Source organism: Salarias fasciatus, chromosome 16 (genome assembly GCF_902148845.1).
Source record: "Salarias fasciatus chromosome 16, fSalaFa1.1, whole genome shotgun sequence".
In the NCBI taxonomy this organism is placed as follows: Eukaryota; Metazoa; Chordata; class Actinopteri; order Blenniiformes; family Blenniidae; genus Salarias; species Salarias fasciatus.
Window position 1 is genome coordinate 33,166,207 of NC_043760.1, and position 142,182 is coordinate 33,308,388.

At 45.2% G+C, this 142,182-nt stretch overlaps 8 protein-coding genes and 1 pseudogene across 11 annotated transcripts; 4 read left to right on the top strand and 5 right to left on the bottom strand.

The window, feature by feature from the left end:
• The first annotated feature begins 1,260 nt into the window (after positions 1-1,260).
• Positions 1,261-11,256, top strand: LOC115402736 (X-linked retinitis pigmentosa GTPase regulator-like; annotated as a pseudogene).
• A 10,701-nt stretch (positions 11,257-21,957) lies between these two features.
• Positions 21,958-35,686, top strand: LOC115403090 (sushi-repeat-containing protein SRPX-like). Its single transcript, XM_030111885.1, is given in 13 exon segments — positions 21,958-22,134; positions 26,932-26,988; positions 30,087-30,145; positions 30,148-30,277; positions 30,494-30,668; positions 31,117-31,171; positions 31,173-31,249; positions 31,319-31,440; positions 32,608-32,666; positions 32,668-32,788; positions 32,897-33,030; positions 35,123-35,244; positions 35,363-35,686. Coding segments are annotated over 13 exon segments (1,356 nt in total). The 5' UTR covers positions 21,958-22,073; the 3' UTR covers positions 35,547-35,686.
• A 907-nt stretch (positions 35,687-36,593) lies between these two features.
• On the bottom strand, positions 36,594-86,530 carry LOC115403590 (synaptotagmin-like protein 5). 4 transcript variants are annotated; one of them, XM_030112542.1, is made up of 18 exons: positions 86,378-86,530; positions 61,657-61,968; positions 61,340-61,564; positions 58,670-58,782; positions 58,060-58,177; positions 56,470-56,613; positions 56,274-56,382; positions 56,064-56,172; positions 52,847-52,947; positions 52,295-52,390; positions 48,458-48,523; positions 44,956-45,134; positions 44,631-44,733; positions 44,372-44,533; positions 44,103-44,211; positions 41,225-41,363; positions 40,414-40,622; positions 36,594-39,208 (listed from the first exon to the last, which is right to left on the bottom strand). In XM_030112542.1, exons 2-18 carry the CDS (start codon positions 61,773-61,775, stop codon positions 39,066-39,068), a joined length of 2,244 nt encoding a protein of 747 aa, XP_029968402.1. In that variant the 5' UTR covers positions 61,776-61,968; positions 86,378-86,530; the 3' UTR covers positions 36,594-39,065. The 4 variants fall into 4 exon arrangements, with proteins under 4 accessions (XP_029968402.1, XP_029968401.1, XP_029968405.1 ...); XM_030112541.1 differs by having other exon boundaries at positions 44,103-44,214; XM_030112545.1 differs by lacking the exon at positions 48,458-48,523.
• A 1,336-nt stretch (positions 86,531-87,866) lies between these two features.
• Positions 87,867-91,285, top strand: LOC115403261 (dynein light chain Tctex-type 3-like). Its single transcript, XM_030112119.1, has 5 exons — positions 87,867-88,034; positions 88,930-88,971; positions 89,391-89,514; positions 89,604-89,681; positions 90,494-91,285. Exons 1-5 carry the CDS (start codon positions 88,008-88,010, stop codon positions 90,562-90,564), a joined length of 342 nt encoding a protein of 113 aa, XP_029967979.1. The 5' UTR covers positions 87,867-88,007; the 3' UTR covers positions 90,565-91,285.
• A 67-nt stretch (positions 91,286-91,352) lies between these two features.
• On the bottom strand, positions 91,353-104,734 carry LOC115403260 (membrane transport protein XK-like). The gene is made up of 3 exons (XM_030112118.1): positions 104,291-104,734; positions 99,057-99,319; positions 91,353-95,519 (listed from the first exon to the last, which is right to left on the bottom strand). The coding sequence occupies exons 1-3, from the start codon at positions 104,533-104,535 to the stop codon at positions 94,585-94,587; spliced, it is 1,443 nt and encodes a 480-aa protein (XP_029967978.1). The 5' UTR covers positions 104,536-104,734; the 3' UTR covers positions 91,353-94,584.
• Positions 104,735-107,504: 2,770 nt separating this feature from the next.
• On the bottom strand, positions 107,505-111,795 carry LOC115403146 (lanC-like protein 3). The gene is made up of 5 exons (XM_030111955.1): positions 111,237-111,795; positions 110,281-110,404; positions 108,535-108,732; positions 108,250-108,457; positions 107,505-107,664 (listed from the first exon to the last, which is right to left on the bottom strand). Exons 1-5 carry the CDS (start codon positions 111,762-111,764, stop codon positions 107,505-107,507), a joined length of 1,218 nt encoding a protein of 405 aa, XP_029967815.1. The 5' UTR covers positions 111,765-111,795.
• Positions 111,796-115,685: 3,890 nt separating this feature from the next.
• LOC115403461 (gastrin-releasing peptide receptor-like) lies at positions 115,686-122,108 on the top strand. Its single transcript, XM_030112353.1, has 3 exons — positions 115,686-116,101; positions 118,267-118,612; positions 121,794-122,108. The coding sequence occupies exons 1-3, from the start codon at positions 115,686-115,688 to the stop codon at positions 122,106-122,108; spliced, it is 1,077 nt and encodes a 358-aa protein (XP_029968213.1).
• Positions 122,109-126,114: 4,006 nt separating this feature from the next.
• LOC115402737 (ankyrin repeat and SOCS box protein 11-like) lies at positions 126,115-127,472 on the bottom strand. Its single transcript, XM_030111262.1, has 6 exons — positions 127,373-127,472; positions 127,180-127,289; positions 126,786-126,936; positions 126,588-126,700; positions 126,290-126,484; positions 126,115-126,180 (listed from the first exon to the last, which is right to left on the bottom strand). The coding sequence occupies exons 1-6, from the start codon at positions 127,470-127,472 to the stop codon at positions 126,115-126,117; spliced, it is 735 nt and encodes a 244-aa protein (XP_029967122.1).
• A 2,648-nt stretch (positions 127,473-130,120) lies between these two features.
• On the bottom strand, positions 130,121-139,073 carry LOC115403817 (phosphatidylinositol N-acetylglucosaminyltransferase subunit A-like). Its single transcript, XM_030112826.1, has 7 exons — positions 138,951-139,073; positions 138,213-138,677; positions 137,774-138,044; positions 136,859-136,991; positions 136,006-136,138; positions 133,082-133,288; positions 130,121-131,774 (listed from the first exon to the last, which is right to left on the bottom strand). Exons 2-7 carry the CDS (start codon positions 138,651-138,653, stop codon positions 131,514-131,516), a joined length of 1,446 nt encoding a protein of 481 aa, XP_029968686.1. The 5' UTR covers positions 138,654-138,677; positions 138,951-139,073; the 3' UTR covers positions 130,121-131,513.
• Positions 139,074-142,182: the final 3,109 nt, after the last annotated feature.

The following is a 142,182-nucleotide window of genomic DNA, read 5'->3' on the forward strand; positions in this document are numbered from 1 at the left end:
GGCTCAAATCTGCGGGACCAACAGGAAGGCGGCCATCTTGGATACAATATTCGACGCCATTTCGCTTTGCATTTTTCAAATGAACTGATCTCTTACTTCCTTTCTTCCAAATGAGCCCAAACTCAGCACACTGCATCGAGACACATTGAATTTCAATAACCAGCCAGCTTTTTTTGATACGTCGCTCGGTCTCCTCACAGCACGCCGTCGAAAAACGCCTTCATTTCCTGTTATTTGGACAGCCCCTCACGAGCTCAGGCATTGTCCCAGAACACTCAGATTACAGTCAGTTATGTGTCATAACGGTCCTCATGTAATGAATTATAAAGTTTAATACAACTCAACTCTATAGCGCCCCCTACCATAGACCTGAAACATTAACATTCTTCCACAGTAACCAAACTGCGCAGTAAAATTCTATTCCTGAAGACAAGCAGAAAATTATATTACCATGTTGATGCATTTATAACCGTTGGCCAGCAGGGACGCAAAGATGGCTTTCATCACCGTGCGTGCTTTAATTTCAGTATTGTTTTACTTTCACGTTTTATTTTTTTAAAATTATTCGTATATTTATTTTATTTTCATCGGACATTTTATTTATTTATTGACACTTTTTTTATTCACTATCACATTTACTTCTTCATTTTTTTAATTTAGGATTTTCTTACTCTATTTTTTCCACACACACGTTTATTTATTTCTGTATTTCTGCGTCAGTATGTGAATGAGCAGGCTGTCAGACAGACTGAAGGGTTCTATCAGCCACTTCATCTGTCCTCAGGTGTCCCACAAGACTGCCACCGCAGTCCCACAAGGATCTGTCCTGGGGCCATTCCTATTTAACCCTCTTCATCAAACTGACATGGACCGATATCACAGACACCAGAAGGTCCCAAGTGGACTCAAGTCTGTCAACACGACAACTCAGAGAGGCAACATGTATTTTGATTGGATCATCCACATTCCTTTTCCAATTAAAAATTCAAATAATATTTTCAGGGTTTTTTTTTTAAATTAAACTCCCACTGTTTCTTTTATTTTTTTTGTGCGTGTGTGCTGTGTGCATATTTTATTTTATTTTATTTTATTTTATTATTTTATTTATTTTATTTATTTTATTGATTAAAGTGTACCGTGTGTGTTCGCGGTGCCGTCCCGGTCCCGCCCTGCCCTCCTCCTGACGCCCTCTGACCTCTCCCTGATCTCCGGGTCGGAGCGGAGCGGCTGCCCGCTGAGGAGGCGTCCTCCCGGGGAGCAGCGGAGGAGATGACGGGCCACACCGTGGAGGACATACCTGGTGAGAGCGCCGCACATAGCAAACGTGCAGCACCGCGTATTTATTATTATTAGTTTATTTTCCGTCCTGTGGGCCGTTTGTCGGTAAGTTGTTTCTATTCCTGTCCGCCCGGTAAACCGCCTGAGACCTGGCGGCAGGTTGCGGTGGATTTATCCCGGTAAGTCAGAAAGCTGCAGCAGGAGAGAGGCGGCGCAGATCGGACAGTCCGTGGTTCTGCATGGAGTGTCTGTCCAGGAGACATCGCACTGTTTTCATGAGGAAACGTGTTTATGATAATGTTTTTTGCCCCCCCCCCAAGAAAAAAAACTGCAATGTTTTATTTATTCTTTTATTTTGGTTTTTGGCGTATCTCTTTCTATCTCTGTGGTAGTTTTGCATTTTGTGTGCTTAATTTCTTAAACAGGCTTGTGTAAATTTTTGTTTGGATGTATTTTGGATTTTTATGTCCTTGTATTTTCATTTTGTACTTTTGCATGCAGTGATTTAAAATAGCCATGATGTTCCTCATTATACTATATTTGCATTTTATAGTGTCTCTACTGCAAATGTGTTTGTTTGCTATTGTTACATTTCAAGTGATTTCATATTTTTGTGCCTGTTTTGCGTCTTTGTTGTGCCAGTACATATGTTTTTGTTGTAATTTCAGACCTTTGTGTAGTTGTTGTTTTTGTGACTTTTTTTTTAATTCTACTGGATGCATGATTGTAAATTGCATGGTTGTGTTTGACATTTCTAAGTTTTCAGTAAATTGTCAATCTTTGATTTTTGAAATGAATTAGATTTTTTATTTTTTATTTAGTGTTATTAAAAAGTTGTACAAATTCTGACATGTTAATCCGTCTAAATATCTCCTTGTTGTTGTTTTGTGCATCTTTTCGGTCAATATTGAGTCATTTCTTGTTGGTTTAATCTGTGGTTGTTTTGAGGGTTGATTTGTCTCGTTTTCTGTTGTTTGCGACTTGTTGAGGTTGCTTCGTGCCATGTTGGGGCTCCGTTGCTCCAGAAACTGTGGCTGAATGCAGATGAATGTCTCTGCTGTTTGCAGATACAGGAGCCGTCTTCACGTTCGGGAGGAGCAGCTTTGCCCTGAATGTGCCAAGCAAATTCTGGCTGAAGAATGACCGTCCAGGGCAGATTTCCTGCGGGGCAGAGCACACTGCCGTCGTCACAGGTACACACGTCATGAAGGCTCAGGCAGAGAAGGTGAAAGCAAACGTGAGAATCCAACTTTCAGTTTCTGTCGTGGTTCTACAGAAAACGGGCGGCTGGTCGTGTTTGGTAGTAATACACACGGCCAACTGGGACTGGGATTCAAACCGGCCACCAGCAAACCCGCTTCTGTTAAAGGTAAAGTATTCCACTGCTCACAAGGCTGCAATTAATGCTTTAGTATTTGTTTATTGTCATTCATGATAAAAAAAATTGCATAATTTGTGTTTAGCTCAAATGAATTAACACTATTGATTAATGTTCTGTGAATTTATAAATCAACTCACTAAATCCTTTTGTTTTCAGCCTTCAGGTCTGAGAAAGTGAAGCTGGTGGCTTGTGGGAGAGATCACACAATAATTTGCACATGTAAGATTAAATGAAAAAACCGAATCAAACCGTCAGTGTTATGAGCAGAGGTCCCCACTCTTGTTGTTTTTCTTGCATTTGCTTTTGCGTGCTTGCAGATGGAGGCGGTGTGTACGCGGGCAGTAACCGGGACGGCCAGCTGGGTCTGGGCCACTGCAGCAGCACCTCGTCCTTTCACCCGCTGCGCCCTTTCTGTGGCCGGACCCCCCATCAAAATGCTCTCTGCAGGATGCAGCACCTCGGCCGCCTTAACGGGTCTGAGCCCAGACGGCGTCACGGGATCGTCTGCTCATCAGCGTCCTGCAGCCGGGGTCACGGCTGTGTTTTGTGTGTGTGTGTGTGTGTGTGTGTGTGTAGAGGATGGTCGGCTGTTCATGTGGGGAGACAACTCGGCGGGCCAGATTGGTTTAGGAGGCGAGGGCTTCGCGGCAGAACCCAGACAGGTGGACGTTGGCGAGGCGGTGACGTGGGTCTCCTGTGGGTATCGCCACTCGGCTCTGGTCACAGGTACGACGCCGGAGGCAGCGCTGGTGTTGATTCAGTCGCTCTCCAGACGCCGCTCATGTCTGGCACTCTGTTGGCTCTGCTCCAGCGACGGGCCACCTCTACACATTCGGAGAGAGTGCGAATGGAAGACTCGGTCTCCGGGAGGAGCAGCTGTCTCTTCACAGGGTCCCTCAGCAGGTGCAGGGCATTGTGGGTCGTGTCAGCCGGGTGTGCTGCGGAGGGGCGCACACCGTGGCGCTCACTGGTACGCCACCTGCATGAGAACAGTGAAGTTTCTCCAAGCGGAGAGATGAAACCTCGGAAACCTTTTGCCGTTGTGCTTCTGCATGTCAGTGAGCCTGTGTGCCTCTCCGCTCCAGGCTCAGACCTGTACACGTTCGGCAGGGGTCAGTACGGCCAGCTGGGCCACGGGACCTTCCTGTTTGAGGTTGATTCGCCAAAAGCCCTGGAGCACTTTGGCGACGGCAGCGTCAGGCATGTGGCGTGTGGGAGAACCACACGGCCGTGATCACACGTAAGCAGCGGGTCGTTCATTACATCCATTTCACAAACCTGTCTCCATTTCTTTATTTATTTGACCTTTGTTGGTTTGTTTGTTAAACTCGGCTGATTCAACATGGCTGTCATGCTTGTTTGGGCAGAAGGTTAAAGCTGGAAGCTCCTGGTAGAAAGTGACTGACGTCCAGCCTGTGTCTGACGGCGGCTGCTCTTCCTCCAGACGGCGGACTGCTCTACACCTTTGGAGACGGACGTCATGGAAAACTGGGGTTCGGAGAGGAAAACTTCATCAACCAGTTCAGCCCGACGCTCTGCACTCGTTTTCTCCAGTACGACGTTCAGGCAGTGAGTGAATCTAATCTCTCTCACTTCCAACACCTGAAGACCTTCTGTATCAGCCTGTCTTGTTTGTGCCCTAACATGCGGCCGGTAAGCGTTTTCCTCTCGGTTTTCCTCAGGTGTCCTGCGGCGGTCACCACATGCTGGTCGTGGCTGCACCCCGACGTCCACACAGTGGGGACGTGGTGCCGGAGAAAGACGTCCTGATCACAGACCGTCTCTTAGAGCCGGGGCTCTCAGAACTGCTCTGGAGGGAAACTTTGATCGATCCGTCTTCACTGGTCTCAGCTGTTTCTGCTCGAGCTCGCCGCAGAGAAAAAGTAAGAAAGTTTTTCGTTTCAACAGACGGCAGCTGCGTGCAGTCAGACTTCAGAGAGCGGCGTTTCCTTCAGTCTTTATGCCATCAACCAGCTTTGGTCTCAGTTTCTGCAAAAATGAAATATTAAAAATGACAAATCATTTGCAGCCAGAAATAATACTTTCATCTTTTTTTATTTATCTTGATTGTGAAAAGTGTCTAACAGCAAAGAACATTTCAAAGGTTTTAAAATCTCATCATGAAAATAATTAATTCTAATTAGGATCTATTGAAGCTTTTCAACATCAAGCCTCAACAAACGGAAAAATAACAAGAGAACTCTGAAGGACGCTCCTCCTCACGAACCTGTGCCGTGAAAACCGTCTTTGAGCTGCATGCAGCTGAGCAACCAGAAAATAGTCCTAGAATATTTACCTGTGCTGCTCGGTGTACCTTCCATGCTTTTATATAAACACACACACATACGTTATGTCATTGATGGGTCCCGAAGCAAAAGCCCTTAATCCCCAAATACACAGGCCGTGCTGGGAGGAGCCAGATCAAACCAGTGTGAAAACTCGCTTTACTGCCGTCCTTGCATAAAAGAAAACGACTGGATTGCTTCTAAATGACAATAGAGATTGTGAAGATTGTGAACGTCAGCTTCTGGTTACACTTATTTAACGATCATTACACATTTTGTAATGTTTTTTTGGGAAATGCTTTCTGGTGCATATGCAGATGTTATTGTATTGTGATTATCAATCTTGCATTAACTTATTTTTATAATGTTTTGAACCTGAAGTTTAAAATGTATCTTGTGAAGCACCAGGATAAGCAGCGTTTCTGGTTTGTCGTCAGTTCACGTCTGTCATCGTGGGACATCCTCAGCTAAAATATTTGTGTCATTTTCACAGTTAACCTTACTTTTCATCCCTAACCTGCTTCTCTAACCTCAGGCCAGCACTGCTCCAGATGTTTTCTTCTTTTTAATTGGCTCTGAGTTGCCTGTAGGTGGTGTCACTGTCTGGATGGGTTCTTGTAATCACTGTCAAGCTCCACTAGAGGGCAGTGTTACACCGGCCCACCGGATCCCTCACTCCTGAGTGAACGGATCTCCATCGTCCAGCTCCCTGAGGTCGTTTTTCTTCTGTTTTCCAGGAGAGCGCCGTGCAGCTCTTCAGGGAGGCGTTTCAGAGTCTCCACGTCTTCACTCCGACTTCCTCAGCACCTCGTGGCAAACGTCCAGAAACGTCCTGACCCCCAAAAGCCTCTCCAAGGACGTTTCTGTCGCTTCGTCGTCCCCCAGACCACGATCAGAGCAACAGCGAGTCCGCTTCTCTCCCCCAGATCGCGCTCCATATCCCCTCAGAGCCCTGCGTTATCCTCTAAGCCACCGAGTCCGCGGTCACTGTCATCCAGCCGCCTCAGTAAAGCCTCCGCTACTTCCTCAAAGTCCAGTTTCAAAGAGGTGCCTTCTCCTCTGCTGTCACCTAAATCTGTCCCATTGTCTACTAAGAAGACGGCAAAGAGGAGAGCACATCAAGTATCAACCTCCCAAAAGGCCTTAAGTGACAAAGTATGGTCTTCTTTGGCCCCTGAAAAGCCCCGCAGCCCAGCCGGACCCCCCACTCCCGTCCTCGCAGAGAGGACGGATGCCGAGTCACCGCAGTCAGGTATTCTGAACGCGAGGCTCTTTATATGCGACTAATGTTGCGTACTTTGTCTGATGAATCTTTTTCTCTCAGGGCCACAAACGCCTCAGAAACACACCGAGTCTGTGGCTGAAGATGTGGAGGAGAAAGCACTGGAGCCTGACACGGTGAGGCCGCTGATTCTAAATGCTCCTGACGCTGCATTTTCAGCCAGATGAAGTAGAATACAGTATATCACCCGCAGAGCCACAAACTGTGAGTCACTTCAGTGTTATTTTCCCCCAGCTGGCGTCTTCCTTGTGGTCTAGATTTGGCACTTCGGGGCAGGAAGCAGTAATGTTGAACACTCGCTAAGTTTTCCAGGAAATGTGCATACCTCAGCACACACTGGTGTGTGTGTGTGTGTGTGTGTGTGTGTGTGTGTGTGTGTGTGTGTGTGTGTGTGTGTGTGCATACAGTTTCCACGCCGAGTCAAAGTATGAAAGGGAATCTAGTGCTTTAATCTCTCAACTTCAAACATTGGACATGTCCTTTCTCTCTGCAGTGTTGCTCAGGAATCTCTCCCAGGCAGATTTAGATATTTGGAGAGCTTCTATCAATACACAAATGAGTTTGGACTCCAGCCTCCTGACACAAACACACAAATACAAACGCTCATGCAGCGCTTGGGAAGAGTTGGCAGGAAGCTTTCCACATCTCATCAGTGTTTCCACAGCCAGCGATGAAGCAAGCTGTGGATCAACCTCCTGCGTTTCTGTGTGTGACGGATGAATGCAACATGTGTGGCGCAGCAGCTCTGTGTGTTCCAGTGTGACTCTGGGAGTGTGTCGTCGTGTGAGCCTCCAGTGTTCGACTGTCAGTGAAAAAAACTTCAGCCAGGCTCATGGCGAAGAATGTTAATTAGTTATTGAACTTGTATTTACTGCTGCCAGAAACGCTGCTGTGCGATTAAATAACACCTCACTGACCTGCAATTAACCGCCATCTGCTGATATCGCAGAAAGATAGGGGTTGCTCGTGTTTCCTCTGTGATTCTCCTCCTTAAACTAACATCCAGACTGTAGCCATGTTATAAATTTCTTTAAAGGGGCCATTGTACCATATGTCTTGTAATATTATTAGTACAGCGTGACAACAACAGGCGTCTGTTCGACACCCGAGTCTTTAATTTTAGATGTTTTACTGTTACGATTCACATATAAACCCTGTTTGTTTCACTCCTTATGTTTATAAAACCAACCTTTTGTGTTCCTCTTACCATCAGTTTGTGTTTCGTTTGATTAGAGTTCATACAGTTGAACTATGTTTCGTAGCTTTTTTTTTAAGTTATCAATATGTGGTCTCGGAGGTGCGGCACAGTTCAGCACCACGTCTCCCTCTGTGCTCCACATGCTGCAGACATAAACAGACAAACTGAGTGGAATAATTGCAGATCCATCCCCTGTCGTATATCATTGTTTGGGGTTACTCCAGCAGCTGTCCCTCGCTCTGGATGCCGCATAATTATGATGTCTGTCTGCTCTCCGTTTCGCAGGAGGCTTATGTTGTTCAAATGGAAGGATGATCTCTCTCCCACACAGTGGATCAGAGCCACTGCACAGCACAACAACAAGAACAGTATCGATCTGATATTAAATAGGGCTCTCTTAGATCAGCTAAAACTTATCAACAAAAAGTGGCACATGAAACTCCCTGCATATGTGTTTCTAATTCTCTCTTTGGGTTGTTTAAAGTGTTACAAGAACAACTATACAGTATATATGGAGACACCGATTTAAGCTCTGCTGCTGTGACTGTGTGACGTTCTTTTTTACAGCGTAGTGCTATCCAGTATTTGACCTTCTTCCCTCTATTTTCATCGCGCTGTTTGACTAAATCTGTTTGATTTATTACAGGAAAAGAAAAAGGGCAGACGGACCAGGACCAAGCAGGCAGAGACCTTTTCAGAACAGTTCAGTGGGACGACAGACCAAATCTCTCTTCAGGCCTTACCCAGAAAGCTCCTGAAGGGCTCCGGCTCCTTCAGCACACAGGTTTCTCCACTGAGAAATACTAAGAAGCCACAAAGTCACATCTGAAGGCAAAGAAAACATCACCGAGGGGCCCAAAACAATCCAAACTCCAAAACACAAAAAGAATCTTTCTTATTTTAAGCTATCGAAGCATGACAACAACAAGCTGTCACAGTATGATCCAGAAACACAAGCGTCTGTCCAGAAGAGTGCTGATGCACAGCCGAGCCCGACGGATGTCAAAAAAGGCAGAGGAAAATAATATTAACCTAGAAAAATGATGGACATGGTGGGTAGTCCAAAAGGAGAATCAGTGAAAACACCGACCTCACGCCAAAGGTCTCCTATTATTACAGTTACCAGAGGAAATGAGACGTCTCATTCGATATCCGCTGAAGATTCTGCTAAAGAAGATGAAGCATGAGAGTGAGAGCAGCGATATCAACCCTGCGGAGGCCAGGATGCAACAGGAGACAGAGCGAGTCAAATCAGCTGTAATGAAGGATCTGCACAAGTCTAAATCACACAAAGGTCAAAGCACAGCAGAGGATGTTAAATCAAAAACCGCCCATGCCAACGCGCCTTCGAAAGACAGAAAGAAATCTCCGAGTGTGAAATCGACCCCAGTGAGAAGTAAAGGGACGTCTCCAGAGCTCACGCCGGACAGAGACAGAAGTGCAGCGAACACTCCTGTGAAAGGTCGAGACAAAGACGAGGATGAGGAGAACAGACTTATCCTCAACAAGAACAAAGGTGCAAAACACAAGAGTGGAAGCAGAGATATGCACAAGTCAAAAGCAACGGACACGATGAAGGCGAGAGAATCTGACGAAGAACTGAAAACAAAATCAAAAGCCGAGGGAGGAGGAGGAGACGAAGATAAAGGAGTTGATGCTGCGGTTCAGGACAACAGGAAGGCAGATTTAAAGAACAAGGCGGCTGATCGGTGTAGCCCTTCTTCACCGCAGCAGGAACCACAACCTCAACTTATGATGGACCCCACTTTGTCACGAGACCCAGTGAGAGCAGTCAGTTTACTGAGATCGCCACAGAGATCTGAACATGTTGGGACTGGATTGAGCATCTCTGAAACAACAAACGTGGAGAACCTTCAGAGAACAAGTGAGGAGAAGTCAAAGTCGGGGGCGATGCTGAGCACCGCGGCGTGCGCTCTTCCTGCTGTGGGGATGGCGGCTGCAGCCATGGAGGCGCTGCGTGATGCCGTGACGAGCGAGGGCGGTCTGCAGTCTGACGCTGACGGGGCTTCACCTGCACCACCTCAAAGAGCGGCAAGACCAAGGCAGTTCAAAGCAGAGCGCTGTCACGCTGTCTTCCTCCTCCTCGGCGCCGTCACGTCCCTCATCAGCGGAGGCATCAAACGAATTCCAAGAGAGCGCAAAGAAAGAAGCTCAAATCAGCATCCAGTCAGAGTCAGACCCGGAGAAGCAAGGCAGCGATACCACTCAGGATCCGTCAGAACGGGAGGCAGCGAGAAGTGTCACGTCAGAGCAGATCAGAGAGGAAGACATGAAGGCTCATTCACAGGAAGAGGGAGAAACCCTCGATGCTTCTGAAGAGGATGTGGATAACAGGGGAGATCAAACAGATGCTGAGGATGAGGAGCGAACAAGGGCTGATGAAGAAGAGAGTGAAAGTGATGTGAAAGGTGAGGAGAGTGAAAAGAGGAGTGAGAAAGAGAATGTGAGTGTTTCTGGAGAGGGTGAGGAAGAGGAAGAAAATGAGTCAGTGGAAGAAGAGGGTGAGGAGGGAGGGAACATTCAAAAAGAAGATGAAGAGGAGGATCAAAGTGACGCTGAGGAGGAGGAAGGAGAAAGCAGTGAAGCAAGTGAAGAGGAGAGTGGTTCTGCCATAAGTGAAACAGAGGAGGGAGAAAGTGAATCAGGTGAAGAGGAGAACAATGAAGAGGAAGGAAGTGAGGTGAAGGATGAAGAAGAGGAAGGAAGTGAGCTGAAGGATGAAGAAGAGGAAGGAAGTGAGGATGAAGAAGAGGAAGGAAGTGAGGTGAAGGATGAAGAAGAGGAAGGAAGTGAGGTGAAGGATGAAGAAGAGGAAGGAAGTGAGGTGAAGGATGAAGAGAGGAAAGTTCTGCTGGATCAAAGAGTGCTGACAGCAAAGCGAGGAAGAGGAGGACGAGCAGGGAAGTGATACTTCTGAGTCTGAAAACAGTACTAGCAATGATGATGATGATGATGAAGAAGAGTCAGAAGAGAGTGAGAATGAAGAAGAGAGTGAGGCTCATGAAAAGGGGGGCGAGCAAGATGATGAAAGTGAAGAAGAGGAAAAAAGTGAGGAAGAAGAGGAATCCACAGAAGATGAGGAGGAAGCTGCAGAGAGCGATGACAAGGAAAGTAGTGATGAGGAAGAGGAGGAGGAGGAGGAGGGCGGCACGGGAGATGAAGATGAAGACCAAGATGCCGAGGAAGAGAGTGAAGAAGACGAGGCTGAGGAAGATTCTGAAGAAGACGAAGGGGAAGATGATGAGGATGAAGGGGAAGAACAGGAGGCTGAGGAAGATAAAGAAGAGGAAGAGAATGAAGAAGAGGAGGCTGAGGAAGATGATGAAGAGGGCGAGGACGAAGATGAAGAGGAGGGAAATGAAGAGGAGGAGGCTGAGGAGGATGACGAAGACAAAGGGGAGGAAAATGATGAAGAGGAGGAAGAAGGTGAAGAGGAGGAAAATGAAGAAGAGGAGGCTGAGGAAGATGAAGAGGAAGAGGAGGAGGAAGGGGTGCGGAGGAAGATGAAGATTCAAAAGTTCAAAAGCAACAAAAACAGGCACGAACTGAAAGCAGTGAAGATGAGGAAGATGAGGAAGAGGAAGTCAGTGATGAAGAAGAGGAAAGTAAGGAAAACACTGAGGAGGAAGAGGAGGAGGAAGAGGAGAAGGTCAGGCCGGACAGAGCAGCGCAGCAGAGCAGGCAGAAGGCTGCTGGACGCCGCTCCCACGCCGCGCCGAGGACCAAGCCGCGGCCGGCTGGTCGGAGCCGGGCCGGCGGACCGCAGCAGTTCTGGAACGACGTGCTGCCGCAGTACCTGGACCTGCAGTGAGGAGACGCCCACAGCTGGGACGCCTGAACCAAACGCTGACGCTGTCTCAGCTCACACTGTCTGAGCACAAACCAAAACACACACTCCGATAGTTCAGCGTTTCTGCTTCGACAGTTTCCCCCAGACGACTCCCTGCAGGACGCCAGCAGCTCGGGGTTGGTCGAGGTTGTTGACGATCGCTCAGGCAAACTCAAACAGATTTTCCTACTTGTAGTTGGAGTTCATGCAAGAGACATGGCTTCCAACACATGATATTATGTTCATGTTCACAATGTGTTTATTTATTTTAAATGAAGAGGAAAAAGCGCTGGTCCTGTTTGAGAGGCTGGTTGTGTCCATGACCACAGGTCTCTGACACCGTGTCTCTGGATTCGTCCCATTGTGGCCCTGGAGCCTCTGAAGTGATAGATTCATTTGAAATTAGTGTGTTTTTGCTCTCTGTGAACCGCTGAAGGAACAGCGGCGTCCTGTGAGGCTAAACGCCGCTCTGCGTCCAGCGGCCTCGTCCCTCTGCTGGACGCTGAGTGAAAGCTGTGTCTTAGAAGTTTGTCTTTCTTCACTGGAGACTTTCATCTGCCGTCACTGAAAACTGCTCTCAGAGGAATGAAAAGAAAAGCAAAACAGGAAAATTAGAGACCCAGCAGCGAAACTTCAAAGTTAAACTCCCTGCAAATCTCCAGCAGTCAGTGGAGTTCTGGGAGGCTGGCTGTTGGTTTATTACAACACGCCAAATCTCTCACTTTGTTCCAAGGTTCTCCAGAATATGTGATTGTTTATTCAGATCAGAGTGGGCTTCAGAGGATTTTTACTGTTTCCATTTTAAATCTGCAGAAACGCTGTTTGAGCGAGAAGAATCAGGTTTTCGGGTTCTCGCTTCATGGCTTGATAGAAGTAATGATTACTCCAGCCAGGGTGTAATCGGAGCACATGGTCGTTATGGTGAAGGTGTTTGTTACCCATACATAAGTGCCTCCTTTAATACTTTCTCAAAAACATGGGAAAACCCATCATTTCAGTTTGAATTCCTCAGCATCCCAGGATAAAGTTGATACGTTGCAGTAGTTCGAGATAAACCGTTCAGAGTTTCAGAGACTCCAGCTCCTTCTATTTGGCCGTTGGTATTTGATACAGTCACAAACAGAGCTGCTTCCTTTCAGATAAGAGCAGGTATTACCATCAGGAAGCCGAAGAATTATTTAAAACCAGGGGTGTGACCTTCCTGGGACTCGATAGAAAAGGCTTAACTGAGGCCCATCTTCGTGTCACTTGTTTTTTCTTTCACATGACCCTCAGTTATTTAAAGAATCCCAGCTGATTCTGTCAGTGTCATTATCTCCTTGTTTCAGCTGCAATAATGGGAAACTGGCCTGTAATTAAGGTGATTTAAGCCCGAGAAACTGTAGCATGGTCTACTGCATTGGGTTCAAAGGTCACGGATGTGTGCGTGCGTGATTGGCTCTCTTCACAGTGACAACATTCCTGCAGTAATTACACAGTGCACCACTGCTTCGTGTTTGTGCTGTAGGACTTTTCTCGAACAGGAACAATACTTTCTAATGCCAAGTCTGGCATTTCATGAGAAGATCAGCCAGATGTAACCACCAGTTCAACCAAGTATGTCGACTCTTAACTCTCAGAGTGCGATCCCTCCCCTGATTCAGGCCAGTGCAGATGGAGTGTGTTTCCCGTCGTGACCTGAGAGGGGTCATCTCAGCCCGAGTGGGCCTCAGCGCTCGGCTGGACAGACGTGTGATTACAGCTCTGGAAGTGGCTTCGCCGCACGCTTCCCATCGAGACGAGGAGCAACTTCAACACCTCCGTGTGGCCCCGCCTCCTCGCGCTCGGCACCAGGTCTGGAACCAGACCTCAGCCAGTCTCTCAACACCTCTCTATGTTCCTCTGGGTTGGGAAACACTGCATTAATTAAATATAAGGAGTGAATCTAATGCAAATGTCAAGCCTGAAAAAAAAAAAACAGACTGATTTCTATGTTTGTTTCTACTTTAGGAAGCAAAATCCTGGATGTTGATCATAGAGTTATCGTGGAGGTTTTCATCCGACAGTGTTGCTAGGAAACAGCTCACATGCATAAAATGTCCACGGCATTAACAAAGTAAACTTAAGCCCATGTTATACCACTGTTGTCCCTGCAGCTTTTTCTTAGTGGTGTGTGTGTGTGTGTGTGTGTGTGTGGTGTGTGTGTGTGTGTGTGTGTATGTGTGTGTGTGTGTGTGTGTGTGCAGCAGAAGGTCAGTGATGCAGGACCTGGTGGTCCTGGAGGGCCGCAGTCCTCCGTCTCTTCCTGCTTTAACTCACCTGAATTGAATGAATGAAAATGTCATAATGAAGCAGTAACAGCGAGCCACTCCCACTGTCACCACGTGTCAAGGCAGAGCAGTCCCGGCCTCGCAGGACTCACCTCAAGGTTAGAAATGAAAACCTGCATCGACCCGACACCGGAGTGAAATGACATCCTGATGATTCCCACCACAGGCGACTTTAATCACTTCACTGTGAGTTTTTCTGCAGTGGCTGAAACTCATTCTTCTTCCAAAAACAGTAATAATAGGGAGATTTTTTCATCATAACATGTAATCAACCAACAGGCACTCTAGTCTCACAACAGTAAAACCCTGGCTGGAGTCCAGGCTTGGGGTCCTCCCACAGTCCAGAAACACATTTGAGTTTAATTGGTGGCTCTAAATTGCCGTAGCTGTTAAGTGTATGTTTTTAGAAGCGTCTTGTCCTGTGATGGACAAACAGCCTGCTACCTATTTGCTATTTGTTATCTTGAACTGGATAAAGCAGTTTAGATGGATGTTTTTTTGGAAGCAGTGAAGCAGAGGTTCATGCTGCAGCCTTACATGGAGCTCACAAGTACAACAGTTAAACAGCTACTTTAGAATTCCACTACTAACACATACACCAGGATTTTCTTTATATAGTTAAAGGGGCTGTATCCTGCTTTTTTAGCTCGTCCAAACCCTAGAAATGGCATTAACATGGTAATAGTTTATTTTTGGCGCTAAGGAAAAGTCATTTTGTGTGAAATAAAAGATTTTCTGGGGCTAATTCTGAAACCCGGAAGAGAAAACGCTCTGTTTCACTGAAATCCCGCCTCTCCCCCTGTGGACTTTGACTGACAGCTACTTCAACCAATCAGAGCTTCAAAACAAATACGCTAGCTAGCTTTAGCTCTTTAGCTCTAGCTTCTCCACACGCGAAAACGTCTTTTCCTGTGAGAAACTCACCAAGCGCAGACCCTTCAGACCCTCCAGACCCTCCAGACCCTTCAGACCCTCCAGACCCTCCAGACCCTTCAGACCCTCCAGACCCTCCAGACCCTTCAGACCCTCCAGACCCTCCAGACCCTTCAGACCCTCCAGACCCTCCAGACCCTCCAGACCCTTCAGACCCTCCAGACCCTCCAGACCCTCCAGACCCTTCAGACCCTCCAGACCCTCCAGACCCTTCAGACCCTCCAGACCCTCCAGACCCTCCAGACCCTTCAGACCCTCCAGACCCTTCAGACCCTCCAGACCCTCCAGACCCTTCAGACCCTCCAGACCCTTCAGACCCTCCAGACCCTCCAGACCCTTCAGACCCTCCAGACCCTTCAGACCCTTCAGACCCTTCAGACTCTTGCTCTTGCTTGATTGTTGCTTTCAGACGATGGTTAAAGTTTATCTCCGTAATCAGAGTTAGAAAAAATCCGCAACGCTGATTGCCGAGGGCCTGCGGGAGGGGGGGGCTCAGAGGAGCCATCTTCACCGTGTGACGTCAAGGGGAAACAGAGCGTTTTCACGGTGTGGGAGGGGCTGCCTCTCTGAGCAGCAGGAACACCAGGAAAGCTTAAACACAGGCACCAAGGAAAAAATGTTTGGGGTGTTTTTGGTGAGAACATAACTATAAACAAGGTTTAAACATACAAACAGTGAATTTTGCATGATACAGCCACTTTAAAATAGGCCCAGTGTTCCTTTGACAGAATCTTAAATGTGAATTTGGGCCATTGTTTGTGCCATTATTTATGATAATTAATCACAATTAATTTACAGAAATTGTAGAATCAACAGCCATAGAAATCAGTGATGAATTGACTGAAGTTTCTTGTAATTCTTCATAAACACAGTTGGAGAGGTTTTTTTCCTCAGTTAACTGAAGCATTAGGCCAAAGCTGCTGATTTCATAGTTTTTGTCTCCTGGGGTAGGAGCTCCTCGTTTATCCTGAACTCTCTAAATCCTCTTGACATAAAGGTCCTCCTGTAAGCATCATGTCCCGTCAAGCAGTGATGAGGAACAGTCATGTCCTACTTATCTGATTTTATCAGAAGGGAAGCTCAAGTGAAAGCTTTGATTAATACAATTGACTTTCGCAAGAAAAAAAACCACCAAAAAAAGAAAAACACATGAGAATATGACCAGCAGAGTTTCATCCCAAAGTTAAAGGTGCATTAAGGAGTTTTACAACCTTAAAAATACTTATTTTCCACCATAAATATGTTACACATTTTTAATGATGTGTCCAATGTGCCCTGACATATTCATTACCAGTACCTCTAACAGCGCTAAATTGTCACTTGAAAGTCACAGTGCCGGTCCGGCACCAGAATTTTTTTGGGGAGAATTTGAAAGGAATGACGTAATGCACGCTCCGGCTTGTTCAGTTTCGCTTTGTCCGCCATTACTCCGCCAGATGCTTAGTGAGCAACAACTGAGCAGGATCTTCCAGAAAGTCAGAACAGACTGGCTTCTAGCACTGCCACAGCTCCACACAGACTCCACCAGGGAGAAGAAACCTAAATCTTACTTGAGCGCTACTAAACGAGCGAAGACGGAGTCCCCCTCTTCCGTGCACGCGAGCCACAGGGACGAGTTTTTCACTAAGCTGCATTACGCCCAAGGCCTGCAGGGGGCGCTGTTTCGCATAAAACGTGTAAACTCCTTAAGGCACCTTTAAAGTCTTTGGTTGGGCTGCAGCTATCACTCATTTTACTAATAACGTATTTTTCTGGCAATTTATTAAATGTGTGAGGTACGTAAAGCACCGATTAGATAAAGAACCTGATTAGAGTAATATAGAATATGCCTACGTCTTGCTGGCCACAGTGTCCTGCCGTCTCGCTACACTGACTGCTCAAACACTCTGTGCCCACTTTGAATTTTTCCATAGAACAGGAAAGGCCGTTCAACCCTATCAAATCCTTAATGAATCCAACGATAAGAGGCCTTCTACCTCCCCGTCACTGGACAGCTGTATGATGTTCAGAAATCTTCTAATGTTGTTAGAGGAACAACTTCCTTTAATAAAGCCTCTAAAAATTAATAAAACCCAAAATGTGATGAGTGATCAATAATATAACAAGATGTGGAACCCAAAACATGGAATCTTTTTACCTAAAATGTAACTAATTACATCTTGGGTTTGTTATTACATTATGAGAAGTCTGACATCTAACGGTCAGGCACAGGTGAAGACATCAGGAACAGCAATCTACACGAGGAGACGGAGACGCACAAACATCAGAAACGCCGACAGGACAAAACTTACTTGTGATGCAACGACTTTTCAAAATGGCTTACAGATAGGATGCCCAGATCCAAGTGTTCTCGATAAAGTTTGACAAACCGAGCAGTTTAAATCTGTAGTATTAATAACTTTACTGGGGAACTGATCTACATGATGAAAGAATGGATTTGATCTGAATTCAATTTTCCAGAAAACGTCCTACATTCACTTCAGTAAAAACACCGTAAGTGCAGACAAAGCTATGTTTTCTATTCCAGTAGTAGTAGACCAGTGTTTAGTAGGTCGTTCCAGGAGTTTCCACTCTATTTGAACTCTTGAAAACTGTTTTTTTTGTCAACCCTCACAAAATCTTTCAAGTTGATGGTTCACTCTACATTCAGTCAGTAAAAACAACATATATAACATGAGAATAACACCCTGAGGGATATGCTGCTTCATGGTGGTGCTGCAGGAGAAGAGCAATCCAACAAGAGTCTTATTTAGATTGAAACCATAAAGTTTCAGGGATTTTGCTGCACTAAATTCAAACATGAAAAAAAAATCTAAATGCAATAATTGGCAATGAAACTTCATTGGAACAGTAGTTGCTATAAAATGTTAGGGATAGAATTTACTTAGTATTCGAATTCTATTGCAACAACCTGATTCAGTGAACTTGGAACCCTTCTGTGTGTTTTCTCCAGAGGCTCCAAATTTTATTTTATTTTTTTTAAATATGTCCCAAAACATGGTGACTTGAAAATTGCTTCACACCCTAAAAATGAATGGTAAAATTTTTACCCACCACTGGGTAAAAGCAGGGGCGGATCTAGGTTTCTAGGAGATCAGGGGCTTAGCCCTGAGGGTGCAGATGCTGATTTATTTTTTCCGGCATTTTTTGTGCCACGCATACTAAACTTCTTATCTATTTTTTTAACATCAACTTACCACCAATTGAAAGCTGAGAAAGGCACAGAGAACACTTAAAAATCAGACCCTTTAATGATTCAAACGTCTCACCACCAGCAGCCTTGAAGTCATTGTTTTATGCCTCATGTACACTGAAAGAAAAAAATCTAAAATACAAAGTTATTCAGACTGATCATAAACTAAAGAAATAAAACACCTTACAGTATTTCCTTACTGCAGGCTATCTGTGATGCTGGCTGGCAGCTCTGCTGTCCTTTACTGCTCTGTTCTTCAACCCTCCTCAAATCCTGTCTTCAACCCTCCTGTCTCTTCCTCTTGCTTTCTCTGCATTTTTATGACTTCCTGTTCATTTCCCCCTCACTCTTCACTCCGTCCTCTCTTCTGTCTCTGTTACTCTTTAAATACAATATTTCAGAGCTGCTCTCATGTTTGTCATGCCTTTTTTAATGTTAAATGTGGGTCATCTCCTGTCTTCCTCTTCACTCACACATGAACCAAAATAGATAAAAATATTTAGAAATAAAACCTATGAAACATACTGATATATTGAGTTTAAATGTTTGAAATGTTTCTTGATGAGATTAGAAAATTCTCCCTCTTCTTTAAATAAATGAACTGTTTTAAACTCCCTTGGATTAGCTGAAAAATACATCATTAATAACTGTTGATTGAACCACTCAAAAGTGTACATATTAGCTACAATTAGGACAAGCTTAAACATCTGCAGTAGTACAGTAAAATAATCCAAAAACTTAATGGCAAAGCACTGACAGGGAGCACTTTCCTGCACAATGAATACTTTAATCATTTTGTTCGTAATACTTTTCATTCATATTTCATAAAGGCTTTTTAGTCTAATCCTGAAATGGAACATTGATCTAGCTGTCTTTCATTTTCAGTGCGGTTGTGTTGTTGGTATTAGCTGATAATACTGATAACCAGCCAGCAGAATCAGTCAGTTTCACAAACCGGGAACATCAGTCTGTGTTGCAGCAGCTGCTGCTGGTGGCGACGTCCGCTTTTTGAAAAAGCTTCAGATATCCATTACCTGAGTCGACTCTGGTCAGCAGAAGAATCAAGGAGCAGCGACTAGCACGCATAGACGTGAAGGCTTCTTCTTCTGGACAGGCGGCAGACTGCTGGCTGCTCTCCAGCGCATGCTGCCACTCTCTGGTGAATTCCAGTACTGCACATTATACTCAGATTAGCTCGGATCCGCGATCCGGGGCTCTTGACAAAACATCCGGGGCTTGAGCCCAAGTAGCCACCCCCTAGATCCGCATATGGTAAAAAACAACCCAGATTGGGTTATTTTTTAACCCAACAGTTAATCAACATTGAACCAGCCCAACAGTGGTTATTTTTACCCAACAAAATGGGCTGGTCTTTTTAACCCAACAGATGGGTTCACGGATTTAAAGGTATACTGGAGGATTCTCCACCGATTTCATACAACATGGCCGATTTGCCATTTTTGGAGCGCTGCCATACGCGACTCCCTCCATTAGGACTGTGGGAGCGCGCACGTCAGCCGCATGTCACTTTGTTTACATCCGCGCAGCTGGAGCATCGTCTTTCCGCATAGGATTTTAAAACACATTTGTAATCATGTCGGACTCTTCTTCCAATCATACATAAGAATACGATCCGTAAAGTAGTTTCTTACGTGTTTATGCAACCGAAACACATTTGAATGGGATAATAAGCATGTTACCTGTCCAGCAGAAACTTCCCCACGTCGTGATCAGTCCTAAACCCCGTTTGTGCTTTGAATGTCCGCCCCTCGTAAAGGAATCTCCGAGTAAAACACGCGTTTTGTCCTTCTTTTGTATGGCCTTTCTTCTATCCTCCGGGAACTTCGTTTGGAGACCCGTTTTATCCGATAATATGAGGAGAGGGGAGGGAGGGAGGAGGGAGGGAGGGAGGGGGGTGCTCATGCTTCAACTCGCAGACCGGGAGCGAACGCACACAGGCCGTGAGGGGGGGGGGGCTTGTGGCTGCCGGGACGGAACACACTGGCCGTTCAGGAAACCTCCCGAACCTCCCAATGGCCACCCCGCCCCTGTTCGGAGGTGTTCGCGGGAGGAACAAGCCGCTTCTGCGGCTTCTGCTTCTGCGATGGTCGCTCCACTGCATGTCACTTCCTAAACAATGCTCTGTGTATGCGCGGCTCGAAACAAGCGCGCACACAGAGGCGGCGACTCGACATGATACGTCATCACGCAAACGCGTTCCCACATTGACTGGCATTATGACTGCCCAATCACGAGTTGGAACCATACCATTCTGATTGGTTCTAAGGATCCTCCAGTATACCTTTAATCCAATCATTGGGTCAAATCAGTTTTAGTCCGGGTCGATTCTACCTTATGATTGGGTTGAATATTGTGCTCATTTTTAACCCAAATGTTGCATCAAATCAATTTCAGCCCTGGGTCAATTTTACCATGTATACTGGTTGAATGTGCCCAAATTCTGGGTCAAATTAACTACAAATTCAACTAAACTCACTCAAACAAGTTTTTCTGTGGATGACATGCCATGATGACATGCTGATTTACATTACATATCTAATTCACAGGACATGACGTCGCACAGTCATGTGAATTAGATATTTAATGTAAATAAGCACAACCCTGCACTGCATCAGAGAGCCAGAGGAACACTTCTGTTCTGTGTTGCAGAGAGAGAGAATGAAGTGACACGGACCCGTTGACAACCCAGCAGTGATCAAAACGACCCATATGCTGAGTTTAAAAATCTATGAGGGGGGACCCAAAAGTTCCTGGAATTTAACTTTTTGTTTCTGACATTTCAAAATAAAACATCACTGTCGCCTTCAAAATAATCTCCATCCGCATTAATGCAGCGCTCCAGCCGTGTCTCCCACTTCACCAATGTGTCGTGACACCCGTGCGAATTGAGTCATTCTGGGCGTCTGCGATTTTTCTGTCACCTCCTCCACATCTGCAAACCGCTGTCCCTTCAGCTCCTTCTTCAACTTGGGGAACAAGAAAAAGTCACTGGAGGCTTCATCTGGAGAATCAGGCGGATGGGAGAGGAGATTCATCTCATTCTTCTCCAGAAAACTGCGTGAGGCGCAGCGCCGTGTCCGCTGGCGCTCTGTGGTGGTGGATCAACCGGCTCCACTCCGCCACGACGCTCTGCTTCCTCCTCACATCCTCACGGAGCGTCTGAGGACTTCCTGTAGTAGTCCTGGTTTACAGTCTGACCTGGAGGGACAGACTCGCTGTGGACGAGACCCTGGACAGCCAAGAAGCAGCTCAGCATTGTTTTCACGGCTGAGCGGACCTGACGCGCCGACATCTGGCCCTTCTCAACCCCCCTGACCACTCATGGACCTGAGTCTTCCCCAGAGCAGCATCCTTGTAGGCTTGCTGCAACAAGCTGAGTGTTTCTGCTGCTGTTTTTCCAGCAAAAAGCAGAATTTAATGTTTGCGCTGCTCTGGCTTCACAGTCAATGTCGCCATTTTGGAAAAATCGCAGACCTCCTCTGCACTCTGTTGCTATAAATAGCGGCTGACAGACATCAGTGTAACTCTGGGAGCTCAGATTTTTCACAGACATGCACGAGGCTTACCTGTAACACATCTGACGGCCAGAAGTCGAAACTCATTATTATTAGTATTTTATGACCAAATTCCGGGAACTTTTGGGTACCCCCTCGTATGTTGGGTCTGATGGACTCTAACCCAACACAAGAGTTGCAACAAATAACTCCAAACGGATTCTAATAGCCCAAACTGGGTTACTGATTTTATAACCCAGCGATTGGGTTAACAAAACAACCCAACATTTTTTCGTGTGCAGGTGTGAATGTCGTGCATGTAAGCCTCTGCTGGACGGTGAGGGGACACCCTCATCCTGGCTTCCTCAGCTCCAGTCCCGTTCTGACTTTGGATGAAACGGTTTAGAAGCTTGTCTCTTGGTATCCACAGTTCTCTGCTCCTGCAAACCAACTCAGATGATTTGGAGTTGTTGTGTGTAGCCACTGTTCTGCTCTCCAGTGATCTGGCTGGGTCTTATGATAGACGAATATTTAAACTTCGAATGTGAATTTCTGAAAAAAATTAGTTCAGAAGTTTAGGTTTTTAGGAGGTAATCTGTGCTTTTGTTTGGAATTACACCCAGAATGTGCAGTGTGCGTGAGGAAAAGCAGTCCTGTGCGCCCTGCCTGCGTGTGACCGTTTTACGCGCAGGGTCCCCCGGCCGGCGGCCGGCCTGCCTGCAGAGGAGAATCCTCCCTTGTTTCTGGAGCGAGAGGCGGGCCTTTCGGAAAAGCAGGAATGCGCTGGAAGTTTTCCTGCTGAAAAAGCTCCCCTTCACATGCTGAGCTGCGTCCGTCCCGCGTCCCGACATGGACATGTGGCCGCTGGTGCTCCTGTTCGTCCAGCTCTGCTCCTGCTCCGGGCACGAAGGTAAGGACGCTCACCGGGGCTGAAACCTCACGGGGGGAGACGCACATCGTCCGGTGTGGCGGGGGAGGGCTTGAAGGGCTTCCTGGAGGATTTCTCCCGCTCCGCGGTGTTTGAGGTCTCTGCGCCCCGCAGGCGCGCGCCTGGTGAACCGCGGTGTGTTTACGTGGAGGGGGGCGTGAAGCGGGGGGAGGCCAGTGCGCGTCTGGGGGACGTTTCTCTGCTGCTGCTGCTGCTGCTGCTGCTCTGCACGCAAACTTTCAACTTCTTCTTACTGTCTTTCCTTTCTTTTCTTTTTTTACCCGTGCGTCCACGCCAGGCTGCCGCAGGGGGACACTTCTGTCCTCAGCTGAAATGTGAACACAGGACATTCAAACGTTTGATTGCAAACAAATACGTTGTGTTTTCACCTCGTGTTGAGTGAAAAGTGGCTTGTTTCCCATGATCGCGCCCTTGAGAGTGGCAGGCTGCATCCAGGGGACACTAATGGATGTTTTATCTGCTTTCCTCCAAACAGCCATCCCACAATGACAGTGATTGTTGCAGCGTGAGAAAACAGACAGTGCAGCCTGCAGCGAAGACTTGAAGTGACTTCAAAGCTCCTGACTGGATGGAAGAATATTATATGTGCGCGTGTGTGTAGTTAGAATGGCTTCGTGCCTGCAGACGGTCGGTGATCATACAGGCTGAAACATGAACGCAGGGCTGCACAGCAGATTCACGCTGACAAACCTAAAAATGCTTGTCAGACTCCGGTCTGTACTCGCGTGCGTTTTACGAGCAGTTTATTTTACAAGGGCCTGTTTGTCTTCGGTCCAGTGGTCAATTAGCTGCTCTGATGGTTGAGTGTGAGTTCTCTACAGGAAGTGGCAGCTCTCCAAAGTGAAATGCTTGAGATTTGTTGAGTTAAAGGACCTGCTTCTGCCCTTCTTGGCTTGTCGTTTAGAGGTTGTTTATATAGTTTGCTGGTTTGGCCCATGCTCTACTTTTAATACTATTTCGAGCAAAATTGTTTTAACAGCCTGATCACATTTTCCATGATGAAAGTCTTCTGGCAGTGTGAGTCCGGGAGGAAGATTCTCTTCAAGCGAGGAATCTCCTGGGAAAAGGCCAGCAAGTGTCTTCTATGAAAAACTCTGCTTGCAGAAAAAGGAGGGAACTCTTTATGGTTTGACCAAACTAACACCGGAAGAGCTGACCAGAAAAACATTCACTTGAGATCGACGGCATGCAGACAGGAACAGGAAGATCGATGTTTTAAAGCTCCGTACAGGCCGATGCTGATGTTACACCCATCCAGTGTATCGCTGTCTGGAGGACTGAGCTTCTCCTCCTACAGTCAACAGGAGTTTGGTGAAATTGTAACAGATTTGGATAATGCTAATGCTAACAGTTAGCTCAGTGAATAAAACAGCAGCTGGTCAGATGTCGTCCTCCATTCATACTCATCCACCTATCCATATACGCCTTAATTAGCTTATTGAGGGTAAAATGTGTTTTCTAAGTGTTATTAAGTGTTGTAATATAACGGGATAGGCTACAGGCTTCACTGCGCCTTGTTGTCATGCTGTTAATGAAGATAGAGCCAAAGAACTTTGCAGCTGGGGCTCACAAATCGTTGATGTGTTGGAAAGCAGCGGCAGGCGTGTTAAAAACAATGTAAATTAGATTGAAGTCATTACCACCACTAAAGGAAATGACGCTGGTGTGTAATCAGGGTCTGTTTAGTTGAGAGATAAAGGAATTACATGTCATTTTGCGGTCCTGTTTTTGTTAGCCTGCAGCCGTGCGTCAGCATCGACAGCTCCCTCCTAATGGCAGTCAGCGCCGCGGCTCCACATTAGACACATAATTGTAGTATTAATCTGCGTGGGCTGTCGGGAAGGCCCGCTCCTGCAGCTCCGCCACTATTAAGGCTGCGAACTTGTTTGAAGTGCGAGACGCAGACAGGAAGACGGCGCTGGCTGCCGATCCTCTTCTCATCGCGCTGACAGGTTTATTCGATGCGAGTGCAGAGGCGCTTCAATCCCACATACCTGCCTGGGAACTCTTTGGATATGCAGAACGTTCGTCAACAAGCACAAACAAGTCAGTTAATCCAGCTCCGGAGCTGCGATGTCAGGAGGTGCAGAGTCAGGCAGACCTGGGCCGACTGCAGGCAGCAGGGTCATTAACAGCTCCAGCTGCTCTGGGTTCATTAATGAGATTTAATCTGGCTGTGCATACCGCGAGCTGGTTAAATTTCCACAAGCTTGTTTGACAAATATCAGTCGGTTAAACCAATTTGTGTTTTATTCAAGGCTGCTTAACTGTCATGCAGCCTCCTGCCATCAGTTGGCGCTACAGAAAAAGACAAAAAAACAGCTTTATCAGCTCAACTTTATTTATAGAGCACATTTAAAGACGGCTTAGCTGCGCCAAAGTGCTTCACATAGTGCTAGAGAGCTTTATAGTCGCTCCAATATTGTGAAACCAGACTGAACTCAGCTATCTGCTTAGAAACCTGATGCTGCTCACCACACCTGAAAACGCAGTCTCAGGTCAACAGGACACTTTGAATCTGAATATACAGTGTGAAATTTATTAATGTTAATGTGAAGTTAACAGGGCATAAACAGTATTTAGTCTTGCTGCTTTCATAATGTCGACGCCAAAGATCAAGACAGAAGCAAACAAGCGAAACAAAACATATAAAAACAAAAGAATGCTTTTTTTCTCTCTTTCTTCTGTCCACAGTTTTAAATTGTGCTAAACGTAGACTATAGTTAAGCTAAGCTTTTGGGACATTATGCCTGAAAATGATGCGCACTTCTACTTTCATACCTGTGTAATTTTTGCTTTCATTTGTCGTGTAATTTGTGTCTGTGGAATAAAGTTGCAAAGCACTAATTTGAGCAAAATGAGGCAAGTGGGTTGATGAAATAATGCAACAAAGCAAAGCAACAGAGCCTGCTTTCATCGAGATTTAAAACATTGTCTTCACCACTGTTTGAAACTGTGGTTATAGATTTTCACGCTGATTTGCGGAGTGGAGGTTCTTTCTCAGCGCGCGTGTGGGGAGGCATGAACTTTTTACGGTCCGATTTCAGTACATGAACCCAGTAGAACAGCTGAAATTCAGTCAGCAGTCGGCACACTGACTGCTGAGTGTGTTTCTATTGTATTCTGACACACATCTGGCGCATTAGCTTTGCATCCACCCAGAGAAACAGCTGTGTGTATCACAATTCTGCTGTGGCCATTAACATTGTTTAATGTCCCTTAATATGTACATAAAAAAAAAGATGTCAGGAAAAGCTAAATAAAACTTAATCATTGGTTCTGTTTGAAGTCTTTTGTTTTAAAAATATTAATAATGAAAATCAATTTGGAAAATAGAAATTCAGTATGTTTGATGAAGAGACCTTGTGACTTTTGTCTCATGCTGTAATCAAAACAAACGACAGGATACTTTTGCTCTGCACTGCCCCCTTCAGCACGGCAGTGGTACTGACGGATTCACTTCCTGCCTTCTCAAGGCAGTTTTATGGCCAATCGGCAATAAAATCTTCTTTAGACACATCATGACACACATTACCTCTCCTATGCAAACTGGAGGTTTTGATAAAAGTGTCTACAAACATTGTGCTGATGAGGAACAGAAAGGATTCAGGAGATAACCCTTCACAGTCTGAGGTGAAGCGATAACTTTTCCGCAAAAAGAAGAAACCAAAAGAAACCAGCGAATCGACTGTGACGTAAAACGAAAGCACGCCTTGCAGCGGACACCTTCCAGAGAGATCACAAGTCATTCCAGGTGTTAAGGCTATTTGTGTACATACAATTCTATACTAGGAGTCTGAGATGGCTGCGCACACACACACACCAACACACACTCATACCTGTAATTAGTTTTCCGTACCTTTCCCCGCCTGCCTCCCTCGCCCCATTTATAAGCAGACAGTAAAGTTTTCCCATCAGACGGCTAAATGTGACTCACTCAGTATGTGGGTTTGCTCTGTAAGGCCGCGCTGTGGATCTGACAGCCCAAACCTCAAAGGTTGTCGAGTGTGTGTGTGTGTGTGTGTGTGATGACTCGCAGCAGTTTGATCCAGACAGTCTTTATTGAACTGACAGAGCCCTGGTGAGGAATGGGGGGCAGTAGTTCTGGGAGATTTGCCGGCTGCTGCCTGAAACTGAAGGAGGGCGGGACACTCCTCCCTTGTGGGTCCTGAACAGAGGACACATTCACACCGGGGTTCATAACATCCCCGAGCCAAGGAGGAATACCCTTCCCCCGACTTTAACCCTTTCCCTGTGCCGGGTTTCTCTGAAGTTTATTACCTCCAGACCTTCTTTCTTCCCTTCTTTCCTGAAACAATCCTCCTGCTCATCGCGATTGGCCTCGCGCTCGCCCGTCACTGCTGCCACTCAGCGGCGTCTTGGGAACACTGCAGCCATCGCAGCGCTCCAGCTCCACACATCTTCCTCTCACTTTGAAAATACTTCAACTGTGCTCCGTCCGAACACAGCGGGGGGCAGCGGAATGAATCTCTCTGTGTTAAGCAGATTGATTTTTCCAGCACAGCTGAAAACAATTGGACCTTCTGAGATTTCTCTCCGCATGCCTTCTGTCCGAGAGATCCAGCTCACCCCCACCCGAGAAAAGCTCAGCAATGTCTTCAAACTTGGTCCTGAAGCTGTTCCACAGCCGCAGAGGTCAGCTCAGGACGAAGCTTTCCAACACTGCCTAACTACTAACGTAGATCGAGCTTTTCTTGGTATTAGTTTGTTCTTTTTCTTTCCTCCCCCCCCCCGCAGGGTCAGGACAGTATGCCTACGGAGACGATGAAGACTGGTATTCTCGTAGATACAAAGGTAACTACACTTATTGTTGTCTGGAGTGCACACACACACACACACACACACACACACACACACACACACACTGTGATCTAATTCAAACAAACCAAATGGGAATTTTGTAAGAACATTGTAAATCAGATCCGTATGATTTCCTTCAGTTGGGTTTATTAACATCAGTCGTCTCTTGGCAAACTCACTGCTGAAGGCTCAGCGTTTCATAAATGTGGGTTTTGGGTCACTATTTATGCCGGATTGTCTTGAGCTTTATAGAGCAGTAGCTTTATACTTAAAGGTGCATTAAGGAGTTTTTCAACTTTAAAAATACTTATTTTCCACCATAAATATGTTACAAGTATTCAATGATGTGTACAATGTGCCCTGACATATTCATTGTAAGTACTAACAGCGCTAAATTGTCTCTTGAAAGTTGCAGTGCCGGTCCGGCACCAGAAATTTTTGGGGAGAATTTGAGAGGGACGTAATGCGCCTCCCACTGGCTGACTTCCTTAGGTTTCGTTTTGTCCGCCATTACTCCGCCAGATGCTTAGTGAGCAACAACTGAGCAGTATTGAGGAAGGAGCTTCCAGAAAGTAAGAACAGACCAGCTTCTAGCGCTGCCTCAGCTCCAGCACAGACCCACCAGGTAGAAGAAACTTAAATTTTACTCGAGCGCTACTAAAAGAGTGAGGAAGGAGTTCCCCTCTTCCGTGCACGTACATGGACACAAGCCACATGCACGAGTGTTTCACTAAGCTGCAGTTAAGCCCAAGGCCTGCAGGGGCCGCTGTTTCGCATAAAACATGCAACCTCCTTAAAGGCCAACTCCGGTTTTTTGACCTGGACCTTATTTCTAGGTGAGTCGCTCATATACTCACTCAGACAAACATCGTGCAGCTCGGAGTCCTCCAGAAGTTATTTAGATCCAACAGATTTTAGCAGGGGCCACGGCAAGGGAGCTTCAGCGCGGGACATAATCTCTGCAAAATCGATTTCGGCTATATTTCTTCATCCATCGCCAGTGTTATCATAAAGTCAGCTCGTCTACTGTCTTCAGGCCTCTCTGCTGGGGAGAGGAGCTCTAACGTTCCCATCTGAGCTAATTGTGGCTAAGTTAGCGAAAACTGTCAGCTGACCCACCTGAAGATGGTAGAAAGTAAATCTAAATTAACTTTTATTTTCATATTTTAAAATCCTATCTGGTCCGTGACGTAAATTTGATAGCTGCTGTGTTTAAGGACCTTGTTTCAGTTGAGGACTTAGTTGGTTGACTCTTAAATATTTTCTCCAGTAGATTAGTAAGCACATAACATTTTAAATAAGAACCTAAATTGATTGTGAAAACTACTAATTTTGGATAAATGTATTTTTAAATTTTCTGTGCGTCTTCAGGAAGGCGTAATTAGAAGCCAGTCTCTTGAGCCGCTTTTATAAACTGACATGGTTTGGTCAAAGGAGCTTCCAGCTTTGAATTCGGGGTCAGTTAGACACCGAACATTACTGCACTGGCCAAACCACACTCTCTTCTTGTGTAAGAGCTCAAATGTAATATAATTTTCTCTTGCTCAGCGGTTGTGGAAACTTCTGCCAACACACACATGCACAGAGAGAGAGAGAGAGAGAGAGAGAGTGAGAGAGAGAGAGAGAGAGAGAGAGAGAGAGGAGGAGAGAAGGAGAGAGAGAGAGAGAGGGTATGATGAATGCTCATTCTAACTCCAACTGGAAATGAGCCTGAGCTGGTGTGCATCCGGCTCTTTGTGGTGTGTGTGTGTGTGTGGTGTGTGTGTGTGTGTGTGTGTGTGTGTGTGATGACCCACACACGGTCGAGTGTTCGTCCTGAGCCGACAGGTTTTGATTTCACTGTGTGGGAGTTCGAGCCCTTGGCCCCTCAGACCTGGAATCACTGGAGGAAGTTTCACACACGTCTGGCTTCCAGAGAAGATACTTTCAGTGCGAACCCTTCTTAGTTCTTGCCATCTTGATCACTTCCTCCATCAAGGCGTCAACTTCCTGGTATCACATCTGATCACTTCAGATCAAACACAAGCAAACTGAAATGGCGGGGTTTCCCAGCAGATCGTGAAGCTGTGACTGCCGTCAAGCACCCAGGGCTTCGTGGCATCGGTGTTCCGATGGAGGAAGTTATCTAACATGTTGGAAATTTACAGCAATAAAAAAAAACAAAAACAATCGAGGAGCTGATTGCTCATAAAGTTAAATTATAATCCACAACATATAAAATATGGAGTCCGCAAACAAAAGTCACGAGGAGCCAGCTGAGGAAATGCTTCTTTTCACATTACCAGCACCTTTCCAAATATGGTGGAAACAGATCCAGTCAAAAACCACACAGGCTTGTGCTTAATAAATGGTGTGTGTTATTTTACATGTCAGTCAGACTTGTTCTGATTGAACCAGTTTTTATGGAACTGTGTAGTGACCAGGCCCCAAATGTTCAGTTGCTCCTCAATATCTCCCACCCGCAGACTGATGCCAGGATAAAGGAATAACGGCAGTTTGTTATGGCTGCTCAGTGTATTTCGACTCTTTGACATTCATATGGGAAAATGCTTTGCTTATGCAATAATTCAGAAGTGTGCAGTCCTTTAAAATGTGACAGTTGTTTTATTTAGCAGCTGTTGGAGGTTTTCTTCCTTTAGGATCGTCACTAACTTGTTTTGAACAAACTGAATCTTGAAACAATTGACTGGAGCAACAGAAATGAGCGTCTATAATTAGTTGCACTTTTTGTCTGGGTAATGAGTTTTACGCTCTGTAACACACGCACACACACACACACACACACAAAGTGCTCCCTGCATATTAAAATCGTTCTTTCCCAAGTGAAGATATCTTGGTCTCCTCCTGAGACGCAGTGGGAGAATGGCGAGTTGCAGATAAGGTAATGAGAAATCCCCGGTATCTGCCTGGACGCGAGGCGACCGGTGGGTTTTTCTTTTGCATTTTGACTCTAATAAAGGCAGCCTCTCTCACTTTACCTTCAGGTAAGTGTTTATCGAGCGTCTCCCGCTTTGAGGCCGCACCGTAGCAACAGGTAACGGACTCCATGCTGCAGCCGAAAGGTCAGTGTGTTCTGTGTCTCCGGCCGGCAGGCACCCCGTGGTGCGCGCCCATCAAGGTGAAGCATGGCGACGTGAGCTGCCGCACACCCAGAGGGGGAGCACCTTCAGGAACGTGATGGGCACCCGCTGCAAGATCCGCTGCAAGCAGGGCTACGAGGTGCAGAGCCCGGAGGTGGTGTGCATGGCCAGCAAGCACTGGTCCTCCAACTACGCCTGCAGGGGTGAGCAGCGCACGGAGAGACGCCGCCGCTACACGCTGTTTAACCATCAAACCAGCACTTGTTTTCATGCACTCTGACCTCTCCAGACCCTCCGCGGTGGCTCAGGTTAGAGTTCGTGTAGACAGTTGTGCAAATGGAAAACAAAAGAAACTCTTGTATCAACGTGGTTTATGGTGTGTGTGTGATCGCGCTAACCCAGACCGCTTCCCCTCACAGAGATCCGTTGTCCCAAGCCTTCGACAATGCCCATAAACGGCGGCTACAAGTGCTCAGATGGCTCCTACTTCAACTCCCGCTGCGAGTTCTTCTGCTCCCCCGGGTTCAGCCTGAAGGGCCACAAGACGGCGACCTGCCAGCACAACAAGGCCTGGAGCATCGGGCTGCCCACGTGTGCGGTAGAGAGACTCCGTCTAAACTCTCACTGAAGACCCGGGCCTGCAGACCACTTGGAACTGATTAGTAGCTCAGGCTGTCGGCTTCTGTAGCCGTTGAATCCGCCAGTGGAAACACGAGATGAATATTGTTGTCAGCAGTTGAAGGATTTTCCTAAAGCTGCTGTTTGTGGCCTAAGTCTAGTGTGCTCCTGCTTTGAAGGACACGCTGCGAGGTTTGGCCTTGGTGACGTGTTTCTGTGCTTTCAGATCTGATTGTTGATTTTATTTTATTTAGATAACACCCAATGCATCTTAGCTACCTCACATAAAATACAGAGAAAAAAAGAATAATTCCAAATGAGCAGCTCTGGTTTTAGCACTCTTCTGGATAGAAGGAGGAATATATCATGTCAACTGTGCTTCATAAACAATGAATAGAATGAAAGCCATGACTGTTTTCATCTCTGCAGACATCGAACCTCCCAAAATCAAGTGTCCTAATGTGAAGGACAAATGGGCAGGAGCCAGGAAAGCTGACAGCGAGGGTGACCTGGGACACGCCGGAGGGCGTGGACACGGCAGACGGCATCCTCACCGAGTCAGTCTCAGCCCACTTCAGCATGCCGGGCCTCGAAACACAGAGAAATATGAGTGTTTTGTTTTTCAGCGTCATTCTGAAAGGAAAACCCCCGAAGTCAGACTTCCCAGAGGGCCTCCACAAGATGTCCTACACCGTGTTCGACCGCGCCGGCAACAAAGGCTCCTGCCGTTTCTCCGTCAGAGTACGAGGTGAGCCTGTGAAAGCTGAGCGAGAGGGTTTTTTATCACCGCCGTGGAGCTGGCTGTTGGTAATGCTTCATCTCATGAGGTTGTTTTTCAAGAAAGTTCCTGGGACTACAGGAAGAATAGAGACAGAGTTTAACTGACTGACTGCTTCATCTGTCCTGTATCTGTACCTGCTTTAACCAGTACAGGGCCGGCTTCATCACGGTCCTGCTCAATGCTCTGTTTATAATAAGGGATTTCTGGGAAACTGTGTTGCTTCTGTCTTGGATGTCCTAATAGAGAAAGTTATCAGACATCACCAAGCACTTTAAAGCTGTAGGCGTAACTTTAAATGATCTCTGAATGACCGTTTTAGCCAGGCCACTGCTAGTGGAGATGACAGAATGCGATGAAGCCGATCGCCTCCTCTAACATGTCGTAGGATTTTTCAATATATAGAATTCTTTGCTTTGCTTGTCGACCCGTCGACATTCCTGCACTGGCGCGCAGGAAATTACGCATTTTACGTCACAACAAGAAGGGAGGGGGAGGCCTCCCCCCCTTTCTTTTCCAGCAGAAACACTGTAGTGTGTAACACTTAATTTTTCATCAAGAAGGCAGGCTACTGGAGACCAATGGACAAGAAATGATTTCTGCTGACGACCACTGGGTCTTTCAGCCTCTGACCTGTCGGTTACAGACCACAAGGCACCTTGTCTCCCATTTGTAATAAGCTGTTTGCGTTTCTGTGGCAAAAAAAAAGAAAACAATAATTACCTCTTCAGAAGAGTCCATCTTTATTTCACCAGCTGTCCGTTTTCACACAGAATAAAAACCGATTCCAGTCGGTGATTCGCGCTGTGGAAACGCGAATCAACCGTGGCAGGTTGGGGAAGAGGGGGGAGGGGGGACACCGGGGACACCTGGGGCGTCGTCATGTGGAAGCCGCCGCTTTATTGTTGTAAGAACACAGAATTCCGCCAGAGGGCGACCGAAGTTACGCACTGTAGCTTTAAGTCTGAACTTGGAGGAGAGAAAAAGTGAAAAAAATCGAACACCTGAGATGATCTGTCACAAAGGTCAGAATTTGAAGTCCATGTAGAATATCTTAGGAAGAAAAAGAACAATACCAGCAGCGTTTCTGCTGAGGACGCCGCCAGTTGCCTCTCATGTGTGTCTCCCTGCATGCAGTGCGCCGCTGCAGCCCTCTCTTTCCTCCCGACAACGGCTACATGAAGTGCAACGGCGACGGGGGACAACTACGGCGCCACCTGCGATTTCACCTGCACCGGCGGCTTCGAGCTGCAGGGCAGCGCCGCCCGGGTCTGCCAGTACGGCCTCACCTGGTCCGGCTCCGACACCACCTGCACAGGTACCAGCGTCGCTCGCTCTCGGCCGCGCTCATGCTGCTCAGTCGACGTGACGTCTGGGAGGACTGACGCAGCTCTTTGGCCTGGCCGTGCGCTCCTTGTCTGTGCAGCCATGAACATCAACGTGGGAGTGCGCACGGCCGCCGCGCTGCTGGATCAGTTCTACGAGAAGCGACGGCTCCTCATCATCTCAGCGCCGACCGCCGCCAATCACAACTACCGCTTCCAGATGACGAACCTGCAGGTGAGCTGGAGGGATGGAGGGAGGGGAGGAGGGGTGGGGGGGAGGCGTCCCCCGCTGTCTGCTCCCATGATGCTCAGGACGAGCGTCTCGGCTGCCTAAACGGGACAAACCGATGAGATGAGCAGGAAGCGTCACGGCGGTGAAGAGACGGCCGTCACACCGGCTCCGATGAAGCTATTCTGGGCTGCATGTTTTCACAGAGCGTCGGGAAACATTAAGTCTGAGCTGCTTTAAACTCCTGACCTCTGACCTCTCAGAGTGAACAACATGACGGATCAGTTCTTCAGTCTGTCCCGTTATTATTGATCATTTTTAAACTCTGCTCTTTAGATTTTGTGTGAATCAGATTCACTTTTTGAAACATTTCTAACTTCTCTCAAATATTAGAATCTGCTGCTGTTATGATTCCAGAGGAATTCAACTGGAGTGTTGGTTTTGTAAAAATGTTTTCAATCAAATAAAGAATTTGATCAAGACTCCCTCTGTAAAATAACACATATCTTAATAATTCAGTGACATGTATGATTATGGATCATTAAAAAACAGTTCTCATTATAATATTCTAATTATAATATTTTCCCATTTTAATTACTTGAAAAAAGTTGAAAATTTCAGATATTACTTATAAATTTAACTTGAAATGATAATATTTCATAATGTACTGATCCAAAAGGAATCTCAGTGACAGTTAAACACTTTTCTACTAAAACTACTTGTCCTAAACATTGAGGCAATGAAAAAGTGGCAGAATTATTGTGAGAATTAACTTGTCACAAGTATTTTTTATCATGCAGACTTTAAATGTTTATAGAATTGAAATGTCTGCTGAAATGTCTTGCTTTTCTTTTCTTTTTCTCCAGTGTGTTTTTTTTTCTTTTTCAAAGTCTCCTAAATGACCTTTCCATAGTAATTATTTCCTGGCTTTTATATGGACACCTCCCCGGTGTAAACAGCCTGTCTCCTGTGTTTATAGGATTGAAGGAAGCTGCACAAATCTCCCTCTGTTACTTTATTTTCTGAATTTATTGAGTGAAAATAGATGTAGATATGAAATATTCACTGGGCAGCAGTCACATGTATTGGCAGAATTAAGATGAAATGAGGATGATCACCGGGTGCTGCTGGTGGCAGGCCTGGTTTTCCTTCTTGGCTCCATCGATCGATTCTGTCAGTCTGAATCTTTTTTACAAATCCAGAGTGAGACGATTCAAACTGAGGCTGTGAATTAATGATTTGAAGTCCTCCTCGTATGTCGACAAAGCTCAGATCATTTGAACATAGGAGAGAAAGTGACGACGGGTGAGGAAGATACAAACGCTGAACCTGAACACTAAAAACTGATGGAATTATTTATGAAAACGGACTCAAACATGTTCAGGACAACATGTCTCCTAAGGAACGTCTGATACCTTCTCAGTTCTAACTAATGATGTGAAATAATATGCAGTTTACAATCTATAACATTGAGCTGAGGAATTTAAGGATCGATAGTTTATTTTCCACTGTGATACTGACAATATGTGCACATAACAGTTACACACTTAGAATAAAAGCTCTGTGATTTAAAACGCTATGCGGGAAGATACTCAGCCGTCTGCTCTCTCAAAGCCAGACTTTCTGAAAAGAAAGGAAAAGGTTAACTGCTTCCTCGTCTGTGTTAGGCGAGTAAGAATCCCATTGGATCCCTAAAATTATTCAAGACATTTAAATATGACTTTTATGTCAGGATGTTAAAATGTCTCAGGTCCATCGTTCCGCAGGAGCAGCAGTAACAAGAGATTTACTTCACTTTTATTTCATAACATTGTGACTGTTTCCTTCAGTTTTGGTGGTAATAATGTTAAATATGCACATTAAATACATGCAGATTCTTGAAAAAAGGATGTTTTAGCTCACATTGGTGTAATGACACCTGAGCACTATTTGAAGTGGAATGTGAGAAGAATTTATGTGAAGCAGCAATAGGCACAGCAGCTTTCTTTTCATTTACATCTTTCACAGAATATGTTGTGCTTATTTTATTCTGTGTGCACAATGAAAGTCACCGGCAGAGCGGCGGATTCCCGTCTCTCACCGTGTCTCGTCCCTACAGCACGCCCAGTGCGGCCTGGACCTCAGACACATGACGGTCATCGAGCTGGTCGGGACGTATCCTGCCCAGGTCGGCCGGATCCGGCACAGACTGCTGCCCCCGGGCCTGGCTCTGCAGCTCCGGTACACACACACACACACACACACACACACACACACACTCCCAGAAACACGTGTTGATCGCAGCAGAAACAAGTGAAAACGGGGGAAGGCCCTCCTGACGGGCCGCTCTGCTCTCCAGGCTGCTCCTCCAGATCCCCCAGCGCTCTTTCCAGATGGTTCTGCTGGACAAGCAGGGCATCGACAAGCAGCGCTACCCGTTCCCCATCACCGCCGCCGAGCTGTTCACCACCGTCGACACCTTCCCCCTCCGCAAGGACGAGATGGTGCTGCAGCAGCAGGCGGGCCAGACCTGCCAGTCGTGAACGCCCGGCGGCCATCTTTGATCCGTTTCCTCGTCCTTCAGCTGACCAGCGACAAGGCCGCCTCAGATCCCCCGTTTGTGACTCCACGCCTCATCCACACTCCTGCGTTAAGTCATTGTGTGTGTGTGTGTGTGTGTGTGTGTGTGTGTGTGTGTGTGTGTGTGTGTGTGTGGCGTTGCTGATCTGAGGCCGATCTAACTGAAATGGGTCACTCATTACAGTCACATTGATTCCTGTGTCTTGTCTCTCTCTCTTTATATATTTTATATGATTGTCTCACAGCAGAAATACGTCTCACTGTTTTCTACAACAAACTGTTTTTACTGTATGAACTGGAAAACTTCTCGCCTGTCTGATATTTATGTCTCACTCCTTGGTGCGTGTGTGTGTGCGCGTGTGTGTGTGATGAACAGAGCATCTGTACGTCTACGTCTGAATTCACAAACACTGATTAAAGCTGTGCAGTGCGGAGGAAAGGTGTGTGTGTGTGGTGGTGTGTCCCTGATGAGGACGGACTGAAGCGGATGAACATTCACAGCACAAAACCTCCTCATGGAGGTAATTTAATATAAATGATCATTTTCTTCAAGAAAAACCTGTCCTTGCGTCTGGTGGGAAGGCAGCGCAGCGCTCGGGGAGCAAAGGATCCTGTGAAGGACTGAGACGATCCGCTGGCTGCAGCGCTCCTCCGTCCAGCGGAGGAGGATTTCCAGCATCGTCCAGAATCCCCGAGCGAGCGTCCTCTGCCGCGTCTCCACGCAGTCCACACTCTATGAAGCCACTGAGACAACTTTTCTGACAGCCTTCCCCGGGCGCCGCTCGTATCAGACAGTAGAGGCTCTGACCCTCGGTAGATATATTTCATGAAGGACGGAGCTGCAAGCAGCAGTGTGGAAAGGATCAACGATCATATAGAAGACCGTTTGAAAAGATACGACTGAAACAGTCTGGGTACTGGAGTACTGGAGGCCAAAAAATAGGTAAAGAAACCCCCCCCGTGTGATCACGGCTCTCTTCTCCCACCACAACAAAAACAAAGTCGACATCCAGTCTATGGAAAGATGTGTTTATTTCAAAATATTCTCGTTACACATTTGGGACAAAATATGCTTGAAAAATGTGATATTGATGCTTTGAAACCAGACACAACAGAGAAAGTACATGCTGCACACCAAGAGCTCCTTCAGTGATCGGGCATCGCTGCAGCTCGTCGGACACGCGGCGCCGCACCGCCGCCGCCGCCGCCGCTTTGGGCGGCTCGCAGCACACCGCTTTGCCAAGGACCAAACATTGGCATTCCACAGGAAAACTGGTCGGTTCGACTGGAGAACTGCTTCTGTGAAGTGATTCATCTCAGGACGGAGTCTGGCGGAGCGCCCCCTCCAGGCCACAGAGGCCAGGTCGCTGTCTGACTCTCTCCCGCTCATTACTGGAGGGATGGGAAGGGGTCACCCCCCCCCCCCCGAGATGAAGGCAGCGCGCCTCGGAGCCCCGACACTCTTCAACATGCAGGACTTCTTCACATCACACCTTCCTCTACAGGTGAAGGGATGTCAGTATCAGTGCTTTATCGTCACCTCTTTTTTTTTTGTTCTTCTACCTCGGGTTCGTCTAATACCATGCAGTTTCTAGGACCACACTGATACAGTGTTAGGCTCATTTACATTGAAGCTAGTCTAAGTTTGCACTTTGTCTAGTTTTTGTGCTACAGTTTGTTTTTTTTTTATTCCTATGAAAACCAAGGGTGGAAAATAACTTTATCCGAGTACTGTTCTTTTCATGTCACGGAGGATCCATGCAATCTAACAGTACATGTGAATGTGTTTCTTCTTTTTCTTTTTTTAAGTTAAAAATAACCAATTTTAAAGAAATCCACTGAAGTTACCAACCGAGAAAAAGCTCAATTAACATCTGCAATACCACTTTCAACCACAAGATGGTGCAGTGAGTCATTCTACACACTTCTTAGTTTCAATTAGTTCATAAAAACACAAAGTAGCAACAGATCTGAACACAAATTGCTATACCTTTAACAAGGAAGTGCAGGAATAAACACAAAATTAATCAAAAAGTCAAATTGAAATTTCACAGTATCAGCAGAAATCCACACAAGCAAATGCAAGTTTATAGAAAATGTCAAAAATTGTCTTTTATGCCCCTCCGGTTATCTCGAAGGAAATCCTCCAACCTTTGAGGAGAAGTTGGAGGATCGTCAGCTGATACAGCCCAATTCAAGTCCTCCTTAACCTTTAAAAGTCACTCACTAAAATTCTCAAAAGGGAACCTTTTAAAGGGTAATTCAAAGATTTAAAGCTGAAAAATAACAAATGTCACACTAATTATGACACATTTGTTTATCATCAAATCAACTTTAAAACTAAGGAATATCAGGTCTATTTCATGGTTTATAGTTAAAAAAATGATGTCTAAATTTTGTGTTATTTGCAGCACATTTGTCACATTGTGCGCTAACCGAGCAAGAGGAGCTTTTTCCAGGCAAAGCGGCAAACCTTATGCTAACATGAGAAGGTTAACAGGAGGCGTTTCGTGGTAAATCATTGTTTACATCATTTCTAAGAATCCCACAACAGCAGCACAAATTTCAATGCGCTTCAGTTCCTGGCAGTTTGCAATCAGGAAGCAATCGGCGACGCCCTGTTCTGACGTTTGTATTGAATGTTGGTTTTTTCCTCACGGCACCATCTTATTGTAGAAAGTGGTATCATGATGCTGGAGGGGCTAGGACGAAAAGAAATGAACAGGATGGTTTAGTTTTTGGCAGTTTGGTTAGTTCGAGTCGATTTCGGTGCATTAATCGACAATGACACAAATCACACCTTCGATAAGTGACTTCACCAAATTTACTCAATATTTCTAACGTCCTGCTGCTTCTATGAGTTGTAATGATTGTCTCATTATCATTTTTTTCTAGAGAGGCCAGTAATGACAGTTTCATTACAATCAGGAAGGTTTAGGCAGAAAGAAAAGATCATCAGAGGCTTTGTAATGTTCTGAAGTGAATAGAAAAGCTGCCTCTTCAGTGATTATACAGCATGTGAGTCCTCCCAGCGCCAGAATGGGAGCAGTACAAGGAGCGGTCACTTTCCACCTCGGGACTCTACTCTTCATGAGGAGACGGGTCTCAGCGTCACATGTGCTTCACGTCGCTCGCTAATAAAGGGAATGTTCGCACGTCGCTGACGGCGGCGCAGGGCCGCGGCTACATGCAGAAACGGCCCTCGGAGACGAGGACGGACGCGCCGGGAGCCGGCGTGTGCTCGCGGGGCGGTACAACACGTGGCTTCCATTAACGGCGGAGGGCCACACGTGGATGAGCGTAAGGCATGACTGGCTGCTGCAGACAGAAGGATCGAGCGGGAAAGAAGAGGGCAGGTTTTTTTTTTCCTTCCTCTTCTCTATTTTCCTTGGCCCCTCCAACTCCCACTTCTTTCCCATATCTCTTCCCCCCTCTGTTATTCTCCTCTGTCCCGCCGCCGGCCTGCGCCGCGTCCGTCCGGCTCATGTGCTGCGCCTGCGCATGCTGGACCGCAGCATCAGCGTGCACTCGTGAGGGACTTCTGGGTTCTCGATCATGCGCTGCCACAGCCGCTGCTCTTCCCCGTACGAGTCCATCCAGTCCACCTCGTTCCCGTAGCTCTTGCCTGCAGCCGAGGAGACACGGACACAAAGTGAACACCAGTCCTCTCAGTCGTGTTGATCGTATTTCATGATCTCTCGATGCTCCAGACGTCCAAACCACTCCGCTGTTTGCCTCAACCTTCTTGGGGTTTTGTGAGGAATTTCATGGAAAAAAAAAAATCACACTCCTAAATAATGGAAAGATGTTCCAAAGCAGAGAAGTGGGCCCCACTTTCCATCGTTCACTCAGTGTGTTTTTCTTTAAAATATGGTTTAGCTTTGTCATGTGGAGGAGGAATCAGCTCTGTTACGCCGCTGCAGCAGTTTGGCTGAAACAGCGTCAGCTTCACCAGGCCAGAAGCTAATTTCACCTCGTTTCCTCCATGCCGTCGATTCAACAAGGTGCTGGAAACATTCCTCAGAGGCTTCGATCGATACTGACATGACGGCACGGTGCAGCTGCAGTTTGAGCCCGCCCCAGCGGAGACGTAATGGATTATGATGGGCTGACTGTGGGGGCGCTGGGAGTCCAGCATCGTCGTCATGTTGGCTTTGAGTGATTGGAGCTTTGTGGCACGATGCATTATCCTGCAGGAAGCAGCCTTCAGACACTCACATGCTCTCAGTTGGTACTTAGAGAATATCTAAAACACCATCACACTGTAAGGAGGGTGGGGGTTAACCCTGACCCCAACCCCGAGGGTTTGGCTGTCATAAAACCTGGCTTCAGTTTCCTGTTTCAAGCTGACATAAGAGATGACCTTTTGTTGCAAAGTCCAGCTCCGCTGTGCATTCACAAGTGATCTGCACATGGAGCGGTTACTGTTTCCTCTCCAGTCTGCTCGTTCAGCATCATAAACGAATCACCGCTTTCCCATAAACCTCCAGGAACACACACCTCAGCACGTCATTCTGATCACATCGGCAACATTTGACTTTGTTCAGATGTGACAAGATTTTAGTTTTTAACTCTGAAAGTCCAGATAAAGTTTAGTTAGAAGGAAAAAAACTCAATGATGAATTCTTCCTCCAGATACACAGCTCAGCATCCTCCCTGCAGCCTGAGCAAAGCTCTTCAGCCCTTCAAGGACCGAGCAGCATTTCAGAGGTTTTAGCTCCTCATTTGAAATTCTGAGCGTCGCATTGACCTTTAAAGTGAAGAAAATGTGTGTGGTGTGTGTGTGTGTGTGTGTGTGTGTGTGTGTGTTGTTTTTCTGTGTGTTCTCACCCGTGCCGGCCCCCAGCCGGACCCCCCCCAGGAAGACGTTGCTGGCCAGAGCCTCTTTGTCCCACACGGTGAGCTCCAGGCAGACGTTGTTGAGGTCGCCGGGCTGCAGGCCGCAGTAGGTGAAGGTGTGGTTCCACTGCGGGTTGACGGTGCGACGCTCCACCGCCGTCTTGTGCTTGGTCGACTTGTTGCTGTCAGGCAGGAGGTACCTGGGGGAGGGGGGCACCGAAGTAAGAAGCCTCTTATGATAATGACAAAACGAAACACAAAAACACAAAAGGTACAGAGATGCTTTGAAAATGAGAAAGAAACACAAAACAAACCAAAAATAGACATGAAACCATCATGAAAAGACAAAATAACTACACACACACACACACACACAACAAACCATCACAAAACTACAATAAAGGGCAGTTAAAAAAAAAAAAACCTCACAAATGTAAAAATTGAGACTAAGAGGAAAACAGTAAAAACTTATGAAACCAAAACCACAAAAACAAATCTATAGTGTACGGATAGATTACATTGTAAGCAACAAAAAAAGAAATAAGCCAAATAAAAAAAACCAAAAAACAATTTAACTACAAATACAAAGATGTAACAACAGCTTATGCAATACCATATATAATTATATTCTATGTGAGCCATAAATATCACAAAATGAGCCTTTTGAAGTGGTCAGAATATCAAATCCAGTATTGATGATGTGGAACTATTTTTTTTTCTGCAAAAATGTCTAGAAATGACTGTGTTGGGTTTAAATAAAGCTGAATTGAATTGAATTGACAGAATGAGAGGAGAGCGTCACCCTTTGACGAACGGGTCCGAGGTTCCTCCGGACTTGACAGCCGTCAGGTTTTTGGCTCCTTTGACCAGCAGCTCCACCATGCCCCCTTTAGGCAGGGTGAAGCTGCTCGTCTTCTTCCCTCTCAGGAAACTCTTCTTCACTGTGGCGACGAGGCGGAGAAACACATCAGAATCACTGCCAGTGCAGGTTCAGCCTCGTTACGGCCTCTACGCCGCATCGTATTGTTTCAGTGAGGAGTTTAATAAAATCATCCCAAATTCTAACGTGAACAGACCCCAGAAGTTGTTTTCTTTAGCTCATTTTTATCTCACAGGATCTTATAATCCTTCCTGAATGTGTGTGTTTTCCCCCTGAATAAAACGGAGCAGCCATGACTGGTGTGCTTCACTCTTCACATTCATCCGGTAACTCGTATCGACTTCCAGACCTGACAACCAATTACATTCAGAATAATGAAAATAATCGCGGCACCACACGTGAGTGCTTTAATTAAGAAGAGCCACACACGACGAGCCGTCTCTCCGAGGAGCACAGACAGTGTGAAATATCTCCTCTGTGATCTCCTGCTGCGGTTATTAACTCTGAACTCCGCTCAAGACGTCAAACGAAGCTCAAATCGCCTCTAAATGAAGTTGCAGGTATGTTGATGCCTTCTAGATTTCAGCGGTGACCTTTTAACTCGCAGTGGCGAGGGGGAAATCTGTCAGCATTAATGAATCAAAGGGCGCCGTGAGGGTCAGAGCGGCATCATGTGCATACTAAAAAAAAACAAAAAAACAAGAAAATCCCTGTAACTGAGCTGAATCTATTTTATAATAAGCTCAGACTGAGCAGAAGAATCCAAAATGAATTTATTATTTCTGGCTACCTTTGCTGGATGATTTATCCTTTAATCTGCATCATGGTCAGGAGTCTGAGCTGGCAAATATTATACAGCAGCTCATAAAACCAAAGAAAGACACAACCGCTTCCTGACAGGAGTTACAGGCTCCAGGTTGCACCGCAGTTCGCATTAATGTCTGAATCACTGAATAAATGTCCGGGACGGTGGAGGGGTGCAGTGAAAGGTATTAGAAATATGTTTTGTGAACAGAAGAGCAGAATTACACAGCTTCAGGGTTGGTGGTTTAATCCCATTTGCAGTGCTGTGCACAACAGTACTGACAAATCATGTTTTCAGGGGGGCTCATGTCTCATCAAGGGGGGCTGAGACCCCCCTGGCCCCTGGCCCCCCCATAGTTCGCATCCTGAGTGAAAGTATCTAATCGCTCGGGCGCCGCCCCGAGATTCGGAAACAGAAAAAAAAGGCTAAATAAACTCTGATACTAAATGATAACGTCCTGACAATGTCTGTGCCTCATTTCCTATAAATAACCTGAAATAAAGGAGCAGATAAACAGTCTAGAGAGCCGGAGAAGCTTCTGGAGGATGCGTGGATCAGTGCGGCTGCCTGGAACGAACACAGCTGAGCCCAAATGTAGCAGGAGAGAAGAGCGTTGCATCGTGATGAGCCGCACAGCCGACACAGACAGGCGACACGGGAGGCATGGACAACAACAAGAACACTGAGGTTTTGCATTTTGTTCCCTACTGTATCGAAACCGAACCGAACCGTGACCTCAGAACCGAGGTACGTATCCAACCCAGATTTTTGTGTATCGTTACAACCCTAATATCTATATACATATATATATATATATGTATATAGATATACATATATATATATATATATATATATATATATATATATATATATATATATATATATATATATATATATATATATATATATATATATATATATATGTGTGTATATGTATATGTATATATGTAAAGCATTTTAAAAAGTTTGAATTTATAAAAAAAATGAGGCTAAATAAGTGTCAACACCACGGTATTTTCAGTGTGCCAGATAACGGTGACATGAGCTTCGTTTTCCAGCTGAATTACACTGAGTTACATCACATATATTATATGACACATTATATGACATTATTGCCACCAAGGAGCACTGCAGAGCGTCGGCGCAGATCCCTCCTGTGGCCGTCACCGTCACACTCCTCTGTATCACTCTGCTTTGTGAAAAGTGTTGCGTTTCCTGTCGAGCTCTTCTACTAGGAGCCTGACTGTCAGCCCAGTAAGGTTAATGAACTCAGTTCATCCAGGTTTACTGCAGGGAAGCGCGTTACTCTGTTCCTGTGATGAACCCTGATTATCAGCGTGAAGATACTGTGGGCCAATGGCTGGAATCTGGCGGCCCACGGGCCGGTGATTTTTGTGATGTTTACGCTGCCATCTCTCATTTCTTTAATTTAACTGAACTGGATTATGCAGGTATGATGTGCAGTAGAGGTGAGCGTGCAGCTTCTTGCACACAGAGCTGATCGGTTCACAACCAAAAAGACGAAGACGATCTTAATGTCCTCTCTCTAACAGCTGGACTGCAGTCCAACAGCAGCAGCTTTTGCAGTAATTGGGGAAAAAAATCGGGGAAAGTCTGAAAGTGTTTTAGCCTCTCTGCAGTCAGATGGTTTGAGAAAGTATTTAATTTTAGATATAACTGGGTTGGAAGCTGTTAAAAATGTCCCCGTTAGCAATCAGCCAGTCAATGGTGGGTCAGTCATTACACCAAACCCACGCTGTGGAGACAAATGCTGTTGAAACGTTTCGAATTTACTGAGGATGCTTCCAAAACCACGGTTTTGGACTTCCTTTTTTTTATTTATTTATTTATTTTTTTTTAATTTTAACTAAACTTCACATACTCCTTCATATCACGGCTGCTATGATCAATCACCTGTCTCCATTTCACCTTGACATTTCACCTAAATAAGGAGTGGAGAGGAATTACAGCGCAATAAGGTCGATATTAAAGCACCTTGTACTTGGTCCAGAGGCAGCATGAGGTTCTTCTCTGCAGGAATGTACTTCAGCACCACCGTCAGCTCCCCTTTGTACTGCATGGTGGAGTCCATACAGCTCTCCATCTGCAGCCAACAGGTGAACAACAGGAAGAAACAAATGACGCTGTGTTGATCTCTGCAGGCTTCCTGCCCCGTGCAGACCTGTCAGCCATGTTTAGCAGCAGAAAAAAACCCAACATCCTCAAAAAGAAGAACAGTAAGTCATGCTGATTCTGGCTCTCACCTTCGGCTGCAGAGTGTACCAGTCCTCCATCTGGGAATCAAACTCCCAGGAGTCAAAGGTCAGCTCCACCTCCCCCAGGAAGCTGTTGTGTCCGAAGCGGTCGTGGTGCCACACGGACACCTGCAGGGTTCGTGTCTCCAGCTGCGAGTGGCTGATCACATACTACAAATGAGAATAATCAAAAACAAAAAAACTCATCAAATGATCCAACGGTGTGTTCGGATCGCTCAACAATCTGATGTTTTCTTGATGCACGAACCCTCAGATTCTCATTGAAGACGGGGTTGATGGTGTTGGCCTTGATGCTGGTCTTCCTCTTGCTCTGCCGGGACGTGTCCGGCAGCAGGTACGTCTTCACGTAGCTGCCGAATGAAACACACAGTGACCCAGTTCAGCAGGACGGGAACACTCACTATTCTCCCTCACTCCTCCTAACAGACTGCAAAACAACAATGAAGACAAAACATCTGACGATAACTGGCTTTGATGTGTGTGTGTGTGTGTGTGTGTGTGTGTGAGTGTGTGTGAGAGAGAGAGAGACGCAGACGTGTGTTTTCCAGTGGTGTGTTTGCGCTCGCTCTCACGCGTCTGTGCGTTGCCGCCTCTCGTCCCCGGTTGCCAGGTTGTGGCACTCCTTCACCAGGACGTTGAGGGCGCCGGTTTTGTAGCTGTAGCTGATGTTGAGCAGGATCTCGCCGCTCACCCTGGCGTTGCCATAGTCACCGGTCTCGCTGTACATGCTCATCATGCTGTTTATGCTGCTCTGTGAGGCCGAAGCCGGAGACGTGGAGGTGGGGGAGGAGGAGGAGGAGGAGGAGGAGGGCGGGGGGGGAAACAGAGGCCGGGACGATGAAGAGGGCGACACAAAGCTGATGAAATACGGCAGAAATAAAGCTGCTCTTCACGGACAATAAAATGTGGCGGCGGCGGCCAAGGCTTCTCACTGAGGTTTGTGTCATGCCGTTACAAAATGAAATGCATTCTGTCGGCTGTCAGGACATGAAGTATCATTTGTGTTCCAGCGAACAGGGATCACCAGACTGTAAATTACCGCCCCGAGTGAGAAGACGAATTCCTTTCAGGAGTGACTCACAAACGTTATCAGATGAGAAACGGCACAGCTTTCCCGCTTTTTGAAGAATAAAAACTTGATTTCCATCAGGGATGAATGGACTGAGGCATAAAGGAAAGCATGAAGTGACACTGAAGACACATGGAATTATATTCAGAACGTTCTCGCTTTTCAAAGAAGTTCCTTTTAGAACTGTAAAAAAAAGGCAGGATGTGAAAATGAAGTAATTCCACTCTTGAGCATTAGGTGGCAGTAGTGAGATACTTCTCGACTGTTTTGATATTTACAGCTCTCTTTACTCGTCAGTCTGATAGACTAGGTGCTGCGGTCAGTTTTATTGATGGCAAAACGCGTCAAAATTAATAGAATGAGGTCCGTTTTCAAATCAAAGCCAATTGCTTTTGCGAATTTGTTTCAGAAAAGTTTTGGATTGACATCAACGTTTTGAAAATGTCTGCTTACAACAGAAATGGCAGAAACATTGAAAACAATGCAGTTAGCATGCAGTGCCACGAGGAGGTGCTGTTGTTTGTTTTACCAGCTAATGAAGCAAACTGAACTGTTCTTCCAGGGGAGTTTCAACTTTAAAACTCTTGCAACAAAATGAAAAACACTTAAAGCTGGTGTCCGGAGTTTCCGTTCGTTTCCAATGTATGAATTGTTTTTTAACAGAGCTTCAATGTGTCAGTCTGGTTCGATACTATAGTATAATATTAGCATAAAGCAATATAAAAATGTATTTATGAGCCCCGCCTTCGTCTCATAGACCCCCATGTTATCCGAAAAAGCGCCGGTCAGCTTCAGCCAATAGATTTCGAGCTTCCGCCTTGTCCTGCTGTCAATCAAAGTGTGGAGCAGCCAGAGAGCACGGCCGCTCGCCCAGCAGAGGAGAGTTAGCTCTGCAGCAGCCGCCGCGCTCGCCTCGGATATATCCACTGTCTGCTGAACATCCACCGTAAACAGCTCAACATGGAGGATGCTGTAGGACTCAGAGGCTCTCATTTTCACCCAACAGATAATGCGCGTGCACAATTAAAGGGGCGTGGCTTGGTCACTCATGAAAGCAGAGGGAGGGGGACCTGAGACATTGGATTAAAAAAACCTCTCTCTCTCAAAACTCCGGACACGAGCTTTAAAGGTGCATTAAGGAGTTTTTCAACTTTAAAAATACTTATTTTCCACCATAAATATGTTACAAATATTCAATGATGTGTAGAATGTGCCCTGACATATTCATTGCTCGTACCGCTAACAGCGCTAAATTGTCACTTAAAAGTCACAGTGCCGGTCCGGCACCAGAATTTTTTGACGTAATGTGCTCTCCCGCTGGCCTGAATTTTAGCTTTCGTTTTGTCCGCCATTACTCCGCCAGATGCTTAACGAGCAACAACTGAGCAGTATTGAGGATGGCTCTTCCAGAAAGTGAGAACAGACTGGCTTCTAGCACTGCAGCTCCAGCACAGACCCACCAGGCAGAAGACACTTACATTTTACTCGAGCGCTACTAAAAGAGCAAGGAAGGAGTTCCCCTCTTCCGTGCACGTACATGGATGCAAGCCACAGGCACGAGTGTTTCACTAAGCTGCAGTTATGCCCAAGGCCTGCAGGGGGTGCTGTTTTGCATGGAACATGCAAACTCCTTAATGCAGCGTTGCGTAAACACGGCCTCTATTTGGGTGTGCACTTTTTTTTTTGTATGTTTTTTTTATTGCAACCATAAATCCTTTCAACTCACTTTCAACCTGACTAACTTTTATGCCAGTTGTCTGCTCCCAGGATTATAACCTGAGTTCTCAGACTCTGCAGCACTTCATCCTAAAGAATTTATTTCATAACTTACCTAAAAGAAAGTTCCAAACGAGAAAATATTACATACATGTAAGTATATTTTTATGCGACTTCCATTGAAAGTCATTGAGAAAGGAAAGCATCAATATTAAACCTGTGTTCTTTGGGTTATTTATGCCTGTAGTTTACTTTGTTAATCTGAACTTTTCCTTTTTATTATTATGATGAAACACCAGCTGGTTGCAGCAGATGTTCTCCACCTCTGAATCAGCTGGTGAGATAAAGGTTTCCTGTGCCTCCACATGCTGGACGGTTCTGGTCCTTGCTCGACATGCTTTTTAAATGTCTTAAAAATAATGATGTTGTTGTGCCTAAAAACCGAATCAAAGGGAAATTCAGCCTTTGAATCTGGAAGAAAATACCCATGAGAGCTGTCAAAGTGCTTCAAACAGCTTATTTTAACAGACTAATGGCTCAAACTGTTAAAAAAAAGAAAAATTGAATGCATGAGTGCTTCACTCAGAAAAACATCATAACATTATTAATCCCTTTTCATTTCTACCACGAAACAGAGAAAAATGAAGGCTACTTCTGTCAAAAAGCAAGCAGAGTGAATGAAATGGACATGGAACACAAAAACAGGAACATTAATAAAATCCTAAAAAGCCACCAAGCAAAATGAAGCTGCGATTCATGCAAACTTTTTATACGTTACTATGAAACTTATAAAGCGCAGGCCACATTTTACTGCCTCCCATCGTGCACCTGCAAAACCTATTTCACCAAGAAAAGGCTTTAAATCTTTTAAAACCACTGCAGGTAATTAGGTCTGGCAGGAAGCAGGGAGACATGAAAGCTGCAGCTCAGGACTGTAAATAAAACAACAACAAGCCGTAATCCGGCGATAATAACAACGCCGTACAGGAAGCCACCAGTCCAGCCATGCCGTGCTGTTCATCACTGGAAAGTCTGCTGTCGCTCATTTCCTGCGTTATGAGTGGCGGGTTTAATGCGAGGAGCCACATTAAAGAGATTAGTGCACAAACACATCCTCAACATGCAGATATATTCACATGCTGGAATATTCAGCATCAATCTGGATATATAATTGAATGTTTCATGGATTATTGATGCTCCGGCGCGTTGCCGCTGCTGCACCTCCACTCCTTCATGGCGTAGAGGTGAATATAAATGCATGCACAAAGGCCCAGAGATGGGAGACTTACAGTCTCAGCGTCCGAGTCGGGGACGTTGAGGTACCCCCACCGCCGCTCTGAGCCGGGGGTCGACGACTGGATTCGTTTCAGAGACAGAGACACGAAGCAGTGATGAGAAGAAGCAGAAGAAGAAAGAGAGACGGAGGGCTTTTTGAAGTGTTATCGATGGAGGCAGACCCTCGGCGCGGGCCCCGGCTCCAGCAGGAAACCCCATTACACACGGTTGCCATGGCGATTATCAGAGGAAACCACGGCGATTACAACTCATCTGGAATCAGCTGTGAAATCAACATGGAGGCAGTCGACATGCGAGGAGCGTGGCGAATCCCGCCTCTCTCCTGCTGTTTCACTGCTTCTGGACGGTGATCAATCCATCATCAAATTTTCTTAATATCCAGGAGCTCCTTTCATGCAGGTCGGTACAATTCCAACTTTTAAGAGAGGCCCACGAGGAAAGACGAGAAAAAAACCTGATAATTACAGCCAGATAAAGGTGAAATCAGGAGTATAACAGCATGCATCTAAAGATACTCATTAGAGAGGAAACAGACAATACTGTAACGGTGACAACCACACACACTCATACTCACATGGACACACAATTTAAAGCCAAATAACCTGAAAAGCATGTTTTCGCACAGCGGGAAGAAACCAGAGGATCTGGAGGCAACACGCTCATGGAGAACATGCAAACTCCTCAGAAAGGCTCATGAAACAGGATTTACAGACTGGCGTGAGAGCTCCGACCCAGTCGATGAAATCAGTGTCAAGATGGAAAACAGTTCAGTTAAAACTCTAGAAAAGAGGTTTGCATTGGAAGTTCAACATTCGTCTATCACGTGTCTCCTTTCCATCGACGTTCACGCTGCTCTGATTCTCTTCCTCTGTGGTTTACGGCTGACGCTCCGACCGCACTTCACTGAGCTTCTGTCCACGATAATGCCGTCGATACGGAACGTGGAGTCACTACTCTGACTTCAAGCCACTTTCAACGGCGTGTTGAAGGATTTTCAGCATCACGGATTTTAACCATCGAACGTTTCAGCCTGAATCATTTTGACTCAGTGTTTTGCAGAGGATCAGCTGTTTTTCCTTCATTTAAAAGCTCTACGGAGCTTTGAGTGTCAACCTGAAAAATTGTCCAGTTTACTGGATAACCTGCTTGCTCAAGTGGAAAGTGCATGTTTATTTAATATTATTTAATATTATTTAATATTATTTAATATCCCTAATGTTACTATTGCACAGCAGTGTAAGAGTGCAGTGTGTCACTTCATTAGTCGAGTTAATTGGATCCTACCTGATCTTGTTTAGTGGCGACAGGTGAACAGAAAAATGACTAAATATTGCAGCCGGCTTATTACCCACAACTGATAAAACAGAGGGTTACGCTCTAGTGAAGAGTCTCAGCCGCTCTGTTGACAGTTCCACAGATTTGTCTGTTCAGAGACGAGAGTTCACTCATCAACGTACGATCACCAAGACGATCAAATGACGTATGAAACACAGCAGAGCATAAACTGCATATAAATGAAACAGGAAAGAACACGAGCTCAATGAAACCCTTGAAAAATAACCAACAGATAATGAAAGCAGCACCGATAAGTAAACGCCATTAACGCCACGCTATCTGTGCTGCCATTATCGACGCCCGCCGCCACACCGTGATTCATACCACAATGAGCAGAGTGCATTAAAGAGAAAAAAAAAAAAAGAGTGAAAGGCTGGACGGTCTGCATAATCACGGCCTCCCTCCGCTCCCATTCGCCGCCATGACGGACGCTCGCCTGGTCTCAGATTACTCTCTCATTAAGGCTCAGGCGCAGCCAGCGGGGAAACACGATCGGAGGCCTGACGTCGGCCTGGAGTAAGCACTGCTGCTATTTGAATAACTGGATTAACCAGAGAGCTGCTCTCTCGTCGGCTGAGGGGGACGTTTCAGGAAACACTTCACCGAGTCACGAGTAAACACGGGAATTCAGGTCAAAGGGAAAAAAAAGGGTCACAAGTTTTGTTCAAATAACTGATAATTAGTACTTTATTTATTGTTCTAAAGAAGCAGAGTTGCTTCTCCAGTTCGTTCGGTCTGTGTGCAGCAACTGCACTGTTTTGTTATTGAAATGTGGTGAATCAGTGGAGATCACTCATTAAGTTCAGCTGTAGTCACAGCGGATTGGCGGAAGATGCTCTATAATCTAAATGTGACTTATTCATGAAGAAAACGGAGTCACGATCAGGATTCAGAGAAGCTCAGATTAAAGGAGATGCTACTCCAGCAAACATCAGCTGTTTAGAATTATATAATGCTGTCAGTTTTAATCACATTAATCCTGATTACTACATGGAGGGCTGTCCATTAGTTTTTTAAATTGCGAGGGTTAGAAATGGGCTCAAAGTAAAGAAACAGGACAGAAAACTCTTGTTTTTTCATCCCTGTGGAGTGCAGGTGAATTATGAGGAGTAGATTCTTCATTTGAAACTTGAAAATGTCACAAACATCCTCCTGTGTCCGTCTACGTTCTGGACTGTTCGACACAGAAGGAGGAAATGGGACAGAGGAGTTAAAAAGAGGGAACCCTCAGAATGAAACAGTGTTTGCTCAGAAGCTGGATTATCCTGCGTCAGAGCGGAGCTCTGAAAAGACACATTGCTGATAGAAAACGCAGCTTCTTGCCGTGGAGGACTTATGAATGGGTTTCTTTGACTGTGACCATCTGCTCCATAATAAACATCGGAGAATCCAAAGCAAAGCAGCACAGAAACATGTGGGAAAGCTGGATGGCTGGCAGCACAACCATCTGCAAACAAAAAGATGGCCTTTTCTGAAGACTTTGAGGTAAATATGTTCCGTATTTACAGAGAGCGGGATGAGCAGAGCAGACACGCCGAGAAATCCAACACTCTGGCGGCGTTCAGTTTGATCTAAAGCCAATAAGCGGAGAACAACACCGAATCCATTTACGGCTTGATTTGGCGTCTAAATGTGCCTCATTCTTCTGCTTCTAATCCTCATTTTATCCGTTTATCACAGCTCATCCCTCACTTAAACTGAATTAATAAAATGTGTCCTAATAGCTAACCTGATTCACGCCTCCCTGATGAAAACACAGCCAACTGCGCTTCAGAGGAAGAAGAACATATAAACGTCCAAAAAGACAAGGAGTGGAGTTTAGTTGGTCAAGTCTTTCTCTGAGACTTTCTGATGAAATACAGCCTTGTTCTCATCACGCTCCACCTCTCGCTCCACCTCCATCACATCCGGACCGGGTGTTTTTTACAGACGGAGAACGTGTCTGAGATGAGAAGATGTTCCTTTGTGAGCTGAATGTGTGTGTGTGTGTGTGTGTGTGTGTGTGTGTGTGTGTGTGTGTGTGTGTGTGTGTGAAAGGGCAGCGCCAGATAATATCTGCAGGTCTGTGTCTGGCTTTAAGTTAATACAGGTGAATAATGTATGAGGGAGAGATCTCAAAATCTGCCCGAAAAACCGCAACGCTTCAAATCTCACCATCGGAATCAATATTACAGATTTATTTTCTGCACAGAACCCGAGACATTTGCTTCATTAACTCACACAAAGCAACATTATGCTCACTGACAAAAACCAAAAACCAGAAGCTCTTCTCTTCACATCACCTTACTACAGCTGAGCGAAGTCAGTTTATGTAAATGTTTCACGGCGCTCGAGGCGTTCGTGACCCGACGCCTCACAACATATTTACACTGTCAACACTGAAACACACACTCCTGCATCAGGAGGTGACTTTATGTGTATGTGTGTGTGCAGGAGGCATGCAGTCCTCTATACGAGCACGTGGACTTCTGGGTAAATGTGGGTGCGGACCTCACCGTGGACACGGCGCTGCTGAGGCGCCGGCCGGGGGACTGGCTGTGGGCCGACATCAGGGCGTCGATGTCTTCCTCGGCGTCGTCGTCAGAAAACTCCTGCAGGTGAAAACCGTCTCGTCTGAGTAAACACTGGACTACCGACCGGGGATTTCAATCTGCTCTGCAAACTGAACCACGAGTGGAGTTCAGTCAGAATCGTAGAGGGGAAACAAACAAACAAACAGAGACGAGGCAGCGCCGCCTGTTCCCAGCCCACAGCCGTTTAGATGGTCGTCATGCTCTTTGAAGTGAGCTCTGAAGAGGAATTAACATTCAGGCCCACATCTGACACCTCCTGTCCACTTCACCACTTCACCAGCCCACAGATCCACGGATGCCGGGCCTCATGCAGTCACACCCGACGCCGACGTGGATTTACAGGAGGTGAAAGCACACTCCCAGTTTTCAGAGCCATCAGGGTGAATTTGCTGCAGAAGTGAAGCACTGGAGCAGCGGAGGCAGCAGCGGAGGCGGGAGGCGGGGGGCGGACGGAGGGGTGGGTGGTGCTCTTACCGTTTCGTTGAGTCCGGGAACGGAGCGGCTTCTGAGGCTGAGGGCGTCGTCGCTGGGCTCAGACCCGGGGGCGGACAGGTCCATCTCCGAGCGGCTGTGATCTGGAGCAGGAAGTGAAGGAAAAGCCTCGTCTTTAGTTTTGTGCCACATAGGAGCAGACGGGCTGGAACACCGAGCACGGCGACGAACTACAACTTTCTGAGACTTTTCTCTCTTCTACTTCCTGTTGTGGCTTCCTGGAAGCGATGAGGGATTTCACAGCAGGATCGAGCCACAGAGGTTTGGCTGGACGCTCGACTTGGCACATGTTTCACATTGGATACAGCTCCTGAACCTGAACCTGAACCTGAGCCTGAACCTGAACCTGAACCTGAACCTGAACCTGAACCTGAACACTGACTGTCTACCCGACTGCTACACAAACAAGCAGCGAGCGATTCATTAAAAAACTCCCTGCTGGGACGCAGAGCTTGTTTCTCGGGGCCTGATTTACTAAGAATCTGTAGATTGCACACACACATGCACACACACACACACACACACACACACACACACACACACACACACACACACACACACACACACACACACACACACACACACACCATGCTTTCACTTTGTGTGCATTTTGCGAATGATGCACGCAAATATATATATTAATCTATTAGCATAACTCCCACCAGTATTTTTGCGCGATCTGGAACACACACCAAATATTCATGAGGGAAAATGTGTGAAACAAGACAGTGTGTTATTTTGGTGGAAGAGCCTTTAGCTATCAGGCACCATTTTTATGGAACCAGCTTCCAAGTGGTGTCAAAGAGGCAGACACAGTCTCCACATTTAAGGTCAGGCTCAAGACGTTTCTCTTCGATGCAGCCTATGATCAGGTCAGCTAGGGATTCTAAACTAAACTAAACTAAACTAAACTAAAACAAACCAAACTAAAGTAAACCAAACCAAACTACAGTAAACCAAACTACAGTAAACCAAACTAAACCAAACTAAACCAAACCAAACTAAACTAAACTAAACTAAACTAAATTAAATTAAACTAAACCAAACCAAATTACACTAAACAAAATTAAACTAAACCAAACTAAATTAAACTAAACTAAACTATACTAACTAAATACTAGTTTAAACAGTTAAGTATCCACAAAGCTGCCCCAGGAGCTAGAATGCTGTGGGAAGTACGGTGCACTGAGCCCTGTCCTCTAATGTCTGAATGTTATTCCCTTTAGTCCGTTCATTGCTTTTCACCTGCTGTCCCCCCCTTCGAGGGGGAGTCTTCTCCAGTTTCAGTTGCTGACTCCACTATTACGAGGGCCTATGAACAAGCTCCGTCCGGACCGGGAGGACACCCCTGTCGGTCCTGCCCGTGGACTGGCTTCGGTTCTACTGCTGGGATCCGTGGTTCTTGTGCTGGACCGTCCAACGAACTGTCCTCAACATTGTCCTAGGCTTTACTTCTTATTGTCTCATGCTAGCTGTTGCCAAAGCTGTCCGTCCCTGGGAGAGGGATCCCTCCATACTGTGGTTCTCCCCAAGATTTCTTCTTTTCCCACTGGGTTTTTGGAGTTTTTTTCTTGCCGGATGTGAGGGTCGAAGGCGGTGGTTGCTTCGTTTTGTCTCGTTACTGTAAATATTGACATATTACCATTATGCTTATTCACTGTTTTTACTTTTACCGACAAATGTAACATCTTGAAGCCTCTGAGGCAACTGTTGTTGTGATACTGGGCTATACAAAAATAAATTGATTGATTGATTGATTGATTTTCAGCATCCGTCCAGTTCTCAGCGTAACCTTTTGGCTGATCACCTTCAAGTGTATGTGTGTGTGTGTGTGTGTGTGTGTGTGTGTAATATCACATTGGTTTCAGTGCATCAGGCTCTTGGGGTTCATATGTCATCTGTGCTTATTAGCAGCGCTCCAGGCGCTTCTGTTTCCTGTTCTCAACAGGAAACAGAAGAAATGGTGCCGTTTCCACTAAAATATAACATGATATGATAAAGGACAGTAAACGTTTAAATTTAATGATAAAATAACATGAAACTGTGTGTACGAGTGGGGAAAATTCAGCTAATAATGTTTCTTTTCATTTTCTAAACACATCTTGATTTGTAAATGTTTGAGAAAGTGTCTGTGACCTGTGAATGTTTTCACCGTTAATATGTGTATGTTTGATCGCTTCTGTGTGTGTGTGTGTGTGTGTGTGTGTGTGTGTGTGTGTGTGTGTGTCTAAATGTACCACAGTGTGAAACAACCAGATGCAGGAGAAGGTAACCATCAGAAAGTGGTGAAAATCAGTGGGAATCAGCTGACCGAGGACTCAAATAAAGCCATTATTTTATATTAAAGCCCTTGATTTCACATTTCCGTCCCCGTTTCAGTGTCTCATGAACTGTACGGTGGAGATGTGGAGCTGGATGGAGCTCAGGTATCTCTGGATCTCGTTCATGAGTGATGGGAGGAATCGACTGGAGGAGATTCAGACAGGAAGCTGCAGTCTGAAACAGCATTCTCCTGATCGTCCGTCACACCGGTTAGAGAGACGAGCAGCAGTGAATTGGGGCTGCCGCTGTCACTCCTTCACTTCACTTTTCCCCCTAAACTCATCCCTCTAAAGCTGTACGATGCAGCGATGCACTTTGGATGATGCTGTTGTTGTTTTCCTGATGGCTGCACGGCGCTGGGTTTGTTGTTTTTGCGCAACACAAAAAATGTCATCTTACTTAAAAGACAGACAAAAAGTCTCCACATTACTGGCCGTGTGTCTGGCAGCTGCTCAACAGCTGATGATGCTAATCAAAGCTCCTCCAGCGTCGCTTCTCAGAAGCGGTTCCGGGCAGGGATAATCGATCCGACACCGGGAAGGACGGCGCGCAGAGCAACATGCTTAAAGAATGAGGAGAGGTCAGCAGATGAACGAGGCGGTCAACAGCGGTGAGGGAGTTACGACGTGAACAGAAGCAGCAGCTCCCCTCTTTGTGAGGTGCTTCGCAGGCGGAGCTGCTGAGTGTTGTTTCATCGGCCCACAGAGGCGACGCTCCACTGCTGAGCGTCGCCTCTGATGTGATCCGCCGCCTCTAACACTTCCTGAAACTGTGAGTCAGACGCCCAAATGTTTGTGTGTGAACTGCCAAGCTGTGAAACCGCACTCAGCCACTTCACCGTGGGAGGAGGGCAAAAGAAAAAACAGGAGCGACAGACCCGATGAGACGGAGGCCCGGGACACCGAGATGGACGGGGCGCCGCCGTCTTTCCTCTCCGACGCGCCGTCGCTGGAGCGTAAGCTGGCCACGCTCTCCGCGCCGTCGGGCTGCGTCCACAAACAGTCCCGTGTTAGTCTGTGGTGTTCTGACGCCCGGGGCCGGTGTGTGTGTGTGTGTGTGTGTGTGTGTGTGTGTGTGGGTCGCTGACCCTGACCCTCCGGCTGCTGCTGGGAGTGGACGGCTTGTCCGGGGTTTGGGCTCGCAGGTTGTTGGGCACCGCGGGCAAACCGGAGGACTCCAGAGCCACCGCCCCGCCTCTGCAGGCAGACGAAACCCAGAGAACAGCGTCAGCCTCCTCCCGTCCGACGCACCCTGCAGGTAAAGGCCGCGCTCTGCTCCGACACCTGTTGGAACGAGGACTCGGAGCGGAGCGAGCGCTCCGGACGCTTCCGCCGTCTCCGTCGGAGGCAGACTTCACGCTGACGCCGTCCACTCCGTTCTGCGGCTTCAGGTTTGGCCGGCTGGCCTTTTTATCCATCTTCATCCTTCTGCACACACACACACACACACACACACACACACACACACACACACACACACACACACACACACACACACACACACACACACACACACGTTTGTATTTCTATCCTTGTGGGGACCTTCCATGCATATCTAACTCCTAACCCCAACCCTAACCCTAACCCACACCAAAACAAAGCGTAGCCCTAAAGAAATGTTTTTGACCTTTGACTTTTTTCAGTAACAACAACATGGTCAAGAAAACACTGTTTCCCCCCATGGGGACCCAAAAAATGTCCCCACGATGCACATCGTGCAGGCTTTCCTATCCTTGTGGGGACATTTGGTCCCCACAAGCATAGAAAAACCCGTACACACACACACACACACACACACACACACACAAGCTGTCTGCCGTCCGCCGTGGTGAAGACAGACCTTCTCGGTCAGGACCGTCAGTGCGGCTCTGCCGGGAGCCGCTCGGTCGCTACAGGAGCATCTTACTGCTGAGACAACACTGAAATGATCTGTACCGGATATTTTACGTGAGGGGTTTGTGTCAATAAAATAAGTAGCAAGACTTTCAATCATTGTTGGTTTGTTGGTCAGAAATGCTGAAACATCTAGAAGAGTCAAGAAGGGTAAAAAATACCAAAACAGCCAATATGAGCAGCAGCCGTGAGCCTCTGTGACGGTCGTGTAACTTCAGCATTCTCGCTGTGGCCGCTGGATTTGTGTTGTGGCTGAGCTGGTCGAGTGGGGGTTGAATGGACAGACTGGACGCGTTGCATGGCGGAAATCACTGTGAGTGTGACTGCAATCGCAAACTCACGCTGCTGAAGCCTCGGAAAAGTCAAATGCATCTGTACTCCTGATCAGACTTTTGTATTCATGTTGTGGGTTTTGTATTTTCTACTTCATTGTGTCTTTTTCCATTTGTGCTGTGATTTCTAAAGTTGTATTTTTTGGAGGTGTTGAATCTGCACCAGTCATTTTGTGACTTTTCAAAATGTGTGTTCAAATATTCAACTTCAGAGCATCAAAACAAAAAGAACTGTACAAATATTCACAGCTGGACTACAAAAGTCTGATGACTTCCAGGGCTCAGCAGGCAGTGATCCCATCAAACAATAACAGCTTCCTGTGAAGCTGAAGCTGAAGCAGCGGGATGAAAGTCTTTCAGCCCTCCTGACATCTGCAGATGAGCAGAGCTGCGCTGTTTTTGTCTTGAGCAGCCGTCAGACGGAAGCTGAGATGAGGTGTGATGTTACAGCCACAGTCCAATTACTGTGATACCAAATGTCTTCAGGCTCCATGAAAAAGAACGGCAAAGCAGCCTCCTCTTGATCTGTACAACACTCTCACTCAGAATCACGCTGATGATTCCCCGTCCTCAGCTTCCTGCACATTTCACCACCAGCAGCTCAGCAGGTAAACGGCCGCTGCGGCGCCGCCGTCAGTTATCTGCTCACCCTTTCCTGCGGGCGCCGTCGATGACGCTGTGCAGCGCGCTCCTGGTGGATCGCGGCGCTTCGGGTTTCTCTGGCTCAGACAGAGCTGGCTGGTCCTCCGGCGGCTTCTCTTCTGGGGCTTTTGTTCAAAAAACATGAGAAATGTAAGAAAGCTGCACTGATGCAGTAGATGATGGTGCGCTGTATCATTAAATATCAAACCTGGAAACACAGTCCCAGGGTGGTTCATCAGAATCAGAGCTACCGGCTCGTCGGTTTCAGTCCTGCTCAATACTTTGCATTGTTTGGGAGTCAATTTTGAAATGGTTCTCAAAAATCTTGAGCTGACATAGGGGACCAGGACGTCATTCAGGAATTCAATTTTATGCTTTTAAATCATCAATTTGAAAATTATAAGGGAAAACGAGCTGCTCCCAGCATTGTACCCAATGTTAGCTTCAATTATCTGCAGCTCCTCCCCTGGATGGAGTGAGTATGGAGGGAATAACGAGAAAGGAAAAATTCAGCGCGTTTCCTGCGCCGTAATGTCCCTGACATGCCGTTATCCCAGCGTTTGTGATGGCGGCCGTGCAGCCCCTGCGGCGTGGAACACATTAGCGGTCTGACTCACGCAGGGGGCTGCTGAGGATGGTCTGCTTGATCACGTCGCCGCTCGGCACCTTCTGCTCGAAGCGCTTGGACCGCTCCTCCAGGAACCACTCTCCGGTCACCACCTTCAGCTCCCTGCGGCACACACACACACACACACACACACACACACACACACACACACACACACACACACACACACACACACACACACACACACACACACACACACACACACACACACTCAGCGTCCTTCTCTACGAGAGCTGCAGTACCTCTGGTGCAGTTTGCGGTTCGAGGTAGAGGTTCTATGTTTTATGGTGGCCGTCAAATTAACAAAAACATAAAACCAGCATCGTAGTTCTGGAGCTGCAGAGACGAGATTAAAGAGCAGTGATCATGGAGTCTGAGCAGCTGCAATAAAACAATCAGAGACAGTTTATTATCAGTCGTCTAAAGAACATAAGGATTAAAGGACTAATGTCTTCACAGGATTTAGAGAAGCTAATCCGGGCGCTTGTCTTGACTACTGTAAAGCTGCCGTTACGGTTTCCCCTCAATATATCAGAGAGCTCCAGCGGATTCACAACACTGCAGGAGTGCATCGTCCTGAGTTATTCCATGATTAAAAAGTTTCATGCATCTCCTCCTGCTTGTGTTTCAGTTAGTTTTTCTGCAGGTGAAGGGTCCAACATGTGGGAGGGAAGAGAGCAGCTGGCAGAAGTTTCACTCTGCTCACACTTCAATGTGGCCTCAGTCACATTATCACCAGTCAGTCAACCAAAACTTTCTTTATTCGTATAATTGATTTATTTCTTGTCTAAAACAGGAACAATGCTTGTGGGCAAAAATGGAGAAAGTTTCGAGTCTGCTCCGACCAACTGAACCGAAGAAAATCAATACATGTAAACTGGCTATATGTGAACTTTTAAAGTTACAAGAACTGATAAAAATGTTAGAAAAAACTTTCTCAATACTGAAGTTGAACTCATGACCTCCATGAAGACAGGTTTCTATAAGACGCTCCTTTAATTCAAATTCAGGGTTCCTGTTGTAATCGTCCAAATCTAGAGGAAAAGAAAAAAGGTCCTTGGTTCATGTTTAGTTTGAACTGAAGCTGTTGCGGTGCGGCTGCTTGGTTTCGTGGTATTTCCAGCAGCTGTTCGCTGAGAGCAGCTCATCATGGACACGGAGCAGGAAGCCACCCCTGAACTATCGGCTCAAGTCTGTCCTCACATCTGCTGTTGTTCTCAGTCTCTCTGGTGATTTCGTCCTCCAGTCATAAATGCATGTTTGTGAGGATGTACTTTATTACATTACATTCACTTCATTGTTTTATGCTTCTTAAATTTTGCATTTTTGTGGTGCTGTGAGTTTGTTTTACATCCTCTCTGTGTTTTTTGTGTTACTTTATTATCTGTTTATTGTCCTTGTGGTCATTTTGTGCCTATCTGGGGTAAATTTATGCTTCTTTGTGATCAATTTCATGTCACATTGAAGTTAATTTCTGCCTCCCGTTCAGTTTGTGCCTGCTGTGTTTTTCTTTTATTGTCTATTCTGCGTCTCTTTGTTGCTGTTTTCTTTTACTCTGTGGTCATTTTGTGGTTGCATTGTGTCACTGTTAGTCACTGATTGTGGCTTTCTGTCTCATCTTCTGTTTTTGCTGCCTTGTGGTCATTTTGTGATTCAGTCAGGTTAACTCTGGTCCTCTGCGCGTCTCTGCGCCGGGATTTGTTTCTTCTTTATGGTGATTTTTGATGTTTGTGGTTGTTTTGTAAGTCACTTATAGCTATCTTCATTGATCAAACTGTGTCTTCTTTGTGGTTCATTATGGTTGCTTTGTGTCTTTTATGGTGACGTGATGTCTCCTCCTCATCATTTTGTTGGCACATTATGCCAGATAAATGATATGAAGTTACATTAGACATGAATCGTATTTTATTATTGTGCTGTAAAGTGAAATCAACAGGACTCATATTAAAGGCTCGGGGCTATAAATGCCATCACAAAGCACTGCGGCTGAGGATGACGGCTCACGCTTGGTGGTTGTCATCGTAACTTATCGCAGATGCACGGTGGTCAGAAATAGCCTCGGTCAGAGAGGAGAGATGCATCACGGCGAGCGCGGCGCTGATAAATCACACCGCAGCCGGAGACGACCACGGGACGCAAAACCAGACTGAGAGGCGAGATCTGGCAAATCCAACGCTCTATGGCTGGAGCTAATTTTACTTTTGAAAACGATCATTCAGTGATATTACACTCCTTGGATTCCTGTTTCAGCACCTTTCCATGTGGAGTTTGCATGTTCTCCCTGTTTGCTTCGACTTTATTCAGTTTCCTCCCACAGTGGAAAGACATGCATTTCTATATGTGTGTGAATGTTTTATCATTGTACGCTGAGATGAGCGGGTTGTTTTTGTGTGCCACAGATCACAGCGAGGCCAGGAGCTCCGTCTGCTCTCAGGCTGCCAAAATTAGATCAGCAAATGTCAAAGAAAGCCATAATAAGATCCGCCGAGGAGCCAGAGAAGACCTGGGAGACTGAACGCTTCACCAACATCTGGCGGGATACACTGAGTAAGAGCTCTCAGTGCGTGAACAGGTGTGGAAAATGCAGACAGATGCGGCGCTATCAATCCCACTAGGAGCCCGTCTGGAGTTCAGCCCTCCGATCCGGCGCCACACTCACGAGATCTTGGCGCAGACGCTGCACCTCCACTGGCGTGAGCCGGGGTTGGAGACGCGGCACTCGCCGCAGACGCGCAGCTGGCACTCCTCACAGAAATCCCCCCGGTCGAAGAGCAGGCCCAGGGTCTTGAGGCAGCGAGCGCACTGCCGCTCGCCGCGCTCCGCCCGCTCCTGAGTCCGGCGGGAGCCTTTCCGTTTGATCTCCAGCAGCTCATTCTTCAGCTTCCTGCGGGGACGGAACACGGGGAGAGGACGAGAAGGACGCTGAAGACAAGAGGAGACAAACTGGAGCCTGGACGGAGATGAAGAAGTCCTCACCGTATCCTCTTCTCCTCTCGCTTCCTCAGCTTCTCGTCTTTTTGCAGCACCTTCAGGATGGTTTCCCTCTCGTGCTCCAGCAGGAAGGAGAGGTTCAGGTCCTCCTCCGCCTGCTCCATTGCTTCCTCAGTCCACACTCAGCCAAGTAAATCAGTGGGATGAAGGGAGCCAATAACAACTACATCATGCTGCAAAGTGCGCCTCCTTCTGGGACGTCCTGCTGAGCTGTTCTCTTAACGTCGGCATCGTCCGTCCTTAAGCTCTCCGGTGGCTGTCTGATGTTTCCTCCTCTGATCTCCCCTCCGAGGAAACCTGGACAAGGTCAGAGACACCAGAGAAGAGTCAATTACAAACATCTGACATTAGTATTCACAGGTCGGAGGTAAAAATTCGACTAGATCCTGGTCTTCTAGGAGGCATTAATTAAAATAAGACAGAGATTTTCAGTATTACAAGAGGAAGCGGGAATAATTGCTGGACATTTGACAGCTCTGCAGCAGCTTAACAACCACCCAATTAGACTCCCGGCCTGACATTCACAGCACAACACCCACATTTCTCAGCCTCCATTAGCGAAGCTCAGCCTCTCCCTGAAATATATGACAAGCGTGACGCTAATTATCAGCACACCTGCGAGTCCGTCCGGCCTGGCGTACGAGCCTCCTGCCTTCACAGAGCGCCACGAGCCTGGAGCTGCACCCAGGACCCGCCTGCAGCCACGGCGTCCGCCATATCAGGAGCAGGGAGACGCTGAACTCAGACTTCTCTCTAACAGTCCCTGGTTTTATGACATTTGTAAACCTTTTGCATGAACTACCAAAAAAAAGATCTGTGGTCAGAAAATATGGTAAAAACAGTCAAACCTCAGTTCTGACGTGTTTTGATGATTCATTTCCCTTTAAATGATATTGTATTTATTTATAAAAGAGGTTTATAGACTAATAGATAACTACCAGGAAAACCACCATATTGGACCCCAAAGACACTGATTTGGCTTAATTTTTTGTCAGTATATTTAAAAGCTTTTAAAACCACATTTGTTATTTAAATTAATTCATAAAGTATTCTGCTGGCTGCCTTAAAATGTGGTTGGTGTTTGTCTGGATGACTCCAGTGGAGGAAACACATAAATTAACGAGTAAAACTCCACAATTATGTTTCGTGAAAAAACTAATTGGATGTATTTGGCCTCTAGTTAAAAAATGTGAAAAACGTCAGCTCAGTTACACTGTATAATTGAAATTATGAGGAAAACAATTGTATTATATTCCATATTTTTTCAATACATTATTCCAAAAAAGAAAGAAAGACATTAATTATAAAAAAGACAAATCATACATATCAGAATACCTGTGAGTTTAAAATAAAAGAACAAACCTTTCCTCTTACTTTACTGTATGAAAAGGACAATAAATGGAGAATCTGTCATGAATGTGTAGCTGTATCACCTGAACTCCAGAATATGAATTACTGGCCGCAGGAACCGACACAAAACCAGGAAAATATCACATTTTCACAAGCGGCGGAAACACTGAGTGACTCCTGTTTCTCGTGGTTTTGGTCGCCACGTTGAAATGATGATTTCTGTCATAAACGAACACACACGCACCGACTTATCAAACTACGTGCTGAGAATAATTCGCACATAAGTTTCCACACTGTGAATAAAACCAGGCACAAAGATCAGGGACTAATATCTGTGAGGTGAAATGAACCACAGAGGACAAAACTCCGGCAGCGCGTGAGAAAATGAAGCCGAGAAATAAAAATGGAATGGAGTGGAGTGAATCTGCATAAGCTCGCACCAGCCTCCTTCAGCCTTTATTCATTACAGACTCTTTCATCCTCGGCCTTTTCTTCTGCTGCCTCTTCCCTTCACTTTACATGAATTAGCACTAATGAAGCGGCAGACATGCTCCCGGCTCGGCTGGCAGCCAGAGGCGCATCCTGACTTCTCTGATTATCGCTCTTTAGGATGAACTGCACCTGTATTGTTCAGATTTTACTTCACTTTTTCAATGTGAAGCAGTAATTTAACATTTTTAAGGAGGAAAAAAGACAATGAATATGTATGTAAGTACTGGGGGATTTGTATTTTTTTTAAATTACAGATTTTTTGTTAAAACATTATTTCTTATCTTTTTTTTTCACTGATAGAATAAAGTAGACTTTTGGAGTAATAATAATGTGATTATAAAACGCACTTTTGGAACTGGAGATGGATTTGATCCGCCCCAGGGGTGAAGATAATTCAGCAGAAGAGGGGCTGCGGCGATCAGATGATTTCCATCTCCGATGTGAATCACAGCCTGGTTACAAGAAACTGCGGCCGGTTCCAGCTGCCTGAGGATGAAAGCCAGAGCTTACCCGAGAAAGGTTGTCCTGTCCACAACAGTGCAAACACACCTGAAGTGGAGATTACAGCATGTGCAGGGAGAACATGCAAACTCACAGGAAACCTGGGGTGACCATCTCATTATGCATTTATTATTATAGATCAGTCAGAGCAGCAAAAGCTGGATCAATTTTTTCATCTCATTATAAGCTTAAATATCTTAAATTCTGTGAGAACTTACGGTATATATTTAAGGAGTTTCACATCGGACTGTGTCGGTTTCATCTCGGTGGACATAAGAAGACACAACAGAAAGCTGTGAAGCCAGGAGTCAATGATTCAAACAGGAGAAGAGTCGGGCGCCACATGCTCCTCCTGATGGACGGGAAGCACATGACTCACGCTCGGTCAACAGCAGCAGGTGAGTCAATCCAGTATTTATCTGAGCTTCTTTCACATTTTAGCTGCACTATGAGCACAACACTGCCTGTATGTGTGTGTGTGTGTGTGTGTGTGTGTGTGTGTGTGTGTGTGTGTGTGTGTGTGTGTGTGTGTGTCCTGACGCAGCCCTCCCTGAGTACACAGTGCATTCCCGCTGCCGTTCTCTCTGCCCTGAGCAAACAGGAACGAGGAGGCGTCTGAGAGCAGGTGAAGCTCAGAAGAAGCAGCGACTCACCGTGTGTCTCCACACTGGAGTGTTTTATGTTTCTTTTTGGTCGGGAAAAATAAAAAATAGAATTTTCGTATTTGCAAAACCAGAATCCCTTAGAAAGACGTCTGCCTCTCTGCCGGGCTGATTAGTCTGATTAGTCGCATGCGGCTCCAGACCTGCAGGTCACGACCCCACGCCAAAGGCCAGTGAGGTTTCAGCTGTCTGGAAGAACAAAAGAAACAGACACAGCTTGACAGACCTTCAGAAACGCTGTAGGAGACGGCAGACCGGCCGTATCGACAGAACGGTCAGTCCTGAAAACACATTCACCAGGCTACACCTGGTCCACAATGGACAGGCTGGCGTCCAGCTAACTGCTCAGTCACTGCTTCACTCCTGGCATCTGAGAACAATTCCACAGTTCATTTCATAACTGCTCCGGAGTTTGCATGTTGTGCAAGTGTAGGATTTCACAATCTAAACCTCATAAATCATACATACTGTACATACTAAAGACGAATGTTCAAGTAAGTGTGTGACTGTTTCAAAAGTCAAAGACTCCTCTCGTCATGGAAATCACAGTTTGTGTTTAACAAAAAACACTTTGGGCCAATTTTAGTCCGACTAAAACAGTTGAAAAAGCTCCACATGAGATGTTCTTCCAATAAAATTAAAACTGGCTCAGTTGTAGTCAAGATGTTGACACAGAACTCACAATTTACTCAGGAACAGTAAAAGTTAGCTGCTTTAGGCACTTCCTGTTTGACGCAGTCGTCATAAAACCAGCAGAACAAGGCCAGTGTCATGAGACTATAAGAAAAGATAAAAAAACAAGTTCAACTCTGAACCATAGTGGTTTACACAGCGGGTGGGTCAGTCGTCCCTTACTCACCAGTTACACTCTTTTTGAAATATTTGGAAATGATGAGAAACCTTATTCAGCCTCACTGAGCCTTTATCGCCTGTTTGTGATTGACTTTCTAAAGAAAAACAAGTACAATGTGTATCTTTCTGCAACCTGTTAATAACTGTAAAACTGATCAAACCCACTCGTTTTTGTTTTCTTTTACTGGATAAATGTTAAATATGCACTCATCCTATAAACCAGGAAACAACTAAATTTTTAAAAGTCATTCGATGGACATTTAAAAATGTCATTGCACGAGATTAACATGCAGAGTCGAGTCAACACAAACACTGACAGGGAGGATCTCAGCAGCTGCTTTCATGGTCAGGTGACTGTGGAATCATCTGTATCCCAGGAGTTTTGTTTGTCTGAAAGTGAAAGTTCACATTATTCTCACCTGTTTAGGTCATGAAGTGTCTTAAAAAAAATGCTTTTTGAAGTTTGTTTCATTCTATATTCTGTCTAGGTTTCTTCATATTTTGTCAATTTTTGTATATCAACTAATTTTTGCTTCATGTGGAAAGCATTTATTTTGGAAATTTGAAAAGCTTGATTAAACTCAACGCATTGCTTCTTGAATCACAGGAGTGATTAGATTGTTATTTTTGTGGGTTTAATAGCAACTCTTGCTCGGTCCCATGTGATTGGAGTTGGATGGAGTGATTGAGGGGAGACTGGGAGCTGATTGCAGAGCTTCCGCCTGATTGGCCAAATAACAACGGTGATTTCTCTGAGTCGCTCTTCTTATCCTCGAACATAACAGAGACATCAGGTGGTGACGTTTCTCACAGCTGGAAGACATGTGACATTCACATGGACTGTAAATGGATCAAAACCACCGTTAAATAGAAAAAGAAAAAGTTGTAAGATTCTAAATATGCTCACTTGCCCAGTAAAGGTCTAACACTGTCTCTGTATTTCTGTCAAACATGCAATAGATTCAGTTTTCCTCTACAATGTCAAAAGTTTTTTCATAAATGGCTTCAGGGTTGTTCTTTTTCCTTAAAATCAACCATTAAACTTTTGGTTTTATGTTTGTTATGTGAAATAAAAAAGAAATACATTCTTGCTCAGCCTTCAGCGGCCAGACGTGCGAATATGTGAGACGTTCGATAAGAGAGAAACCAAGGCCGTGGTGGCGTCGCAGTCCCTCGGGCTGAGTCACATATTAGCGTCATATATTCCCCTGAAGGACGACCTTCCCATGTGAATCCTCTGAAGCAGAGCACAACGAGCCGTTTCAGGGTTCCAGGCTTGAGCTTCACACAACAGGTGACGTCTGACTGGATGAAAACAGTCTGCAAACTGCAGTCTTGTTAAAGCGGCAGCGCTGTGGGCTCCTGAACGACAAACCGGTGGACATAGAATTCTTCCCCTTATTGTCACAGAATCCTTTCAGAGAACTGAAGCCAACAATCCACTAATCCTGCTCACACGTGTGGCGAGCGCCGGCTCCTTTCTGTCGCCACACAGCTCCACTGTTGTGTGAAAGGTATTGAAAACGCGCCGGGGAGCCGCGCTGTTTCTCTTTGTTGTGATGAACGTGAACAATGCAGATTATCTGCAGTGGATCTCACACAGACCAGCCCGCTGAGGTAAAACATGCACGACTCGTCCGATCTCTGCCAACTATTCACTCATGATGGAGTAACGTCTCTGAAACTGCAGCAGACAGATGTTTAAAACGCTTAATGAGCTCGTTCTCTCCAGAAGGAATCCGGGTGCGAGTTGTCTTTGAATTATGACGCAGGAGGCAGGGAAACATGGGAACCATGGGAGAAGCCTGGCAGATTACCACCCTGGTGGTTTTAATGTTTGCTCTCAGACGCTTATTTCCCCCTCAGGCTGCGTTGTTTTACCCATCACTCCTGCTGTAATTAAAACAAACTCACATCTGCTTTCTCCAGGTGTTTGGCTGAAAATGCATTTTGAGCTGAGGGAAGCTGACGATGACGGAAGAGTAAACTCCTGCAGTCAGTCCCGGTCCAGGAGATCCAGGGATCTGGAACCAGTCAGGAAAGCTTCCGCCTCCATGCTGTCGTTGCAAACTCCAGTTGAGTCGTCTGCTTCCCGACTCCTGTTCTGACCAGCCTTCCCTATCTGGTCTGACGGAGTCTGGCGGCCATGGATGACTTCTTCAGCATTTCCCTCTTTTTATGTCTTGCCTCCAAATGTAGTTTGCCAAATACTCACTTATTCCATTGTCTTTTCTTTTCAGCTAAAACAATATGTAAAAATAAATAAATAAACAAACAAACGAGACAACTACCTGAAACGCCTGGTTTTCTACACTTGAAATAAATAAGAGCAATTCAGGGAGCAAGAGCCTTTTGGGGTAAGTTCAGTTCCTATCAGCTCCACCATTCATCCGGACCACCCAAAGACACCAGAGTCTCCTCGCGAAGCTCCAAATTCAATAAACACTAATCCGTTCTCTACTTCATCTCACATTACCGGAACAAGATGAGGTGATTCTGCTGGACTTGTTCTCTGTGGCTCAGCGCTGTGAGGCACCTCTGTCTCAGCCAGGTAACATCCCCATCATTTACCACCAGGAAACATTATTGGTGGACGACCAGATTATTTGTGGCTCTGCCGGGAAAGACAGCAGGTCACCGAACACCCAGGTGGGAAGTGGGTTCGTCTGTATTTTATCAGCAATAAGACGATTAATCTGCGACCTGCAGGCTGAATTACAGCACATTCTGGTAAATATCCTGAATAAATGCTCCCACTCTGATCCATGAAGAATCAATGCACTTAGTAATTTGTATCATGATGGAGTTCTGTTCTGATCCACAAGTCCAGAGCTGACAGTTAAAGGTCTGGTCTGTTGAAAACAGTGAAAATCATCAAGAGCACAATATAAAACCTGCAGGAAACAGAGTCTTGCTGATAAAAGCCTGAGCAGAGCGGCTTGTTTTAATAACACCCACCGCCGACCGCGCCATAACCTCGCAGCTCAAGAAGAAAACACAAGCTGACCTTCTGTCCTTGGGACATTTGAGAAGCCGGTTTGCTCGAGTTTGAAGCACAAGTGGGCACAAATCAAAGATCCAAGGTTCAAAGGTCAGCAAAATGAGAGGGTGCAATGCCACGTGGTATTTTATAAGTTCAACAGCACATTAACCCTTTAGAGCGTAGAAATGAAAACATGTATAACGTGAAAACTTTAACCCAAAGGCAATGTTAGAGGGTATTTTCTATAGTTCAAGAGCAGACTTAATGCGGTTTGCACAGAAAATGACCGAAGTCACACACATTTCACCATCTCTTTAGTTCTCCTTAAAGAATGCCTCTACATTTTTAGTATTGTTTACAAATTAGGCTGCACAATATATTGCAAATGTATATTTATGACAATATCAATAGATGCATTATACAATCCACAAAAGACGGACTGCACTGTGATGAATTAATTTAGATGTACGGTGAATTCATGCTCTGCAAACTGAAAATGGCAGAAAATGAAATATGAAAGAAAGGACTGCTTAACGCGATAAATGCAAGGGAGCCCAGCAAGACTGTGTTAATGCTATTATGAGAGAAACTACAAAAATATCACCCCTTTAACGTAACCATTCTTTCTTTACTGCAGTGCTCACATTTACTAATCGAAGAAGAAAACATACGAAGTTGCACACCCGTTACCCAATACGGTCGCTTGCTGGATAAAAGCTAAAGATTTGCCCAGAACTGTGGCGACGTGCTGATAGTCAACCCTCCAGGCAGAACAAGAACTGAAGCCACAATAATCCCAGATATGACTTTTACTGCAGCTTGATCAATAATTGATTGGTGTAATTGTTGAAAGGAAGATTAAACACAGTCTTTTTCCCCTGATGTCTCCCTCTTCAGTCTGAATCCAGCTCCGTTTGTCTGTCCGGACCGGCGTCATGAACCCGGAGGAAAAACCATTTCTGTAAGACATGAAGTCTGAAGAGCGGGGTCCACAGGATATGACATGGTGTGTGTGTGTGTGTGTGTGTGTGTGTGTGTTTTAACTGAAATGTGGGTCATAACGACCTCTTCAAACTGAAAATTCATTGGCTTCGATTTCAGCTTTAGCCTTCTAAAGGCAGCGAGCGGCGGCTCAGATCTTTGGCTCCAGAAATCGAGTTTGCCGTTAAAGAAAATAAATCTTACAGCGACTCCTTCGTCTTGCTTCGGCAGATTCTTGGTCTCGTGGGAGGCTGAATGTTTTTCTAGGTAACTTCCCAGGAGCCAGGATTTCCTGGAGGAACCAGATGATAAAGTCTAATGCTCGCAAGATGCCGACATAGATCATGAATAAATTACACAAATGAACAGTTTTACGTAGCAGACAGCTGCATTATTTAATGGTTGTTCCCTCTCGGTGGTTTTCCTTCAGCATATAAAGCGTAGAGTCACTAAAGCCCGCAGCGGTAATTGACAGGATGCTGAATCATTAATACTACCGAGACGTCATTTGGTGGTGATGAAGAACAGCAGAGAGCGTCTTCTGCCATCATTTAACTGAAGATCTGCAGCAGGACAACTTCAGAGAGCTGCATGCAGACAACACAGGCTTTTATCTGGCACACACACACATTCATGTGTAGATTTTCTATACTTACAATAGTTGTGACATTTCTGAAGTTTCATCACTGCACTTTAGGATGTTGGAAAATATTTCTTACTTACATTTGTTTGTTGTTTCATTGCATCTGTTAGGACATTTTTGACATTCTGAACCTTTTAGATGCATTTATTTAAGCAATTATAGTTATTTAAGGGGCATGTTTTTTCACTGTTTCAGCAGTTTTTCCTCATAGCCCCTTTTGAAAACGACTCTGGTGTGAACACACACATGCATGAAAACAAAACACATCCACATACGAGCAATCAGTCACTTGTAGACTCCCTGTATGTGTAGGAAGCATCAATAATTCATCAGTAAAGGCCAATAATAACACACTTCACAGCTGCTTTCACTGATCCCTAAACAATCACCAGACGACGAAACGCACTGACACCTCGCATCTCCGCATTTTCACATTAACGCTTGTGGACACCAGGTACGTCACGCCGGTTTAGTCACCCGTGTTCACACACATTCAGTCGTCAGCCGCCGTGTGTCACGCTGGTGCCACATCGGAGCTGCGGCAGCAACACTGGTAAGGCCTGCAAACGCCGCTGATGTTGAACCACAGTCAGAATGACGACTGGGAGAATCAGACTTCTGCAGATGTGAACACCCTGAACAAAGGACGACAGCAGGAGCCTGAAATCAATCTGAAAACAATAACTCAAGGAAAGATTTCAGCTTGAATTTATAGAATAGATTTGTAAAGTCAACACTGAATGGATTTTTTTTTCATGGCCTGTATGTGCTACATGTCAATAAAAGCAGCATTTTATTCCTCATCAACTCTGCTCTCATTCTGCTATCAGTGTAAAAAAGGTCATTTATTTAAAAGAGCATGATCTGTTTGCCTTTTGAAAGATAAAGTCGTCTCAACAGCTTCCATGTTATGTTTGTGATATTCTCATCTGGTACTAGATAGAACCACAACACTGACAGATGTAAGATCCACGGAGAGAAAGGCTCGTTGCTTTTATAGGTAACTAAAAAAGCTGAAGCACAAAGCTCTTGAGATACATTTCTGCATATGAAGTCCAGATCAGGGCCGATCTCACAGAGCAGACATGTTTTCATAGGGCTTCTCTGCTGCTTCTCGCTTTGTGACAAAGATCTGTGCTCAAAATGGTTTCCAGCTCACACACTTTATCTGGAACTTAAGGGAAACGAAGCAAATAAGATTTGTGCGTCTATCTCAGGCGTGCATCTCGCTGCGTGTAATCCACTTCCTGCGATCGGATGCGAAGCTCTCCTCGCAGCGAGGTGGAATCAATACGCAATCGTTTGTCTCTGCAGAAAGCTGCAGATGAGATCCGGGACGCCGGAGGAGACGGGAGAGGTTTGGAGACGGGGGACGCCACGCGGGACGGACTGGCACGATGGATGGCGGGCGACGAGCTCGCTGGGGCGGAAAGTGTCGCCGCCTCTCGCTTCAACGACGGATTCTCTGACTGTCTCTCTGTCTCACGATCTTTGTTTTTGTCTCTTTGTCTCCTTTTCACACACACACACACACACACACACACACACACACACACACACACACACACACACACACACACACAATAACCTCGGGGTAGATACGATATCTGCAGCACTGCAGTGCACTAATGACCCCTCCCTCCGCCTGCAGACCTGTCAGACACACTGTTCATGTCACTGTCAGGGGAATCGCCGTCACTCCTCCTCTTCCTCCGAAGTCTCTGTAAGTCAGCAGCTGTAAAAAACACGGCCCATCACGATTTGTCAATCAAAAACCAATTTAAAAGCTTAATGACTCGGTGGGCTCGAAGGGAACGAAGCAGCATCAGACACTGATCTGAATAAGTCACCTCTGACCGGCCTGACGCTCTGCAGACTGCCGGGCAGCACTCTGTCCCTGCCAGATTTGGCCTTTTGTCTCTAATTATGAGTCTGCTGGCAGGAGGCCGACGCCAGATTGCGGCGGAAGGAGGAATCACACGAGTGCCGACGGTCCTTGTGATTTCATTTCATGATCCTAGACGTCTACATGTCTTGGTGTGCGGATGGAGGATGAGCGTCACCACAGGAGGGGCGACTCTGCAGGTCGTCAACGGGGAGAAACTGTTGATTTGTCTGGGGGGCAGAAATTGTGTGCGACCTCTCCAAAAGCTGAGGTTCTGTCATGGAGGGGAGAGACAGATAAAGAAAACACTCCCTGACGGTCTCCTCAAAGGCCTTCCTGATATTGCTCCAATTTTTAAACATAAAATGTGACGGGAGTGGAAAACAGGGAACGTTTTCGCCGGTGACACAGATTAATCATCTGGCCTCCACTCGGTCGATGGCTGTGTGGAGGGACGGGGGTGCTGGAGCCTGGCTGCTTCACAAAACCACTGAATGAATGCAACGATGCAACGATGCGAGCCTGCCTCATTCCAGGTGCTTTTCACGACCAGATGTCGTCTGAACTCATCGTCCAGCGCCGTCTTTTCAAATGACTGAATGAGGAGACGGTTTCTGAGCCCACTTAAACAAGGGCAGAAGAATGAAAAAAACCCCAGTGTATTTCCACTACGATGGTAACAATAAACATGCGGCTGCATCGTGGATCATCGGCTCTGTGAGCTAATGGACCGCTTAGACTTTGAAAATAAAAGCAAACATATACAGTGGGTAAGCTGCTTGTTGTCTGCTCTGAACTTTGTCACCGAGTTTTGTTCTTTAATGTAATTATCACTCAAATCACATCGATTAATTCAAATTACATCCCTCTACACAAGGGCAAAAGCAGAAAAGAGAGTGGAACAGAGGCGCACGGTCTCCATGTGGGTGAAGGAGTCTTCTCAAAGTACAATACTTTCTAAAATGTGACACAGACATTGAAGGTTAACCTTTACGTTTGTCTAGAAGCCAGGTCACCTGCTTCCCAATTGGATGAAAACAAAAGAAAAGAAAGCAGTCATTTTGACATTTTCTCGTTAGTAGAGCCTGGTGGACAGTTGCTGCATTTCACTGCCAGACTGTACGTCTGTGTGATGAATAAGAATCCAATCCACTTTAATCAAATCCAGTATGGTGACGAGATATGGATTCACAAGTTTATATTGTTTGTTTCTTTGTTTTTTTTATTTGGATATAAACTCCCCAAACACTGGCTCTATTTTTGTATAATCTCACAAATATACTCAGATCACCAGAAGAAGAACTTAATGAAATATACATATACATATACATAAATATATATATATATATATATATATATATATATATATATATATATATATATATATATATATATATATATATATATATATATATATATATATATATATATATGTGTGTGTGTGTGTGTGTGTGTGTGTGTGTGTGTGTGTGTCCTTGTTGTTTGTTATGATCAGCATCAATTTATAATATCCGTTTGGTAGAAAGTGGAGTCAGACACCTGAGAGTCAACAATCAACCTCATATGCATGTTTTCAGTGTAGGAGAAATCCAGAGCACTCAGAGAAAACCCACACCTGCACAGGGAGAACATGCAAACAGCTCTGCACTGATGAACATCTCCCTAGGAGGACAGTGCTAACCACTGCACCACTGCACCACTCTCATCACTGAATGCATCAGGATATTTCTCTGCCTCTCAGATTTACTTTCTTTGTTTTCTTGAGGCACGCAGCCCAAATACTGTTCGCGGCGATTCCAGTACGAACTGCTGGCCTCACCGAAACGGAGCGCACACACGTCACACGAGACGCAACATCACGACCCGCCGCTCCCTCAGCAGCAGCCTACCAAGCCCGCAGGCCGCCGCAGCTTCCTGCCAGGTTCGATGGAGCAGAAAATAGGAAAAACAAACAGCAGACGGGTGAAGACGGAGCCTCTGAAAAGCTCCTCCTGACCCTCACTGTCCTGGTGGCTGTCCTCGCCTGTGGACCCCCCCCCCCACCCCCAAAGACTCCCCCCACCTCGTCGTTTCTTATCACCTTGACTGAACTCTGGGACGTCGGCCTGTTCTGGACGCTGCTTGTTGTCGCTGCATTGATGGGCTGTTTGTGTCTTTTCATCCGTTAATTAAGAGGGCAGGGCGGCGTGGTGCGGGGGGAGGCGGCCACTCCTCTGAACACACCAGCAGGGGGACGGCGGAAATGAACCATGGGTGAATGCTTCACAGGATTTTGCAGAATCGAAAAAGATCAGAGTCCGAACGAAGGTGTCCGAGTGCATGGAAAATGTTATACAGCGCGTTCCCGCTGCTTCAGAGGCCCATAATGCAAACACCCACACACCCAGGAACACAGCAGACAGGGCGATCCATCCATTACCATTAGTGATCAGGGGTTCAATGTTTGGCTACAGGACACTCAGGAAAGTGAGGATCGAACCTGCAACCTTCAATGTTCTGTCGTCACTGCACAACACTAAGGTTTTCCACAAAAACATGCAAGACATTAACAGGTGCTTTGGGGAAAATCACTGAATCGCTGCACGGTGCACTCAAGCTGAAAACATCCCATAATGTCAAGACGGCTTTAGTACCGATGAAATGACCTTCCAGTCTTTATTGGGGTGAATCACAAACCAAAATACTCTTTATTTTTCAGAGAAATGTGACTCACTTCAACCCAAATAACAAGCAATGACGACATTTTATTTTTCCATTCATTCATTTTGTTGATTCAACCGATCAGAAATTTTAACGCCGTTTCTTTTTTCTAACTTTGAGTTGAGCTGAACGACCAGCTGGGGATCAAATGTCGTTCTCAACTGTGCAATAAATTACAAACAAAGGAATTGCCAACTGACTTCATCAACCTCTTTTATTCAAATGAAGTTTTATTTCTATAAATGTAATCAATTAAACAGTGTTTCATATAATTATTGGAATATAATACTATGTCTCTTGTGTAACTTGGTTCATAATATTTGAAATAGATGAAGGCTTCACTGATAAGAAAAGTAAACAAATAAAAGCTATGAAATGACTGTAATCATTTTCACAAGGAGGGATTAATGATCAAAGCAGATGTTTTTGGTTCAGAGATGTGAAAACAGTAATATTATATAATAAACTGAATAATAAATGTGATGATGTAAAGTAGAGAAAAGGACGCACACAGATCATTTTGTGTTTTGATTGCAGCGTTTTTACTGTCAAATTAAAGCACCTAACAATTACCAATGTCCATCTCTGAAGTCATTTAGATCCTGAGATATGTTCACTTGATGTCTTTTATCTGATCAGTGGCCGAATTAGAGTTTCCTGCTGTAAGAATGATTAAGCATCGAGGAGATATGAAGACCAGAGAGAGAATATCCCTTAATCCTTTACCAGTAAATCACATTTACACACAAAGACATTTTAGAGTGGGAAGAAAGCTGGAGAAAACCCAAAAGAGATGATACCACACAGACTCTACACAGGAAAAGCCCCCAGACAAGACTGGAATGCTCACCGCTACACCCTCGTGAAACTTCTCCTCTTTTCAGCCCTTGATCTGTTAACCTTATAGCTGATGAGCTCCAACAATCAAACATCTGAATCATGATGATAAATCTCTGCATGAATGACAAGACCGAACAACGAGTCTACAGTGACTTTGATGCATCAACCATACGCAGTATTTTAGATACCAGCAACTTCTTTTCTCATCAGGACTGATGAAAATAAAACCCTGCTGTATCACCTCAAGACCTGGAAGTTATTATCTGTAAAATATCCTCACGCTGAAGGACCCCCGTTGAGTTTGTCATTACTGAACTTGCTGTCCGTCTGCCAGGCAGGGAGCCTTTCTCTTTCCATCCTCGCTGCAATCTGCAGCATGAAGCAGCCAAAGCAGAAAACACCAGAGACGAGGTCCAGATCTGAAGGCTCAGTCTGCTGTCTGCTCCTCAGATCTGGCTCAAGACACACAAACTGTGAGACGGTTCAACACTCTGCTGGATAAACAAACATTTCCTCAGCACTTCTCCTTTTAGTCCTTGTAGATGTTTTTTGTTATTCGTTCTTTTTTTAAAGCATATCAGAGTAGGAGGCATGTGTCTTTAGGAAGACATCACTCCTGTTTGTCTGCCTGATACGAGGAAGATTTGCATGCAGCTGCCGTGTGAGCACTTAAAGAACAAGAGACGGAGCGTTCTCGGATCCAGGCGGGATCTTATTAACCCAGTTTCAGCCTCTGCTGCAGCTTCTGCACAGACAGAGCAGGAGGCAGGAGAGGGATGCTGGGGTTAGAACCATCTCTCCCTCCGTTCACCAACACGCCTGAATATTTCATAGCGCTTCGCTCCTGCCACACTGCGCTGAGCTTCGTCTTCCTCACACTCTAATGGAGGGAGTGGAATCCTTCAGGGTTACCATTAATCACACAGAAACAAACGAGCTGCAGTTTAAGGCTCGGTGGATGCTAATGGGTCCGAATTGGGTTTTTATGAAGAGCTATGTGTCATTTGCGCTTCACTATTCTATAGCGGGGGGTAATCGGTTTTCCCGAGGGGGCCTCATGAAATACTGGGAAAACCGAGGAGGGCGAAGCTCAATATGAACACATCTCTTCTGAGTTACAGCTTTCCTGTTCTGCATCAGTCTTTTGTTTGGAAACAGCTGGTTCAACTCAAAATATCAACTGAAGTAAAGCAGAGTGGATGAATAAAGCCGCCATGTTCAGAATGAAGAGCCGCGGTTGTGTTGCATCGTCATGTCCTTTAAGGTGTAGTTTTCATGGTGTCTTGCTGGCAGCTCTGATCAGAGATGAAGAGCTGCATGTGGCCCACAGGGAAACTGTTTTCATCAAGACAGCATTAAAAAGCAAAGTTAGCTTCAGAAACGAGATAAAGGGAAACCACAAGCCTGGATTATCTTTGTGATCAAGAGAAACAGCTGATCAAGCTTCTCGTGCGTCTGTACATACAGTATATCCTGAATGTGTGTTTATGATTTATTTTTCTCACTGGCAGTCAATCAGCGGCACTTAGCCCAAGGGACGAGTCACGATTCATGAAGACACAGCTATACATTCATCGTTACAGCTGGATGGATAAAAGATCGACTACAGCAAAAAGAGAAAAAGAAATGGTGAAAACAGCAGTTGTATGCACACAAGTGTTTATTTAACCATCATCTGTCATTAGCGCCTCACGGGACACCGACAGTCAAAAAAAGACACAGAGAGACTGAGAGCTCGGGGCGAGTCTGGGCTGGACGGACAGACCGAGGAGGACACATCTTTCAGCCGCTGCTTCAGACAGACAGGTCAGCCTTCAACCCTCTCAGTTTAAGAGCGAACTTTGATATTAAAACCATCACTTTCTCTTAATTTCTCTTTACAGACGGAGGATGGCTTTGTGTGCTCTGCATGTGAATTTGAGGAGGCGGCAACACTCGTTCACCTCCAGCAGTGTAAGACAGCGCTTCCACTTCCACAGCATCCCACACCATTCAGAAAAAATCCAGGCAAAGAGCCAGAACAACTGCAACTGTTAAATATTCAGCAGGCGGCGCCCGAAATGTGGAACACAAAACATTCTGACCGAGAGGACAGTTTCATCAGTCTCCCAGGACGATGACTGGACTCTCACACAGAGGGGGAAAAGTGTCATTCTGAAGCTCAGAGACGCTCCCACAACTCACAATTAGCTCGCTCCCCTTGGAGGCTGTTTCCCCCAGTGAGATCATGAAAGATTTATGGGGGGCTTCATTGTGCAGAGTTTCCTCAAGAGTGCTGTGAGTACGAGCGGCCCCGCCGGGTCTTTTAGACTACAGTTACAGTGCCGTGGATACAAACAGAAAAGATCCTCATTATGCTAAGGAATGCTCTTCTTTTTTTAGCTAACAGTGACTTAAGGTGATCATGACTGATTTCTGATGTTGCATCACCCGCCATTTCCTCTGAACGCAAACATCAAGTCGTCTGTGTTTTGATTTCTGCTGCTTGGCGGTGACGCCTCTGGACCTGTCCCCAGGCAGAAACAGGACCTGCTGTCCTTCACAGGGCTGCCGGGGAGAGGCTGCAGGTGTCAGGTCTGGAAATGTTTGAACAGACAAGACGTCCATCGAACTCTCAAGTGGGCAGTCCGCCTGCTCAGGCTGACAGGATGTGCTTTTACTTTATCCAGTGATTTACTGAGAATAAAACCAAGGAGTTTCCAAATCATCCATCAGGTCTGATCGCACCAGAGGCAACGCTTCCTGGGTCATTTGCTTGTGTTCAGTGTGTGATTGAGCTAAATCCCCTCTGGGGTTAATTAAGTATTTCTGTTCTTGGAAGAACAAGTCCAATATTTCACTGTTGTAGTTTAGCTTCGCAACTGATTCTCATAAATGTAAGTACGTTAGCCATTTGAACTTTGAGAAAACTTTGATTAATAGAAGAAAAGACTGGAGGACTGCAATGTGACGCAGCTTTTGGACAGATTTAGTAAATCCACCTAAATATTTTGGCCACATTACTGTGCCTCTGAGTCATTTGTGTTTGCAGCACATGAATTCAACACAACTCTGAAACAACAAGAGAAGCACACCATGGAGAAATGCTCCACTGAAAGATAAAACAACGTTTTCTCACAGAATCAATAATGAATAAGAATAAACGACACAAAGTAAGTTATGTGCTCAAGAAAAACCTGACCCTGTGCAGGGATGACAACATACTTTGACCTTTACAGCAAATACAGGCGAGGCTGGAAAGTTCAACAGTTCATCACAGAACAAACACACACACACACACACACACACACACACACACACACACACACACACACACACACACACACACACACACACACACACACACACACACACACAGTCAGGTTCACAGAAAGAGGAAATTTACTCACATCTCAAGGACCAAAGCAGTTAAAGGTGCTGTAGGCAGGATTCGGCATCTCCGCCATCTTGCTTAGGGTTACCTAAGCAAGATGGCGATTTGACCCATCTAAGATGGCGATTTGAAACCCAGCACAGCCAATCCTGTCCTGTTTTCTCTGACAACACGCCCTTACGCAAGTTAAGCCCCTCCCACAAGAACATGCGACGAACGCCCCTCGACCAATCACGGTTAGAGCCTCAGGGGCTCTTCTGATTGGTCAAAGATACCTGGAGCTGTCAAGATTCCTTTTCAGCTCAGAACAGAGACAGATGGAAACGCTGCACCTTCGCGGTAGTGCAGTTATGCTACACTCCTAAAGGATTATCAATGGATACTCTAACATTTAATCCAAAGAAAACACAGAAAAATTAGCATTGACTAGCAAAATCCTGCCTACAGCAGCTTTAAACAGTCACGAGTTGAATGAATTCAAAGACATGCATTAAAAGAATCAGAGACACGGTGCTGTAACCAGCCTGACGAGAACAGAAACAACATGAACTGAATCCAGAGAAGCACAGACGATCTGGATGTTCAATGAGATGAATCTTCTTCTTTCTCTTGGTTATTAATCACAGTTCACTCCGTTTTGTGTTTTATTTACTGTATATTGTGCATGTAGAAGTTGCATAAAGAAATTATTTGCAGTATATTGTGCAGAACGTTTATATATTGTTGTGACTCTACTGTTTCTTGGACAATTTGTCAATCTATTGAAAAAAAAAAAAAGTCAAATTCCACCCTGATCCGATCAGGACATCCTGAGTTTCTTCTTCGTGGTATCAGTAATCACTCCTTTCTGATTTCTTGTTACTTTCACTTTCCCCTCATGACCTTGTTTATTCAGTAGAAGTGCAGTGTTTGACTCCAGGCCTCCCGCCCTCCCATGTCCTCACAGCCGGCCTCCATCTGTATTGATTAAAGCACCTGAATGTGTTTAACCTGCCAACAATGAATCTTACTAATGCCTTGTTTGATGTGCTCTGTTGACTTTTCCAAGCTGCACATCCTGGTCAGCGCGCTGGATGCTGCTAAACACAGACGTACCATAAATACAGATGTGACTTTTTAGTAAAGGTTGAAATCCTGAAAGCGTTGGGAGTCCAGAGAGGTGGATCTCAGCGTCAGCTCCGAGAGGCCGGACTGCTCACACGAGGAGTGACAGAAGGCCTTCGCTTCAGCTGGGAGATTTTCTCGCAGCACTGCCTCCAAATTACATCCCAGCTTTTTTTTCTTTTTCCTTTTTTTCCCCTGCGTGGTGTTGTGATGTTGTCCCCTCCCACATCAGCGGGCTTGTTGTGCGGACAGGTTTCCCGCTGATTGCCTGGCTGCCGCCGTGATTGAGCGGGGATGCGGCGCATCTCTGGGGCCGCACGAGGCCACCGGCTGCATACCAAGCTCGGGGCGTGAGTGGCAGTGAGGAGGGGAGGGAGACCAGACGCCGTGTAGTGCAGCCTGGTCTCTGCAGCCCGGGGTAACTGCACAGTTAATCTGGGTATAATCAGGTAATAATGGGCCGAAATTCAATGGCAGCAGGATGCGGAACCTCACTGCTCTGGACATATAACACACTGAGGACAACAGAGTTGTGGATAAAGGCAGAAAGCAGAAAATTCCAGAGGAGATTCGCTGTTCATAAGGCTCAACGAGCTGCACAACACATGCAAATGCTTTATGTGTTTTCAGGCCAATTACTTTTCTATAAAAAGCCTCATCTGCACTGAAATGCAGGATGAATGTAATGCCTACCAACAAGATGCATTATCTTCATTTGTGTGCGCTTGTTCAGAGGATTTAAATTCATCTCCAGTGAAAATAAACTATTTAAGGCTTGTAAATATGTGATTCAGGTAGCTGGGCTCCCCTCATGTTATTTTAACTCTGTTTACAAGCAGCTGAATCAGACAAAGCGCTGATGCCGACTCAGACTTGCAATTCTCAGTCTGGGAAAGAATTTTCAAACAGACAGAAGGAGCACAAATAGCAAAAAGAAAAAAGAAAAACTCTGCAAATGTTTCCACTGGCTCAGGAAAACACATGAATACCAAGGTGTGGGAATCACCTGGACCTCACCGGACGATCGCATCGCAGTCGGCTGCTCAATTCAGGCCATGGCTGCACCCTAAAAAATGAATGGTAAAAAACAACCCAAATTGGTTTATTTTTTAACCCAACAGTTAATCAACATTGGACCAGCCCAACAGTAGTTATTTTTACCCAACAAAATAGGTTGGTCTTTTTAACCCAACAGATGGGTTCACAGATTTAATCCAATCATTGGGTCAAATCAATGTTCGTCCGGGTCGATTCTACCATATGATAGGGTTGAATATTGTGCTAATTTTTAACCCAAATGTTGCATCAAATTAATTTCAGCCCTGGGTCAATTTTACCATATATATTGGTTGAATGTGCCCAAATTCTGGGTCAAATTAGGGTCAGGATCAGGATAGCTTTATTGTCATCGCAACAAGTTCAAGTGCAACGAAATTACATGGGTTTTCAAGACGCCCAGGCAGCCAATTATGGCGCTCCGTCTACATTAACTACAATTCTATGTTAATTCAACTAAACACATTGGTTTAGTCTTCCCAAAATTTTGATTCATAGATAAACCAATATAACACAGCCGGCAGATCCCCCTCCTCAGCCTCGCTGGTAGTGTCCAGCAGAAGGGACAGGCTCTTGCAGTTGGTACTAGCTTGGCCACAGGAGTTGCTGGAAGGTGCCACAATGCGAGGACCAACTACCTTCAGGGCTCCACTCCAGATTTTTCTGTAGGGTCTCCCTCAGCCTGTGTCACTCCTGTGACGACCACAAGGCAGTGGTGCTATTTTACCCATAGCTGGGGGATTCAGTTGTGACATGCAGAGACAGGAGTCGAACCAACAACCTCCCAATTGTAAGACGACTGTGCTCCCCACTAAACCACAGCCGCCGCGACAGCTCGCAATCGTTATACACAGCGAGCTACACACGTTAGCTAGCTATTTGGTTAACACTAACTACATGGAGGGCGCTCGCTCAAGCAAGTTTTTCTGTGGGTGACCTGACATGATGACATGCTGATTTACATTACATATCTAATTCTCAGGACGTGACGTCGCACAGTCATGTCAATTAGACATTTAATGTAAATAAGCACAACCCTGCACTGCATCAGAGAGCCAGAGGAACACTTCTGTTCTTCTGTTGCAGAGAGAGAAGACGGAAGTGACACACGGACCCGTTGACAACCCAACAGTGATCAAAACAACCCATGTGCTGAGTTTAAAAATCTGTGTTGATTCTGATGGACTCTAACCCAACACAAGAGTTGCAACAAATAACTCCAAATGTATCATAAAAGCCCAAACTGGGTTACTGATTTCATAACTCAGCGACTGGGTTAACTAAATGACCCAACATTTTTTAGTGTGTGTGATTTTAGACATTTCAGGGGAACAGGGGTCAAAACACACCATCTATCATACATTATTGATCATGTGACTGATCCAGCCATGCACTGAAACAACTCATGAAAAATATTCTGGTATTTAAACTATTTGTGCCTTGAGAGCAAACGAGCCGATTCATTATAAGCAGAAGGGTCCAAACTCTTTTCTCGTCACGCTACTCACAGAAAACTTAGATCGTGGGCGAAACATTGCTGTTGTTGTTGCTGTTGTTGTTGCTGTTGTTGTTGTTGTGATCTCTTGTTATCTTGCGTTGCTTTTGGTCTTTTTGCTCTGTGGCACCAACATTTTCCATCAGTTAGCACGGTTGTTTTTTTAAGTAAAGCTACTTTGTTCCAGGCTGTACTGAAAATTGAACTTATTAATTAACTTATCAAAATTAGTTTGTATCTAGTATAACCTGAAACAAGAAAAAATTCTACTTTAGGATGTTGCTAAATTCATAATTTCATTCTAGTAGTGGCTAACCTTCTGTTGTGAACTATCTTAATAACAATAGTGTTAATAATAATTTCATGTTTTCCAGTTCCAGTAACAATCCTGTCAGCAGTGCTAAAACCGCTTTATTATTCCGTTGAAGAACACTCAAAATGTGATTAATTTAATCATTTTATTACTTTCTACTATAAGTTTTCATACACGTGATTGCTATTCCTTATTAAATGTGTGGATTGTTATTCTGTGTGGTGTGATTCACATTGTTAGTGGCGGCAAGATGAAGCATGTGGAAAGCTTCAAACCACAATTTTAAACCTAGTTTTTTAGATAATAACCACACGAAAATCTAACGGAGTGCTTCACTAAAGCACTAATTGTATGATTACAGTGTACTAAGGCAACATGATATATTGCAATTGCAACACGTATCGATATCAAGCTGTCAAGATTTGAAATATTGTAAAACATATCACAGAGGACTGTGTGAACTGAGATGAATTATGCTTACATGCAACAAACACTCACACTGTTCATGTCAAGATATCAAATGGAGGCCTGCTGCCTGGCAAGGTGTTGATTAAAGATCATATTTCACTTCCTAATTTCAACATTATATCCTCCGTACGTTAAATTGGGACCAAGATGAACTTCAGTACTGATGAAAAGCACTTTTGGTCAACCTGAGTGCTCTAGTGATTGGGTGAAGGACCATTATTTATGCAAAGATCCGTCGATCGTACTACGCATTCTGTCAATACAAAACATCATGCAATGATCACTCAGGTTTATACCTGAGCAATCTACTGAACTTGCACACTTTGATTTTACATAGATGAAATGTCCCCTAACTTTAAACCTAACCCTAAGTCTAACCCAAGTATGGATCCATTATTTGTGTAGTGCAACTGGTGGTTCGCGCCCATCACCCAAATGCACTGGACATTTATCTATCACAGCTCATATCATGACTGTGATGCTCATCAACATGATATCTCATGTTCAGCTCATACTGAGCATCTTCATAGCATAAAATATGGTGTTGTTGCATTAATGCACTTTACCTTCTTCTCCTTACTGATCAGAATCAGCTGGTTTACGGTTAAAAGCTTCAAGCTGGATCACACATCTCTTAACAAAAACCAGCCAACATGTAAAATCCACTGGAGTGGTTTAATCATCTGTCTTTTGGTCTCATAGGAACTGCTTCTTGCTATTGTCTTTATTTCACCGTATCTTTAGCTCAGGATTTCCAGGACACGGCGTGAGAACTGCAGCCTGTAATGCCTGCCGTATAGACGGATGTATATGTGGACCTATACGCACACACACACACACACACACACACACACACACACACACACACACACACACACACACGCCTCTATTCTGTCGTGTCACATCTCGGAGCCGTGGACCTTTAATTCTGCGTGGCTGCCCTCCCCTGGGCTTCGCTCTGCTGCCTGCGTGGAGAGAAAGCAGGGAATCCCTCCGTTCTCTGGCTTCTCTCCAGCTCTCTTCACCCATTTGTTCCCTCCATCCTCCAGTGTGCGTGTGCTGCATGAAGGCTCGGTTATCACGGCAAATGCATTCCTCTTGTGACAGAGATAAAAAAGCTTCGGCAGCCGCTGCATCTTTGCTTAAAGGAGCCAAATGAACCAATTTAGGAAAGCGTCACGATGACAGATGACTGTAGAGTAGTAAATCTGACACAGCACACATCTGATGTTCAAGAAAACTGAAGAAAAATGTTCATTTTCTGAAGGTTGTTGGAGTCTTTGCTGAAACACAAGCTCACACACACAGAGTTCTTCATTATGAAACTAACATAAAGCTGGACTGGATGTTGGTTCAGCAGTTTGCTTTTAATTTACATTTGGTTACAACCTTATACACACAAACACGCCTGACAGGTGAGAAACGTCAGCTGAATACGGTCTGACTGTCAGGAGCCTCAGTGGTCACTTCAGAAGGACGAATTCAGTCCGTTTGAAGCTAAATCTGGCTGCAGATAAACACTGGTTACCAAATCACAGGACTGAATCATGGATGTTTACTTCAGCTGCTTTCTGAACGCCGTCATTTCGAAAAGCAGAAAATGACCAAATTATGTCAAAATCATTTCACATTGGAAAGGTTTTTTTTTTTTTAAATCACAACAGAGATGTAGCAGCATATGCTCCAAATACACTCAAAATACTTAAAAAATGGTCTTTTAGAAACATTTATGTCTCATTAAAGCATTATTAAATAATTGATTGTAACCCAGACCAGCTCATCATAGGCATCTGTTGGTAATCTTGTGTTCAGGTTGCAGATTTGGACTGTTGGTAAGGCATTAAATACTATAAAACATAAATGGAAAGTGTATTTCACACAGTGTATTGCAGATGTTGAAATTGTGATAACTACGTATTTATAATATATTGTGCAGTTCTGTTCTTAAGCTGATAAACTATAAATCTAAAAGCAATAATGCGGAATGCATCCCAGGAAGACAGAGAAACAATAACCCAAATGGCTTAAAATGGATATAAAATGATGATACTCGAGCACCACTGGCAGAAGAGAGATGCAAAATGAGGAAAACAAGACACGGCGCGATGGAAATGGGGTATAAAATGGTCCATGAGGTATAAAGCTGCTATATCCAGACATAGCACAGCAATGATCAGATGTGAAATTACCAGGAAAACTATCTCTGGCAGCATAACAACCACAGAGAGATGCCAGATGAGTAAAACAGGAGAGGAGCATCAGCTCATTTATCAGGTTTCACATCCATCATCGTTCTGAAGAGGCTGAGTGGTCTGAGGGTCTGCAGGACCGGAGGACCGGAGGACCGGAGGACCGGAGGACCGGGGTCAGTCTGGTCCTTCATCAGACCTGCCAGGACGCCAGACATCCAGCCGTCTGACACCTCTCCATCACCGCCGGTCATCCCGGAACAGCCCCGGGATATCCCGGTGACTCCCCGCACAAGGTCACGCGCAATTAGCGAGCCGGGATCCGCGCAACCTGTTACAGACACACCGGAGCCCGCCTCCTGAGTCCCGCACACCCCGGCGGACCGCCGGAGCAACTTCAGCCCCCTGGATGCTTCAGCGTGGGGGGGTTGAGGGTTGGATCCCCGTGCAGGTGCAATGAGCAAAGCACCGGGAAGCGGAGCGGTTTGCTGCATTGCACCTGCACGGAACGCGCCTAAGTTTGGGTCGCAAAGTGGACTGTCTGGTCCCGGAGGATGGGAGCCGAGTCCTCCGGGGTGCTGGTCGTGATGGAGGACTGACAGCAGCCCAGCCCCCGTCCCTCCCTCCTCCCATCACACACACACACACACACACACACACACACACACACACACACACACACACACACACACACACACACACACACACACACACAGATAAACCCCAGATGACCATATGTGTCATCTGGCAGGAGGGGATCAGTGTCCCGGGCGGCTTCCAGCGGATCTCATGTATTAATGAGGTGAGCCGCGGTCTTACCTGATGCCCGGAGACAGCGGCGAGGAACCGGCGGATGTGGGGGGAGGAAGCGGGGCAGGCTGCGGTGCGGTCCCGGGAGCCGAGAGCCGTGGTGCCGGTGCGCCTCAGCTGCACCGTCTGAAGGCAGGAAGGCTGAGCTCCACAGCCAGGGTGTTCCCGACAGGAGGGGGCGTGGTGTGTGCGTGCGTGCGTGTGTGTGTGCGTGCGTGTGTGTGTGCGTGTGTGTGTGTGTGTGTGTGTGTGTGTGTGTGTGTGTGTGTGTGTGTGTGTGTGTGTCCCTCCAATCAGGCTCGTTGTGACAATGCGTCAGTGGTCTGAAGGTGTGATTGTGGAGCTGGTGGCAGCACCGACACTGCGGCGGCTGAGGGGAAACTCCCCGCTGTCTGGGGCCACGCTACGGATGCTGGATGCTGGATGCTGGATGATGGATGATGGATTTTCTCTGCTCACAGCCTCTGGGAGAGGGATCCAGCGGTGTCCTGCTGCACACTGACTGGTTCTTTAATAGTCTGCAAGAAGAAGAAAATGTCTGGGGCTTTCAGTAAACCTGCTTACAAACACATGGAGAGAATTAACATATAAACAAGTTGTTTTCCCCTTTGTGTACTTGACCTAATATTGTTTATCACAGCCTTTTTCTTTCTTTTCATTTTTTTTTTTCCATTTCTCCTCAGTTGCCATATTTTTGACTGTGGCACGCAGTTTAGTTTTTAAGCCACGTTTCATTTGTCAGGATTGATCTATGGCAGTTTATTGGGGGAGAACAGGTGGAAAACGGTCTCTGTGTAACTCTGACTCCTCTGTCAAACAAGCTTTAGTGAAAGTTAATCTAACAAACTGAAGCCTATCATCACTCAAACTTCACGAAAATCACTGAACCGATAAGGTGCTTGGTTTAGAATGCAAATATTAACTGAAAAATATCACATTTCCTTATTTTCAAAATGTTTTTCAGATATTTTCCAGAGTAGTACTAATATTCCTTCAAAGTCTCCAAGTATAAAATGTTGAGGCAGTGTTTGTGTCTATTTGGCAATTCACTGTTAAATCGTCAATGGGATTGGATTTGGATTACATGAAATTAATTAAATTAGTTACAACTTTATTGATCCATGTGGGCAGGTTCTCTGCAAACAGTGCAAAATACTAGAAATCTGAAGAAAAATACATGTTTAAAAAAACAAAAAATAAAAATGAAGGAATAAATGATACAAGAGACAAAGCAAACATGACTCACCGACTCAAAAAAACACATAAGATCTTTTAAATGATCAAAATAATACAAGACTAAAATGAACAACAAAAAATATGCTCAACTGCACAAAACAAGCGTACAATGAGGGAGAGACTCACAGACAAATTCAGAATGACAACAAATAGAATAAAAACGAGTAAACGCGGTTAAAAGGCAGGGAACGGGTTAAACAGCAGGCTTGATGTGGTTTTGTGGTTTTGTCGTGTCTGTGTTGAGCCACAGCGAGGCGACACGCCGGAGAGCGGACAGCCGGAGAGGAGCAGCCGAGCCGGGAAGGCCTCTTGACCAAACTCCTTGACTCGGAACCGACACAAACAACAACAACACAAAGACCACGGCCGGTTGGCAGCTTCCCCCGCTCTGTCAGGTGTCACCATGGAGGAGTACAGCTCTGGAGACGAGGTGACTTTATTGTCCTCTCAACACCTCGAATCACTTACATTAAACTAGATGTTAGCCTGTTAGCTTAGCGTTAGCTGCGAGCTTTAGCTGTTAGCCGGTCAGCCTACAGTTAGCCGTAAGCGTTAGCCTCGAAGCTAGTTAGCTTAGCCAGTTAGCTCAGCGTTTTTCTAACCCGGGTGTGGTCAGTGTCAATAAATTAGCAGCATATTTTGTCACATTTAATGTTAATAATTATCGTGATAGTCAGTTCAATTTTGGGATCACACTGATGCATTCAATAAGTATGATTGAATGACTGCAGACATTTACTGTTCTTATTCAGATATCCTTCATAAGATGAATGTTTCGAATTAAAAATGAGTTTCAAAACAATCGTGATATCTTTAGAGATATTGTTTAATCACAGGTGGAATTGAGCCTGTAAATCTGACACTATAACTAAGACAATTAAATCCAATTCCTCATGTAGCGCAAGTGCAATTTTAGGACACTGATATAATAAAAATCAGCTTTATCAGACGGAAACCCTTTTTTGTTGCTTAAAATGTTAACAGGATGTCCAATATGTTAATCCTGTAATATAATCTTGCAGACTCATTTTATCACAGTGATCACATTCAAATATAGTTTTAATCAATACAAATAACAGATATCTAGTTAAGGCGAGAGTGTAAATCACTATTTGTCTCATTGAAAACTTTCTACTGTTCAGTATGGAACAAGGTAAAGAAATTAGGAAGTTAGCAGATATGATCAAAACATCAACATGAAACATATGTTCCACAGCAAATAGTTTGAGTATTGATTATTTCTACTGAAATAAATAATCTATTTGTAATTCTTAAATATTACCACCATGTGGAATACATGTTTTTCTATTTTCTTTACCCTACAGGTCATCTTCAATCCTGATGAAAGCAGCAGTTTGGTCAAAGAGGTATGTTTCAACCAAGGAAGTATTACTATAAACTTACTTTGTTTTTGTTTTAATTGAACTCAACTGAGATGACTCACTGTTGTTGTTAAATCACATAAACCCCATCAGATCGGTCATCCTGTTTTCAACGTAATGTAAGATATTTAATGACTAGTGGAGACACAGAACTAAAGCAACAGTCTATAGGTACAGAAGTACCACCTTATTTATGCACAGAGAGTGTGTTAAACTACAGATGAAGTGAGGTGTGTATCTACTGAGAGTGAGCAGAGTGTTTCATTGAAAACAACAGCAGTCAGTCAACAGATAAGAGGACAGAAGCAGCTTGAACACAGGGAGTCAAGTAGTGGGTTTAATGTTGAAGGCGTTCTGAACATCATGGCTCATATATCAGATGTTTCTTTGTTGTTTTTCCTCAGTGCATTGAAGGCGTCATCGGTGGAACCGATTATAACCAGAACAAAGTGAACCAGTGGACGGCCAGTATAGTGGAGCACTCTCTGACTCACCTGGTCAAACAGGGACGGCCCTTTAAATACATCTGTGAGCTGATTTCTCTTATGGTTCAGTAAAACAGTGCTCACCATGCTCCTCAATCTAAAAGCTTCTTTTTTTTTTTGGCTGCGTTGCAGTGAACTGTGCCATCATGCAGAAGAGCGGCGCCGGCCTCCACACAGCCAACTCCTGCTACTGGGACACCGCCACCGACGGTGAGACGCAGAAACAGTACCAGCAGACCCAGACTGCACCACACAACATTCCAGTTCTCTTCAATCTGGGACCAAAAAATGATTTTTAGCTGGCATTTTAACCTCAGGAATTGTTTTTAGCTTCTATTCAGAGTGGTTTGGCTGCACTCTTCAGATATCATGTGTTCCGCTGGTTTGATTTGGTGCCAGTTCCATGTCGGTTGTGTTTACTGAGCGGTCGTGGATGAAGGCAGTTGTTCTGTCAGCAGTGGGATTCAATCCACTGGGCTTCTGGTGAAAAGCTTGCTTTCCTAACCTACAGGAGCAAAACTTGATCAAAATTATCAGTTATAACTGATAACGTTCACTCAGTGTCTGGAAAAAGTGAAACTCTTTTCTGGTCCTGCAGTTATTTTTAAATATCCAGGTATCCAGAGGATGGAACAATGTGCAGTGGAGCTGCTAAGTGGTAGCGCTCTTTGAGTGGAGATGAAAGAATTACAACACATTTCATTCACAAGAACAGCGTGACTTCAGTTTTAGTTCAAAATGAAACAGTTGAAAATGTGAGAGCAGCACGGATCCTGAACCGCCCACCGCCATGCTGAAAATGAATCCGGACCTGAAGGCGGGGGGTTATTTCTGACTGCAGCTGGATCAGCAGCATCGGGTGGGCGGATGTCTAACGGGAGCCTTCAGGTCAGACCACGATGTAGAGGGGAAGGATCTGTCAGTCAGCACACCGCAGCCCTACATGATCGGCCGGAACATTAGGACCACCTGCCTCGTGCGCAGCTCCACATGAAGCCTGATTCCTGCTGTGTGTGTTTCAGGGAGCTGCACTGTTCGATGGGAGAACCGCACCATGTACTGCGTGGTCAGTGTGTTTGCTGTGGCGCTGTAAAAGCAGCACGGAGCTGATCTGTCCTGATGAACGCCGCCATGTCTGAAGCTGCGCTTGAAGTACCCGCCATGAGCAAGACGCCACAAAGATCCTGTGACGATCTCCAGGTTCCTGATAAGTAGCTTTTTTTCCCCTGGCAGGCTAGAACAACAAAACTTCAGCTGTGGTTCTCCAGTCGGAATCTGTCGGACTAAAGTTACGGTCATCCACTTGAAATAACTTCTTCCTTAAATATCCCACAAGCATAGTCATTCATAGTCCATGTAGTTATAGCCATGCTGAACAAGGCAGCGTTCTTCTCGGAGAAGTAAGATTTGTGGTTCTGAGTGAGATATTGTGATATCTGTTGGATGAAGTATAGCAAAAAACATTCATGTTTCCTTTCAGGATCTTGTTATGTGAAACGGTGTAATATTTCCATGAATGACCAAATATCTGAGACATTGTAAGCTTCCCATCAGCCTCAACTGTGCTTTGTGTTTACTGCAGCATTTTGTCCTTCTTGACATTCCCAGACTAAACTGACTGAACTGTTACTGTCGTTGGAGTAAGAACGTGTCGCTGTTATTTCTTTGTTTTAAATACAGTAACTTATCTACCTGCGTCAAGTGTTACTACTACTCTGTGTTGATAATTTAATGAATTGACAGTCTGTTTCGTCATCCTGGAATTCATTTGTAAAACGGTTTGTTAAATAAACCTTTTTTCCTTTTTAATGCCATCTTATTTGTTTCATTGAAGTAAGAATATGGTCATGTAACAAACATGCAGTGACAGAATTTTTCCACTAGATGTCAGCATAACACTGAAGAGAACAACAACAAGACAACCCAGACAGTTTTCACATATAAATATATATTTAGTTTCATTTTTTTAAAGTGGAATTGTTCTCATTTAAATGCCTTTTATTTTGTGTAGTAGACTGATATTCATAGAAAGTCATCTTTTTTTTATTTTTTGGCTTGAAAGATTTCTTGTATAATTTGTATAAACTGGAGCATTCACATGATTCTCGAGGTCGTCGATCCTCTGTTGATACATTGGAAAAAGTTAGTGCAAAATCAAGCACACTGACATTCTCTCACTCTCACACATGATACACATTAAAGGAAATCTATTATGATCAGATCTGTAAAGTTACATTTTCTTGTGTTCATTTTGAAGCGATGCCACATTGTTGCAGTCTTTTTATATTTTAACTATCATCCCTTTTGGATAATGAGGCTGGTCTCAAACGTGAAGACTATGATGCAGGTAGTAGCACACACTTTAAAATACAAGGATTTTAAGTGCTTCCTCTTCTGAACTGTCACCTTATGGTGGGGAAGTTTGAGTGCCTGCATGATCCCGGGGGGCATTATAGTCTCCCATGGCAAACAGGTCCTGGGTGACAGGCCAGACTAAGAGCAGGTCAAAAGCCCCTATGACTAGAATACAGTCAAGGACCAGGACATCGCCCAGTATGGCACAGCTGGTGCCCCCCCCAGAGCCAGGTCTGGGTTTGGGACTCGCATGCGAGCACCTGGTGACCAGGCCTCTGCTCAATGTGGGCCCGACCTTCGGTGTACTCACAACCCACTGAGGGAACCGTAGGGGCCGGGTGCAGTGTGGACTGGGTGGCAGCTGATGGCAGAGTGCCCAGCGACCCGATCCTCGAACAGACTAGATCCTGGGACGTGGAATTTCATTTTGTTGAGGAAAGGAGCCGGAGCTTTTGAGGGAGGTTGGGAGGTACCGACTAGATAAAGTCGGGCTCACCTCCACACAGCCGGGGCTCTGGAATCCAGAGAGCCACTTGAGAAGGGATAGACTCTCCACTTTCCTGGCATTGCTCGTGGTGCGAGGCAGCAGGTCTGGTGTGGGTTTGCTTATAGCCCCTCACGTGTTGGAGTTCACCGGTGAACGAGAGGGTCCTGCCCCTGCGCCTTCGGGTCGGGGACAGGTGCCTCACTGTTGTTTCGGTTTAAGGGCTGAACAGCAGTGCAGAGTACCCGGCCTCCTTGAAGTCCCTAAGGAGGGGTGCTGGACAGTGCTCCGGCTAGGGACTCCATTGTTCTACGGGGGGACGTGACCTCTGCTGTTGAGGCAGCTGCTTGGAGCTCAGAACAAAATCTCCAGTGCCTGCCGTGGTGGCAGCCCCTGAACCCGGTGGTGGACACTGGAAGTAAGGGCTGCCGTCAAGCTGAAGGAGTCCTATCGAGCCTTGTTGGCTCATGGGACACCAGAAGCAGCTGACAGGTACCGGCAGGCCAAGTGAACTGCAGCCCGAGTGGTTGTGGAAGCAAAAACTTGGGTGGGATCAGTTCAGGGAGGCCATGGAGGAGGACAATCGGTCGCCCTTGAAGAAATTCTGGCAAACCATCCAGTGCCTCAGGAGGGGAAAGCAGGTCTCCTCCAACACTTTTTACAGTGGAGGTCAGGAGCTGGGGATATTATCAGATGGCGGAAGGAATACTTTGAGAACCTCCTCAATCCTGTTGCCACGTCTTCCGGTTCTTTCTGGGTGTTGTTCACGAGTGGGGGAAGGATGGAGCGTGAGCTTGACAGGTGGATCGGTCCATCGTGGTTAAGAGGGAGCTGAGACGAAAGGCAAAGCTCTCGATTTACTGGTCAAGCTACGTTCCCACCCTCAGCTATGGTCATGAGCTTTGGGTCATGACCGAAAGGAAAAATCCAGATACAGGCGGCTGAAATGAGCTTCCTCCGTAGGGTTGCCTGGGCACTCCCTTAATGATGGGGTGAGGAGCTACATCACCAGGGAGGAGCTCAGAGTAGAGCTGCTACTCCTCCACATCCAGAGGTGGAGCTGCGGTGGTTTGGGAGTCTGTTTAGGATGTCTACTGGCCGCCCCCCTGGGGAGGTGTTCCGGGCATGTCCCACCGGGAGGAGACCCCGGGGAAGACCCAGGACACGCTGGAGAGACTATGTGTCTTTTCTGGTCTGGGAACGCCTTGGGATCCTCCCAGAGGAGCTGGAGGAAGAGTCTGGGGACAGGGAAGTCTGGACATCCCTGTTTACACTGCTGCCCACGTGACCTGGTCCTGAATAAGCAGTAGAAAATAGATGGATGGATGGATTTGAAGGGAAGTTATACCTGTTAATATAACATCACACAGATAATGCATAATGCTCTGTTCTTAACTAAATCAGATCTTTTTTCTTTTAAATTAGCAAATCCTCAATGAATGACTGTGGAACAAATGATGAGCAACCTCAGATGCAAGCAGAATAGATCTCCTTTAAAAGTTTTGAAATAAGCAAAATGTTACCACTTCAAACACTGACGCTTGGTCAGCTGGATATTATCAGACTTGGTGTGTTAGATATAGTAAGTGATGAGACATACAGACATAGAGCTGACAGACGGTAACCTGCATGAATCAGAAAAATGCAAATACATCCAGATGAAGCGTTTCACTTCACGACAGCTGCTGCTGCTCGACGGTTTAACACCTAAAAGCCACTTTAAAAAATCCTTTTTGTTGTTTTTGTAAACGTGCAAAAAACATCCGTGCTTTACAGTAGCGTGTATGGTGATGGACCGATGTGTGGAGATGAAACATCTCATCATCAAGCACAAGTACACCACAGAAGCAGCGCGGTATTGTCCATAAAGCTTTTATCAAGGAGTAAAAAAGCTGATTGCTCGCAGCCAGAAAACTAGTAAGGAAAAGGGGTTATTTAGCAAACTGAAGAGATTCGTCATCCCCTCTCTCCGGCTCCGCCTCAGCCTCACCCGAGGCTCCACACATGCACACTCCCATGCCAAAGACAGACAAATACAATCACTTAAAATTCATGGATCCATGTGATCAGTAATGCAGCATAAAAGTGGACAGCGTCTCAGCGTCCATCACTGTCTGTGATGGAAACAGCAGTGACCACCTCTGCATGCTCGCAGGTGTCAGGAGCTGAGATGGATTTATGAGGCCAAAGGAGCGTGAACTCTCAGAGGGATCCATGTGGCACTTCGAGGGTTACACAAAGTATGAGTTTCTCAATCAGCACAAATGTGACGCTTTAAGCATTGCAGGTCATGCTGTGGGGAATGTCACCATTGATTTCCCCTCCGCCGTTGTTGGTGTCGTTGGGAGTGTCGCAGATTGTGTCGTTAAGCATGTCGTACGTCGTGTCGTTGGGCATGTCGTACGTGCTGTCGCTGGCCGTCTCCTGGGCCCGCCGCTCGGCCGGCTCCTTGCCCTCGGAGGGGCTCGGCGGCTCCAGGACGGTCTTTCTCACCGGCCTGTTGGGAGCTGAAGCAGAGCTGCACACCAGGCAGAGCAGAGAGGAGCAGTCCCAGCAGCCCTGCGTCATGTTGGAGGAGAACAGCCTCCTGCACGGGTGACAGAACTGGTAGAAGACCAGCATGAAGAAGATGGCGATGGCGTAGGCGACCAGCAGCTGCAGCACCAGCAGCGGGGCGCAGATGAACTCGTAGAAGTCCGTTTTGTAGATGTACCACAGCAGGAGGAGCGAGGCGTTCTCCACGAAGCGCAGCATGTAGTACACGGCCATGCGGTACCAGTTCTGGGACTTGTTGATGAGGTCCGGGTCGCTGAGTTTCACCTGCACCGCCGACCAGCAGAACATGTTGATTCCGGCGTAGAGGAAGGTGAGCAGGCAGAGCACGATGGTGGTTCCCACCCTGGTCAGAGTCTTTTCGATATTCTCGGGGAACGGCGAGTGGCTCTGCCAGAACAGGATCCAGGGGTAGAGGAAGAAAAGCAGGAAGTTCAGCAGGACCACCGGCAGCACCCAGAGCTGCAGCACGGAGCTGAAGAGGACCAGGACCACCACGCGGGTGGCGATCTCAAAGCTCCTCCACAGGAAGATGCACAGATACGCCAGAGGCCGCACGTCCACTTCATAGTCGTCGTATTTGATCTTAATCGCCAGGATGTTGCAGCGCAGAGCTCCGTACACGATGGACAGGAGGGAGATCACCATCAGTGTGCCTGACGTGGAGAATGAGAGACAAACAGAAGCTGGTTAAAGGAAAAAAGATCTCTTACTCCAACCCAGATCCACACCACACAGCTTCACGCCACAGTGACAACGACCACTCTGCCTCTTCAAACCAGGACGACGAAGCCCTTTTAGAGATATGGCGCGAAAGAAAAGCATCTGGGCGAAATAGCAAATCAAATATCCACAACGGTCTTGAATAACACCTGTACAGCTGTTGTATGACAAGCGTGTGTCATTTGCAAGGCAGTCGCTGGAATCAAACGTTCATGATTCAGATATTTTCTTCCTATCTCTTGCTGTCGGCGCCCAGTGAGACAGCTTTTATAGCTTCGACACTTCTCCTCAGTGGGACTCGTTATTTCATTACCTCCCGAGTAAAACCGGCAGCTGACATAATGCAGTCAGACAGGTACCGCTCACCGAGCCCTCAGCCAGAGCAGCGGTCCAGGTCACAGTCCGGGTTTCCTCCTTCACAGTCCAGCAGCATGATGCACATCGCTTCATCCTGAGCTGTTCGGCCATTTAAATCAATACGGCGAAGCTCCCGGTCGCTCTCCACGCTCCAGCACTCACTGACCGCATGCTGTAAATTAAAGTGGTCTGCCCTGAGCTGCCGAGGTTCCTGCGAGCATCGACTTTACAGTAACACCACTCAGTGCAGTGCAGATTATCTTCCAGGGACGAGACTTCTACTTTCAGCAGCAGTTTCATCCTATTAGAAGAATCCATGTACTCTCATGAGCTCTTTAAAGCTTTAGACTGACACTGAGGAATGTCTGAACAGGCAGACTGCCACACCAGCTGCATTTATGAACATGAAGTATGTCACTGAAGTGCACTTCTATCCTCCAGCACTGAGGCAAACATAAAATCTACTGTGGGTTTTGTTTTAAGGACGACTGACGGAGCTTTTTGGATCACAACTAAAATGTATATCATGACTAAAGTGGGTAAAGAGGTTCTGAACGTAAAGAGCCTCTAAACCCATGAAAAATGAGCATTTATGCCACATCATGATGTACCTGCATGTTTTCCCCCCAAGTGCTCTGCTGTTGTCTCACAGTCTAAAAACAAGCAATTAAGACTGACTAGTATCTCAAGCTTCCTGTATGTATGAGTGTGTGTGTGTGTGTGTGTGTGTGTGTGTGTGTGTGTGTGTGTGTGGTTGCTTCTGTTTTTCTTTTGGTGAAGGACTGCTGGCCCGTTTGACCCCCCCACTTTCGCCGACAGTCAGCTGGGATCAGCCCCTGTGACCCTGACATGGATACAGCAGTGTAAGTACACTTTACTGATCTCTACTGGGGAAATTAATTCTCTACATTTAACACATCCTACCTTTAATTACACATAAAAACAGGCTGTTCAGGGACCCACTGTGGGACACTGTCAGCTGTGGGAGTCAAACAGCTGAATCTGCCATTAAGAGCTAAATGTGTGCATAAAAAAAATGTAAACATTTGACTGAGGAGTTCATCTCTCATCAGGTGTACTGCTGTATGTAGAAGTGTGAGCTGGACCAATAATTATAGCAAAACACTTATCTTTTCTATCTTTTGCAGTGAGAGAAACTTGACTAGTGCTGGAGGCATTGTGTGTGGCTGGAAGCAGCTCTCAGTCAGGTCATTACATTAGTGTGGGTGAGCAGCAGAAGGGGTAAAAAAAGTCTGTCACATGACATCCTTTTTTTTCTTTGTCCTAATTTGATGAGCTGATGTCCTAGTTTGACTGTGTGAACTGTTTTCGAGATATCTCAGAGGAACCGACTCTTGTGCATGCACGCACACACACACACACACACACACACACACACACACACACACACACACACACACACACACACACACACACACAAACACACACACACACGCACACGCACACACACACACTTTTCATGCCTTCTGGGTATTGCATTGACTTACATGAGTTTCTTGCAGAAAAGCAGTCCAGGACAACAGAATAAACTCAGCCGTCATGAACAGACAGGAAGTCAAACACTGACCAATGCTAACAAAGATCGATCTTGCATCTGGAAATCTGACATTCAGTCACTTGGTTTGCGACAAACTGGGGCATTAAAATAGTGTGGTCAAAGCTGTGGCGACCACTTGTCTGACCTTTGTCCTGAACTGGAGATATAGTCTAGCTTTAGAAAGAATCTGAAAGACTGATGATCCACAAGGCTACATGTGAATTTTGAGGACATTGCACTGACAGGAGCGACTTTCCTGTTGGCGTACTGCAACTGTTGGAGGAGGCCAGCAGGGAAGTCCTTCATGTTAGAAGCCTGACATTTTGACACCAGAGGGCAATATGTCTGAGCTACTGACAACAGAAAGCCTCAAATACAAAGAATAGTATTTTGGGTTGAGATTTATTGGCTTTTATTCCTTAGCTGCCCTCTAGTCTTCAGAAAAGCTGCTTTCTTTGAGTGAACTGACGAGGAGGAAGAAGGAAATACAGAAAATCCTCTGCAGAGAAAATTGATTGAAATTTGAGGATTCAAAATGAGAACAGTCACAGTCACAAACTCACAAACGCTCACATTCACAGCTAGGGGTCATTTAGGGCCTTTTTCTGTGTGTTGTGGGAGAAGAACAGCATAATGCGCTTGACTCCATTGTTGTTTCTGATTGACTTCTACAGCTGGGCAGGTATTCAGTGTGTTCTGTGTTTACCTGAGTTGAGTGTTTTCAGAAGGTGACCACGGTGTTGAAATGTAGCTGCTGCATTCTGTCTCTTCACTGAGTCTCCTGAACATCAGCGGTTCCAGACACAGTTATATTTTCTTCATTATGAATCATTGTTTAGAGCCTCTGATGGATAAAATCAGAGTGACACCACACTCCTTACAAGCATCTTCCTCTATTATTGGTTATAATGGGATTATTCAGCGCAGTTATATTTATCTGCTCCTAGGAATCATCCCAGATATACACAAACTTTTATCATTGTTGTTTCAATCAGAAGGAAAAAAATAATTAAAGCATAAATATATATCAAATAAAAAAAGGAGTTAATCAAAATCTGTTATGTTTAATTTCTTTTCACATTTCACATAGGATGAGAGTCATTTGGAAAGACAGTTTGGTCTGCAAATAAAATATAAATGAGAAAAAAATGTTGAAGCCAGAAGCTTCAGGGAGCCGCTGCAGGTTTCACACCCAGACCTGACGGCCGCTGTGAATCATGGTCTGAATGTAAAACCTCAGGGTCCCCACAAGGACGACAGGGCCCCACACACACACACACACACACACACACACACACACACACACACACACAGACACACACACACACACACACACACACACAGAGTCTGACCTCGTATCTGCATGAGTTGGCAAAGAGAATGGTCGTTTTCCGCCCTCGGTTACATAACACCACTTTGACTCATGAAAACACGTCCTCTCATTTCCAATATGGCTCTTTCAGCTGATCGGCCCACGCCGTGGTGGACGGGCGACAGACTGAGCTCTCAGCAGGATCCCCGCGGACTCCAAACCACACAGCAACCCCCCCCTCACCTCTTCCGATGGAAACCCCCCGCTGCAGCACGCAGATGTAGAGCTGCAGGGTGAGCTGGGGGGCCGACCCGAGGAAGGCCTGAATGACAGAGGTGCGGGCGAAGGCCGCTCGGTGCGTGAAGAGTTTCCCCTCCGCCTGCCCCACCTGCCGCTCCACCTCCTCAGACTGGCCCCCGCGGGGCATCTGCTTCTTCCTGGTGATGCTGACGTACGGCTCCTCCACGCGGCCCACGCTGCCATAGATGCAGAACGCCTCCAGACACCTGAAACGGCAGGAGGAGCGCGGAGCATGAGGAGCTGCTTCATCTGCACGGAACATTTCTAAAAAGTGAATCCTGTCTGAGTGGTTCACTGTCACAGGACTGGCTGGAGCTCGCCAGCCATCAGCTCTCTTTATAGGAGTATCCTAATAGTCAGTGAGGAGTTTGCCTGCGTGCCAGTAAAAACACTTGGAGCACAGAGGGCGGGCAGAGGGCCAGAGGTCGAGACGGCGCTGATCCGCCGCCAGTGAAACCGCAAGGCAGGGGGATTTAATCTACAGGAGGGATCAGCGGGAAACACACTGGGGCAAGACGCAGTGGAGCAGGCATCCACCACTCACTGGACAGAAATGAAACGAAGGGACATCTCAGGCACCAGGGAAGTGAGGAAGGTCTGTCTCACACAAAATATGCTGCCCGCAGATACAATCAGGAGTGAAGCATCTGCTCCATCATCAGTCATCTAACCAGCTCATCGTGTTCCCATTCAGGAAAAGAATCAACTCCAGATTTTGGGAAAAAAACAACTTTTTTATTGAATATTTGTGACTGACTTAAGCTTTTCTCAGTGTAGTTTGCATGTTCTCCCTTGGCATGGGTTTGTCTCTGAGCAACACAGCAGTGCTAAGCTCTACACCCCAGGACCACATGAGAACGTCCAGAGCGCCACTCTGCCACAGAGAGAATGAGCGCTCAGCAGGCCAGTCGTGTTAGGATGAGCCACACCCTAAAAGCAACGTATACAACATGATTTCAGGGAAAAATAAGACATGTATTTTTTATTTTACAGTTTCAATAAAGCAAAATGAGGAGCTGCATTACAAAAGAGGCAGTAAACGTATTCAGACCTTTTCTTTACAGCCTGCTGGCTACATTACGCCCTGTCCTTGTTCGTGGCCCCCGGTGCACTGAGTTCAAGCTCACAGCCTTATGTGACCCTGTGTGACTGTGTCTCGTCTCTGTCGGCTCCTGAGGGAAATGTCTGCTGCAGCAGAGAATAGAGAGACGCTGAAAGACAGAGGTGATCAATAAAACGATTAAACTGCAGCCTGGAAGCCGAGCGGAGCTGACACTGATCATATTCTCTTTAGCTTCAACACTATAAAGGACACCGACAAGAATAAATGAATGGTGTTTTAAGATTATTGAAATATCTGATAAGGACATGTTTACACGTTGACAGTAACTTATGTGTTGCTTTCAATATTTGCCCATTTATTAAATCATGATCTCTAATTCATTTTTATATTTATGGAAGATATTCCACTATTTTAATATGTAAAAATTGACATTTAAACAGCACTGACTGACTGGTTTGTGAATGAACTGAGAGTCAATACATTAATTTCCCATAAATTGAAGTTGTCTGAACTAATCGGAGCTGCAGCAGCGACTGGAGCTCACAGCTCAAAACCACTCAACAGCGATAAGGAATTATCTGTTAGTGGAGGTTTGAAAATAATCACACTACTTTTAAAACATCTTCCTGTCCAGATGTTACCCTAACTGAAAAAAACAATACATAACTTTGGCTTCATTTCATTTATTTAATGAGAATTAAACTTTAGGTACCAGTTCTGGTAATAAAAAAACAAACAGCCAGCCTGCTGCCTCACTGAAAGCACCACATTAATGGAAACAAGGTTAAGCTCTCTAGAAGGCTCTGAAATGTGTTCCATTATTTAGTCTGACCACTGTTCTGCTGCCTTTTCAGGAGAGATAAACAGACTACAGTCGGCTTCAGATTAGAGCAGAAAGAAAAGGAGAAATGGGAACTCAGAACCGTTTCTGCCAGACAGAAACGATGGCGAATCCAACAAACAGAGCAGTGTTTTCCAACCAGCGATCAGCTGTGAGACAAACAGGCCAAGACGCCCTCCGACAGTCTGAAGCCTCTCAGTGGCGGATCTCTGCAGCTCTCACCAAATCCAGGAATTCTCCTGCACAGCAAGACATCTTATCAAAGTCCAACAATGACTTACTGACCACATGTTTACAGTGATTATGATTAAAACTTTACCGATATTATTTAACATTCTTCAGAATCAGTGACATTCAACAGGTTTGAAACTCCTACATTTTACCTATAACAACAAAATAACCTAATCATAGTCCAAATGCTTGGTACTTGGTAAAAGGAGATGAAAAAATTCATTATCAATCATAAGTTTTGTAGAAGAAGACGTTCTATAAGAGGTGATCACAGCATTGGAATAGACCTCGACTTGTCTAAAGCTTTGATACCGTCAAACATGACATCCTGATTACAAAACTCCACCACTTGTTCACAAGTTACCTGTCTGGAAGATACCAATACATGTCAATGACCACAATTCTGTATGTAAATCCATGAGTCATGGTGTCCCCCAGGGTTCTATATTAGGACCACTACTCTTCAACCAGTACATAAATGACTTTGTCAATTCCTCTTCTGTACTACACAGAGTATTATTCGCTGATGACAAAAACTTACTCTTCTCTCATAAGAAGCTGGACATACTTGAACAAACCATAAATAATGAACTTGTGAAAAGAGACATCTGGTTAAGATGCAACAAACTTTCTGTTAACGTCAACGAAACGAACAGCGCTGTGTTTCATACCCCCAATAAAACTGACACAAAGTAAGTTTGTCTTAACATAAATGGAAACAATACTGTCAGAGTCAGCCGAATTTCTGGGGATCTTTATTGAGGAATTTCTTTATTTTGAATGTCATATTGTCAATTTAACAAAAAAAAAAAAATAAAAAAACTGTCTAAATATGCTGCTTTGTAGCTCTGGAGTATGCATAAGAGTCCGGAAGTGTTGTTTCTGTGCGAACGAGGCAGGAAAGGCAGCAGAGACGGACATCCCTCCTCCCTGCTTGTGTTGTTTAAGATAAGGAAGCGACAGCGACACGTGCTATTCTTAGATCTGCTCTTCACGGAGGAGACATGTAGAGCTCTGAGCGTTAATCGTTCGAACGCACACGCTGGAGAGGAAGCAGGAGAGCAGGTCAGGAGGCCACTCCTGGGAAATCAACAGGCCGTTAAGACAGAGGCACCGGTGGACGTCAAGGGGGGCAGAAACTTGACTGTGGCGGTCGAAGCGGTAGCTCCATGAGTCAAAGAGCCATTCTGCTGGACTGAGAGCGCTCTATAAGTAAAGGTCGATTGATCACTGCATGTATATATAACTGCAAATAGCTCTCAGTGCGTCATTCTAGAACACGTTTATCGATTTGTTGGGAAAAAAATTTGGCCCATTAATGCAATGAACTGTAAGAAAAGGGTTGAAAATTACATTATCATACTGAATTAATTATCACAGGACTCAAAGAGTCAGTTAAATAAAAACATCTGTCAATTTATGTGGTATTTATGTAAGAGTTATAAACAGCTCTCACTTGAAAAGGAAAACGTGTCTCAACCACATCATTATAAATGGAGGTCAGATAAGAAAAATTAGGACATTTCTTTAATTTGCTTGAAAACAACCTGAAATGAAACAATTCTTCACTATGAGTCAATCGTCAGTAGATTAAAGAAGTCCTGCAATAAATTTAGCCTCCTTTCAACTGTGAATCTTCGTTAGGAAAAAACTCAAGACGTATCCTGACTCATATCATCATTTCTAGATGTGAATATTTTGAGCTCAGCTGATTATATACCTGATGTTACATGATATGTAACAGTTTCCAGAAAACCGTTTATTATGTATTCTTTCAAAATGAAGAAAAATATGTACATTTTCATCTAAATAAGACAATCCATTGAATTATACTTGAACTAGATTTTCATAGCTTCCCAAACATTAATTCTGTTTTTATGATATTCGAGCTGATCTTTAGAATCTACAAAAAGCAGCAACGTTTCCCATTTTATCAGCATGACTGAGACCTGAGGCTGCATGGCGGAGCGGAGAAGCACTCTGGCCTTGCTTTCTATATGAGGTCTGCATGTTCTCCCTATGCATAATTCATGACTAATACAGCTGTACCTCCAGCAACCCTCAGACGTCTCCCTTTTTTATTTATTCCTGCAAACAAGTCGTTAAATGTTTTGATCTCTGTGACCTGTTAAAAACAATCTTTGAGTCTGACGGAATTATGGGGTGCTCTACAGATAATCCTCTTATAGCTGACCTCTTCTGCTCATGTCGACAGATTCTTTTAAGATGTATTTTCTTTCTTCTCAAGGTTTTCTCACACTGTCCAAAACCTGCATTCAGCTGGTGACTGTAAAATCAGCAGATACTGATACAGAGGTGTATTGAGAACAGTTCATAGATCCAGATTGCTTTGTGTTCATCTGCCCATCGATTACTCTTCCAGCTGTGGCAGCTGCAGCTCTTGTTCCTGGAGATCAGTGGGTTTTAATGGTTTTACCAGCAGTCTGATCTCTTGCTGTGTGTATTTTTCACATTAGTGTCACGTCTGTGTGTGGACAGCATGAGCGGGATTAGACTCCGGGTTCTACATCTGAGGCAGATGGTCCAGTCAAGACCAGAGAGCTTACAGAGCAGAGACCAGCCTGATCCCGGTTCCTCCTTCAGAGAGGGGCAGAGGTGACCCGCTCCACGAGCTCCAGCTGGGTCTCACTCTGGGGGTTTGATGTCCACTAAATGAATCAGGCTCAGCTGGAGGTGAGAGATCAGGGCTGAGGATGAGAGGCAGGTTCAGCCCGGCGGCCGCGGCTGTGAGCAGACATGAACAGGACTGCACTGATCAGTGTTCTCCTCCATCAGCCTGCAGGCAGCCCAGCGCAGACAAAAGGCCACGGAGAATAACAGCAGCATGCCCCCCCGCCAGCCCCCCCTGCGCCCCCCTTCCCCCCCGCCAGCCCCCCCGCCCCAGCCAGCCCCCCAGCCCCGACAGGCCGCTGTTAACACACACACTCCCACACCTGTGGGTCGCAAACAGAGCGGCCGCTGCGGGGGGTGTGAAGGCATCCGGGGCTCCAGCAGTGGGACTCGAACACGGCGTCCACTGACCTGACGACGGGTCCGAGCTGCAGGATGTGCAGCAGCAGCACGAGCGGCCGGTCCCGGCTCAGGTCCCGGTGGATGAAGGTGAGGGTCAGCTGCACCAGCACGGACGGCACGAGCGTGAAGAGCAGCGTCAGCCCCTGCCAGATCTGGTCCCCGGCGGAGCGGTACGTGGAGCTGAGGTACAGCGCCGCCGTGGTCTCGGCCGTGAACAGAGACACCGACACAAAGATGGAGCTGGGGAGGCGCATCCTCGCTCACTCCGCCATGGGGGGCCGCCGGCGCGCAGCTTGGCTCGGGGTCCGCACGTCCATACCGAAACCGACGAGCCGTCAGTCGGGGGCCCCGCCGCGCGCGGACGGACGGCTTTGCGTCGGAGGCACGCGGCCGCTGCAGCAGCAGCTCGTCCGCGACGTGAGGCGGCCGGGACGCTGCAGTTCCGAGGGCTGGCCTGGAGGGGGCGCTGTGGGGTTCACACATTGTATTTACTGATTGACTGTGTGATTTGTTTTTAATTATTTATTATTCAGAGACACTGTTAATCTATCTATCAGTTTCTACTTTTAGCTAATTCTTGTTTGTCATCTACATAATAATTAATAAAAAATAAATACCAGTAATGTTTCGATGAAGTCATTTTCTCTCTGGAGTAAGACTGATTTTGCTGTGCGACTGCAGCTGTTTTGTTTATTTCCATTGTGTCTTCATACAGTTCATGTTCCCCATTTTTCATCGCCTTGTTATTGACCTGCAGTTAAAATAGAAATCAAATTATATGAAAAATGCAGCAATTACAGTTTTTGTCTTTTTGATAAATTTTAAATGAAAGAAGTCACATTTCTTCGGTTGGTGCTTCACAGAGAAACCAAAAAAATACAGAAAAAATTACATGAACTGCCATCAATTTTTATTTTGTACGTTGTTGAGCAATTTTTGTTGAACTTGTATTGTGTCAGTTTGCTCAATTTGTGAACTTGTGTCAGTTTGTGTTGCGACTATTTTTTGCTATTTTTAAGCTATGAACTGTATAAAGATAGAACAAAAACTGCACACATACAGAAAATTGATGTGTTCTGTGCAAACACGCTTTAACGGTTAATTTTGGTTTAATTTTCCTCTGACATTCAGATGCTTTAAATGTGTCAACAAAGAAGAACAAAATATGCTGCGTTGCACAGTGAAAACTTTTCGTATTGTTAGTTCTTCTTTACACTCATCTTTGTTTCCATGTTTACAGAGAAATGTGCAAAAGTTTTGTGTGAAAGTAATGTTAATTTAGTTAATCCTTTGTTGACACTTTTTCAAGCTTCAGTGTTTTTGGGGGCAAGTTTCACTGGTTTACTGTGCAAACATGGAGAAAGCCAGCTCAGACGTTTGAAATAAGTCGATGAAGTTCAGAAACTTAACTTGGAAACACTTGGAACACACTAAGAAGAAAAAAAAAATCCATATTCTTATTTAATTTGGACAGTTTATTATATGAACAATAATAATCCTGTAGACATCGTATTGATCAGCTTTTTTTGCAAATGCACAAACAGCATGTGCACACTCACACACACACCCATACACACACTCGTGCACGCACACACAGACAGGTTACAGATGTTCCACTACAGGCACAGTAAGTTTTGGGAAGCTGCTTTGGTTTGCTGTTTTACAGGCCTTTCCATGTATAGAGAGATTGCCCAAAGCATTTTCAGTTTCCAACATTCTTTCTCACTCTGAGACAAACACTTTGTTCATATCCAAATGCTAGAAATCTATTTTTAAGGCCTCATTTTCTGACATTTATGGAAGGAAATACATCACTGACTCACAAAACTGAGCAGCAAAAAAAAAAAAAAGCAAACTGAACTGAAGGAAAACAATAATCCTGACAATAATGAAAACTTTTACACTTTTGTTTGTCTCGGTCACAAATCAACTGACTAACAGTGTTTTGTTTTGTTTTGTTTGTTTTTACACAGGGGCAAATCACAACTGATTGAACACTTAAAGAATCCCCACAAAGCAACACAGTTCAAAACATCAAATACGATATACTGTAACCTTGGGTCCAACAGAAGACCCATTTCATGACACAAAGAGGGACAAGGACAAGAATTATTCATAAACGTTTACTGGCTGTGCCTCTCTGCACATTTCTCTCATGTTAAACGTTCTGTGGTAAATTCCCTCATTTCAAGGTTGTGACGGCGGTAATTTGAAAGATTACGTCGCCTAAAGACGTGAAGTGGAGGGTGTGACTGCGATGTGCGATGCTGAGCTGGTGAAGTGGTAGAAAACTCTCAAGGCATTATGTGACACTTGCTTTGTTTTTTTTTAATGTGTGTCTGTATGCACGTGTGTGCGTGTGTGTGTTGTGTGTCTTCAGGGGTTAATAGTCTTCATGATGTTTTTGACCTGAGAGCAATACACCGGTAGAATATGCTGATGTCTCAAAGAGCAGAGGCATCTTTGTAAGCTTGCAATACTTGAGCACACAGAATCATATTAGTGGAGATAGTCATGGCCGAAAGCAACGTTTTCCAACCTTTTTTTTGTCATTGGATTCAGCCCTACAGATTCCATCAAACAGAGTGGACCCCTCCTCTCATATCTCACATCTTCATTATCATCAAGTCAGACTCACTGATTCTCACCAACCTTAAAAAAGCGTCAGCCTTCAGTCTAAAAGCAAGCAGCAGTTTCTCAAGCCTGCTTTACATTCTAGAAAATGCCTCACTGTGGCTTTCTTATGCATATACATGATTATAGCCACTGTTTCTGCCATAAGTACTTCAGCTGATAGAGGTCACCTTGTGCTCTGTTATTATGACCAATAAATAGGGAGAAAAGAGAAGTACTGAAACTATCACTTGCATAAACTGAGACTGAAGCAAATCTTATTATTCTCAGTTTTGGAGATGCATTTCTTTTATTTCATTGCAGACCTGTTGCTGTTTCACTAGTAATGGACATTATAAATCTACTCTACGTCTTTACGGAAAGTCTCCTCCACAGCTCAGCGCTGCTTCAGCTTTAGTGCAACTGACCAGTAAATTTAAACGGGCCACGTTCCGGCGAGCGAAGCGATTCTGATAAAGCCTGAACATTTCCTCTCCTCTAACGCAGCTGGCCTCCAAAGTGGATTTCTAAAATCAGTCCCAGGTCTAAAGTCCTTGAGGGATTTCACGGGGAAAGGAGCGAGTCCTGCCGGGTCCGCTCACGCTCACGCTCACACAAACACAGTGAACAGGGGGAACTCGGACTGATCGGGCTGCAGCAGGTCCACCAGGAAGCAGACGGTCCCCGACAGGCCTTCAAACAGGCTGTAGATGCTGGTGACTGAGTGGGAGCCCGACTTAAACTCCTCAGTGAAGAGGAACTCTGCAAACCTGTGGAGGAAAACAAACAAACAAAAAACAGTCATCTGAGCTGCTGAACTGGAGCTGGACCGAAAATAGGAACACTAAAGCCAAAACAAAGTAGGGGAGCTGCAGAAACCCCCTTGGGGGTTTATCTCCAACTAGCTATTAAAGATGAAAGAATATAGGTGTGTATTATACATTCACTGTTTGGTTTTAATATTCTTTGAAAAACTTGTGATCAAGACTGTCCAGCTGATTATGTTACAGTCACTGTAGACTAGTCTCATCTGATATTATTTTTATTTTTCTGCTTTTAAAATTGCCTCCCCTGATTAATTTGATTATAAATCCAAAAAGTAATGTTCTACTGCTTAAATCACACATCTGGCATGCTATCATTCACTACACTGTGCAGGAAGAGCTGTTTGGCTTGATAAGAAAGACATGTTGAAGATCTCCTGGGATGATAAAACAGCAGAGCAGACGTGGTCGGTGAAGCAGTGTCTCTCTGCAGGATGTGACCTGCCTTCACCCCCAGCCGGCCCGGATCGGCTCCAGCGCCTCACAGACCTCCCATGAATAAGGATGGATGGAACAGGAGGAGTCGCTTGCCTCTGAGCGCGGTAGATATATTTGGAGTTTCCAGTCAGGCGGTACAGCAGCAGGAAGACGTAGGCGCTGCCCGCCACCCCGTGACAGATGCCGGGTCCTTTCTTCAGCAGGCCTTTCTGCCAGACCAGCTCCCCGCAGCGGATGCAGGTGTCCAGGTACTGAGGCTTCTTGTTGATCAGATAGGCTTTGGCGAAAAGGTACGCCACACCTGCACGAGAGGACGGACGTTAATCTGCAGCTGATCACTTGGACCGTTCGGAGATCTGAGCCGGTGGCTGGGTGTACCCGGGGCTCCGTGGCACCAGTGCACCAGCTCGTTCTCCCTCTCGATGATGGCTCCCAGCTCCGCCGGCCAGTTGCAGTTCTGCTCCTGGTTCATGAGGAAGTCGACGCTCTGCCACACCAGGTCTTTCTCCGCCCCGCTCAGCGCGTCCTGGTAGCTCAGCAGCATCTGCAGCACGGAGGAGAGGCCGTGCGCCGCGCCTGGCAGGAGGCGGGGAGTCAAACTCACACCAAGCAAACCAAACGCATGCAAGCAGGCACGACGCAGGGCGACCACACGGGGCAGGCACGAGATCAGTCAGCAGCATGAACTTGGTAAATACCACAACAGACGAAACACGAGTTCAATGATAATAACCGGTAAACACCGGAGTGTCTTTATAATCGTCCAAACAAAAGTCAAAATCAGGACTAACGCCACAGGAACTTGCTTTGCTGCATCAAGGCTTTCCATGGTGAAATACTGGATATGACAAGTTAAGTTCACTGGAAAAAGGTGGAAACGTGAAGTTGCACTTAGTGGTAAACACTTTCCCTTCATAGCAAGAAGATTTCCGAGCTTCACTGATTTCTCTGTGGAGTTTGCATGTTCTCCCTGATCCTGGGTGGCTTTTCTTCCACAGTCAAAAAAAAAGCATGCATTGGATATGAACAGGAGACTCTCAGTTGCCTGGAAGTCTGAATCTGTGACTGTCTGAACCATTTTTGTTTGCTCTGTGATGAACTAGCCGCCTGTCCTTTCACTGAGTGTCAGCTGGGCTCAGGTCGAGCTCCTCGTGACCTTTAGCAGGCACTGAAGACGGACAGCTGGATGTGCACACTGTACAGCTCATTGCTGGTGAGACATGTTTATAGGCCACTACGAACAAGCTCTAAGTCAACACAAAACTTGACCATTTAAATAGTTGTAATTATAATCCATACAGGGTTCAGAAAAGAGACCGTTTGTTAATTTTGGGGAAAGTTTTGCTGCATTGCTACATAATAATGACCTCTAACAGGACAAAGACCGTCAACACTGACAGAATTTACTCTGTAGAGGTTGCAACAGTCACCTTCTTTTCCTGCATTGATTATTTTATCATTTCATGCCAAACATTTCCATTTTTTTCCATGAAATCTAACACACTCAAGAAAAGGAACTTCTTCACATGAGTTTCTGCTTCATGTTGTCTTAAGTTTTCCTGCACTGGCAATGAATGTAGATCAGAAGAACTATCCAGTGTGAATAGATCAAAGATGATGCTTCAGCTCTTCCCAGTTATTGCTGATCACATGCAAACCGCCGCTCTCTCAGGTAAGTCAGTGAATTCAGTCCAAATCCAAAAATTATTGAAAAACATCAAATCAAATAAGAACTCATCCGTATGCAAGTCTTTCAGGACAGGAAAACTGTAAGACATGCACCGCTCTCAAACACTGAGCTCACTTCACCTCCAGATGTTAATCTGAGTGTTATTTAGTTGATAACAATATCGCCCTCAGAGCAGTCGTATCCATGCAGAGGTGTCCAGCAGGGCTGCTTACTAGGAGCTCTGTGTTGTGTTGAGTGACTGAGGATCTCCAACCCTGACGGGTTTCTTCATCTGGTGCAGTCAAGAGAAAGACAGTTAGATGGACACACGACTGCTGTGAGATTCAGGAGATTCAGGAGATCCTCTGACCCTGAACTGCAGCTCTGAAAGTCACAACAATTCACAGCCCTAACCTTACAGACGTACAGAGAAATGTGTAAGCTGGTCTTCTTACCAAGATACTCTGTTCCATAGTATGAATACATGAGAGGAAAAGGCTTCCTCTTCCTCCGGGCGTATTGTTTTCCTGATTCGATAATGGCTTGGCAAATGTATGTGATCTGGTCTTTGCTCAGAATCTGCAGAACAAAGTGAAAACTACAATTACTTGCATGCACAAACACACGACAAACAGGACATAGGAAAGGATAAAAAGCCTGTTAAAGGATGCGAGCCCCCACTCACTGACCCCACACCCAACTGAGGGTCGAGTCAGGAAAACAGCTTTTAAGGTGAAATGCGTGCCAAGTCAAGCACGTGGATCAAATGACCCACTGTGTTAAACCCTGCAGCGAGGAGCCGAATTATAATCTCACAGTGACACATTATGATGCCAGCAGTCATGAAATCTCAGGGCTTAAAGCTCAACCAGCTCATGGAGTCAAAGTCAGTGGGGAAAGTGGTGGAACTAAAGTGTTTGCTCAGTCATTCTTTTCACGTGTCTAAATCACAGCATCTCTCTGGAGACCTGTTACTGAGCAAACTGATTAACAGATAATAAGATCCCAGGCTCAGTGAATTCACTTGAGACAAATTTTCCAATTCCATGCAGCTCCCTGGTGTGAAGTCAGAGAAGACCTGATGCAGTCTTTTCCTCCTTAATCACCCTCCCTTCAACCAACTTTACATCACCAGGTAAAAGAAACACAGGTGATGCATCGAAAATACTGTAGCTCAAAGGATTCCAGACACGGAAAAAAAAGATGTTAAGAGTTTAGATCATAATTTTGTCAAAACAACAATCTGGCCTTCAGCCTCAAGATCTGCAAGGTTACATGTAAATTAAAATCTCGCTCAAAAGTGCTTTACATTTATTTATGTTCAGACTATTATATAAAATAGAGACAGAGAGCTCTGTTTGTATCTGGAGATGCACCTGTGTGTCCCCTGAGAGGTCCGGCCTGCGCTCACCTCCATCCCCAGCCTCTGCTTCAGCACCAGGGCGGCGCACAGGTACCCCGCGCGCCCCACGAACAGCTCGTCCGAGCCGCACTCCAGGAAGCTGATGGGCGCGCACACCTCCCACAGGTTCCGGAATTTGGTCAGCGGCTTGACGAAGTCAGCCGAGCCCAGGGACTTGTATATGAGCGCGGCCACCGCGTAGATGCCCGCCCCGCCCAGCAGGAAGGCTGCGCGCATGTTCTTGTCCGGCTCCGCGTCCACGTACCGGACCGACACGTCGATGATGCGCTTGGCCGCCTGCAGGTAGAGCTCGCGCTGCTCGGAGAAGAGCGGACACTCGCTGACATGGTACAGCATGTAGGCCACCCCGGCCGGCCCGTCGTACAGCCCGCCGTCACAGTCGTCGACGGGGACCTTCTTGAGGATCTTGTCGATCGTGGCGCGCACCGCGGGCACGGCGTCCTGCGCGCTCTGCCCCGGCAGCAGCGCGCCTTTGTAGTCGGAGAAGCGGTTGGCGAAGCAGCGGGTGTTTTCCATCACCGATGCAACAGACGGGTCCGGGGAGGGAAAGGCAGCTCTCCGCTTCAGGTGTCCAGGGTGTGTGAGCGCAGCGACACTTCGGTTGTCGGTCCAATCCCGTCCGGCCGCAGCTGATTGGATGCGGCAGTGACGGCTCGGCCTCACACTGGCTGATCGGACCAATGAAAAAAAGAACAATCGTGAATTCATTGTCATGGTGGCAGTTTCCAGAATCCGTGTTCAGGCCCACCTGCAGCCTGAAAGATTTTCAGTCCAAATCACATGAAGTGGTGCAGAAATGCACTCTCAGATGATCAGGTGTGTTGGCAAACCGTCCTCCAAAACTATCATTTCTCAAAATATGATCCGTTACTTCAAATATTTATACTTTTTAATAAACAAAAACTGAAAGAGCAGATCTTTATCTCAATTTTAACTATCTGAAGCCAATGAGCCAAAAATCAAGTTGGTACTTTTACCTGGTAACACACCTGCAGTACTTTTTCTGATTCAAGTTAAGTACATATCAATATTTCTGGTGCAAATAGTTTTTAAAACCAACATCTTTTTCGAATACCAAAGCAAATAGTCTGCTTTCTCTGCTGCTTTGTAATTGTCTATCTTTATGCACATTCTGTCCTCCCTGGACAAACTCACTTGGTCTGTTTTGACTGGTTTTGAAGCATGGGATGGAAAACAAACAAAACACACATTTTGCTTCACTACTTCAGAATTTATTTGAAACACTTTGGCATAATGTTTTACACGAAAGCCCTAATTATAATAAAGCTATACGTAATTCCATAGAACAAAGCAGACTTTCTGAAATGTAGAGGAGTTTTGATCAGATGCAAACAAGTTAGTGCATTAAGTTAGTAAGTTAGTTAAATATGACACAAAGTTTGATCTGGAGATGTTGAAACTGATTTTTATGGCAGAAAATTACAATTTCTTTCTAAAAATACGCATAACTCAGCAGATATTATCATAATGAATGAGTCACAAAGGGAACAATTAATTTAATTTTCAGAGAATGAGATAACTATAGTTTTTTTGAAATAATTACTCATTTTGAAATTAGGCAAAACTGAGGGTTAACACAATAAAGTTTGCAGAAAAAAAACCTGATATTTCAGCCATAGCTATCAGGCTGTGTCATTTATGTTTTATTTGAAAAAAAAAAAAAGGAAAAAGAATAAACTGGCAACTTAAATCGCAACATTGTGAAAAACTGGCTGGAATCATATTGCTTCAGTCCCTCATCTTCACCAGTAGGTGGCGACAAAATGCCACTGGATTCTGCGGCCGCTGTCCATGGTGCTGAAAAATCTGTCGTTTGTGTTGCTGTTTATACACGTTACTTGATGGGAATTTAAGTCTTTTTGAGACATGAATTGACTGACTTGACCCCAGACTGCCCCTGGGTAATCCAGTACTTCAGGCTTTGTCCTGCTACATGTTGCAATATCTGTGCAAATACACACAACTGACCCAAACCATTTTGTATAGGTTTGTAAGCTTGGACTAGTTTCATGTGTCTAGTGCTTTGCTCACATGCAGGAATTCATGGTTTATTTATTATATTTTTTATTTTAAATGGCACAATCGGGTGAACTAACAGGAAGCAAAGGATGTTATGTAGCTCCTATCTCGAACATAACGTTCAATTATTCCCAGTCAGGGAATTGAACTGGAACCCTTCCTCCAACAACTGAGCTGCTCCAGAACTGAGCCACAGCTGCCTTAACAGATAACACACGTTTATTCATTTTGACAGTTAAATATGTTTCACTGTTCAGGAAAAATTGAATTTAATTATTATTGTCAACACAATCATTTCATCTTGAAACCAGTTTATTTCTAAAGCGACAGATGGAACACTGCAGATATATTAATTTTATGAATGGAACATTCTATAGCTGTCATATCTAGATATTGTTTTACTTAAAAAAAAAAACAGCACTTCAGTGGCTCCCAGTAATAACATGATGCAAAATAAAATTAAATTGAAAATGGCTCTTCTGTGCACTTTTCTTCAAACAGTGAGTGAGCGGTGGATGGAGAAGAGGCATGAACACAAGTGGAAAGCAACATGTTTATATCTTTGGAAACAAATTATTCAGTCCATCTCGTTATTAATGGAAAGAGCAGGGAGTGAAGTCAGCACCAGCCTGATTCAAATGCAAGAAGACATTTTTCTTTGATGGCTTTTTTGCCTCACTTTTTTTTCGACAAGTGCCATAGAAAACGCAGCATTTATGAAAGGAATTTACGGTTGAGAATCAGCAGAGTTGCGGCAATTTCTTTCCCTGTCAAACCATTTGTCAGAGATGAGAGAAAATTCAGACTCTTGCAAATCCAAATCGTTCAAGTCAAATCTGAGAATGTTTATGTGCCTTTTATTTGCAGTATTGATAGAAGAAAACTCAATTTGCATCTATATTAAAATGGCTGTGATGCTTTTCGGTTCTTATCTGATGCAGCAGAAAATAATGGCTCCATATGTCGTGGGAGAGGAAAAAAAAAGCTTTTGAGGAGCAGCTGGAGCTCTGACCTCCAGCACAATGTGTAGGGAAACAAATCAAGGTTATCTGGTCCACAAGTGACAATACCAGGTCTCCTCCAGTCATTTCCCCTTTTTTCCTAAATTAAATACAGTAATAGATTCTGCTCACAAACTGTTTCTCTTTTCACACTGATGACTCACGGTACACAGTTTTTTTTTCATTGAAGGCTATAATACTGTCCCAAAGACTAATCAGTTCTTGTTTGTACAAATAGAGACTCAAATAAACAGCAGGCATTAATATGAGCTGAACAGGTGAAGTGAAGCCTGAGAGGGTAAAAAAACAAAACAAAAAAAAAAACATGATATACCATATGAACTATAAGGACAGCGATTTTTACACTAAAAACTGGGAAACTAAAATCAGAAAGCTCAAACAACATTCGAAAAACATCAGAAGCAAATCAAAAAGCAGCACTGCGACAGCTGCCACCATGTATTGGTGAAAGAAATTCTATTTCAGACCTGAAAGGAATTTGATTTGACTTTGTCACTTCATGTGTTTCATTGTGAAAAAGGAAATAAATGTGTGTTAATGTCAAACCTGTGTTGTTGTTTTAAAAAATTAAAAATTACTCTGGATTTTAATGATGACAACAGTTTAACTAAAATAATCCAACCTGTGATAAAGATCCAATCCAATGACAATATGAGACTTGTAATACCATAAACATGAATGAGTTGAATTAATGATTATATGATACATGAAACATTCACTCAAACTCCACAAACTATCAAAGCAATCAGCTACATTATGTTCATGACTATTCAAAACAAAGACAAGTGCATCTACACAGACCAGGCTTTACTGCCACTATTTCTAATGTCTGGTGTAATAAGGACCACATAATAACACACAAATTAATAGTCTGACATTTCTGAACGGTTTTGACCGTCTCTGTGTTTTTTCGAAAAGTAAATAAATCAAAGATAAATAGTGAACTAATCCAACAAAAGCAGGATGCCCCCTCTTGGTACCCCTCGTGCCCTCCACCTGTGCATTTTCTGGATCCACCTCTGGTCTAGAGATCGTCATTTCTAGCACAAAGAAGCTTTTTTAAACTTATGTTATTTATGATAATAATAATATATGTTTGAAAGCATTTATTAAGCATGCAGACAGAGGGAGCGAGGCTTGGTTTCTGCAGATCTGGATTTGGCACTTGAGGAGTGAGAATGTTTGAGCAGACTGGAGACCCGGGGGGGGGGGGGCTGTGCGTTCAATCACATCAGCCTCAACACATCCCCGACTCATCTTCACCTCCGCCGTTTGGGTCGGTGGTCCATCACATGACGCGCGCCAGGCGCGCGCAGAGTTCACAAACCCGTCCGGCAAAGCTCACCAGACCTCTCTCTCCCCCTCTCTCTCCAACATGTCTCTGGAGGACCCGTTCATTCCGTCCCCGGAGGACAGCAGGGGGCTTCCCCGGAATGTCTCCAGACTGCTCAGGAATGCAACAGGAGGGCAGCAGCCGTACGGCGTCTGGACCCCCGGGATCGGGATCGCCGCGGTGTACGGGCTCCTCATCGCGGTGGGACTGGTGGGAAACGTGACCCTGATGAGGACGTGCCTGCTGGTCAAGTCCATGCGCACCGTGCCCAACCTGTTCCTGTCCAGCCTGGCCCTGGGCGACGTGCTGCTGCTGCTCACCTGCGCCCCGGTGGACGCCAGCCGCTACCTGGTGGACCGGTGGCTGTTCGGGCGCGTGGGGTGCAAACTGATCCCGTTCGTGCAGCTGACCTCGGTGGGAGTCTCCGTGTTCACCCTGACCGCGCTCTCCGCAGACCGGTACCGGACTCACGCTCTCAGCACCATGACGGTTTTAATGCGTAAAGATATTTTATTTTAAATGTTTGGCTGCAGCAGCACTTTCAATTATTTTGATTCCCTGTTTTCTTAAAAAGGGTTTTAGTGCAATAATGGTTTCGTTTTTCATTAGGAAACCACAGACCACCAAATTAAACTGTATTTTGAAGCGGATTTCCTGTATAAAGTTCATCCTCGTTGGTGCAGTGGTTTGCACTAACAGTGAGACTCCAGCAGATTTGATCCCTTTTTATTTTCCCTGTATAGATGTGAGGTTTTTGATGCTATAAAACTGAACCAGAGCTGCACTGGCTCAATCTAAATGCACACTTTTATTTTATTTTTTTCTATGTACTTGTCTCTAATTGAATGATGTGAAGATTATATGTAATATTGAAAACACTGCTGATAATGGAGCTTCCCTGCTGTGGGATTAATTAGGTTTCATCCTATCTTCATTTTTTTCTTCCTTTTCATGCCTGATAAGACAAATCCGTTGTGGCAAAAAAAAAAAAAAAAAAAAATCTCTACTTACAGGAGTGTGAAGAAAGGCTGTGTGTGTAACTTTGCCACAGTTCTGTTTGAGTTTTGTTTATATTGTTAGATAAAACATGGTATTTTACAGATTCCTCACCAGAAAGCCTGGCGCGCGTGTGTGTGTGTGTGTGTGTGTATGTGTGTGTGTGTGTGTGTGTGTGTGTGTGTGTGTGTGCGTTCTTGTATTTCTATCCTTGTTGGGGCCAAATGTCCCCACAAGGATAGCAAAACGTGGAACGACGTGCCTTGTGGGACCTTTTTCCGGTCCTCAGTAGGAGAAACAGTGTTTTCTTGACCATGTTGTTGTTACTGAAAAAAGGAAAAGTGCAAAAACATTTCTTTAGGGTTAGGCTTTGTTGTGGTGTGGGTTAGGGTTAGGGTAAGGGTCAGGGTTAGGGGCTAGACATGAATGGGAGTCAATGGACGGTCCCCACAAGGATAGAAATACAAGACTGTGTGTGTGTGTGTGTGTGTGTGTGTGTGTGTGTGTGTGTGTGTGTGTGTGTGTGTGTGGATAGATAGATAGATAGATAGGTCTTTATTATCCCGTGAAGGGAAATTTGTTTCCACAGCCTTCATGTCAGTTCCAGATGTTATGGACTCCATCACACACACCACAAGTAAGACAGTAAGACAATTACAGAAACAGAGAATACACAACAAAGAACAACAAACAGCAGTTAACACAGATTGGCAGTAAGTCAGCGAGGCACCCTGCTCAGTACAGCAATAGCTGATGGAACAAAGCTCTTGTTAAAACGGCCCGTCTACATTTAAGAGTCCGATATCTGCACCCCGAGGGAGGAGCTGGAAGAAGTTATGAAGAGGGTGATCTGTGTCTGAAACTACTGATTTAAGCCGGGTCATTGCTCTGTCATTCAGCTCTGAAATGTTTGGTGTGGGCGAGCAGAGTATTTTAGATGCTGTGTGAGTTTGTTTCTATTGGAGACAATTGGTGTAAAACCAGGAAGAACAACACAGCAGAATGGACTGAATGATGCTCTGATACAGCAGCAGCAGACGATGAGGAGCAGCATGCAGAGCACTGAGTGTACCGAGAACAGGAAGTCTTTGTTGTGAGCGTTTATGAACGTCCATGATGTGGTGCTCGAAGGTGAAGTTACTGTCCAGGGCGATTCCAAGATATTTAAATGTGTTCACCTGTTCTGTAGCGCTGCTGTTGATGGAGATGGTTCAGGCTGGGAGTGGGGGAGTAAAGACCACTTCCTTTGTTTTATCAGGGTTAATGTGAAGATGATTGTGCATGCACCATTGTGTGAAGTGGGTGACTGAGCTGTGGTAGGCAGTGATGCAGTGCTGATTATTGAGGAGAGCCAAGATTACAGTGTCATCAGAGTGTGTGTAGCATGTAGTGATAGGTGTGGGGCTTGTACAGTCATTAGCGTGTAGAGAGAGGGGCTGATGGTGGTGTCAGATATGGCAGTTCCTATCCTGTGTGTGTGTGTGTGTGTGTGTGTGTGTGTGTGTGTGTGTGCGTGTGTGTGTGTGAGCGTGTGTGTGTGTGTGTGTGTGTGTGTGTGTGTGTGCCTTCATTCCTCTTACTGCATACAGTGATGACAGAGTCTAAATATCACTTATCATCATCTCAGGTACAAAGCCATCGTCAAACCACTGGACCGGTCCGGTGCGCCCCTCAGCGTCGGCCTGAGAGCCGGAGCCATCTGGTTGCTCTCCGGCACGCTGGCGGTCCCCGAGGCGGTCTTCTCCGACCTGGACACCTTCACCACCCGCCACACCAACGAGACATTTGTCACCTGTGCGCCGTACCCCCACACCGGGGACCTGCACCCCAAGATCCACTCCACCGCCTCCTTCCTCATCTTCTACGTCGTCCCGCTGCTCATCATCTCGGTCTACTACTGCTTCATCGCCCACAGCCTGGTGAGGAGCTCTGAGGACTTTGCAGCTGAGGGCCGGCTGCATCTCCACAGACAGGTCTGACTCCTCCGTTTCTGTGCATCGCTCTGCTTTATTAGATAGATTTCAGTGTTCCAGGTGAGACTAAACTGTCTACTGTCTGCTGTTCTCAGCATCACACAGGTTTATCCAGCAATTATTTACTTTTTAAATGTGCTTTTTGACATGAAGATGAATTTATTACCTAAACAACTCATCACATAAAACACACATTTAAAATTGTATCCCCAAAAAAAACACAGACACAGAGGTTTTTGCTCAAGGGAACAGATGCAAATGCACACACACACACACACACACACACACACACACACACACACACACACACACACACACACACACACACACACACACACACGTTTGCCTTTTTGTTCTCCTGACAAGAACAAGAATACAAGGAAACATGAAGAAAAAGATCTGCCCTGCAAATACAGCCATGTGATTTAACATGCATGTGTCGGTGCTCAGAGTGGGAGTCGCGATACAAGCAGAAGCACAGACGTGTAAAAATCAAAGGGAATCATGGAAACAAACAGCTAATAGTGTGAATAGAATAAAACACAAAGCTTCAGAATGTGTGTGTTGGTAAAGGTGAGTGTAATGAAAGTAAACATGTGGTGAATGCAGGACCATAATAAGCATTAGAGGACTGTCAGTTTCACAGACTTAAGCCAAGACAACACCTCCAAAACTCCTCTGCAGCCTGGATGTGCACTCTGTTCTGTTTCTGTTTCTGTTTCTGTTTTTCATCTGTGGAGCTACAGTTGGTATCCTGTAATGAGGATTTCTGACAACAATATGATAAAAAAAGAAACAATCGAAGAAGCAACTCTTCCATGTTATAATGAATCTGGACCCGGATCGGGACCAGGACCAGGAGAATCTGGACTGGCAGTCATGACACCCTGGAGGGAAACGTTCTTCTGCATTTGCAGGAGAACAGCGGCCGTGGAGCGCAGTACCAGCGAAGCCGTCAGGACGAAGGCGATCGTTTCCAGAAAGAGCTGTTTTCGCCCGTTTACACAGTGAAGGAGCCCAGTCATTTTGGAGAAGCTCCACCTTGGGTGCGATTTTCAAAACGTGTTTGCAGTGACTGTGACGATTTTCTTTTTTTTGTGTGTAAACAAACCTGGAAATATAAGCAAAGCTGATCTTTTTCCCTGGGGCCCAGTGTCTGAGCCAGGCTCTGCTTCAACGTTTCAGGAGCTGGAGAAACCACGTCGACCCGCCTCAGCTCCAGTACTCTGCCAGAAGGGAGCCAGAGAGCAGAGCTGGATGTGAGCGTGGCTGACGCTGTCAGCTGTGGGTGCAGAGGCTTCAGAGCAGTTCAGGTGAAGCTGGAGGACATAATGAGCCTCTAAGGTGGACAGGATTAGGTCCATTAACACAGTGAGCCAGCGGCGGGAAGTGACAAGCGTAAGCACTACACTCTGACAGACTGTCAGGTGGTTTTACAGTCATTTTCTTGATGCTTGTCAAAAACCCGCAAAAGCTAAAAAGCTATACAATCAGTTCAGTAAATCAAGTTTCACGGCAGTATTTTTTTCTTCTTTTCTCCGCTATGTTTCAGTTGGTGGAGAAGGTCATCTCCGATTCTTAAAGGGGACATATGATGCTATTTTTCAGTCACGTCATGTCGGTCTCAGAAGCCCCAAAACATAATATTTAAGTTTGTTCTCCCCAAATTCATCCTTTGTTCGGAGTTTCAGCGACAGGGAGGAAGAAGACCATTTTGAAATTTGAACGTCATAATAAGGCTACGGGGACACACTACTATGAAAAACTCTACACAAAGTGAAAAAAGCATAATATGTCCCCTTTAAGATTGCAGGTTCAATCTCCTATGTGGCCAGATGTCCTTTAGCTGAACCCTGAACCCTGAACTGCTCCCAATGGATGGATTTGCCAAATCAATGAAACAGCACTAGAAAAGAGAAAATCCATTCTCTAATAATTAGTAATTTCTTGTGGCGTCAGTGTCAGATATATGAAACAAAGGGTGTGAAACCATCCAATACCGACAGAACCAGAAACAACACTTTCAGTTTGAATGTTGTGAACCAGAGTTAGAATCACGGCTCTGGTTTAGTTCCTCCTGTTCTCCGTATGGTGAAAAACTCTTCACAGCTCATCTGTTTGTGTTGGTATTTCTTGGAGTTCGTGTCTGTGGTGTTTCTCTGCCCTCTCGTCCTAAGAGTCCGGTGTCTCTGCTCTTCTGTACTTCCGCTCTTATTGGACGTGAAGTGTTTCCACCTGCGTCTCTTCAAGCCCGTCCTCATCGGTTTGTGTGCAAAGGTCTCAGTCTGTCCGTTTGTCTTCATTGGTTAATGTTCTGTCTTTGAGTTTCCATCCCCAAACACTTCTCCGTGTTTCCTTTTGTAATCTCTAATCACCAGCTCCATCTCCATAAACTATGCGTTAGTTTCGACCTGGCCGTGCATTTGTGTCCTACAGAGATTAAGATACATTTCAGCGAAGCTCAAAGATGTGGCGGAGATATTGGGTTTATGATCAGAAGTTCATTGGTTCGAATCCCACAGGAATAGGTCACCACCGTGAGTCCATGAGCAACACTCGTCCTCCCCAGCTGCGTACTGAGTGGCGTGGAACTGCTCCTGTAGATCAGATCAACTATGAATAGAGTGGGTTCAGTACAGAAAGAGATTCTCACCAAAGCGATCAATAAATGACCTGCCATCTTTCTTTTCTCATTTTATCCAGACATTGAAGCAAAACAAGCTGCTGACCATTAAAAATAAACGATCAGATATCATTTAGTACATGGTGATAATGAGTTCAAGCTTCCATCCATCTTCTGCCGATGATTTCAAACAACTGCCTTTAACTTGTCATTGCACTCATCTCAACGGAGGATTGATTCCAGATAACGATCAGCAGGCCGAGGACTCCTTCCTGCTCCACTGTCACACAGAGACAAGTGGTAGAGATAACCGTTCTTAGCATTTTTAACGTTAATAACCTGGATATGAACAGCAGATCTCTGCATGCGTGGTTCTACAGTACTTTCAAGGTTGTCTGCATCCCAGAACCTTCGGTCTGGTACCAAAGCCTCCCCTTGAGGTTTGTTCAGTAGCTGCTCATCTGCCTCAGCCTCCATCAGCTGCTGGACATGTCCGGGTGTCTAAACTCATTTGTGGATTACTGTCTGAGAAAGTTTTCCTCTTTTGTCTGCCGTCAGATGGAGTCCCGGAAGCGTCTGGCCAGAACCGTGCTGGTGTTCGTCGGCCTGTTCGCCGTCTGCTGGCTCCCCAGCCACATCATCTACCTGTACCGCTCCTACCACTACGGCCAGGCCGACACCTCGCTGGGCCACTTCATCGCCAGCGTGTGCGCCCGCATCCTGGCCTTCACCAACTCCTGCGTCAACCCGTTCGCCCTGTACCTGATGAGCAAGAGCTTCAGCAAGCACTTCAGCAGGCAGCTGCTGTTCTGCTTCTCGTCCACAAGTCTTCACAGCCAGAACAGTGGAAGAACGCATGTGACGTCAGTGTGAGGGGAGCTTCAGCAGTTAACACGGTTTAAAAGGACCTGCTGGTGTGAGGATGCTATAATTGGCCTCTCATACTAAAATACTAAGTTTTATTGAGACGAGCTTCAGTCACAGTCTCATCTCAGAGACAGTTTAATGATGTGCAAAAGTCTGAAGTTTTCCGGACTCGCCCCACCTGTTTTGTCTTGCAGTACAATTTTGACCACTAGGTGGTGCATTGAGTCATTTAACAAAACAGCAGGTGTGAGAGGAGCTTCAGGCTTTCACACAGTTCAGGAGGCTTACACCATTTACTCTCTGGACTCTAATCTGGACTCTAATCTGAACAGCTGTGACCGCCACATAAAGCACCGAGCCGATCAAACCCGAAATGTCCAATAAACATGAGGAGGCGTAGATAATGGGGCAAGAATGTAATGTTTATGGAAATGAATCCTGAGCTGTAAAGATAAAGAAGAAGAAGATGTATTTAAGATAGAAGCTTCAGAGGAAGTGATCAGAGCACTGCAGGGATTCAGAAGATTCAGAAGTTCAAAAAAAGAGACGTTTATCTGCCTGAATGAAATCAAACACACGTTTTCTTTTTACGTCTGAAGGTACAGTAAGACGCACAGTTATTAGAGCCAAAGTATGATGTTTATCTTTGGCAAGTATTTTTATTTTTTGGTGCCTGAACTGAATCAGAAGCAACTGCATGGCGGCGAGAACAGCTCCTGTAATGTTACCATGGTAACAGATGGATAGGTAGCATAATGACATTAAATTTGTCATGTTTCCAGGATGAAGACGGTTGTGTGGTGTAGAAAGTCATCAAGTGTTTTTATGTTAGTTGTGCCTTTTTCTTTTACCTCATTACTCATTAGAGCACATGTTTTTGTTTGTAATGCTACTTTTTACATTCTGTATGAAATCTTTAACTACATGTTCAGCAGGTTATGGTCTTTATGTGTTTTATGATTTTATAAAAAAAGGGAATCTCAGGAGCCATCTGAAGCAGAAGAAACACAGGAAAGTAAATCAAACGCAATGTGCTTGTTTTGAGAGCTGATGGGTCTTTTCTTGTGAATGTTTATTGATGGTTAAATGTAACAGTAAAATATGTGCTGAAAGTCTGTGTATCTGTGGTAATGTGAAACATCATTTTAGATTTAAAAAAATAACAAGAAGTGCTCACTGTGCCTGAAAAAGCTGAATGTTTTCATTGTTGTGTTCATTTTTATCTGTGAAATGAAGATATTAACAGAAATATGAGAGCGGAGCAGAGCCGATAGAAAACCCCAAAACATTCAAGCTGAACAGTGTCTCTTCAGGAATGTTGATTTCTTGTTGGTAATATGTAAAAATCAACGACAACAAAAGTGTTTGTGATTTTCTATCAATCTTTGTTTACTTTTCATTTTTATTTTTACTTTTAAATTTTATTGCAAGTGCCAGAACTTTCTTTTCCTCACATCTGCTTCAGATGAAAGTAAATGAATTGCTTTTCTTTTTCCAAAATACATCCTGGTGATTTTATTGATAATTTTCTGTCAATTTCAGAAACTGTACTTTGCTTGCTGTTACTTAAATGAAGTTGATTCTTTCCTTTGTGTAAAAGTTATGATTCACTGTTACACTGTGACGGGATGAGATTTTTTTCTCTTTGCTTGTTTTTGACATTTTAATTTTAGCTGCTGTTTGCTGATCATCAATGTTTTTCAGAATAATGCAAGTGGAACACGTCAATATAATTTTAGTATTTATTGATCTGTTAATGTTTTGTTTTTCCCACTGTGTCAGTTTCTTAAAATGTTGATGCTTCTAATAGAATAAAGAACCTCGTAGCATTTGTACCAGTGATAAGTGTTTAACTACTGAAACTTTCCGTCGTGGTGAATGAATCTTCAGGATTCATGTGGTCACAATGTGCATGAGATGTAAAAACGTACTGGATCGTCTGGAGGATTCTTTTCGTTGCTCGTCCCTTTCAGATGCTGATTGTTGTTGTTAACCCCTGACAGTGAATAAAAATGTGAAGTCTCTGGAGAACTGATCTGCATGAAAGACCTTTATTGTGCGGCTGGTGTGACCTTTTCCAAGAGGGAAACGCAACTCAATACAGCTCTGAAGGTTTTGATTGCAGGATTAGTGAGAATCTGAGCGAGCGGACCTTGTTTCTGTGGAGCAGGATCCTCAGTTCAGTCCCAGAGTCTTATTTCTCAGGGATGAGCAGCAGGAAATCCATCAACAGGGACAGACGCACACCCAAACACACACAGCCCTCTTTCAGGAGTTTTTGCTGAGGGCTCAGGCAGTTCTCTGATCTTTAGGTAATAAAATGTCAAGTTCAGTCGGCTCGGATGATATCTCTCGGGTCCGCGGAGACGTGACCTTTCTGGGTGGCATTTGAATACAGCAGATTTATTTCCCTTCAGCAGTTTGAGCCACATAAACACACTTCTTGCTCCGGTTCGAGCCCCGGATCTCACTGCTGCTTTTATCCAATCCAACCGTTGATAATGACTTCCAACTCCCTCACACACGGACCTCGCTCAGAGTTATGCTCAGTGTCACAGGCTTCATAACAACAGCGCACGATGCTCCTCAGAGCCATTTGTGTCCAGCAGAGACAGAAAGCTCGCGCTCCGTCCACATCGCAGGCTTTGTTGGCACTGCAGAGGAGAGATATTCGTATCAAAATAGAAACAGACTCGGTACAGGAAGGCAGTCAGAGGCTCAGGCCTCCTCCGTCTTACTCTTTTTTTCCCCCATAAAACAGCTGAAATGGTCCAAAGCCTCCTGGTGGCGGGCCATGGCAGGGCGGAGGGGACCGGGGGAGCTGGAGCAGGCTGGGGGGGATGATTATTCATCTCTCCCTCCTCCCCTACGCAGGGATTTAAAAGGAATATTTTGAGTTTTAAACTATTTAGACGCATTACCATTACAAGCTGTGGGCATCAAAATATCTTAAATTCATTAGAAAAACTCTCATCAAACAACAATGTCCAGCTGAGCATGATTTTAGAATTACTGAGACACTTCACTCTTGGTACGTTGATTGGAATAATCAGCTCTGCTCCTCTTGGATTTTATAGTCTGTTTTATTTCTGATGACAAATTAGCAGAATCTCTTTGAAACGATGAGCTCTAGACGAGCAGCGGTATAGTCCAGGAGTGGGGGTGCATCAGGCGGAGGTGGTCCGTCTGAACATGTGTGGATTCTGTATGTCTGTAAAGAACATTACTGAAAAGGAAGCTCCTCAACTGAACGGTTCAATCTGGTTTTTAACATCCGTTTTTGTCGGGATAGCCATCGTAATCTTTTCTAAGGTTTTGACAGCTTCTTCTCTTTATTTATTTTAATAATTACTCTTCAAATTATTTTTTCCATTCATGTATCTTCATGTTTCGTCAAATTGCATCAATCCTGCTGTGAAGTATTTAAAATCCCAACAAGAATTTTCAGAGTGAAAACAGCTAAATGAACAAAGACTGACTGATGACGACTGGAGAGTATTTTCAGTTCATTGTTGAATTGTGATTGTTGGTTGATAATGAAGCGTCTGTGCTTGTTGGAGCAGCACACTGATGGTCAAAGTATGTTTGTTTCTATAAAAAAAAATCAACAAAAGCAAAAATATTTTTACAAAATGTGAAACTTGCTCTTCTTTGCAGGAACAGAGCTTCACCTATTTTTGCTCCTGTATTTTCAGTGCATACATTTTAATTTACATTATTTTATCTTTAAAAAAATCCTTTGACTCTTGATCATCAAAGTGAAGGCCAACATTACCCACAATGCACCTTGACATGCAGGCAGCATCTTCTGTAACCTTGTGGAAAGAGGCACAGCTGATAGCATCACTTGTGTTTGATTCCTCATCCGGGGGGAACTGTGAGCTTTTCTCCAGCAGCAGCTCTGGCCTGTAAACACACAGCGTTCCATCTGAGCAGCTCCTACAATATTCAAAGAAATGCTCTGAATCCTGACTTTGCCCTCGCATCAGTGAGGGGAACATGCAGGTTTCAGTCAGCCTGTCCAGCCGGGCGGCGGCTCCTCTCTGCAGCGGCCGATTGCAGCTGATTGGCTCCGAGGCTGCGGGGAGAGAACAGACGGAGCGACCGTTAAAACTTTGAAAAGGCAAAACAATCAGGTGAGTGAATGATGGAAGTACAGCTGTCTGTTCCCACACGCCTCTCCTCACGGCGCTGCATTCCGCCGACAGGTCCGGGGGGGTCTGTCCGTCTTCATTCCTGCAACACTCGTCGGCCCCAAAGTCCAGCAGGAGCGTGACGATCTGTGCGGCGCCGCCTCGGACGGCGGCGTGCAGAGGACCGTCCTGCCCACATCCCAGCCTCACGTCTGCCCCCGCAGGACACAACAGGAGCGGTTCAAAGGCCTGAATCCAGTCCGTCCCCCAGGACACCGAGCCTCGCCAACACAGCTGCAGAAGACGCTCGGAGGATTGACTCTGGCTTCGACTCCCCTGCTTGCAGCAGAACCTGTGCGCAGGCCGCTGCCATGCAGGCGCAGTCGAGCGGCGTTCCCCCCAGCGGCAGCTCCAGGTCAACCTGCGCCCCCCAGGACAGCAGCAGCTGCAGACGCTCCTGATGATCTGGAGCGAGAAGCGGCGCCGCGGTCAGAATCACATCGATGCCGAGCAGCCGTGGTTTCCACGTGAACGTGTTTCAGCAGCACACTCTTCTTGGCAGCCTCGTGGATGGGGGAGGCCAGACGCCGGCCGGCGTGCGGAGACGAGCCGCGCTCCAAGATGAGCTGAACGCAAGCGGCGTTCCCGCTGCTGCAGGCGTAGAAGAGAGGCGTTCCTCCAGCCAGCGTGACTCTGTCCGGCTGTGGACGAGCCGGAGAGCAAACATCAGTCATGCACATCTGGCCAAGTGTCTGACGAGAGCTTCAAGAGAAGCTGTCGTCCAAATCTACCCAGGAAAGCACTGAATGGATCCGTCTCTCCGGAGGAAGATCCTCTAAAGCTGCTACCTTTCAGAACTGCTTTCTTTTTATAAGACATGCATATTGAACCACACTCAAATAAGAACAAATGAAAATACAAACTGATTAAGTGATTGTTCCCACATCTGCACCGTTCTCCAGCAGCAGCTTGGCACTCTCGTAGTGCCCGCTGAGACAGGCCTCGTGGAGAGCGGAGACATTGTCCACGGTGACCGTGTCCACATCCGCTCCCTAGAGACACGGCACAGGGCGAAAAACGCCAGTGAGTCACAACCTGTGAGTCCAGAGTGAGACAGCCGGTCAGAGTCAGGCTCACGGGCGAGGAGGTCATGCCGGAGGAGCAGTCGGCCCTCGAAGGCCGCCACGTGAAGAGCAGATCTGTCCAAACAGTTGTCTGGAACACAGCAGGAGACCATCACCAATTGGTTTACGCTCATTTCGTCTACTCTGAAATTCCCGTTCCGTCTACTGCTATTCCGTCTACCTCCAGTTCGTCTACTACCTTTTTGGCAAACATTCCCATTTTGTCTACTTTTCCACTTCAACGTTAAACCACCAAAATAACATTAATTATGAAAGTTTTGGAAACACTTTACTTGAAGCACCCGGTCTAACACATTATAAGTAGTTATAAACACTCTTAAATGATCACAATGCTTTATAACCCACTATACAGCATCGGGTTGGAGTTAGGGTCAGGTCCTGATGTTATAGAGCATTGTGATCATTTATGAGTGTTTATAACTATAGTTACACAGTGCTATAATGTACTTATGAGTTATACAGGGGTGCTTTAAGTAAAGTGTTACCAAAGTTATTTAAGAAACAGGATATTTACTATGAAAACTGCAACAACAGCTATTTATTTCAGATATATTTAATTATTAACCTTAAAATCGGCCTTCTGTAACACATTTTTATTTTGTGTACTTTTGTCTACTGCATTTTTATCCCACCAAAATGCCAATAACTCTTAAAGTTAGCATATTCATGATAATAAAATGATTTAAGTCAGATACAAAGGGAGAAGGTGTCTCAGAATTCAAGATTCTGCAGCTGCAGAGTGATGGATTCCCATTTGAGAAGAGGAACAAGTGGCAGAAGCACGACAGGCGGCTCAAGCGTCTTCAAGAAAAGTTTGTAGCTGGCAAACTGACTGTTGCTGACTTCATGGACTCTGCCTGCCACTTGACTGGCTTGTAAAGTAACTTGTAAATTTTCCATTATGCATTTGTAATTGTCAATGTAAACTGATAAAGTGAGTTGATCAGTTTGTCAATGTGAACTGTGATAAAGTGAAATGTTGAAAAAAAACTGGTGTTTTGTGTTGAAGTTTAGTATTTGAAAGGGTAAGAGTAGGTCAAAATATTACAGCAAAACCTGCAGAAAAGTAGTGAAACGTTGGAAAACTACACTGTAGACGAAAGTAGACGAAATGGGAATATGTGTCAGAAACAGAGTCGACGAAGTGGAAGCAGACCAAATGGAAAGTTACCGTCTCCATCACACCTGTGTTGTGTTCTCAGGCAGGATCAAACAAAGAAGCTTATTTCAGTATTCATGCACAAAGCGACGGCTGCAACTGTGAACGCCTTCATGCTGAGGAGCTTAAACACAGGAGAAAGGTGAAGGGTGATCTCCCTTTATCTTTCTCCAAAAATGATTGATTTTAACATGTTGTCTGCGACCAGCGGCTCCTCAGCTCCTTCCTGGTGGCTCCCTGCAGCTTTCACACGTTTCTAAAGGAGAGTAAATAAGCATTTATTCAACTTTGTTTTGTTGCACTTATGTTCCACGGTGAAGTGACAAAGTACCAAATGCATTTTATTCATAAGAGAACAGTCCTGGAGCCGCAGCAGTTAAGACCCCAACCAACAACAAAAAGATGGTGAAAGCACGTAACCACCGGCTGATACAACAATTAACAAAACTGCTGACAGGCAATACGTCATGAAACCGAATAAAACTTCCAAAACTATGCTGAGTAAAGACATGAAATGTCTAGAACACATTAGTACTTCTTAAATGAAGTTTCTAAATGCAGTAAGTGTAGCTGTAGGTCAAAAGTTTCCACTGGTTTTCTGATCTCTGTGAGGCTGAAGGAGAAAAAAAAGACCTGTCTTGTATGTTGCACATATCCACTTACTGGGTGATCATTTCTGTGTGTTTTCTACTTTGCTGGGTTTTTTTTTGAGTGAATACATGATTTCCAGTGAGACTGTGTGTCTTGCATCTGCAGTAGTGACCGTAGTGAAGCAGGAAGTCTCCATTTTCATGCATAGTTACGGTGCTGCTGAACTCTGTTCACACCCGATGCAAATCCTCATTCAGCCCAGAAAACAGAACAGTCTCACCTCGACTCGGTCTGGGCCGACACTCTGACCCCTCCCTCCCCTGTGAGGCGAAACTTAAAGGATAAGTTCGGTTTAAACAGTTTTCATGTTGTTTATAGAACAAAGTAGAACAATACCCTCACCCAGAAGGGTTTTCTGATCCGAAAAGTGGTTCAGGAGAACGTTAGATCCATAGTCGAGCTGCAGACCTCCGTATGCTGTTAGCCAATGGGGCATGTGTGGCGCCGGCTCCCAAAACAGCTTTAATCGTCCAAAACTCATTAGTTTCACCAATATTTCCTCCTGGTCCCTCAGCCTCTCCTCCACCACAGCCCGGGGTCGCAAAATACCTGCTGTTGTGGTTTTACAGATCTCTGAAGTGAATACGGTGATCTGGAAATAAACTGAAGTACATTCACCAAGAGACACAGTAGGTGGCGCTGTGCACCCAAGTTGTTGGTCGCCACCCGCTCCAAAGAAGAAGAAGATGATGTTTGCAGTTCAGAGATCTGTTTTTGTCACACTCATTTTGAAGAAAAATTCCAGGTTTCTGATAAATATGCAACAACTGAAGCAACTGAGTGGCAGAAACACAAAATACACAACTTCACAAATACATCCGTTTCTCAAAGTAAGTGCAGTATCATCAAAAAGATAAATGTTTATTTTCCATTTTTCCTTTTCATATTGCATTTTTGACGCAAGAATTGTTAAAAAAGAACAAATGAAAAGACTGAATAAATCAGTTTATTAAAAATAAATCTCAGACACATGGACGTTTCACAGTTTTGATGAAATCATGTCCATTGTATTCCGTTTGCTTAAAAAACCCAGAGGTATATGTTAAAAGTTCAAGTCAGTGGTACATTCCCGTTTTAGTCCTGCTCAGTGGAACAAACGCTCACCGTCCAAAACATCAGGTAGTTTTTACACAAAACCAAAAAAATCAATAAATGGCAGCGTCATGGTGGAGTACTTGAAAGATCAAGCTGCTGAAGTTCCTCCTGAGAACCAGGCCTTCAGAGTTCAGTCTAGTAGACAAGCGCCTCTTCCTGTTCAGTATCATAATGCCTCTAATGCCGAGGCCGCGGAGTGTCGCTGTGTGAGTCTCAGAAATAAGATCTGGTACGATAAAAACAACAAATATATTCCTCAAACTCGCATCAGGCTGTGTTCATGGTATTTAAAATATAAACTATCATGATAAAACCCAAAGGAGGCTGAGCTTCACCGTCGGAGCAGCATCGCTGTGGAACGGGAGCTTCTCCCTTCACTTTAAAGACTCGGTGATGCAGAAATGTCCAACTCTTGCTCTCTTTGACCTTTTAATTTTTCAAACTGCCTTCATTTTAGTTATTTACTATTAATTATCAGTCACTGTGGAACTCCATAATCTGTGTGTGTTTTAGGGCTGCAAGATATTAGATGAGCAGGTAATAAAGAAAGGTTTAATATTGTGATAATGATATAATTTGAGATAAATACACTTTAGTAGAACACTGTAATCTCTGTGCACGGACAACTGTTCCTTCAAGTAACAGTTCTGTCATTTGAAAATGTTTTAAGTAGTAAAACAAACATTTTGCATGAATTAATAATCAAAATTCCTTCCCTGTCAGTCTGCAGAGCGTGAACGCTCACTGTGTGGAAACCACTGATTACAGTTGACTCAGTCTGCTGAGATACGGATAGTTTACATGTCGATATCAAGATAACAACACATTTGAGATTGTGCAGCCGTCAGTCCGCCCACTGGGAGCAGTCTGGGTTCAGCGTCTTGCTCAAAGACACTGATACCACCAAGAGAATGTGATCAAACCGTTAAAGATGGGAGTACTGAATGCAACGCCCAAACATGATGGTTTTCTGCAAGACGGATCAGATTTCTCATCTCACCTACATGTATTTGTTCCCGACTCCCATCAAAAGAGAAAAAGTGCCTTCAGATTCTCCAGAAGCCTCCATTTAAATATTCCCTATGAAAACCCGGGAGCAGCCTGGTTAGGATGCTTTCGCACAAGATCCTTTAAGTAAAAACAGAAATGTAAACATTGCTTTCAGTGACCATGAGCTCGTTCACACATGTCCGTCGGCACCACGAGTGCAGAGGCGAGAGGAGACGGTTCATGTTTCACTGCTTCGCTTCTCTGCATGTTTGGAATGAGTCTCAGTTTCTACCGTCCACAGCCCGCCAGGCCCGGTGGCGTCGACCGCCACGTCCATGCTGTGTTCGGGTACCAACCACCGCAGGAGCAGCAGGAACAGGAAGTCCAACACCGCCACGAAGGCAAAGATGGAGCCGGCCACGGCGCCGCAGTGGGACCTCAGCCTCCGTAACCGTCTGTCCAGGGGAAGGACGTCCTCTGTGTGGACCCGGTCGTACACCTGAACAGGGAAGCGGTGACATGATTGACTGGAACCTGCTGCGACATGAAACCAGCCAGACGCACAGAAACAGCCTATCCGCTCCCAACACGCCAGTAATCCCACCCCTCGTCTTACTCCTCAAGATGTTGGTGCTTCACGGTGCGGTGACGGGAGAAACACTTCTTTTGGAAAAACACGGAGAGCAGACAGAAACGTTGTCAGTGGAATTAAGTGTGCACTCTGTGGAAGAAGTTCTATTTACTTCCAAGCACTGAGTGCTACAAACACTCCGGAATCCATCGTCATTATCAAATTATTTGTGCAAGTACTACAAGTTTCAAACACACAGGAAGTGGAAGTGGTTTTCAAAAAGCGCTGTTTTCAGAGATTTATCAGGCTGTTGTTTTGTAAGAAATCACAGGACAAGCTTCCCATTTTCACTTGTAATCAAACGTCATCTCAACCCGCAGACAGAAGGCGCTTCTTCTGATCTGTGCTGATAAACTAAAGGACTGTGTGAAGATGAAAATAAGGTAATAGGGGTGTAACGGTACACAAAAGCCACGGTACGGTACGTACCTCGGTGTAAGGGTCACGGTTCGGTACGTTTCTCGATACAGTGGGGAAAAAGTAAAAAAAAGCTCACAAATGTACCAATTTTTTTTTTTTTACTCACTGGTGTATTCGTCGTGTGATTGTGTGTGCCGAACCGTGACCCCCGTACCGTGACGGTATGGGACGAATACAAATACCGTTACACTCCTATAAGGTAATAAAACTTGCTGTGTGTGAGGAAGAGATCATTCAGCCGATCTGCAGCGACTCCAAACTGTCTAACGCTTCCTACTGGGCCACTCCCACGTGAGAAAAGGTAGTATTGTCTCTAAATAAATAAACATTTAGGTCGCCACGCCACAAGAAAACATGTACGATTCACAGCTGGAACGTGAGACTGGGCCAGACTGCGTCAGTCACTGTCAATTATCAGCAGTTATCAAGAATAACGGAATCCATCAAAAGCCAAAGCATGTGAGTAAAATAAGTTATCAAGGCCCCGGGGTCACGCTCCAGCTACGCTTTGAGGTTTGCAGAATCTGCATGCGGGATGGTGAAGGAGTTCCCCTTTTCCCTCCTTTCTGCAGGTCGTACTGCACCTCATAAACATCAGGTCCTTCAACAGGCTGTTTATACAGCTGTCCAAAGAACTGCAGGAGGTGACGGTGTAGGTTTAACCTGCATCGACAAAAAGCTGAAAAAGACATCGACCTGCATCAAATCCACTGGGAACATTTGGGGAATGAAGCGGCAGGTTTTGGTCGGCCTACTTTTTCAGTTCTCTCTGCCACGTTCTTCCAGGTGTAGAGGTTTCGGACTCGGGCGTGGACGGAGGCCGGAGGGGGGGCGGAGCCGGACCGCTGCCGGGCGATCACCGCCTCCAGGCCGGCGCACAGCGAGCGCACCGTGGGCTCGCAGAGCGTGATCAGGTCCTCGGGCAGCACCTCGGGAATGCCCCCAACGCGAGTGCTCACAACCTGAGACGGAAGACAAACAAAGCATGAAAGCATTTCAGTAAGAAAGAATCACATTTCCAACGATCAGGATCTCTGTGAGGCTGTTTAACAAAGACACTCTGATTCAAAATGGGTGAAAATTAATAAATAAATACAAATCTACCACCACTCTTCTCCAACATCTTCAAACTTTACAACTACGGTAAAACATTTTTACTTTTGTACATGGGTATGCCTCAGACTGTGCTCGTTTTGAGTTTGAAGGTTTATTCATCATCTTCCTAGTTACTAGTTTATTTGACTACCTGCAACAAAAACATCCTGTAGCTTTTTAAATCCATAAAACATCAGTGTGTTTGCAGGATTTGTTATAAACATTATTTATACTGGGCGTGAGTGGAGATCTTTGTATAACTAGGCCTGAACAGGAAGTGTCAGTCCCGGGCACATCCATCAGTAACGCCCTGAAGCGTCTGACCTCCAGCTCATCCATCACCACGGCCTTGTGTAAAACGGTCCCAGTCTTGGTCAAAGATTCATCGAGTCGTGCACATTAAAATGTGAAGCGATGGCTCCGGATAAAGCTTAAAGCCCGCAGTTCTGAACACTCTGCTCAATTATCTGTGATTAAAAGGTTATATTTCAATAAAGTGTTTTCGAAATTCCACGTCCAGCAAACGGTGAAGCTGCGTCTACGGTCTCCACTCCGCTGGTCTGATGAACGCGCGACAAACAAGATATCAACCTCCTGAAGAGAAAACTTCATTTTCTTGTATTCAGCTGTTGTACTGTTTCTAGGAAGGCTGATGTGACTCAAGGATCAGCCACAACATTATAACCACCAACAGGTGGAGTAAATAACACTAAATCGCTGTGAAGACTCAAAGTGCTTCGCAGTTTATTGTCCCTGTGACTGTAATACAGGAAACTGACAAAATCAGGTGAGAGGTCACGATGTTATAACAGATCAGTGTATCATTAATTTCATGATTGCAAAAAAGAAAAGAGCGGAGTAAGAAACCGGACGAGCTTTTCTCTTCCTGCCTCACTCGCCTGCTGTTTGGATGAACTCCACTGCACAGATCTGGCAACCCTGTGACCTGCTGTCAAGCTTAGGAGGATAAAAATAACTCTTTCTGATAATAAGCTACAATCGACACGCAACGTTTCAGATTTAGTTTTCAGTCTAAATCACTGCAAACATTTGTCTTGCAAAGTAAACTCTCAGGATCGAACGCTGAGCAGCCGGCTTTGTTTCCTTTGTATTGCGAGCAGTTTGTTTTGGTTTCAAAGTCTTTTTTTGTGAGCAGAATAAATGTTCAGCTGCATTTATTCATCCCAGTTTATTTTACTGTCCCGTGTGTGTATTTTCCACAGTTAAACATGGCGGATGTCTCCCAGTCTCGATAAGAGGGTTTTTTTCCCTCTCTCTGCAGAGACAGACCAGACCTGTGGACACGCACGCACGCACGCACGCACGCACGCACGCACGCACGCACGCACGCTTCCAACATACAACAGTATGTTACAGTCCTCGTTTAAAGGTGCATTAAGGAGTTTGCACGTTTTATGGGAAACAGCGCCCCCTGCAGGCCTTGGGCGTAATGCAGCTTAGTGAAAAACTCGTCCCTGTGGCTCGTGTGCACGGAAGAGGGGAACTCCTTCCTCGCTCTTTTAGTAGCGCTCAAGTAAGATTTAAGTGTCTTCTCCCTGGTGGAGTCTGTGTGGAGCTGCAGTGCTAGAAGCCAGTCTGTTCTGACTTTCTGGAAGATCCTGCTCAGTTGTTGCTCACTAAGCATCTGGCGGAGTAATGGCGAACAAAATGAAACCCAACCAGCTGGAGCGCGCATTACGTCATTCCTTTCAAATTCTCCCCAAAAAAACTCTGGAGCCGGACCGGCACTGTGACTTTCAAGTGACAGTTTAGCGCCGTTAGAGGTACTGGTAATGAATATGTCAGGGCACATTGTACACATCATTAAAAATGTGTAACATGTTTATGGTGGAAAATAAGTATTTTTAAAGTTGAAAAACTCCTTAATGCACCTTTAAGATGTGGCAAGTCATTTTAACGTTCTATGTCAAACAAAAAGAAAAGATGCTTTTAGTCTGTTGCTGCAGCAGACGGTGCATCGAGTCAGAAGAGTTAATGGGAAAATGACCAAAACTAGTACACAATAAACACGAGCAGGTATACACCCCTCACCCACTCTACCAAATCTGGACCACTGCAGCTACTGACCGGGAGAGATTAGCGCCAAAATGGACTCAACAGCATCACTGACTATTTAAGCAAGCTTGAATTCTGGAGGCAAATAGTCACTGCAGGTCTGCATCAGATGCAGTTTCACAGTTTTTCTAACTCAAACTTAATCTGCCTACTTAAAATCATCACAACAAAGTCATTTCTGTGATTGAAATTTCATGCGCGTGACAAATGAAATTGTTATGAACATTCATTTTGCTGTGTGAGAAAACGTCACACACTCGGCCAGTGGACGAGAACAAGTTATGTAGACTCAATTGTTGTGCAGCTCCGTTCATGTGTGAACACGCCTCATTGGAAAAGTACATGAAATTCACCAAAACGCTATTTCGCAACCACTCTCCCAGTGTGTGTGTGAGCAGCGGTTTGCAGGTTGCAGAAGGGAAAGTTCAGCAGCCGGTTGAGCTGGTTCTTCCTGCACAGTGGAAGTGTGCAGAGCCATGGCGCTCTTCATGAACGAAGGCTGACAAACCTGCAGCCCACAGCTGGCGCCCTCCACGATGGCCATGCAGAAGGCTTCCGTCAGCGACGTGTTGAGGAAGATGTGACCCTGAACCAAAACCCCGCGCACGTCTTTATGCTCCAGAGCCCCCAGCAGTCGCACCCTGCAAACACAAAGTTAACACATGTGAGACTCAGCTACAACAACACTGCTACACACATACAACACTGAACGGCAGCAGGACGTTAATGCCTTACTTGTACACAATTCATCTATCTAGTTCAAGGTCACTGGGTGCAGAAGTCAGTCACAGGTGTCAGCATATCATTCCTACAGTTCACACCTCGACGGCCACAAGTTCAACACGCCACAAACACAAAGATCTATGGGCAGTTCACAGTCAAAGTTTAACCTTAAAGTGATGGCTTTTTTTTGGCGATGAGTATTAGAAAATGCAAACTGTGCACAGAAAAGGCTCCAAACTGGAATCCAACCAGGGATCTTGTGAGGTGAGAGCTGTAACCACTATACTAGCGTGTGACGCCAAACAAATCACAGCTCATAGAACAGCAGGGGGGAAGTCCAAGGTGTCCGGCAGCTCACAGCGTAATAACATCAAGGCAGCAATAAGAGATAAATGAGTCGTTAAGATGTAATAAAAACAACTGATTAACAAATAAGTAAAGAAGATCATTTAAGTATCATAAACATAGGCCAGGCAGTACAGGTAGCAAGGGTTTGTAAGCTAAAAAGCAAATTTATAGTGTTCGTTACAATTCCGAGTCCCATTATGAAATGGTGTGGCAGAGACTGTGTCCTGGGAAAGTTTTCAATGTTGCCTCCTGATAAAATCCCTCCAGGACATACGAGTATCCAGCGGTACCTGTCATGCAGCTGGTATTTCTCTCTCACTTCTTCCAACACGATTCTCTTCGGTCCCTCTCCACCAATCAGGAAGTGCAGATCAGGATGCTTGAGGCAGAGCTCTGGGATTATCCCACTGAGAAGATCAATTCCTGGGAGGAGAAGGAAAACGTCAACACTTCACTTCTAGGTGATTTATAAAGGTACGCATTAGGTTATGTTTGCTCATTCACTGTTTCATTAAAACCAATTCAGCCTTTAGCTTGTCTTTAGGCCAACATGTTTTTGGCTGCTGCAAACTGACATTTAACTGTAAACCTTCAGAGATTTGGAAAGTGGACAGACTGGATCCTCCAGAAAGTCACTGTCACCACACTGAACACACTTTCAATTCTTCATCATTAATATTCTGTCTTGGTGAGAATATCTGGATCTGACCAAATGTTAAATCACTTCTTCTGTGTCCTATTGTCTGTCTGTCTGTAATAAAAATAAATAAATCTAATTCAATCCACGAGTGACTGATTAATCCTGTTAACAAACAAACCAACCAACAGCAATAAACACATACACTTCTTGACAAAGGTAAAAAACTTTTGGAGTTGAATCCTTGTTGAGAAATAATAATACACTCTTTTGCACTATAAATATAAATTGAAAGATTTTAATAGCTATGGAAAAGGCGGGGGGGGGGGGGGGGGGGGGGTATTTCTTACTGTTAAAGTAGAAATCTCAATTTTTTTTATAAACAATGCATAAAACAAAACTAACAAATGAACTTTTGTTCTCAACAATGTGTCAGTCATCATAGCATAAGGTAGATAGAACAAGATATAAAAACAAACTGTAGCTACATAAGAACCTTATTAAAGGAATATATAAAGTTGTCCAAAAGGCTCAATAAAGTTTTATCTAATGAAAAGGTGTTTGGTACCTTTGCGGTAGACAAGACGACTAATGACAACAATAGTGATCCTGTCATCTTGGCGCCGGGCGGGGTCAGGAGTGAAGTCTGTGGCGTCAACGGCATTGGGGATAACCGACACGATCTCTGGATTGAGGGCTGCGCGGAGGACCGTGTTCTCCTTGCTGGTGTACGACACGCACACGATGTGGTTGGTGTCGCACAACGACACGGTCAGGAGCTTGTTGGTCAGCACAGAGCTGACGTCGGCAAAGCCAAAGAGCGAGTGGTCTGTGAACACCTGTGAATGATGAAAATTTTCAGCTTTGTCTCAAGAAACAAAAGTTTCTCAGCAGATCAAAGACTGAGACTTAACTGTGGTTTTAGTGAGCAAATCTCACTTTCACTTCTAACACAGAGACACCAAACTGAATAAATGTCAAACATGGAATAAATGAGAGTGCCGTACCGTGTTCAGGCCCATAGTCTTGGCGTGGAACAGTGCATCATGGGCCATGGCAGAGAAGGAGCTGTGAGCGTGCACCACAGTGATGCGCTCCCTAACAAACACACAGCGCATCAGGGGCAAACTGTGGAAGCAGGTTGTGACGGTGGACTGGTTGTACATCACCTGCAGAGGCAGGTAGTACACCTTCAGCCCGTTGGTCAGGTATCGGATACCTTTCCTCCTGCCGTAGGCGTGAGTGACAATCACCACCTTATGTCCCTTTTCAATGAGACACTGAGAAAGCTGATAAATGTGACTTTCTACTCCTCCCATGTTTGGGTAGAAGAAGTCAGACACCATGCAGATGCTGTGTTTTCTGCTGCACGCCCTGGCAGCCTCTGCAGGAGCCTCAGAGCCTGCGGGACGTGGAGATTTTGCAGCAGCAGCTCGTCGTCGGCCCATTGTTGAGGCTCGATGTGCTCACAGCTGAAACAATCACATGATTTACCAGTCAGTGAAAAGACAACAGCAGTGATTCAACAGTGAAAAGATGCATGTTACCACAGTGCGACTCAGACGGCCTCTTTTCAGCACACACCGCAACCGCGTTACGGATGAAAAGATCTGATTTTATTTGATCAACTAATCAGAAGCGTATTCTCTTATTTGACATTAGCATGAAGCTAACAGACACTGCCTGTCTTTCATACACTCAGCAAGCACAACAGCCAACCATTTCCTCATTCCAATATGTCTTACCTGTATTAAAACGTCCTGTTTATTCCACCCTCGGAAAACAACCGCAGACTTAATTGTTGGTTTCATTTTTATCCGTTAAGTCGGAGCTTTCGCTAGCAGCCCTCAAAGCTTCCTGGTTCTGTCAGACGTAATGACGTCAGACGTAAAGGTTAGCTCTGGACCAATCAGCGTCTTATTTATGACGTCACACGCGAGACGAAAACAAACTACAGTCGTTTAAATTTAATATTTATTCGATATTATTTGTTTAATTGACAAAGGTATTCGAGCTGACTTGTTGAGACTATTGTTGAGAACATTATTATTACTGTTATTATTATTATTATTATTATTATTATTATTACTGTAGTAGTAGTAGTAGTAGTAGTCGAAGTAGTTAATGATAATGACAATGGCAATAATGATAACAACCATCACCAGCACCACAGCATCGAATTTCTTTTACACAAAACTAGAATGCAAGCCACAAAAAATATGGATAGAACAAATAATTAAAAAAACCAGTGAGAACATCTTTAAAATTTGGGAAGGTACAACAAAATATCAGTGAACAAACAAACAAAAATCACTTGAACGACGATTTTTGATGTGTGATTTTTCTGAGAAATATTGAATCATTGTACAAATATTCTCATATGATTGTACTTTAACTGGGAAAATTCCAGTAACATCAGTTTTTCCTTCTACTGTGCAGAAAACATGTTTGTATTTTCTTCTGTAGTACATTCATCTGACCCAGAAAAAAAAGATCAAATCAGGATCAAAGTACTTTTGTTATTCTTGAAAATTTTGTGGTGCTTTCACACCTACAGCATCTGGTCCGCTTGAAGTGGACTAGCGTCCCCAACTCCGGCAGGTTCGGTTCGTACGCGCTGGTGTGAAAGCAGACCAGTTAGTTTTGGTCCGGGACAAAGAACTGCACCGAGACCTCCTCGAGGAGGTGGTCTCGGTGCGGTCTCGGCGCGGTCCGCTGCTGGTGTGAAAGTTGACCAGCCTCGGTCCTGTCCGCTCTGTTGTGGAGAAGGCTTTTTGGTCGGCGGAGGCTTCCGTAGCAAGCCGCGCAGCACATGACGTCACACATGCTGGCCAATCAGGGTTCACTTCCGCCACCCAAAACACATTATTATGTGAACAGCGCCACCAAGGGGCAGGAGGGTCATAGTGGATAGTTCATCTGCAAAAACAAGTGGTGTGAATGCGAACCGAACCAGTTGACAGCTGCAACATTTATGAATAAATTATGTCCGAACCGAACCACTCTAGCGGACTAGTAGGTGTGAAAGCACCCGTGGTGGGTGCTTTCACTCAGTTCCTTCATAGCATTCCACGTGAAGACAAGTTGTGTAAAACATTTGGCCCTGAGAAACATGCCCACCACAGCAACCATTACAGCTGGCAGATAGATTGACATTACAAAGCATAAGAATCATTAACAAAATATAAAATTTACTGTTTCATAAGATAATGACTGTTTCAACTTTATTCACTGGGATTCCCACCATCGTGTTGTTATTGTAACTGAAACAGATATATCGCAACACTGAGATCCCACACAAGATAATCATGGTCGGGCAGTTAGAGCTGGTTTACTTCCTTATGAAGATTAATGCCAACCATGAGAGTAAACGCAGAAGGCTGAAAAATTCCATAGCTCTCTAAAGTTGTGGTGTTTTTCCACCGATGGGTGCCAGTTTAGAGAAATGGTACAAGAACTAACAAGCAATCATTTCTCCAGATAAGCTCCCCTGTGAGGCTGAGCAACTCAAAATATTTCAAATAAACTCACAAAGTTTAGTAAAAACGCAACTATAGAAGAAGGATTTATCTTAAATTGTAACAATAATTTTTTTTTCAAATTGAGAGTGTGTTGAATGGTTCAACAATAAAGAGGGAAATAAGACACATGCAGTTGATTATTGAGATAGTTTTGTTTTATTAGAAAGTGGTCACAATTATAATGCACAATTAGCTAGATACAACTGTAAACCCAAAATTTTAATTCATAATGTTCAACACAGAAATATGGAGACACATGTTTTGAATGTTATTTTTGATGTCTTTTGAATTATTGGTTTTGTCTCCCAAAATAGGAAGAAAAAAACCCCCAAAGTTCTCACATTTTAAGTAACTAAAGAAAAAAACTCTCAATTTCAAAGTGGTGAGTGGCACAATAAAACAGTTTATAAAAGTGAAAACAGTGCAACAAATTAAAAGAAATAAAAGACAACAACACAGCTACAAAACAGTTCAAGAATAAACCCCTTCCCAGCTTAAAGCTCGTGTCCGGAGTTTTGAAAGAGAGGTTTTTTTTTAATCCAAAGTCTCAGGTTCCCCCTCCCTCTGCTTTCATGAGCGACCAAGCCACGCCCCTTTGATTGTGCACGCGAATTACCTGTCCGGTGAAAATGAGAGCCTCTGAGTCCTACAGCATCCTCCATGTTTAGCTGTTTACGGTGGATGTTCAGCAGACAGTGGATATATCTGCTGCAGAGCTAACTCTCCTCTGCTGGGCGAGCGGCCGTGCTCTCTGGCTGCTCCACACTTTGATTGACAGCACGACAAGGTGGAAGCTTGTAATCTATTGGCTGAAGCTGACCGGCGCTTTTTCGGATAACATGGGGGTCTATGAGACGAAGGCGGGGCTCATAAATACATTTTTATATTGCTTTATGCTAATATTATATTGTAGTATCGAACCAGACTAAGACATTGAAGCTCTGTTAAAAAATGATACATACAGGGGGCGCTGGTGAGCAAGCAATGGAGTAGGCTACGAGTCGCTGAGCTCTGCGGATCATTTCGTCATTTAAGATATAAACTGGCATAAATCGAGATTAATAGTCACAATTCTCGCTGTGCTTTTCTTCACCAACCGGATGGAAAGATATATCATGGCCAGCAGAAGCACCAAAAGCCGTAACGTCTACACTCCGTCGACCGGGCCTGCTAAAGCTACGGAAGTATCGCTGCCCGCGACCTCGCGTGGCTCAGGTGCCCAGGCTACAGCAGCTCCAACTTCAGCGACCTCCACCAAAATTACTGCCTTCAAAGAGGAGCTGCTAACAACGCTCCGATCGGATTTTGTGGCCGTTCTCAAAGACGAAATCCGGATGGTTTTTGAGAGTGAAATGTCGGTCATCAAGACTGAAATTCAAGCCGCCAAGACGGAGCTTCTTAGCTTTAAAACGGCTGTGCAGACCCAGGTGACGGGGATGGAAAACACAACGAAGGA

Excerpts from the sequence above, each read along its gene's own strand:
- LOC115403590 (XM_030112541.1), bottom strand. The coding sequence starts at position 61,775 with ATGGAGCAGGCGGAGGAGGACCTGAACCTCTCCTTCCTGCTGGAGCAC. Across the intron at positions 41,364-44,102 it reads GCCTCTGGACCAAGTACAAG|TGAAGAAGAGTTTCCTGAGA; the intron begins GTGCTTTAATAT and ends TCGTCGCCACAG. Across the intron at positions 40,623-41,224 it reads TCGGACCCGTTCGTCAAAGG|GTACCTCCTGCCTGACAGCA; the intron begins GTGACGCTCTCC and ends CCCCTCCCCCAG.
- LOC115403261 (XM_030112119.1), top strand. The coding sequence starts at position 88,008 with ATGGAGGAGTACAGCTCTGGAGACGAG. Across the intron at positions 88,035-88,929 it reads AGTACAGCTCTGGAGACGAG|GTCATCTTCAATCCTGATGA; the intron begins GTGACTTTATTG and ends TTTACCCTACAG. Across the intron at positions 89,515-89,603 it reads ACGGCCCTTTAAATACATCT|TGAACTGTGCCATCATGCAG; the intron begins GTGAGCTGATTT and ends GCTGCGTTGCAG.
- LOC115403260 (XM_030112118.1), bottom strand. The coding sequence starts at position 104,535 with ATGCGCCTCCCCAGCTCCATCTTTGTGTCGGTGTCTCTGTTCACGGCC. Across the intron at positions 99,320-104,290 it reads CAGCTCGGACCCGTCGTCAG|GTGTCTGGAGGCGTTCTGCA; the intron begins GTCAGTGGACGC and ends CTGCCGTTTCAG. Across the intron at positions 95,520-99,056 it reads GGGGGTTTCCATCGGAAGAG|GCACACTGATGGTGATCTCC; the intron begins GTGAGGGGGGGG and ends TCTCCACGTCAG.
- LOC115403146 (XM_030111955.1), bottom strand. The coding sequence starts at position 111,764 with ATGGAAAACACCCGCTGCTTCGCCAACCGCTTCTCCGACTACAAAGGC. Across the intron at positions 110,405-111,236 it reads AGCAGAGGCTGGGGATGGAG|ATTCTGAGCAAAGACCAGAT; the intron begins GTGAGCGCAGGC and ends TTTGTTCTGCAG. Across the intron at positions 108,458-108,534 it reads CTGGTGCCACGGAGCCCCGG|GTGTGGCGTACCTTTTCGCC; the intron begins GTACACCCAGCC and ends CCTCTCGTGCAG.
- LOC115403461 (XM_030112353.1), top strand. The coding sequence starts at position 115,686 with ATGTCTCTGGAGGACCCGTTCATTCCGTCCCCGGAGGACAGCAGGGGG. Across the intron at positions 116,102-118,266 it reads ACCGCGCTCTCCGCAGACCG|GTACAAAGCCATCGTCAAAC; the intron begins GTACCGGACTCA and ends TCATCATCTCAG. Across the intron at positions 118,613-121,793 it reads GGCTGCATCTCCACAGACAG|ATGGAGTCCCGGAAGCGTCT; the intron begins GTCTGACTCCTC and ends GTCTGCCGTCAG.
- LOC115402737 (XM_030111262.1), bottom strand. The coding sequence starts at position 127,472 with ATGGTCTCCTGCTGTGTTCCAGACAACTGTTTGGACAGATCTGCTCTT. Across the intron at positions 126,937-127,179 it reads TGCTGGAGAACGGTGCAGAT|CCGGACAGAGTCACGCTGGC; the intron begins GTGGGAACAATC and ends GCTCGTCCACAG. Across the intron at positions 126,701-126,785 it reads CCACGAGGCTGCCAAGAAGA|ATCATCAGGAGCGTCTGCAG; the intron begins GTGTGCTGCTGA and ends TTCTCGCTCCAG.
- LOC115403817 (XM_030112826.1), bottom strand. The coding sequence starts at position 138,653 with ATGGGCCGACGACGAGCTGCTGCTGCAAAATCTCCACGTCCCGCAGGC. Across the intron at positions 133,289-136,005 it reads GCGCCAGCTGTGGGCTGCAG|GTTGTGAGCACTCGCGTTGG; the intron begins GTTTGTCAGCCT and ends CTTCCGTCTCAG. Across the intron at positions 131,775-133,081 it reads TGGCAGAGAGAACTGAAAAA|GTGTACGACCGGGTCCACAC; the intron begins GTAGGCCGACCA and ends TTCCCTGTTCAG.